Source organism: Xiphophorus couchianus, chromosome 9 (genome assembly GCF_001444195.1).
Source record: "Xiphophorus couchianus chromosome 9, X_couchianus-1.0, whole genome shotgun sequence".
NCBI lineage: Eukaryota > Metazoa > Chordata > Actinopteri > Cyprinodontiformes > Poeciliidae > Xiphophorus > Xiphophorus couchianus.
In genome coordinates this window covers 9,918,834-10,063,012 of record NC_040236.1, presented here as the reverse complement: position 1 = coordinate 10,063,012, position 144,179 = coordinate 9,918,834, and the positions used below count along the sequence as shown (strand labels likewise).

At 37.6% G+C, this 144,179-nt stretch overlaps 5 protein-coding genes across 13 annotated transcripts; 4 read left to right on the top strand and 1 right to left on the bottom strand.

Annotated features, from left to right (window-relative positions):
- Positions 1–45,419: 45,419 nt before the first annotated feature.
- Positions 45,420–47,660, bottom strand: fam43a (family with sequence similarity 43 member A). The gene is made up of 2 exons (XM_028028524.1): positions 47,551–47,660; positions 45,420–47,434 (listed from the first exon to the last, which is right to left on the bottom strand). Coding segments are annotated over exons 1-2 (1,062 nt in total). The 5' UTR covers positions 47,552–47,660; the 3' UTR covers positions 45,420–46,373.
- A 1,624-nt stretch (positions 47,661–49,284) lies between these two features.
- Positions 49,285–54,894, top strand: lsg1 (large 60S subunit nuclear export GTPase 1). Its single transcript, XM_028028784.1, has 14 exons — positions 49,285–49,527; positions 49,696–49,822; positions 49,993–50,113; positions 50,194–50,280; positions 50,453–50,539; positions 51,386–51,446; positions 51,716–51,892; positions 52,010–52,354; positions 52,471–52,572; positions 52,653–52,796; positions 52,874–52,997; positions 53,090–53,169; positions 53,931–54,104; positions 54,201–54,894. Exons 1-14 carry the CDS (start codon positions 49,429–49,431, stop codon positions 54,420–54,422), a joined length of 1,950 nt encoding a protein of 649 aa, XP_027884585.1. The 5' UTR covers positions 49,285–49,428; the 3' UTR covers positions 54,423–54,894.
- Positions 54,895–55,166: 272 nt separating this feature from the next.
- tmem44 (transmembrane protein 44) lies at positions 55,167–64,076 on the top strand. The gene is made up of 10 exons (XM_028027055.1): positions 55,167–55,482; positions 55,563–55,689; positions 55,770–55,860; positions 56,091–56,272; positions 56,757–56,843; positions 56,924–57,094; positions 57,226–57,378; positions 57,763–57,852; positions 57,993–58,136; positions 63,473–64,076. The coding sequence occupies exons 1-10, from the start codon at positions 55,298–55,300 to the stop codon at positions 63,656–63,658; spliced, it is 1,416 nt and encodes a 471-aa protein (XP_027882856.1). The 5' UTR covers positions 55,167–55,297; the 3' UTR covers positions 63,659–64,076.
- Positions 64,077–66,702: 2,626 nt separating this feature from the next.
- On the top strand, positions 66,703–102,220 carry atp13a3 (ATPase 13A3). Of its 2 annotated transcripts, XM_028027359.1 has the most exons (34): positions 66,703–66,943; positions 78,782–78,862; positions 81,600–81,686; positions 82,239–82,412; positions 83,526–83,762; positions 85,170–85,240; positions 85,447–85,530; positions 86,202–86,271; positions 86,737–86,871; positions 87,533–87,605; positions 87,887–88,018; positions 88,086–88,265; positions 88,655–88,812; positions 89,442–89,630; positions 89,730–89,791; positions 90,018–90,168; positions 91,041–91,160; positions 91,328–91,345; positions 91,616–91,769; positions 92,003–92,123; positions 92,274–92,398; positions 92,554–92,714; positions 93,039–93,167; positions 93,286–93,365; positions 93,512–93,554; positions 93,644–93,753; positions 94,614–94,710; positions 94,803–94,875; positions 94,963–95,140; positions 95,241–95,419; positions 95,505–95,593; positions 95,899–95,979; positions 96,733–96,825; positions 98,163–102,220. In XM_028027359.1, the coding sequence occupies exons 3-34, from the start codon at positions 81,636–81,638 to the stop codon at positions 98,355–98,357; spliced, it is 3,813 nt and encodes a 1,270-aa protein (XP_027883160.1). In that variant the 5' UTR covers positions 66,703–66,943; positions 78,782–78,862; positions 81,600–81,635; the 3' UTR covers positions 98,358–102,220. The 2 variants fall into 2 exon arrangements, with proteins under 2 accessions (XP_027883160.1, XP_027883161.1); XM_028027360.1 differs by lacking the exon at positions 96,733–96,825.
- A 2,279-nt stretch (positions 102,221–104,499) lies between these two features.
- opa1 (OPA1 mitochondrial dynamin like GTPase) lies at positions 104,500–136,350 on the top strand. Of its 8 annotated transcripts, none has more exons than XM_028027932.1 (31): positions 104,500–104,703; positions 106,293–106,617; positions 106,772–106,868; positions 106,994–107,101; positions 107,989–108,039; positions 109,120–109,202; positions 111,188–111,331; positions 113,725–113,778; positions 113,853–113,957; positions 114,115–114,201; positions 114,506–114,619; positions 114,700–114,780; positions 114,877–114,951; positions 115,045–115,116; positions 115,515–115,614; positions 115,787–115,917; positions 116,520–116,592; positions 116,684–116,756; positions 116,841–116,956; positions 117,759–117,823; positions 118,004–118,080; positions 120,201–120,366; positions 120,942–121,094; positions 121,326–121,434; positions 122,693–122,772; positions 122,925–123,065; positions 123,151–123,267; positions 123,362–123,455; positions 123,872–123,982; positions 134,741–134,801; positions 134,884–136,350. In XM_028027932.1, exons 1-31 carry the CDS (start codon positions 104,675–104,677, stop codon positions 134,894–134,896), a joined length of 3,105 nt encoding a protein of 1,034 aa, XP_027883733.1. In that variant the 5' UTR covers positions 104,500–104,674; the 3' UTR covers positions 134,897–136,350. The 8 variants fall into 8 exon arrangements, with proteins under 8 accessions (XP_027883733.1, XP_027883732.1, XP_027883734.1 ...); XM_028027931.1 differs by having other exon boundaries at positions 111,185–111,331; XM_028027933.1 differs by having other exon boundaries at positions 111,185–111,331; positions 134,741–134,814.
- Positions 136,351–144,179: the final 7,829 nt, after the last annotated feature.

Sequence of the window (144,179 nt, the reverse complement as noted above, 5' to 3'; positions counted from 1 at the left end):
CTTCCCGTCTTTTCATCATGTTGGATTTGCTCAACTCTCTATTCCCTGCAAATAACATTCTTTACTCTGAGTTCTGTGTTGCACCAAAGCAAGTAAAGCATTATGGAGGTCCTCCATATAGCATATGCAAAAATTAATTAATTGACCTATTTGTTGAACTTGACTTTCACTGCATTCTAACTGTTTTATGCATCGCTGAACAAATTTATGCATAATTCCATCACTCTTTATGTGTAAGCTCTGTTCACTCAAAAAGCCTGTTCAAAAAAGACTTTCTGTGCACAGGACTGATTCTCAGGAATGTTTGCCCATGGTGTTAGTTACATCATAATACAAGGAACCCATTGAGAGGGATTTAACACTCTGTCGGTCCATCGCTTATCCTGAGGAATATACACCAATAGGTACTTAAATCAATCAACACAACATCTGCCATCTAATCTGTAAAGCCCCTCAGCTCTGAGGAAAGCCTACATTAACACACTTTTGACAGAGTGCTGATGCACATATGTTTATACATATATACACATGTTAAAGCTTGCACAGGGGTTGCTTTTATCGGCACTTAACTAATTCAATTACTGAAAGCTGTTGGTCAAACTTTAAGTCAGAATATGAGACAAAAGGATGTCCTCATTGGGCAGAAGGATTAAGAAAATCCAAATGAAACAACATATTTCTCCTGCATTGTATCAGGAAATGAGTGGGTTCTCTGTGCCTAGTGAAAGAAATATCTTACATTGAAACCTAAACAATTTACCAACATTCATCCATGACAGTTTTCAAACAAATCTCTTTAAAAACTTAGCTGCATCTCAGAAAATTCATGATTCTCCAACAGAATTTGCATCAATTAAGCATTACATTATGACGACCAAAAGGTGATGTGAATAAAGCTTGATTACTGTCTTTATTATGTGTATGGCCATTCCTGGAAGAGAAACATAAGGAAGCAAATGCTCAAAGAAGATGTGAAGCAAGAAAAAAACTAAGCATTTAATTTACTATGACTCATATTGGCAAAAAGGTTAATAAATGTCAGAATAAACAGTACATTACAAATGCTTTCTATTATTTCATTTCTTTGATGCCATTCTACATATTTCTTAATCTGAATGTAGAAATTAATCAGACTATAATCAACTTTTTTTTTTTTTTGCAGTTATTCAGAACGACATTTGTTGTGAATTGCCACTATGTGCATACGTTGAATTTAATCCCCCCCCCCCCCCCCCCCCCCCCAAGTTTTCATAATGGTATGGTTAATCAGTGTGAAACCATATCAGTCAAAAATTCAAAGGCACTTTAACAATAAGCTGATTTATTGGTATCTGACCTTGCAGATTTTATTCATCAAGCATTATGAACTGCTTTCCTTGCCCTGAATAGAAAATCTTTATATATAAAGGTCACCTTTTGATTTTCATGCTTAAGTGTTTCTATAACTTCTAGGAATAGCCAAACATTTTTTCATTCTGTAGAAGTTACGGATCTTCCAAGAACCACTAGCCTGCTGAAACCACTCAGGTAGAACAAGGTTATTTTCTGAAAACAAAATCGACCTGAAACTTATGTAAGAGAAAGTAGTCGGTACTTGTGTTTTTATTTAGCCCTCATCCTCATGATCTCTTTCAGGATGTTGCTCTGAGTCATTGCAACCCTAAAAGTAATCTGAGCAGATGAGGGCAATATGCTAACACTGATCATTTTATCCATAACAGACATGCTAAATCTGCAGAAACTTTAAATATAGGAAGCAAAAATTCTTACCTGAAAAAAACCCTGGAGGACAAATGCATATGAGTGACCAGGGGGCTTCTGTGTATATTATGCATGTGGGCCAGAAATATGTCTGAGGAGTTATGTGCCAGATTTAGCAGATTCCTGCTATTGTCTGTGTCTATAGGGAGACTAAAAGTGATTGAGTGAGGTTCGTTAGAATGCCGGCCCTCTGTGACGCTCCAGCAGAGTCCTTTGTAAGTCTGACTGGAGCTGTAGGAGGAAGTGGGTTTCGTCTCTATTGTTCAGACATTGGGGAAGGGGCGGTGGGTTACCACTGCTCAGTAATTCATTGGACCCGGCATAATTTAGTAAGATTTCTATGGGGACCTGATTAACACAGGGCAGCTACCATTTCTAATTATTGTCTCAGCAGCCTATTGTTAGCAATCTAATGAGTCTGAATGAACACAGGACTAAATTAAACAGCTCTCACAGTAATAAACAGAGGGGAAATAAAGTTTAGACTAAAATAAACAGTTGGCAGGGAAGGGTAACCTCCAGCTAGGCGTGATGAATCTGCTCCATTCAGTGGTGATGGTGCTTAGCCTAACCGTTTGTTTAAAGGAGAATAAAAGCAGCACTGGAAAGGGTTGAGGTCAGGATTTTTCCAGAAGGTTAATGTTGCTTTATCCACATTAACCCCAGTTTTAATGTGTGTTTTAGGGAGAATTCAACAATATTAAAGTTTCTACCATCTAGCAGTTGATTGAATATGAACTTGAAGGATTTGGAGGTAGTTTTCCATGTTTAATATTCCATCTAGTATTTTTTATTTTTTTTGGTAATGCATTGGTACAAAACAGACCATCAGCATGTTGCTGCCACCATCATGCTGGTCAGCTGGTTCCCAGTACTTTTAGGTCTGAAGTCTTCAAATGTGATAAGTCATCAATGTGCCCTTATATGTTAATCTTCATCTTGTCCGACCGTGACATTTTTCTCCAAAGGTCGTTTGGTTTGTTGATGCTGCAGATTTTAGCTGAATTAAAAGGTTTGTGTTTTGAAGCAAACCTAACACAAGCATCCACAGTCAGGTGGTTCGGTTCAACATGCCATCTCCGTTGTTTTGTAATCTTATTTAAAGTTTAGAGAACCTTGAGATTAATACCCGCTGTGAGATCGTCTGCACAGGCAACTGTAGGGTTCACCAGGATTAAAATAATTTACTGTTATTTACACTGAAACACTTGAACAAAAAAACATCTCCAGGAGACCTGGGTTGAAAAGGCTTTTTGATTGTTGAGAATTGTAATATACGTATATGCAGTTAAAGTTTCTCACTGTCTTATATTAAGTTAATTAAATCTGACTTCTTTTTGCTAAACCATAATAAAAACAGAGAAGACATGGGATTTCTTTTTAAAACCTTTATTTGAATAAAAAGGTTAACAAGCATTTCTTCACTAGTAGGTAAAACTGCCTTTAAAACTGTATGACTTGGGTCAAATGGATCTTCTTCCAAAACATTCCCACAATATTTAGCAGGAATTTAGCATAATCTTTTGGGGGGTTTTTTTATTTATTGCATTAGATCAGTTTAAAATGATATTAGAAGCCTTGTCAAAAAATCTCTGCACAGTCTAAAACAGACACAATAGATACTTCAATGATGAATGAAATTGAATTCACAAATAATACTATACAAAAATTGATTAAGAAATGTTATCCTGTCTGTTATAGTACTTTAAGAAAATTATGCAAACTAGGATATTTATACCTCATCTCTCCACAAGTTAGTAATTAGGGCCTTTTCTGTTTTAAACTCACAAGTATCTGTTGTTAACCTACATAAATCATAATTGAAACACACTTTTAGGTGAATGGGGTTAAAAAAAGTTCAATGATTCAAAGGACTTCAGAATCAGTTGAGATTTTTATCCCAGCTGGTGTTGCTGGATGTGCAGCTGAATGAAGCAACAATAAAAATATGTCAGAAGCGCCTCTGATGCAGCCATCAGAACATTTATTGTGTTTTCTGGTGTTTATTTTCTCCAACAACGCAAACAGTTTTCTAACAGTAGCAAATGTAACTACAGTGCAGTGTAAGTCTGCTGTGGATACATGGTTCACATCTAAAGAAAGTTCTGGAAAGTCGGACAGTGTGAAATTTTGAGTGAGTATGCCATGTTGTCATTGATGTTGACTGCAGTGGGGCCCAGGTGACGTCACATTTTTTGTTCGGGAAGCCTTTATCAGTGAGGTCAGACCAGAACATCATGTGTGCTGTTATCTGTTGCAGCTGACGCTTTTCACACACACTCGCTTGAGAAAGAAAACAAGCACACACAGGTCACATTTGAAAAGTTCAGACACTTTTACCTGATTTAGGATCCCATATGCAAGCGGTCTGGATCTCAATCTGTGGAAATCTAATCTGTGTTGTTCAGATTTTACAGGTTGATACAAGTTACATAATTTATCTCACTTTAATGCTCTTATTTACTCTTTTAATACATTTTTTAAGGTTTGGATATCTCTGAACACTTAGTTGAACAAAATATAGATCCAGATATTGTTGAAAAGGATTTGTTGTTAAGAATATGGTTTGAGTTGTGCGCTCATCTTGAAATAAATCTACACTGTGAAGCAACCTTTAAGTGCAGTGATTTGGAAATATTTTCAAAAAATACATCGAATACACTCTGATACTTTAACCTGTCAAAGTGAAACTTGACAATTGATAAGCAGCTTAATATTCTCTATAAAACCTCTGAAGTCTTTACAGAACGGCTTTACTAATACAGATAACAAAAAACACAGAGGTGGTTTATGTTTACTAATTAGATGAAAAAGACAATCTGTTACACTGGATTTTTCTAAGTCAGTTAGAGAAAAGCAGGCTGCAAAGAACATGTTACAGTTTTCTGATTTGTGTTTGTTACACATTTTTAAATCCATGCATAATTTTCCTTCCAATTCGTAACTTCACAAGATGTACAAAAAAAAGTTCAAGGGATATAAATTATTTTCAAAGGCTTTATTAAAGTCTCTCAGCTCTGATCAGTCCTAAAATGGGAAAGTAATTTGTTCCATAAACTTTAAGCAGCCACTGCAAAGCTTCAAAACGAGAAAAAAGAAAAAGCAGAGGTAAGAAAACTAAGCTCTGGAGTTTTGAAGTTTTCATAAATTTGTCACCTTCCTGTCTAAACTTCTAGAAGAAGAGACCTTCTCTCTAGGCACTCTCTATTTTACTGAGCTTCTCATCCTCACAGAGTTTATCTGCACCTCACAGCAAAGGACATAGGATCCGATTGGAGGCTCTGGCCTGAACCTGAACTACTAGTGTGTGAAATAATTAGTTCTTAGTGTGATCCACCAGGGTTCTCCTTGCCCCAGCCAACCAATCCTCTGTATCACAGTTCCTCAAGCAGTCCACTCAACTTTTTTCCAGCTTAATGAGTCTCATCTTTTTGATGGTTGGTCTGGCACACACAGATATAACATCTTATGGTAAAAATGTAAATATATAGATATTTTTAACATTTTAACATTTAACATCAGATCAAAGAACTCAATGTCTCAGTGTAATTCTTAGCAGAACCATTACCATCTGCACAGAACAAGTTACAAAAGTTTGGAGACTTACTTATCTTTCTATCCTGTAGGAGAGAAAACTGGTTGCATTTATAAATGTCACTTCAGAGCACTGCAAGGCCAGTCTTAGCTTAAAACAAACAAAAAACCTGATTGATTTTGCTGGAAATAATCATGGATTACATTTATGTTATTGTATATAATTAAATGTGGTTTTACATTTTTTAATCTAAATTTGATAAGTATGATATACATTTGTATATAGCCCCTTTTTCAATAGATGCCCATATTTCTATGCAAATTAACCTAAGATTTTGGGTATGACCTTTGACTGCAACACAGAAATGTTTTTTGATCTAGCTGTCATAGTTCTGGTTGTGTGTTTAGTGTTATTGTTCTGCTGTAAGGTGAACATCCACATCCATTTTAATTCTTCTGCATCTTCTAAGTGCCTCTCCGTCAAGACTTTCCTTTTATTAGTTCCTCCATTTCCCCATTGATTCAGATGTTGGGAATAAGACATGCTTCCAGGATCACATTTAACGCTGCTCATAATGTCTTCAGGATGTTGTGAATTGATAACTTAATTGTTGGCCATGTTTCACTAGAGTCCCTTCTTTCACATGATACCGTTGTCTTCAGGATGGCTATGAACTTCAAGCAGGACTTTTCATATGTTTAATTTTCATCATTCAATTTTCTCCACTAAATAGTTTTCCTCTAAATATTAATGCTCTACTTTGTCACTCAAACCCTCCAGAAATTAATTTAAGTTTGTGATTTTGATCCAAAAAATGTAGAAAGGTTAAAGGAGTATGAATACTTTTAGAAAGAACTGTAGCATAACAATTCATGTATTTAGTGTTTCTGTCAGATCCCTGGTGATGCTTACAGAGCAAAGCAGACGCTACCAGGGTTTCTGCCTGTGTAATCTGCTTGCAGAGTTTTGTCTTCATTAACTCCTGAAATGTCAGGTCCTGCCACGTGAAAATACCATCAGTGACACAAAGTGCGGGCACTCGCTGCAACGTGCAGCTGCTGAGAGTCTGCTAATACCGCTTCCTGCTGCTGTGGATCATCGTGTTATCACATAATGTTCAGGCGTAAAGATTTGATCCTCTGGGTGGGACACTTTATTAGAGAAATGGACTGAGATGAAGTGTTAATATCTCTAAGAGACATCACAACCCATGACAAAAAACCTGAGATGCATCAATTGCATGCGACTAGTTTGGGTCTCCTGATTATAGCCAACCTCTCCATGGTTACGGAGAAGAGCTAACGAATTGTTGATGTTCAAAATGAACTGTTCACTATTTTCTGATTGCTTCTAAATTTTACTCTCTACAACAAAACATGTTCTCTGTGAGTATGAACTACATGTCCTTTCGTGCCCTTAGATCTTAGTCAGAATCTGTCAAATCAAAACACTGAAAAGATGAATGAAAAGTAAAAAACAAACAACATGTTTCCAGCTTATTTGTAAAGATTGTCTTTTTAATTATTTTATGTGCAAGGTGACCTCGTCCGCCCATGCCATCTTGCAGCAGCTGATCACTGTCTTTCCTATTCAGATCTCAGTGTTCGGTCAACCTGAGCCTTTGCAAACAGGATTTTGACCCAAAGTTAACGTTGTTTTCCCAAACACATTTCTCCCTTTGAGATTTAATTTAGAACAAGGCTGATGGCGTCTTGTGCTGGTGCTATTAAACCAAACTGATGTCTTTTCAACTAAATGCAATCTCTGCACTGACCAGTGAAAGGCTAAATTTATTCACTTTTTAAATTCTTATCATAATGCACTTTATTTATAGAGACATTCCTGACCCCTCAGCGACAGTGTTAAAATACAATTTAACATATTAATAATGATGATGATAATTTAAAACAAGAAATTTAACAATTATACTTTAATTATTTACCAGAACTACAACTTTTCAAAGAGTGTGTGTAAATATCTGGTCTCAAATGTATATGTTATTGAGTGAGAGCAACCAAGGTAATCAATCCACCCATGAAACACAACTTCGCTTCCTCCTCCAGATAAGTGTTTTATTTGATAAGTGTTTTATCCTGCTGCTCTCTGCTTTTCATGCTCTGTTGATTCCTGCAGACCCCACACCACCACAGCAACTCACTTGTGCTTTGAGGTCAGAGACCCTCTCTTTGCTCCCTAACATATAAAAAATATGTTGAGAAGGTAGAAATGGTCTCATGATGAGCAGCATTAGGAGACAGTTTAAAAACCCAGCCTTGAGAGTCAATTCAATTTCATCCACTTCATGTGGATAAATTCTTCATTATAATAAAGTTTATTCATTCATCCAAAGCATGTGATTCTACCCACATGCTAAAAAGGATTAAAGTCTTTTGGGGTGGGGGAATCAGAATGGTGAAGTTTTATTTGCTACAGCAAAAAACTAAAATTCGTACAGAAATTTTTTTCATTCGATTATTTGCTTCAGTTTTGTTTGAAGATCCAGCATATTTTAATGTGACTCTCTTATTTTAATAAAAGGAGAAGTTAGGAGGAATGAACTTCATTTTTACAGCCTGTAGGCTCGAACTGAGGCTGAACTCCTGTGTTATTCTCATCCTCTGAATAGGAGAGAAATGTGGGTCACAGAAGGCAGAGAGCAAGGGAACAGTTGTGAATGAATGGGATGTGTTGCTCCATGAATACCTATGTTAAAATCCAGTATTAAAAAAAACATTACAAACAAAAATTAGGAAAATAAATAATTTTTCTTTAATAATGATTTTTTTTCTGACATTTCAGGTCAGCTGTGTCATGCAGTATAATTATTTTGGCCAGTATCCCTACAACCTAACCACATTTAGCAGATGGCGTACCAGCATTCATCCATCATGACTACAGTTTACCCACAAGAACATGCAACATGTTGCATGAACCACCCACCAGCAACAACATAAATCAGCATTTCCAATTTATTGTTTTTTTTCCAATACTTTATCTTAATAAGACTTAATTATAAAAGCTTACAGATTTTTTCAAGATGCTGCAGTTAGGTAGCGTTTTGCACTCTTAAGTTATTATTTTCATCACATTTCAAGGAAGCTTAAACTTTTCCTTAAAACCTTTGCATTTAATACTGCCTGAAGGAGCCTTGAGCGACCAACATGTCTGACACTGTGGCATAATCATTTTGATTTCCAGCCAAGCCAGGCTCTCACAGACTTTTTTGTCAAAATCTTTAGAGGTATGAGTACTGTAACTTTGAAATGCAACATGTTGCTGCATATGCACCACTGCTATGGAATTTATGCAAGTTCTACTAAGATACTTTGCAGCCACAACCCAGAATCAACATTACTGTTATGTTTTTACTTATATGTAATTTTAAGTTCACCAGCAGAGGATAATGTAAACGCAGCAGGAGTTATTCTAGAGGGATCATCATGACTTATTTTATTGTCATTACACTTAGACTGTGTAGGGAACCAGATTTTTCCAACATCTTACTCTGTAAGGCAAGTAGCAGATTATTATTGTTGTTATTATTATTATTATTATTATTACTTTTTATTGTTGTTGCAGTTATTATTTGGGGAATATGGTATGTACTTTACTCTTGAGTCTGTTTTGTCTGTTTAGTGTGTGTGCTTTATTAACTTTATTTATTCATTGATTTATTTATTTGCTTGTTCCTTCCACTGAATTATTCTTTTTTTTTTTTACATGTTCATTTTCCTTGCCTAAAATTTTAAAAAAGTTGTTGAGGGTGGGAAAAGGTGTAGTTTAAGCGTGTACTCTGCTGCTATGTTTGCATATGTAAGCGACCACTATTGTTATCGATTTCTAAAAGCGACATTTTTATTGTTGTTTTGAAACACAGAAGGGTTTCCTAAGTGTCTGGTCTTGGAAAAGCTCTGTAACATGGGATTTCTGTGGATTGGGCTTTTTGTTCCATGCAGACAAAATTAGATCAGATTGGTGTTTAGTGACCTTGGAGGAAGGAAGAACACATCAGATGCTCTTTTATGTTATTTGCCAAAGTAGTGTCTGTTAGGACCCATATTTGTATGAGTGTTTTGATTATGTAATAATTCAATCAATGGCTAATAAATATGTTTAGTCATTAAAGTTACATATAACTATGAGTAGGTCTGCACAATATTTCATCTCAATAATGTCCAAGGAATGACAGATTTTAGGTTATATCAGTAGAAGATTGAACTTTAAGTGGATGAACAATTTTTAACTCCTGATATAGTTGCTGGTCACAGCAACTGGACTTTAAAACTGGTAAATTAGTAAATTTTTAATCTAAAAACATATATGGTTCTTGTTTTATACACACATATTACATTATAGTAAAACCCATCCAGTTTTAAATGAGATTTTGTAATCCAGGTCGCTTTATCAAAGCAAAGTTGCTTGCCTGTTTTCAGTTCTTGATGATTCTTTTGGTGCTTGTGTGCCATAAATTTAATAACATTTAACCTCAGATGCGCTGTTTATCCCCTCAGCACTCACACTGAGCCCAAACCAATGTTAGTAAATGATCGGTACTGCTAAAGTGGGTCAGCCTGATATTAGCTGAGCAGACGTAGTGACTGACCCAAGAGTGACCGATTTGGTGACGCCTGTCTGGTTTCTCTCAGGTTGGAGATCTGTGTCCATGTTGAAGATGAAGTCAAACCTTGTTACGTTGGGTATAGAAATAAAATCTACTTTAATAATTTTAGACTGATTAATACTGGTTTTTGGCTTAAATCTACTGTGGTTAACATAAAAAGTGAAAATAATCACTGGTTTCGTTTTTCAATCTGAATCTCATAAAATAAAAAATCCTGTTAAATGTTTGATTTTTGCCCCCCTCTAAATGTATCCTCAAAATGAAACATTGGTGTGTAAAAAGTTGTGTTTTGTCAGACTTTATTTCTATCAATAAATGTTTAAAGAGCTTGCATGATTAGATTTTCTGACAAGGACGGAAAACAAAAGCACAAGTCGTTCTCCATGTGCGGATATTCAGCTTTGTTCAGCTGACCCCCTCTGCAGATGTTTCCTCTCTCTGTTGTTGTTGTTCTCCCTCAGCACTCGGGGTTCCCCTCACTGCAGCCTCTGGCCAAGCTACCATCTTTTTAAGGGAACACAGGTGGTTATGACAAATCATATAAATATATAGTTGTTCCCTAAAGCCTTATTAGATAATCTGCTTCTGCAGGACAGGAAGTTACAACCTCCACACTACTCAGTTTTTCATAAACTCTATTAGGAACTTTTCCTGCTCCATAGTCCAGGAAGTTGCACTTTGGAAAGAGAATGTTTGCAGGTTTTGGCATGAGCAGCTTTGAGTAGTATAAGTTTCAATGTAGATACATAAAGTATTTTACTAAATTAAACCAATGAATTAAGATTAAGCTTAAAAACAATTTGACAATGTCCTCTATTATCATTTACACAAAAAGGCTTACCACAATATTTTGCATATATTTTCCAGCACGCTGTCATTGCCAAATTTAAGGACTGAAGTGAAGAAGCAGTCAATATTCAAGAAGAGAAGTTTCTAATAACTCCATTTATTAAAGACAAAAATCTAATCGAACTAACTCGGCTTTATGTGAAAATATAATTACCTCTTAAACTTATTAGCTGTTTGTGCTGCCCTTGGTGACAATAAATGTGGTTAAGTGTCTGTGGTAACTAGTAGTGAGGTTTTTTTTGTTGTTGTTTTTTTTTTACCTCGCCTTTAAGGAAATTTGGTATGGAAGCCCATTTCATTTGGTCCACACTTCATTGCAAAGTTATTTTAAATTAATTCAGTTCCAGTTACATTTAGTTCAGTTTATTTATATAACGCCAATTCACAACATATGCCATCTGAAGACAAAACAAGTCATTTAAATTCAGTCATGCATTTATTCCAATTGATCTTGGTTATCAAGCAGTACATTAAGTTTAGTTCATTAATCAAATTAGCCACATTGAGAGTTTGAGCACATCGGTCAGATTTCAGTCAGGATTTTGACAAGGACACTGCAGGATTTTGTTTTTGGGAGTTTATTTAACCTTCCACAGGTGGACAGGCTAGTGTACATCAGGTCTTTGTCCTGGTGCCTTAATAACATTGTACATTTTCAAATTCAGTACCAGATAACATTTGAAGTTAAAGTTTTAATACCTGATTGTGATCCTCTGTTCTTTACTTCATCTTCCATCTAAAATGATTAATCCCCAGGAATAATTTTTCAATGTGAGAACCTGGGTGCACATGTCCTGCTCTGTCTACAAATGTGAGTGTTTTTCATGTTTTATATTTCAGTAAAGAGGACATGTTGCCCTTTTCCTCCCTCACCTTTATCAAATTTACCAAGTCACATGGATGGAGCATGCAGAGGGAGCGTGGTCATAAGGCAAACTAGGCTACAGCAACACCCAGAGTCAGTTTTTATTCTAAGAATCCACATCTGCCTCTGTGGAGGTAAATATAAACCTTCTTTAAGTATTTATAGAAACCATGAAGGATTTTCTTCTGCATCAGTCGGGATGCGTCAGGACCAAGTGCTTCTAAAGATAGGCTTCACCAGCTGTGTGTAACAAGGTGGCCTGATTTTCTCCCACATTAGAAACGGGGACACTCTGGTGAGGCCCCAAATGTGTGCCTTATACAAGAGCGTGTTGTTTGTTATTTAAAATAATTGATCATGTTCAATTTATTGCAAAACGTGGAAGAAAAAGCAGAATTATCTCTTGAATTAATTCAGACTGATGACATCTTTGTCATTGCTTATTATTTATTCCATATCTAACAAAAAAACAATAATTACTATATCAGATGGGCATACATAAAAAGATAAAATTATTGTAAATAAAACGGACAATAAATATGGACTATTACTTTTAGATATTTTGAGGCAGCATGTTTTTATGCATTCTCTTCCCACCACAGATATCAGTAACTTTCAATTAAATGTCTGCTTTTTCCCGCTCAGTTTAACATTCTTGTGATTAGTATTTACTCATGTTCCTGCATTGCCCCATGTTTGTATGGTTCAATTATTTTGCCCATGTTTCTTTGAGTTACTTTGGGATTTTCCTTCCTGTTATTTCTATTCTCAATAATCTGCTGCTCAGTAGAGCAGCAGCAGATTTTGTTAATTAGACTCACCTGTTCTGCCTGCCAGTTATCACTTTTCCCTGCATCCATAGATGTGTCTAAATAAATTAGAATATCACTAAGAGTTAATTTATTTACCCGGTCCGTGATACAAAATTACCAGCTTCCCACAGTGACATAATCACATGCATATTGTGCTGGTTAAAATCATAATACAGTTGAAACCAGAAGTTTACATTCATTGAATTAAAAGACATGCAGCTTTTTTCTTGCTGTCTGAAGTTAAACCAGCTCAATATTCACTTGTTTTAGATCAGGTAGAATTACCAAAATTATCTAAATTTGTTCTATGGCACTATAATGAGAGAGAGAATACATCAAAGATATATTTAGTAATCAATTATGTACAAAAAAGAATAAAGTTGAATGCAGCTGGATCAAAGCTCAGGTGATGATCTGAGATGCTGTGGTGAAAGTGAGCAGTGAGGTAAACCTTCTTCAGATTGATGTCAGAAACTGGTAGATGGCTGCAAGAAGCATCTCGCTGAAGTTATTTTACCCAGAAGTGGTAAGACTAGCAACTACTACCTTTTTCATTTGCTAGAAAATGCATTTTATTTTATATCATATGTTTCATGAATAACAGAAGTGTAATTTTTATTTCTTGTACTCTTTCTTTACTGTGTTTTATGTTTGGTTTCCATGCGTTGGACATGTACATTTGTGGGAATGAATTTGTATATCAGTTGCACACTTATGACGTCTCCGAGGTTCTGTGGAAGTACAGATTATGTAACTGTGGTATTTAGCAGAACATGGCCTCAGGTCTCTTTGGTAAACCTACAGCGCAGACCCACTGAGACCAACCAGCTCAGTGTGCGACTCTTTGTGTTCTCTCAGTGGACGGCTGTGACAGTTGGCATTAGACAGAGTCATGCTCATGCGGCTGGACTTCCTCTGTCCTGAATATAACCTGCAACTGGCAGAGAGGGGGAAGCAGCTGTAAGTTTTTAGAGATGAATTATTATCACAGGAACTGCTGTTAGAAGTATCCCACTGCTACAACGTGTGCAAAGGTTACCCAATAAATGATTCTTATTATATAATAATATTGTATCCTTCTGTAAGGATGTTCAGCCGTCATTTTCTTTTCTTACCTTTGCCCAGACAACAGATGTCAGCAAGTTTGAAGCAGCTGGTTACATGCTTATTTTAATGTAAAATGGAGAGTAATTATTCAAAACGGATGAAGTGAATGGAAGAATAACCCCTGAATAGTTGCCTCTGGAGATTCAAGAAAATCTCACAAGTGCATGAAAAAAATCAATGCTACTCCAAGGGAATAACCTTGTAGCATAACGTAAAGCTCGGAAAAGTCAATTTTACTTAATACTGGCCCTTCAATTTTAAACAATTTATTCCTGAAAGATTTTTTTTTACAATTATGTAGCTGTGATATCATGGTTATCAGCAGCTGATAACATTAAATTTTAGGGTCTATTCTCTACATGTCCCACTAATAACTGAGTTAAGCCAACAATCTAGTCCACAGCAGCTCTCATAGTTATTCATGTTTCCATTTAGGAAAATTAATTTGCAGTATACTGTGATTCATCACTTTAACTAATCTACCTGAAGATAAAAGCTAGTATTTAAAAATATTCTCTGCAAAATTGCACCTTTGTGACAGAAACTGAAGAAAAGGGATAAAAAAACAATTAACTTTTGAACAAATAGTGATGTTTTTATTTATTTATTTATTTATTGCTAAATATACAACCTCAAGATTTGCATTTTCTCTTCCAGAAATCATACTTACTGGACACCAATTCTCTCTGAGGCCTGTCAGGATATTACAGAGAGTCTTGGTTATTTCTATTCTCAGTGTGTTTCCATGGTTTTTCTTTGGCTCTGGCAGGATGCAGATGTGTGTTTGGAGGTCAACTCAGACCAGTGAAGTGGCCACATTTATCACAAAAGGACACAAAGACAGCAGGGAGGACTGGAATATAGCTTAGGTGTCAGCAGGAGTTAAAATATCAGATGCTGAGCTCATTTCATGTGGCCCTTATGCCATTATGAATGCCATTAAACGGTCAATAATTTGGGTTATTAAGCCTATTTTAAATAGGGTTACTTTTCAATGCATTATATGAACAAAAAAGAATAAAAGGACACATTTTGAGTCCTTTTAAAAATCATAAAAGTCTTTTTAAAAATCATATTTTTACCATGTTATTCATTCAGTTATAAATGTCACAGTTCTAAAATAAATATTTAGCCAGCCACCTAAATATTTAAGTAAATTCACTTGCTGATAAGAGGAAGAGGAATACCAAAATAAAAGCTGGAATCTAGGTTAACAAGACCTATAATCTAGGTTAACAAGACCCAGCAAGAAATAAAGTGATTCAGTCTCTCCAGCTGGAGTTCATCATTGAACTCCAGCTGGAGAAACTGAATCACTTTATTTCTTGCTCATTTTACCTCTTTATCAGCGATTATTTTTCTCTCGACATGTCCGACCTTTCAGCTTAAAACATAGGATGGCTTGATTTAATAGCAATACAGACACTGACCTACTAATAGATCAACAGAATCAGCATTGAAGTGATTTAATTTTATTTTTGGTAATCCACTTCTGCTATTGGGAAGTGAATTTGCATATTCACCAGCATCCTTGCATATTCCAGTTTGAATAATATGGTGATAATATCATTTTGAAAAATCAACTCCCATTTTTCCTTGTATGACAAACTAAATAACTCAAAGTATTTCTGCTAAGTTAGCTTTTGACTGTGTAACTTTAAAAATATCAACCTTTAGATGACTGTCCTGAAGGTTGAAATATCTAACTTGCCTCCTCTAAGTGTTCTCCAACTGCAGAATCCCAGAAAACGTTGGAGGCTTTAAAAATAATCCCTGCAGGAAACTTAAAGAGATCCCCCAATCAGCATGAAGATGGAGTCAAACCTCTTACTCAGTGAGTTTAGGGAAACCAGTTAGCCGAACTTGCTTGTTTTAGAAAGTAGACTTGTGCATATGAAGATTAAGCAAATTATTGTTACTCAAACCACAGACCCTCCTACTGTGAAGAAATAAGAGGAACATCCACCCCACTGGGCTTTTAATCATTTAGGTTCTCATAGCTGCTTTACTGCAGCCTGAGTATTACTGAAGTGGCTGTGTGTATCAGGAAGTTATGAGAATTACTTATAAATATCTTACTTGCTTTTATTCAGCAGAGCCATTTTGGGTTTGCAATGCATCATCTTTTGTATATGTTGCTCCTAGATGGATTAGCTGTGTCTTTTTTGAAGTTCTGCATTCAGAGTCTCCCAGCAGAACAGAACTATCCAAATAATTGTGTTTAGCTGGGAAAAAATAAACATGTAAGAGAAATTCTTCTTTAAAAATGTGAATACTCCTTCCTTTCTTCTTATATCTCGACCTGCTGAGGGGTGAGGGTGGTTGATTTCAGTAGATTGCATCAGACCGAGACAGAGTGAGTGGGTGTAGAGTTGTGTGTGCAGCATCCTATAAGGAACACAGGTAAATCCCCAGTGGGGATTTTAGGTCCAGTGGAGAAGCTACAGTTTGATTACTATGGAAGAGTCTGCTGAACTGTAAAACTAACTTTAGAAACATATATTTTCTCAACCTCTCGCAAAAAAAATCCTTGACCTTTTTCACATTTTGTCCTTACATTCTTTATAATTAAAAATATGAAAAGTATGGCTTTCAGTTGCATTTCGCTCTCTTATACTCCTAAATGATCTATTTATTAAAATTCAGTGCAACCAGCTGTAATGCAGCCTTTTTGAAAGAATGACAAATAGAAAGCTATTGTTGAAAGAGAGATAAGAAGTCCCTTTTCCATTACATTTTTGAGAGCTACAATGTAATGGTTAAGATCAAAGAATAATCGTGTTTGATTATTCAAAGTCAAGAGCTGGTATCGATTAAGAATCTGTAACAATAAAGGTAAACTATTCAGTATGTGAAAAGCAGATGGAGATATACCCATTAAGACTGGCAGCTCTTCTCACATCAAAAGTTTGCTCAATAAATAAGTGAGCCAAACAAGCTGAGCAAAAATGCATTGCACAGGTTTTAGATCTTTTTAAATCACCGATTAGTCCAGAATTTATGCTAACAAGACATTCATGCATGGGTCTATTTTTACTGAATGAATATTCAGTACAATGGTACGAATGTGTTATAGTAGTTTTCTGTAGTTTGAACAAAAATAAAACATCTAGCCCTTTCTTTCCTGCTTTCTTATTACCTACCATCCTCACACTTCCAGCCACAGCTTTGTATTTTTGATGAGATTTGAGCATCTGTTTTATACTCGAATTTATTTCTGCCGGAGGAATTTTCAGCCGTGCAAAGCTGGTCTCATCATACATACATATGCGTTATCATCATAAATGGTGAACTTCCCTATAGTTTTTACAACTGCAAAAATAATCTAAAATGCATGATGGCAGCCATAGAAACAAAAAAGATACTCTTATGAATGGTGTGTGAAGAAGTTAAATCTTTGAATCAGCCTAAATATTTTCCACTTGATGTTGAATTAACTTTTATTTATGCAAAAGGCATTGCACATAAATGTATTTGATTTTAAAAGTTGAGTCTCATCTTCAGGTTTTTTTAAACAAATGTTCAATATGAACTCTCAAAATGACTGTTATGGTGGCCTTCCTCTATGACTGACCTTGCTATTTTGAGGTTTGGGTGTGATTTCTAGAAAACAAGATGTATTATTTAATCTCAAATCAAATACTAACTTCGAACCAGACAGTGATGGCAGCAGCTGAAAATGAAGTTGAGAAAATATTTCCTACGAGTTTTTTTTTTCTTCAATTAATCATTTGCACAAAATAATAAAAATAAAATAAAATACTTGGACTGCGACCCTCATCTCTCTGTCTCTGTTTGTTTTCTTGATTAAAGCTGGATAAGATGTGGAGATTTCAGACTGCAAAACAGAGTGTTCCTGTCCACATCCTTCTTGGTAGCCAATCCAAATTGTCTTTGTTTTTCTCTTCAGTGAGTCTGGCTTTGCAACTTGCTCAGACTCTAGCTCTAACTTCCTCTTTTGTCTGCACGGCCATAAAATTCTTTGCAATTTTTGTCTGGCATGATGTTCCCACACATCCATGCTGACAGCTGCAAACATGAAGCAAAAACACTGAACAAAAGTTTACAGAAGCTGAGTGAAAACATGGGTCACTTCCTGTTTGTGTCTTAGCTGTCCAGTTGCCGCTCTGGTATTGTCCACTGATCATGAAGAAACAGGAAACGGATGCAGCCTTCAGGACTTTTTTTTTTTTTTTTGAATTGTGACTATTGGGGTGATCACAGTCTGCAGGTAAGAAGGTGAGAGGAGAAACTATCTATAAGAAAACCTTAGAAGTGGCTTTGTAAACCTTTCCAGACTTCAGGGCATTTGTTGCTCTTTAGGCTCCTCTATTTTGTAAGATGTTCTAATTCAGTAAAATCTTCATTGTGTAGGTTTAGTTTAATAGTATCTGTGTGAGACTACTGTCACTGAACCGAATCTATAAAAATTTTCTTCATTACCTAACAAAGTCCAGGTGGGTTTGCAAAATGTTTTCTCTCGTTGAATGACATCTTTGTTTCAAAACAGCTATTTCTATTAATGCAGATTATCTTCAGTTCAATTCAATATCCAGTGATTGAAATAGTATTTAACCGAACCCTGTTTCTTTTATCAAAACATCTTGAAAATAATCATTTTTCTTTTGTTCATGTTCAAGACAAGATTATTGTTTTTATGCTTTACCATGAAGTGGTCCAGCAGTTCTTCCTTCTCGGCTTCTTATCTGTCTCTGATACAACAAACATCTCTGTCAGCCAGTGCAGTGAGCGCAAGGTAAACATAAACAATTTGATTCTACCGATTTGAGCATTATTTCTATCTTTTGTAATTAATTTCTTGATAGTTTAAAAATCTTTCATAGAAGCCTTTTCCTAAATAGTGAGAATTTTTTTTTTTGCAACATTAAAAAAATAAATCTCTCTCTATTGTTTCATTTTTACCTAGAATGTAGCAAAAGTTAATAATTTGAACACTTGGAGCTATTTACACTTCTATTTAAAAAAATTACATTCTTTACACCTACACTCATCTTTAAATGTTTAGATAAAATAATGCCTAAAAATGTATTATGCAGTTTAATGAAGGAGTACACTATTACAAATGTCTGACAGAATTACTTTGTGATGACAAACCCTTATTAAGACAGAATATAATTTAAAATAAATGAAGATATTTAAAGATAGGTATGCAAAATATACCTATCTTCAAAAATCAACATATGTACTGAGACATCAGAGGAAATGCAGGCCTTAACATAAATGGAGTTGCCTATTATTATTATGAATCAGCTCTATGATTATTGCTTGTAAAGTAAATGAGCTGGAAGCAGGAGGAAATTCACCAGTAAAGATGTTGAAACATCCCACTGGGTCACGCAGGGGTTACTGTAGTGTTAAAAAAAGATCACTCCAGTCACTGCCCGGCAAAGATTACACATCACTTTCAGCAGAAAATTGGCGACTCTGACAGAAAGCAAGGTGGAATCTGAGAAAAATAATCCTTATATTCAAGGCAAAAAGTGGATTCAGAGCTGTCCAAAATATATGAGCTGATTGTTGTAAAGTTATTTTCTGGAGTTTTAGTCTCTTTCACTGTGAGAAACGAAAGCTAAGAAAGCGTTGCCTGTCACTGTGCGTTCGCCAGTAGGTGTTACTGCTCAGCAGACTTGCAGCAGCCTGTGAGTCAGCTGGCGCCGAATCAAGGCGGTAACAGTGATTACAGAAGTTTTCTTATAGTCAGCAGATTGTGCAAGCAGCCAGGGGCAGTTAAACACTAAAAACTCTCACACAGGTTGATGAGGGTCTCTGCAGAGAAATATGTTCATCTGGATACAGTTGAATACAGTTGAAGGAAAAACCACAGTTTTTTGGAGTTATTCTCCAGAAGTAGCAAAAAACCTAAGAAGGGTCAGGTGTAAGGTTTGTGTTTCTTTGACATTTGAATCTTTTCCAAAATGATTCTATTTTCTTTTTTCTTTCAGGAGGAATAGTGCCTATAAACAATATTTGTCCCCTTGGATGTTTTACCATTTAATTGCTTTTACAAATCAATCATGATCAACAATTTGCTTTTATGACTAAAGCAAAATTACAAAAAACCTTTAATGTCACAAAACGTAATTTACAAAATGTGATGAAATTCAAGGGTGTGAATACTTCTTTGAGCACTATGATCTACTACACACTGTAACTAAACTGCAGCTGGTTTAAAGAAAATGAGGAAAATGTTTCTTTTTGTTTTGTCTTTTTATCGGTTTTCCCACGTTGAATCACCCTCCTTCCCAGAAATAGCTGCAAAAACAAAAAAAAAACAACTTGAGCGAGAACTGGACAATAGAGCAATGTAAGAAGGAAGCCCGAAGTGGAAGTTTGGTTTTAGAGCTGCTCAACTCCAAAATCAAATCAAGTACAGGTCAGATGAGTCTCTTGCAATCACCTTTTCTCCACTTCCCATTTGTCCCTTCAGTATATCCTGTGCAGTATGTTACTCTCCATTTTGACAGAATGAGATCTTGAACCTTATTATGTATCTCTGTAAATGATATAAATGATAACAACTGTTGTCTGTGAGTAAAAGATTTTTAGACTGAAAATGCAATTAATAAACTAATCCGTCTCTTTACTTAATCTGTCAATGACATTCAATTACAAACATAAATAAATTCAGAAGGTATTTTTAAAGCAAGTCTGATCTATACATTTAAGGGTTTTACACGCCCAATCAATTCATCTGGGACTTTTTATTGATCAGCTGGTCTCTATTTATAGAACATTTTTCATACAGTGAAGACAGCACAAAGTGAGCTGAAACAGGAAACCAAAAGATCGGTGACATATAAAAGAAACAATGAGATAAACAAGGACAAAAAATTCAAAAATGTACAGAAACAAGTAGCTAAAATTCACTTAGCTACTCATTATAATAATGATTAATTAATTTTACAATAATAATGATAAATACAGTGAAGAGACACAAAAGATAGGCAAAGATTTTATAATCCTATTAAAATAATTTATTATTTATTGTTAAAGTATTTAGAAAGTGTGACGGTCAAACAATAATAAATTCATTTATGGCAGAAATCGTTGATTCTGGTCCTGGAGGGCTGCTGCCCTGTCATTGTTTTTTTAGATGTGTCCCTCCTACAACCCTGATTCTATCAACTGAATAACCCTCTCAACCTGGCTGCAAGTTCTTGCAGGAACTTTGTTAATAAACCATTCAATAAACTTGGATGTGTTCAAGCAGGAAAGAATCTATGTCATGCAAAATACCAATCATTGAGGACTGGGATTTCCCATCTCTGATTTATGGGATATACAAAAAATAATAATAGTATGAAGTTGTTACAGATATTGATAATAATAATTAACATACCACAGCAATTGCATCATTTTTATCATACGTAAGCAATAGATTCTTAAAGCCATGAGCAATGTTCCTAAGAAGTAGAAGGGAGGTAATGCTGACTTTTTACCAAGATTCTCCAAGGATCTCTCACCACCACCTGCTCTGCTGCTCACTGACACTGATAAACATCTACTATGTTAGTTTGTTAAAATGCCTGCAGCAGAGTGGAAATAATCAGTTGCTCACAGGATGCAGTCAATTTTCCAAATAGAAAACATGAGAAAACTGTAAAACAGATCAACTTTTTCTAAATATTTCTTCATTGGATTAAGATTTATAGCATGAGAAGTCAGGCCTCTTGTGCTTATCCTTGACTCTTGGTCTTCTTCTTAACCCGAGCTGCTGCTAAGAATCCTATATTTAGACTATGCAAGCTTTACCTAGGAGACACACTCAGAACTGTGACACACACACACATGCACACCCCCATTTCCTTGGATTAATAGGATCTTCTTGTGAAATGGTCGGTTACCAAAAGCAAAACCACAAAGAGCAGAAATGGAAAAATATTTAGATGTCACAGACAGGATGTAGTATCCTGTATAAAGATGATGACAGAACCTAGTTCTTCAAAGTAAGTATGGGTTTTTATTTTTAAACACAAATTACTCAGGAAGACACCTGCTGAAGCAAACTATTTGAAACTGGAAAACTGAGGCAGTTCCACAACACTTGGGGAGGTTTGAGGCCATTTTATCATTTTATCATTTTATCAAAATATCATATTTATTATTTAAATATTATATTTTATTGATATTTTATCATTTTATTTTATATTTTATTTTCATTTTATCAGTATTTTATTTTCAAACATTTTTCATTGGGGCGGGGGGTTATTTATTCAACATTAAACAAAATATTTTTCTGAAAATATTTTCATTTAATTATATTATTTACATTTAAAAACTGACTACTTTTAAAAAATATTTGATTGGATTTTTTTATTATTATTTATAAAAGATGAGCAGAAATAAGTAATGACCAGATAGATTTTACAACAATAAAATCACTTTGAAATGTTCAGTTTTGGTTTTGAGGGCTCTTTTAATAAGACTGTGAAATTATATTTAATTCATTTTGGAGTTGTTTAGTCAGCAGTATAAGTTGTACTTGAATTTTTGAATAAAAGCGTCTCACCTGTCTATCCAAATGCAATGTGCCGTGCAGCATTTTAGACTGGATTAAATGCTACATGAATGTGCATTGAACTTTTTATTATTTACTGAAATGTAAGAGGTCCATGATTTTTGAGGGTGCATAGAAAACTGGTTTAAACTTTTTTAAAAATCTATACAGAGTTCAATAACTTCATAACACTGCATAAAAGGATTTATATTTGACTGTCAGAATGATTCGACTTACTTTGAAAGTTAATACTATTGTGTATTGTTGTATAACTAAATATTAAAAGAAGGAAATGAATGTAATTTTACAATCAGTTTAGGTGCAAGGGGTTAACAATATTTCCTCAACATTAAAACTGCAGTTCAACAAAAAAAAAAGCTCTGAATCAGCTAAACTGCAAAAGACATCACCTTGCAAAAACATCCTGCAACATGAATGGACCTTTGTGTAAAATTTGATCAAAAAGAGCAATTCATTACTGTCTCCTTTCAAACAAGTTTCTGGAGTTCACCACCAGGTTGTTGACTTCAACTTTAAACACCAGCGGGGTCTTTTCCGGAGTCAGTAAGGACATGAGTCAAAAGCTGTGGCAGAATAAGAGTTAGAATCTACTGCGCTCTCTCTTCTGCCTCCCTGGGCTGCAGCCCCACGCTGCGCAGGCGGGAGGCTGGAAATAGCCCAGACACAGGCCAAGTTGGTGCTCAGCGCCTGTGCGGCCATCTCCTGCAAGACTTCCTCAGCTGTGCTGCTAATCAGCAGAGACAAAGGAGGATGCAGAAGCCAGACACAGATCAAGCTCCGCAGGGCGGGGCAGGCGACGGCGTGTGTGGGGGGTGTCTGCGTGTGTGTGCAAGTATGTAGCGTTAGTTATCTCCATGTCTCTGCTTGTTTTCTCCATGTTTGTACTCATGAAAACCAGAAAAGGGAGTGGCGCTGTTCAGCTTTCATCTTGTCATTCTCAAGACGCCTTAATAAACACATGGAAAATAATTCACTCTGACTAACCTGCATAACTATTCATTTTCTCTTCATATTGTCACAAAATTATCTATTCCATTTTACTCTAGAACACACCTTCAGTCATATCGTCAGAGTAAAAGTGATCCACACATGCAGCTACACCTACAGTTTTGCTGAAAAGTTATTGGCTCCAAGCCCATTTTTCTACAAATTGTGTCACCAGCAGGTCCTGAAAGAGTGTTGATAAGATGTATGAAGCTTCCAGCTGGGATTAATGCACCAAATTTGCTTTGATGTTGATGTGCATACAGATTACTGCCGTTTATGGCAGTAAATAAAGGTATCTAAAATGTGGGACACTGCGTAGGACACAGGAATGTGTAGATACTGTACAGAAAAATTCTCCATTTGTGCAGGGCAACACAGGAGTGATGGTACTATGGTTAAAACCAGCACAAGAAACAACTAAAAAGTAAATTTCTCCTGCCTACCTTAATCAAACAAAGTTAAACAATGTGTGAACTTGGGAAAGCTCTTTTTTTGTGACTTCCCCTCATTTCTAGTGGTATCTAGGTTACTAGTTCAAATAGAAAGATGGTTCTCAGTTATAAGTTTACCTGCTGAGACCAGAAACATCTGGTGAGTCCGTCCTGCTGGGTCAGATGCAGGTCACAAGGCTTTTTCTTTCCATTCCCCCAAAGGTCATTACGCCTTCCTCGAAACAGACAAAACCTACCAGCATGAGCCAGCATTTTGTGTTGTGTTTGCACATAAACAGGTAGCTTTGCAAAAATCACAAAATTGCTTTTTTTGTTACATGCCACTTGTCCCATAACACATGCCTTAGATCTTACCAACTTTCTGAAGTTGGTCTGGCCTGTAAAACCTGGGAAGTTCTACAGAAATAAAGAACTGGACAAAAAAAGGGAGATATGCTCTCTGAGCATTCTTGTTATGTGAGCACAATTTTTTAATTTGTTTCAAACTGGTTTTGTTCAGAGGTCTGAGGAGAGGAACAGTGGCGAAACTCTACAAACATTTAAATGTTAGAGAATTCAGCCATGCTTTGTAAGGTGATTTTTAGTATAATTAGTGAAATCTGGAAAACCAGAAAAACTGGTCCTTAATGGTGTTGAATTGATGATGCCAGAATTTGAATAGCAATATTTGAACAAGAAGGTGTGAAAAGATGTCTTGAGATCATTGGCATACTATATTCTTATATTCTCTGTTTAGCTTATTTGTCAATTTATTTGTGCAACAAATATGTAGCCATATCTAATTTTCCCCACGAAATGCAGGGAAATAAAACGCGACTTACAAGTTAAGTGAACCTTTAACTTGTAAAAGGTTCACTTAACCGGCATGCTAGATGTGATTTTTGATTGGCTCATAACTTCTTTTTGAAATTTCCTGACATAGATTGCTTATGGACAACTTGTCTGACAGCTGTCTGCTGCTGAGGCTCAGTCAGAGTTTCACTGGGCTGTCACACCGAATGTGGAAATGAAATATTAGCTGCTCATAAAAACCAAGCTACAGCATGAAAACTTAACACTTAAGTCACTGACAGTTTCCTGTTGCGAAATATAAATCAGGTGTTATGTTTTACAGTGTTAAATGTTACATTTATTTAATAATTATTTGAGACAGTAACAAAAACCTTCCGAGAAAACTGTTTACTGGGAATATTTTTTGCATTTCTGAGTATTTACATGTAAATATTTTGTCATCTATTAACAGTTTGTATACACTCTGCACTCCTTGTTTATCGGAATATATGATGCCTGCGTTTCTGTTTTCTTGTTTTTCATCTTCAATACCTGGTAATAAGGTTCTGTTTGTAGCTGTGTTGTTTTTGTCTAGGTAACGATATGTGTTTGGGTCTTTTATCATCTTTTGTTTTCCATTTTTCTTCTGAACTCGAAAGGAGATGTTCAAGCTCAGCTTAAAGCCTCGCAGGCATGAATGACACTTTCACACAGCTGTGAATGATCTGCTGGGAACAGCTGAGGTTGTGTGTGTTCACTCTACTTGTTTTTAAAGCATCTGTTCAGTTTGAATTTAGTAAAACATAATATCTATTTGTTTGTATTCATATATTTTGATTTCAATATTCAAGTATTAAATGGATTATCTGGGTTACTTTCTTTTGTTTGTTCGCTCTTTCTTTTTTACTTCATTTCCTTCAGGTTTTTATGGGGAAACTGCAAGATATTTAGACCTGAATAACACTTATTTTACTGATTTTGTCATAAGAAAAGTGTTTCCAGATGCCATTTTCTTTCCTCACAGTAGCCATAAAAGACATAAATATGACTTTCTTTCCCAGATATTTCATGTGAATAACATAAACCAAATTAGTCAGACCCGGGCCATACTGTATGTGTTCCTAAATCTGATTGATTCATCACACAGTTTTAGCCCAAGTGTTAACACTTGAATCTCATGGCAATCATATTAAAATCATAAAATGGTTAGTTTTAGGAAGTGTTGTAAAATATATTTGATTGAATCGTTATGCGTTTTTCCATTACATCCACTGTATTCTTGATCTTTGTATTTTTTTATGTTTTTCCTCAGTTGCCCGATCTCTAAAATAGTTCTTTTTATCTGTGTATGTTGTCTTATATTTTTAACCTCTATACAGCACATGGTACACTTGTATGAAAATAGATTTATTGATCGATGCTGCGTCTCCTTGTTCATTTGAAAAGGCGGCAGAGTTTGAAAAACAACTAGAACGAGGACAAAGACTGAGCAATGTGGACACAAACCCATTAACACTTGAACACAGATGCTAAAAGACGCGCGCTTTCGCTCACAAGGACAGGAAGGGTGATGAATAAAGAGGCGTCGTGGCGGATGGCAGTGGGGCCACAGCAGACTGCTGCACGGAGATGTTTCCCTTTATTTGGTGACCTGTGTTCTTCAAACTGTGGCGTGATGACTGACCTTCCACTAAATATAGAGAGAGGACATTTTTCTTTCTTCTGTTTTCAAAACTCGTCTGGAAAAGGGCAAGAAGGAAACACTGACCCTCTGCCTAATTTCCTGAGCTACTGCTGTAAAGTCAACATTCTTCATAAAACAGAACCATGTGGCACAACATACAGATTTCCCTGTAAGAACAACGGAACTTGGTGCTAATTATGAAAACAATAAAATATCCAAAGACAGCAAGAACATGCACGCCAATGTTTCAAGAAATGGATAAATGTGAAGCATGTTGTTCACGTTTGCTAGCAGAGCAGAACCAGAAAAAGGAAGAACCAACATGAATGACTAACTTGAGTGTTACGACTCTGAACTGCTCTATTGTTAAGGGTGAAGTCCTCCGTTTGAACATCTTGCAGACAGAAATAGCGAACAGGACACCGTAAACAGGAAACAGGACAGAAGTTTTCAGTATGTGTTTCAAGTGAATCTGTTTGTGTGTTACTTCAGCTTCCTGCCATCTTTCATTCACCTCTCCTCTCACATTACTGTTTTCACTTTTTTTAAACAGCATTTTCTAACCTTCATGTAGCTGTGATGCAGTCAAAGGAAGTCAGGATATCTCTTATTTACCACGGCGAAACGTTGTTTGCCTGCAGACGGACATTTTCTGTTTCTGCTTTGTTGACAGAGGACATTTTTAATATAATCTAACAAAGATGGCCTGCCATAATACAACAAGCAGCCTGCAATTCATAATTTGAATTTCAAAACAAAAAATAAAAAAAATAAAACTCTGAAGTAAAAACTGATCTGAAAAAGGAAACAAGACCTGAAAAACCATTGCATTACATTCCAATTTAAATAAATTTAATAAAATAAAAACAGATGAGAAAAAATGCAATTGAAAAAAACAAATAACAGTATAAAAATGGAGCTGAAGCGGAGCTAAAACCAAAAGCAATGTTGAGCAAAGAGACACATTTCAAAACCTTTTGCAAAATACGCTTTAGATTGGCAAGTCAAAACTAAAACGTTTTGGAAGGTGTGCCCCCATTTTGTGTACTGTAAAATCAACAGAGCATTTTGGTAGAAGCAGCCGTCATGCCTGGAGATGAGGTAAAATTTCTAGTTTTTGGCCTTAAGCTGAGGTGTACCTGTACTGTAGACGTTTTGGAGCAGCCTAGATAAAGTCGAGATTTAAGTCAGATTGAAAAAACACACCACTGTGTTTGAATAAAACAATTTAACAAAGAAGTTGGGGCCAAAAATCCTCCAAAGTGATGCCAAAGACTCATAATCAGTTACTGATTGATGTTAATTGTTGCCGCCAAAGGGAGGCACAGCCAGTTAATAGTCTTTAGAAAATGTTAAACTTTCAACATTTTGATTTGAAAGCCTCTTTTTGTATTTATTTATATAATCTTTAAGGTCTCAAACATTTAAGTGCGTCTAAAAAAATTAAATAATAAAAATAAAGCACAAAGTACCCAGTCAGACTCCGGGAAGATGATTAACGTGTATCTCAGAACATTACAAGTAATATTGTAGGAAATATTTGCCCAAATGCTGAAAAGTTAATCATCTTGGAGAACAACTGGGAGGGAAGTGCAAAGGAGCTCTTTAAACTTTTTATCTCTGTTTTTTTGGACTACCATTTAGTTCACAGTGTTATTTATCAGAGTGCAGCGGTGGAATAAACACCTCTGTGATTAAGCATCTGAGAAGCAAACAAATAAACCAATAAATGATGAAATGCATCCTGCAAAGCTTAAAGTAATCCAGGTTATGTGCAGGGACTGCGCTGCTCGATGCCGCTGTCCCAGGTTTGATTCCTAGGCCTGGGTCATTCACTGCATATCTTTCCCTTCTCTCTCTGCCCTTCTTCCTCTACAGATAATAATTACTAAGGACACTAATGTCCCACCAGCTGCCAGTACAGTGTAATATGATGTCAAATTTACATGCGACAGAGGAGCAAAAACTGTAAAAATCTTCAAGGGACCAAATACTTTTTCCCAACCCACTATTTATGTTTTACTTTTCATTCATTGCTCTTTTTTTCACCCCCTAAAATGATCTCATTTGGTTTTAAATGTGCTGTCAAAGCCTGCATTACATCACTTTGGATAAGCTCATCTCAGCAATTCAATTTATGTACACACAAAATTACACAAACGACACACTCTGCTGAGGGCAAATCATCTCTTTATCATCTAAGTCTTCATACCCTATTGAACTTATTAAGGGAGTGATGCATAACAGCACACTGGTGACAGCAGCTAAAGTATTAATTTAAAGGGTGGGACTTCCTCATGAGCTGAGACTCCTGTCTTCTGGTTATTGTTGTCATTTGCACTTTGAATTTGCTTCTGCATGTTCAATGGAAAAAAGGTTTCTGATCTACTTTCACCCTGTTTGTAATCTTGTTCATCTGTGACTACCTTTTATTTTTTTTATAAAAAGGAAGAAGGAAGCAGGGGAGGAAAGTGGGTGGTTTGCTAAATGTGCTAAACCATGAATAAAACGTAAAAGGCCTCATCAAAGCCTAACTGGGACTTGCCCCGACAATCGGTGAACAAATGTGTCAAGCTACTTCTTCAGATTTATGTAAAAAAAAAAATTACAGTTATTTCCTGGCTCTAAATTTTAGCCTGCATAAGATATTTGCACCAAATAAAATGTAATGCCTGATACTGTTCGATATGCCCTTTTTAATTGAAGTGTCATGCATATTTTGTAGAGATCTTGTTGTTTCAGGCTTTGTGAAAGTGGACCAATATCTGACCAGTGTTGATTTAATAGCTGCTATTGCATTTTGCCAGAAACAACTACTTGATTTTTTGAGATGGCTAATTGCTTCTAGTTGAAGTCTCTCTGAGGTAAAAGAAGATATCATTGCTACTCACACTTTACAAGCAGTAGGTGGTTCCATCGGTCTTTACCAAAGCATCAGACCAGTAATGGGGCAGGAGATGTTTACAACCCCAGTCCAAATAGAAAATCAATTGTTCATGTGCAAAGATGCCGCCGAGCTGACTGGGATGCATATGTGCTGTTTTTCTTCGTATAAAATAAACAACTGCATGAAAGTAGAACATTGGGCTTTATCTTTTAAATCCTGTCTGGGCTTTTTAGTTGCAAATGTGTCAGTATTTCTTTCTGTTATGTGATTGTGTGTCATGTTTTTATGTAGTGTTTGTTTTTTTTGTCTTTTTGGTGAAAAATCCTGGGTAAGAATGCAGGTGTACAAATAAGCTCGCTTTGCTTTGCTACATATTTCTGTTTTTACTGAGTTCTTGACTCTCTCATGACATCGTCTCTTTTACATCAACCATTGCACTTCCATCATGGCTATTTATACAAATTATACCATTATGCAAGTGGTAGGACGGCCACTAGTTACTTTTTCTGCTGAGCCACGTACAACAGTGAGTGATACTCCTAAGAGGTTAATTATCAGAGCACCAGTGGCCTAAATTTAAAAGTTCAAAGTTCAAATTGGACCACTAACCCTATTGTCAAAACTGCTGTATCAGCTAAACTTCAGCTGCTGATTTTTTTAAGTCTTACAACTTTAAAACATTCACTTATGTAACCACATTCTGCTGATTTTGGACAAATGCTGATATTAAAAACAGGTAGATTGTTGGTTCTCAATCAACATCTGTTTTTTAGATTTTTTTATAAAATGAAAATATAAATATTTGGGTTATGCAAGATATCCCAGTTCCGTTACTAAATTATTGAAAAACATTTTAATGAATGTCCTACAGAGTCAATATTGTTTCTTCAATTTTACATTGCACAGTTTAACATCCCCTGAAATTATTAAGAAAATAAAGCCAGAACCAATTAGTTTTAAATCTACGTTCTGAACCACTTCCAGTTCTTGCATTTAGTAGAGTCACCAGTTCAGGAGAAATTCCTTCTCCACTCTATAAGCTCTTCTTTTTCTGGTCTGATCCTATTTTCCCTTTTTTTCTCCTCTCTTCTTTTCAAGTTATAGAGGAATGTAAAAGTCCTCTGAAAAGCTACAGGCAGCTTTGCATTCCAGCCTGTATGTCTGTGTCAACAGGTTAGACAGGCTGGTGGAGGCTCGTGACTTCTCCAGTGACAGATGGGAACTGGACCCAGAGCAATGACCCTTTGTCTCCACAACCTCTAAACCTCTGGTCAGCTCAGTCCAACACTATGAGAAACGCTTGCAAAGAAAAATGTATTTCATTTTTCAGTCTTGGCTTGAAAGAAAACTTGTAATAGAAATAGTTTTGAGTACTGACTTGATTCTGATAGAGAAATCTATGGAGAAAGTTAAAGATTGGGGTGATGCTAAGAAAACCTTCCAACTTCAAAGATTTGTGTTTGTCACCAAAGATAAATAATCAGGTTTGATTGCACAAGACAATAAAGAGTAAATGCTATTTTTCCTTGGTGATTTATGTGGTATTTTAAAACTTGTTTTATTGTCTTTTGAGAGATGTTTTTCTCATTTCCTTTCAGACACAAACTCTCTGGTTGATGGTAATTATTATTATTATTATTATTATTATTATTATTATTATTATTATATAATTATTAATCAACCTGGGATGTGAATGATTGAAGATTTTATATTTTTGACAGAAGACGCTGCTCTTGAGGTGTCCTGTTTTGATGACGGTGTCAGCTTGCCGGGTTGGCTGGCAACATCGGAGTAGAGAAGTACTGGAGAACCCTCCATCACTCTTAAACTGCTTATGAGGGAGTATTTTGGTTATTCGGTAGAAAACTACAGACAGTATGAGCAATCTGTATGAATGTTTTCATTGGCGTCATGAAAAATCCCGAATGCAAGCCCACGGATATAGTTACAATAACTTCTAAAGCAATATCAGGCTAACAGCTGATATTTTTCTGGTTATTTTAACATTTATTGTTTTTCGTAAAATAGACAAATCAGACTAAAAAAAATGTTGAGGGAGTTTTAAAAAGGTCTGGTGGTATGTAGAATGACATTGAATCAGCAGTTAAGATGCATGTGTTTTCCCCTGACATTACATCTCCCACTGTTAACCAGCTTGCTTTTTCACATTTACTACATTTCAAAGCACCTTAGACTTTTTAAAGACTCTGAAACCCACTAAATTTAAAGCTCAAAAATATATAAAATATAATGTATTTATTGTGCTTGACAATAAAGTAGACCACGACTTCCTGTTTAATTTTGATGCCAGCTGTGCAAGACATTCACAAAATGTGGGAATCTGAAGAGCAGTTATGAACAAAAGAAAACAAACAGGAGTTGTTTTGACCTGTACATTAATCAAGCTGAGATTAAGTTCTTTTAATCTATTGAAGGGTGTGTGTTTCTTCAAAACACATTTCAAACATGTTCAAGCGCATGAGGCAACTTGAGTATGTCGACACATTCTGCAAATCCAGTCAACAAGAGCTGAACTCTCGATTAAGCAGGAGAGAAGTAGTTCAGTGATTTCCAGATTCACTCTGAAACAAGATTGCACAGACTGACACACAGAGCAACAGTCTCCTTCAATAACAGGAATCCTGATTGGGAGCATTCCTCTCACCCAGTGTTAGCACCATTTGCTTATTAGAGCAAACAATGGTTTCTGTCAATTTCATTTTCGTAAGCTGAATGATTATAGAGCTTATCCTCTGCATCCAGTCCAACATGTTGCTTTCCCACATCCAGCAGGCAGGAGTGATGCATGAGACTTTATCAAAGGAGCTGCCTGATTCTTTTAAACTCTGCTGCAGATGCTTTATGGACTTTTAACACAAGCTGTTTACTGCTGCAGTGACAAATGAATTAATGTAATGCAAACACAGAGGAGTTTGCATGTTATTTTTCAAAGGCAGAGACAATGTGAAAAAAATCTCCCTGCTTAACCGTAAGCACCACTGGTGCTTCTGTTTACACGACGAACCACCCTTGCCGGTTTTGTTGCTGCATTACAGCTGATGAGCCTCAGTTCAGACCTGCTCTGATTACTCGCTGCACCAGAAAATCTTCCCTGCTGTGTCATTTTTACGTGATTGCTGACACTTTTTTTATGAACTCAGTAACTCTAGCTAAAACAAAAACAATGCACATGGTGCCTAAAATAAGGGTTGAACAAGTCAATATTTTTTCACTTTAATTATTTCAAATGGAGTCACTGATATGAGATTCACAACAGATGCAGCATCCCAACAAATCTACACATACAAAAATTTAAATAAAAGCAAATTAGTGTGTGAAGAGGAAAATAAAAATTGAAATGTGGAAGTGAAATTTAGAAAGTGTTCCTGCTACTGCATTCAAATAAATATATTGTTTAATATTATCTGATAGCCCATAAAAAAGTTTCTCATTACCAAAGCATGTTATTGAGTGGACCTTCATAAAAAGCTCCCGCTGTTGCAAAACTTTGTTATGGCAATGGTGGTAGCTGCAATGTTCAGGTAAGTGCCACTGGAGTCATAATAATCCGGAACTGAAGAGAATATAATTTCACTGTAAACCAGCTGCAGACAGGTGCTCCTCTCAAGAGTTTTGGTGGAGAATTTAAAAAAATAATCAAAAGTTATTTTTCCCAGAGCCAAGAAGCTTCAGCAAGACCTTGAAAGTCAGATAAAGTTTCTGCCATGAAGATACTGGGCAATACATTCAACCACAATGGCCTTGTTCTCAACAAGATTTTGTTGAAACTATTTGAAATCGATCCCAGGAATGTAATATACACCAATATCACAACATAGCCAAAAACATAACCCTAAAAGTACGTTTTTGTCTTGCTCCCAAAGATTCTTAAAAAAAAACAACTTAAACTTAAGTCTGAAAAATAAATCATTAAATTGGAACAAAAGTATCTTTCTTAACATTTGAGTCAAGACTGGTGCAGCATCGCTGAAATACTGTTGTTTTCTTTTCTTTTCTTTCCTTTTCTTTTGAGGGTAAAAGGTATTCTGCAGCTGCAACTACATTGTGTTAGCTTGTTTTTGTCTTTGTTTGTGTTCAGAAGTCTTTTCCTATGTGAGACGGGGACTCTGCGAGGTTGTTTGTGTGTTGTCTGATATTGTGTGTCTGTGTTCGTGTGTTTCCAGGAGGAGGAAAGAGGGGACAGTTTGCAGCAGGAGTGCCATCGAATGAAATGAAGGAAACGGGAAGGAAATGACAAATGTTTGCTCCATGAGACTGCAAACTGCCGTTCTCTCTTCACCGTCCTGTGTGGAAACTTCAGCTCACAAATACATACTTCCACACTCTGTTGTTGTCAACGTAGAAAAAATCAACACAGTCTGAGGCATTGATTGAATGATATTAAGATTTTGATGTTAGGAAAAAAGACAGTAGAGATATGCAGAGATAAAGTGGAACTGAAAGACAGACTGACATAAAAGAGAGACTGAGGAACACATCAGCAGATAAAAACGGAAGAAAGATGATACAGAAAATGCTAAATGTGGTTTGTTTTTTGTCACCAATAGTATGTTACATTACAAGTCTTGAGTATAGTTTGTCTTTCATTCAGCAATCATTTAGTTGGCCTCAACACCACATAAACACCCATCAAAGCTGCTTTCACGTTTTGTTCTTGAAGACATATCTCAACACAACTGGTTTGGTGAAACAATCATTTAGCAAACATTTAGCAGCCTAAACAACTTCTCCTCAAACCTCAGAGCAAGACAGTGTAGGAAGCGAGTTATTCGACTCTGATAACCCAGAGATCAGCAAAAACATACTGACAGCAAAAAACACTGCAGCTCTGGATCAGATACAGCCTTGGCATATTTGCTATTCTTTGCCTTAATGAGCCAGTAACACCCGATCAGCTGCGCTGGCGATTTAAATCACAGAAAGGCCGGCCTGATTCAATAGGACTTCTCTTTGACAAAGCATGATTCATCCAAAAAAACGCAGCCGAAAACAAGAAAGGAATTTCAAGGGAAGGTGAAAGGTCACTGAAAGAATGTCATCAGTACTGTTGTTATTGCAAACCCTTACATGGATGTGCATAACTTTGTGTGTGTGTGTGAGCATGCAATCACTTAACAATGTTGTTATGATTGATTATCTCACTCCTCAGACAGAGCTTTCCTCATTCCTGCAAAAAGGAAGATAAACAGATGATCCCTCTGTTTGATTCAGATGTAATGCTTCTCATGTGCCACCACATTCAGGTAATGTTTTTGTTTTGGGTATGTCAAAAACAAGTTGCACATTTCCTGCAACAACCACAGTATGATTTGCAACAGAATATTGGCTTCAAATTAAACTTATTATTGGCAAACTTAAACACTCAAGGCTTTTTTTATTATTATTTGACATCAAAGAAGAGTTACTTTCATGCACAGGTTTGTAATTGGATTAATTACTTAACTTTGACTGGACCACCTTAACACATGAATATGCTTTAATCTAAGCCATTCGATAGGTTAAAGGTTTTTTCACTGTTTTTATGAACTGCATTTGATCCACTGGAGTACAAAACTTTCAATATTTAGATTAGTTGAACCTGAACTGGTTGATCTTCTACACTGAGCAGAGATCCTTGATTCACAGCTTGAGATTTACAAAGACTTTATCCTGTTATTGAAAACACAAAAAGATCATTTTAAATGTTTTTTTACAGCATGGAAACCACAATGCATATGCATTAAGCCTGGCCTGTATTAGTCTACACTGATTCTGTAAGGTTGTTTTTAAACCTTACAGTAAAGGTGGGTACAGTCCAGTACTTTACCCAGTACAGTACTGTACCCAGTGCAGTACTGGACTGTACTGGGTTTATAGTCCAGAAAACCCAGTACAATTGAGGAGCCAGTTTGTCTTGGGCTGCTACATTCTTCTGGTCTGAGTTTACTTTCACAATACCAGCAGTGGTAACAAACTTTCATCTGACCACATTTCTTTACTCGCATTTAATTCACACTTCCTCCACATATGATCATGAGTCATTTCCCCTGGCAGCCTTACTTCATGTGTGTTTGCTTTGGTTGTGCTTATCCATGATGCATTGTGTTGTAGTCCACCTCCTGCATTAGAATCTGTGTAAGAGGACCAAGTCCTACATTTTAGGCAAACCAGATTTTGCTTATTTCAACCAAACAGACCAGATTTTCCCAGCAAATGAAGCAGAGAGTGAGTCAACAGCGCTAAATCAAAGTGTAATCTTTGACTTTATTTGTAAAAACAAAAGTGGAGGCATAGCAGAAGCTTTGGTATCATTCATCTAAGTATCATTCATCTAAGAATCACAATTGTCTCCACACATAATTTTGTATATAGACCAAAAATCTTAGTTTGGTCTTGTCTGACCAAAGAAAATTAATTTATTTGGTGCCCTATTTGGCACCAAAAAGTAGTTGAATATTTTTATGTGCTTAATGAACATACAGATGTAGCTTTTCCCAATTCCAAAATTACCTGAATAATAACAATAAAGTATATTTATTTTCTTGTTTTTTGTGTGTGTTTGTTTGTTTTTCCATTAAAAACATTGTTCACCAAAAATGCCTTTTGGTGAATCATAAACACTTTGCAACACATTAGATTTTACATAATTTAAGTTTAAAGATTAGATCAAGTGGAATGAAAACTGAAGACATTTTTTTTTCATTTGTAAGATGTACATTAAGTAAATTAGAGACAATCCAATGCATTGGCATAGCATTTCTCATTGGTAAATCCTGTATCATACATCCAACTGGTTTATATGACTAATAGAAACTTTGCACCCTCAGTTAATAAATAAGCAAAGTCCCCCTGTATCATTAAAACTTGCTGCTCTAAGCATATGATGTAAGGTAGTTCTTTGCAGAAAAAAAGTCCTGGTAAATAGGAAGTGAGCAGATTTTATGCTCCTACAATCTGCAGCATGGAACAAAATTAATCTCTTTGTAGATGGAAAAACAAATTGAAAAAATAAAAACCCTGTAGGAAAGACAAATATCTCTGAGAATGTATGGAAACTGCTGCGTAAATCAGCTCCGATAAACCCTGTGTTCAGCACCATTAAACACCCATTAAATCATGCACTGCCACTTTAAGGCTTACCTCCAGGTAAGGTAGCAGATAATGTGAGGATAGTAGCCAAGAACAATGTGTACTTGGTTAACTGTGTGTGCCTTGAGGCATGATGATGTGTTAACTCCATGGAGGTAACGTAGCATGTGGGGTTGGGCGGTCACGGTGAGATTACAGTCTGGATGTGGAAGTCCAGCAAGGTTGCTCTGTTGTCTGCTGCGGCTCATGGTCTGTGTCTTAAGAGGCTTTAACAGGCTTGGAAGGGATGAGCTGCCATCTGGCTAAATCCCGAACAGCCAGTCACATATGGTTGGTGGAAATATGTTGACATCGCTTATGCGGTGTGATGCCTCCTGAAGCTCTTTCATCTGGTGTGTATAAGAAGATGACTTCTCTTTTTTATAGTATCTATACCTGTCAAAAACCTGTACCCAATCTGCCACTCATTCAATGAGTCAATCATCCGTTTTCCTTTTTTACCCTCAAAGAGGATCATAGTGTTTCACCTGATTTGGGCTTAAAATCAACACTGCATGTAGGCATCCTAAACTTTGTTCCTTATATCTGCAGCAAAGTTTCACACTGGTTTTATTTTCATTATTTCAACAAAGCAACAGAACAGAAATGTCTCTACAGTTTTGCAGGGAGATGGATGGTTTAAACTGACATCCAGCAAACAATGCTAAAGGCTGAAGATGCTGGAAACATGGAGAATGAACCAGAGAGAAGCAGCAGCCATTGCCTGACAAGAACATGACTGAATGACAGAGCAATCTCTTTTAAGGAGGTTAGTTCACTTTTTTGACATCACAGGAAGAAGCTTTGGGAACTCTTAGGATTTTTAAAACCCACCATATTTGTGAGTATTCTAAGTTTTTACACAAATAAAAGTGTAAAAATTGTTGCCAAAGATTCTAATTTGGAGGCAGAAACCAGGAACTGAGCTTGAACAGGGAAAGTGGTTTCCTGACAGGAAGACAACAAAGGACTAAACACAAGAACTTCTAGAAATGTTGGTAGAGACAAGAAGTGCCTCTGATTATCAATCAATCCAAACCACAGGGATCTCAAACTCCAGTCCTCAAGGGCCAGTGTCCTGCAGTTTTTAGATGTGCCACAGGTACAAACGTTGGAATGAAATGGTTTAATTACCTCCTTCTTGTGTAGATAAGTTCTCCAGTGCCTTGCCAATGACCTAATTATTCTATTCAGGTGTGGTGCAGCAGAGGCACACAAAGTTGCAGGACACCGGCCCTTTGAGGACTGGAGTTTGACACCCCTGATCTAAACAATCTGTCATCTGCCTCAGGGAACTGCTCCTCTTTAAGCTCCTCCTCCTGATGAACCTTAACAACTCCAGCTGCATTTGCTTGTCACACCCTGTAATGAGAAGAAGAGACACACAAATACCAATCTGCACACAACCCTTTGGACATAACAACCATATTGCCTTGTATAAAATCTATTGCTCGTCTCAGCATGATGCTGCTCTGCTTCAGAATACATTTAGTGTTTTCAGAGTAACATGCAGTGTTAGCTTTCTGATAAGCACAGTAGTTTTCATTTATACTGAAAAGCAAAATTTTGATTTTACTTTCCCAGATTACATTTTACTGTCTTCCTTTGCTGGGTCAACGACGTGCCCAATTTGGTTAACTGCAACCAGGATTTGTTACATCTAATAGTACATTGACAGCCATGTGTTGGTAGGTTTGCAGTTGTTATCATATTCTTTCCATTTTCAGATGATGGATTTAAGATATGATAGGTTAAAATATGTCTTGTACACATTTCCGTTTGTCTGGCCTGCCTGTGTTCATCACTATTTATTTCAACCAGTTTAAGGACAATGCTAGCAAATTACATGAATTCATCATGAAATTCCTTTTTATATCCAACATTAAACCTATATAGATTAAGCAAAATATGCTCAGATGTCAATTGATGATTTTGTGAGTTAAATGTGGTGAAGATCCACCAAACGGTCTTGCTCAGGTCTCTGCAAATGTTAGCTGGATCCCGGTGACATACAGACATGCACAGAATTGATCAATACATAAAGGCTGGGCTGTAACATTTTTTTTCCTGTTACGGGTCACAAATCCAATGGAAAATTCAAGCTGGATTTGCCTAATCAATGACTACTAGCTCCCTAAATCTGCCTTGCAAAATATGTCAAGCTGTAGAAAACCAAAGGGGATGCATGAACTAATGGTTTTTCAATGTAATCTCATAGAGTGGCCTTTTGGTTTGATAATAAAATGTTGGATACTGAGATAACAAGCCATTTTCAACTAGGATATTTTTACAGCAGTCTAAATGAAAACATCCAACATGCCTGGAAAGCGAGATGAGGTCTTCATCTGTCAAAAATAGAAAATTTGCACATGTGCCCTTATTTTTTCACATTAGTGAAAGTCTGAAAAAGTTCAGCCTCTCTTCAATTAAAGGCCTTTGCAAGCTGACTTCAGGCCTCTGCTTAGACTGTCAGGATAGGGGCTCACGTTATGATTTTCTCTCGCTCTTCTGTTATTATTCTGTTTCCTCTGTGTGAACGGAAAGACCAAAAATAACCCTGCTGAAATCTATGGCTCTCCAGGGGCAAAGCTTTTGTGTCAGAGCAAGTAAAAAAACAAGAGCAGAGCCAGCTGAATGGGACAGTACGAGAGCTACAGTTTCAAGGCCTCATGCGGCTTGGTCCATGGATACAGACACGGCTCATTACATGGTCAGGCTGTGTGGAGGCCCACTGAGAAGTGTCATATGAGACAATGAGCAGTATTTTACAGATGAAACTGGGAGCTGCAGTCTGGCCTGAAGTTTAATGACGGATTCACAGATGAAATGGTTCTGCAAGGAGTGTGTGGGATGTGAGGATGGAGAGATTAACTGGAAAATTAATGGATGCGCTATAACATTTTTGCAGCTTTGCCATCTAATAGTTCATGTTAAAAGAATGACTGAAATGCATTCATATGAGATAAGGAGGTCAACTTATGATCTGGCTTAATAATGAATCCAGTTACCAGTGTAGGATTTATTATCATTTATTAGGAGCAGTATGTTTTAGGAAAAATACCTGTAAATAAACCCTCACTTTTTTATGCATAAAACAAATGCACATTTCAAAGCCTATTGCTGTGACCGCAGAGCAAATCAGCAGTGTTGAAGTTGGTTGATTTTTGTGAATTAATAGTTTTTATTTTGTAGCAAGTGCCTTGTGTGTTTTATGGTAATGTTTTCAACATTTTATTACCTATTTGCACACAGGCATCTGCTGACACAGTCGATAAGATATAATTATGCTGTTTTCCACAAGGAGGAAAGCATTCTTACATGTCCAGATTAGCACCTGTTCAAACCATTAAGGTGTTGCTGGTGGAGTTATCTTAAATAAAAGTTCTGTTGACTCCCATGTGTTATTCCTACATTTTAATACTAGGATGTCATGATCAATCAACCAAAAATCAGAATAGGGCAATTTTCCCCTGATTGGCTTGGATGTCATCAGGTTGCATTCTGCACAATCAGATTACTAAATGCATCAAAACAAAGAACTTCCGTAACTTTCAGTTTGTAAAGAAATTGATCAACATGTACTTTAATTCAGTTTTAACAACAAATAAATGTTTGAAAGAATTAGTTTGATGCATAGATGAAAATACTTGGATACTGGTACATAGATTATGAAATAATCTTTGATAGATTACAAAATAATCTATCAAAGAAGCTGAAGCATATTTTTTCTCTGCTATGAGTTCCAAGAAAAAGAAAACGATATCAGGTAATTTGAAATTAGCATGTTGGACCAAGGTGAAAACAGATAATCAGTGTCAGCCTGAAAAGACCTGATTGGGTCTGACAGTCCTCACAATTTTAATTTTAGCTTACCCTGTGACACTTATTACTGTTTCATAACCAGGCGTTAAAAATTCTCTCCTTTTTGCTTCAAATTCACACCTGTCTCTCTAAACCATGAGGCTATTTTTTGTTGTTCAATACTTTCTTTAGTTATGGAGTAAGTCATAAAGCAAACAGATCTCACATATAATTGAACTTAAATGCACTCTGCTTCCATTCATCTAACTTATTCTGATTGTAGTGCTGATCAGTTAAATCTTAGAAAATATGACAGATTGTGACCTCTGATTAACCCATGTTAACTCCAAGAAACCTCCTGCTGGAATATTTTACTTTTTGTAGTCACATAAAATCACATCTTTTACTGCGAACTATTAGTAGACAATAAAATATTACATTAACTTGATTTTGTTTGAAGCCGATTAAGAAACGTTTCCCTGATGAGTACGAACACTGACGCACACTTGTTATAAGACGTCCTGTTTTAGATGGCTCCCTGTCATACTAAAAAGAAATTCCAACACTTGAAACAGTAAGTACGTACATATTCTTTATCATAGCGCTGATGTTTTTTGAGGTTTTTGGGGGGGGTTTTTTTGCATTAATCTGGACAATTGCTTAGGTTTCATGAACCATCATATTTACACATGCCCAATATACTGAGGACAGCTGTCACATTCAACCTTACTCAGAATTTCTCTTCCTGTTTGTCCTTTTTACTTCCTCGGCTGTCATTCTGGTACTGTCACGAATTGACTAACACGCCCACACTGTGACATGTTTTTCTCATGTCACAGTGTGGGACATGAGAAAAAAAAGAGGTGAAGCACATCTTCTACCCGAAGTTCATTCCCACATAGGCTACAGTGTGCTCCACTTAATGGTATGGTTACACTAAAAATCACCTTGAGCAGCGGTTTCCATCATGGAGGATTATGATGATTACAAACTTTTGAACCACAAATTGCAGAGTTGTGCATCCAAATCCTCTTCATATGCATTTATTTCTGAAGTAAATTCTATATACAGTATCTAATTATGAATCTACAAACCAAGGGCATGCTGGGACATGTTGCTCTGTGCTAGGCTTACATGAGATGCATCTATCTCTTTCCATCACCAAGGAAAGGTCACCACACCTCCATGCTGTGACTCAACCCCTCTGACGTCTCTCGCGCTTCGGGTGAAATCGGAGCTGGGAACACTCGCGGACAGCCCTTGTGCCTTCCCAGGTCCTCTCATGTATTATGGACAACAAGATTTAATGGTTTAAAATTAAACTGTGTGGCTGCCTGGCAGTAGTTCTGATCTAGAACAGTGATCGCCTGTGGCTTTGTTCAGTGAGCGGTTAATTAGAAAGCTCAACTCTTATGCCTCTGTCAGGTCAGAGTCTGACTGTCAGGCCTATTTACCGTTTGTCTGTGGGAAAACTGAGTGTACTTACACTGTATTCAGAGCCACTTCCTCTGAAAATCATAGTGTTGTTACCTTTGATAAATGGTTTCCATGTGTTGACACAGCAGCTAGCAGGAACACAGTTATAACCGTATATATGACCTCTAGAATATGAACATTTATCTTTATGCACATGCCCTTTCTTTTGTCTTTTTTATGAGCATGGTAGTGTGATTTAATGTTGATTTCTATGAGATAGCTATAACACACAGCAGGTCTACTTTTTAAAGAATATTTCCACATTCAAGATTCAACATGCCCACATGTGTTTAAAACTGAATTAATGGGTTATTAACAGACTTGTGGGTTCTGTCAATAAAATGAGATTTTGCTGCTCATCAATCATTGTTTCCTCTTTCTCCAAACTTGTGAACTTGTAATATTAGTTCCTCTGTGCCCTGAAAACCATGTTTTATATTCAGCTGTAAAGCACACATATACCAAAACACATGTGTACTACTGTGACAGGAGTTGCCTCAGTGGATCATGTAGACGGTGAGAGTCTGACTTTGGTCTGACCATGCTGGGCTTTTAACAACCTTCTATCCTTCCCCACACTCCTCCTTCAGTATATCATCATAACAATGCTTCTCCATGAATAAGAAACAAGAGTCGGATTTTCTTTTTCCAGATTAGATGCTGTAGACCTTTAAGAAATTATTTCACTTAGGATTCTGCCCTGAATGTACATGCAGTAGTGTACATTGCATGTGGTTTGAATCAATCTTGTTGTTGGTAACAGGAGCCCCTTTTATTTGTTTCTGCTTTCCATAAAATAAATCAACTAAATCCATCCTCATTTTGAGGACTAGCTGTAATAAGAGTTCAATATGTTAGCTCATCCTTCATTGGTAAAATTGTTTCATTTGTTTTTATTCTTTCCAGAACATACAAACCAAAATCATTTAAAATAATTGACTCATTTCTTATTTTCTGAATGATAGATGGCAAACTATTAAATTAAAATGAGAAGTTCACCCCAGAGCATTATAAAGATTAAATATCCTAGTTTTACAATTGTGTTGTTTGAAAACAAACTATAAACATATACTCAAAAATAATTTAAAAAAATAATGAGAACTAGAGCATAACAGAAGAAAACATATATTTGATCCTTCTTGTTGCTTTAGTCTGCATTAATATAGAGTTTTTAAAATATTGATACCCCTAATTATTACCAACATTACTTTTATACATTTTTAAATGTACAATCACAAATTTCATTGAGATTTTATATGGAAGACACAAAGTAGTGCATATTTGTGAGGTTGGGGAAAATTATACATACTGTTCAAATTTATATGCAAAACATAACAGACCTGACGGAGGCACCATCAGGCTGTGGTGAAGTTTTTCTTCAGCAGACAAAGTAAAATATGTCCGAGTTGACATAAAGATGGATGGTCAGGACTGGACTGGGTGAACCTGGGAGAAAAACTGTTAGGGTTTACAAACCACTTGAGGATGCTACAGAGGTTCACCTTCCATCAGTGCAACAACCTTAAACATACAGCCAGAGTTGGAATGGTGTAGATCATAGCATATTCATGTTTTACAATGGCCCAGCCAAAGTCTCGGCCTAAATCCAGTTCAGAGTCTGTGGTAAAAGTTGGAAATGTCTGAATGGATTGTTATTTATTTTAAAAATTCAAACATAATAATCTATCCACTGAGTTGTGTTGGTCTATCATATAAAATCCCAAGAAAATTCATTGTTATAACACTACAAAATGTGACAAAGTTCAAAGCATGGCATTATTTTTGCAGGACACTGTAGTTTAACTTTTGAACAAACTATTTCCTTGAGTCGTACCTAAGGCTCACCCATTCAGTAGGCTGAGTACATACCTGAGTGTTTGTTTTGTCTCAAACGGGATGTGAAAAGTTAAAGTCAAAAGCTCTATTTAGCAAATCCCCTCTTATCAGCAGGGAAACTGCTTCACCTTGACAGCCTGAAACGTGTTGTGCAAACGGTTTGAGAAATTTTGTTGTGCGAATGGGCTGGCTGCACGAGTGGCTGATAACCAGTTAACCCCTGACGCTGCAAAGACGGGACCCAACAAATCCTTTGTAAGAATGTAGGTCAGGAAAAAGACGGACCTATAAAAGCAGCGAGCGGCTGTAAGAGGCATGAACAGCACATAAGAGGCCAGTGGCTCTGGCTTTCTTTTCTCTCTCTGCTAATCACATTAAAATGGGCTTGTGCTGATGATGTCATACAGTTACAGTGGTTTGAGGTTTTGGGAACTTCAAGAAGCTGCAGCTGGTGTAGACAAGAAAATGCACCGCAGGAGGAAGAGAAATAATTGTGGGTTTCTGTGTTCAACATGCTGAAACAAACCCACTCTTGTTTCAGAGTGATGGTGATTTCAATGGCATCCGGTGGAACCATTTTAGAGAATCAATGCACATGATCATAGCTGTCTACCTTAACTAACAGACCATGAAGGGAATTTGTCAGAAAAGCAACCAAGAGGGCCGTGGTAACTCTGGAGGAACTGCAGAGGCCCACAGTTTGAGTTAGCTATTACTCACACAATACACAAGTTATGACTTTATGGAGACTGACAAGAAGAAACATGATGGTAGCAATATCATTAGTGGGAACAGCTTTCTTTCCACAAGAACAGGGAAGTGGTTCAGAGTTTTTGGGAAGAGGGATGGAGCTAAATATGGGGCATTAGCAAAAGAACACATTAGTAGAAGAACACACAGCAAAAGGCTTGAGACTTGGATGGAGGTTCACCCTCCAGTAGGTCAACGACCCTAAACCGAAAACCAGGGCTACAATGGAATGGTTTCAATCGTCTCTGGCATCATGCTAGTGTGTGTTTTGAGGCAGTAGCATGAGAAGTAAAGGGGGTGGCTCCCAGTTCCAATAGCGGTCCTTTTCAGGGATGATCAGGCAGGTACATATGAATGCCTACATTTAATTATGAATCTGTGGTAAGATTTGAAAAGTGTTGCCAGTTTGCATATGCCAGAAGGAATGAAGAAGAAATAAAAAGAAATATTCCACAAAAGATTTTAGGCGGTATTTTCAGTCAAAGGAGGTTCCACGAAGTATTGACTCAGGGAGTCTGAATACAAATGAAACAGACGTGTCACAATTGTATTTGTCACAATTCTGTGAATCATTTTTTCCCCTTTCACTTAGTTATGAAATAGTTTGTGTTGATCTATCTCATAAAACCCATGATAAAATGAATGGAAGTGGCTGATTCTACTGTGACAAATAATGAAAAGGTACAAGGGGTGTGAATACAGAAATGTTGCCACTTAATTTGGTAATAAGAGCTGTCATGTCATTCACAGAGTTGCAACACTAATGTGAACAGAGCATCAGCAGAAAAAGATTAGGTCTGAAGAACTACGGATCGCCTGTTTCCACACTGTTCTCTTAGAAACAGCCCATTAACTTGGGTCTTTAAAGATATAATTCACAGGAAGTGACGGCTCGTCCACATTTAGAGCTGCAGCAGAAGTCGCAGCGTCACGCCCTCCTCTGACCAAAGGTCTCATGAGGTGGCGTGAGATGCAACTCTGTGGTTATATCACACATCAACGCAATGTTGTGATATCCCATAAAGGGAACTGAGCTCATATTTTATGGTCGGCATTTTCATTTTCAGTGGGGATTTTTTTTGTGTAGTCATAGCAACAGACGACACATCAACAACCACAGACTTACGAATGAAAGGTGAATTATTCAATCCAATCCGCCTTGCAGGACGTGGGTTTAAACTGCTAAAGACAACCTGGGATGTCACACCTGGTTTGATATTAGCAGATCCTTGTGATGCTCTAGCAATCTGAGCTTGTACTGACGTCCTTGTGTGTGGCCTGATTGCTCTGAGGCTGGTTGAATGACCTGATGGTCATTAAGCCAGAAGCTTAGCTAAATGTTATCCATCCTCCTCCCTGGGTGGCAATTGCCTAGAAATGATAAAGATTTATTGAAGCCTTTTAACTGAACTGCACATTTGCAATCCTGACAAATACCAGGGAGAAATGGCCTTTTGCTCTTTACATAATTATTCCTCAGAGGAAACCTGATCTCAAAGCCCTTGCAGGTCCTCGCTCATATTTATACAAATATGACAAAAGGAACGGATGCAGCAGGTTTAGGTTTTCTTTTTTATTGAGAATTCCATGAGGTTCACATATCAAACCACATTTCATATATTTTTTTTAAAAATACAATTTTTTTAATAGCTAAAACATAATTTACAACTTGGTACATAAATGTTTCTTTCCTCTTTTGCACAGCAAAGATATGACATTTATGTCAGAGACAACATACCGGCACACATTATGTACATGTACAACAGTGCAAAAATAAAGCAGGATGTCACAGAAGCGCCCTGACAAGAAAACGAGGGGGGACTTATTCAGACCCACAGTAGCACTGAAAATGGAAAAAAATGGAATGCAGAATTTTTGGATCACAATGTTTCAAGTGAGAAATAAACCTTAAGTGAACAAAAGCCCGCTGCAACAAGAAATCCTCTAAAACAAAAGAGGATGATTTAGTGCAGATGTCCTCAGACACACTAGGGGTCAAATCTCGGGTGTGCATGCATTTTTCCACTGTTTCTGTGTTTATAACATCTTAAAGTGTCACTCAGTAGCTTGATTTGGAGTTTGTGTGTGGCAGTAGTTCCAAAACCTACAGTGAGCTTCTGTCCTTTGGTTGTAGAGGCACATATCAGACAAAAGCTCCCCAACAAAGAGCACAAATGATTAGAGATGCACCAATCCATCCTTTGATTGGAATCATAAATTATATGCAGGCAAACAACAACTTAAAACCATAAACTCCCACTCCCTATGAAGGCATCAAGCAACATCATACTTTAATGAACATGAGTGAGAGAGTAACACAATAATGCAAATAATTCTTTAATTTCCATTATTATCTGTTTGAACCTGCAGCACCTTTTTTCCTCAGAAAAATCTGAACTGGTCAAAATTGGAATCTGGTAGAGGCCTGATTGGTGCATCTCTACAAATGTTGCTCAAGGAGAAAATGTGGCTCAGAAAAACAAAGCCACAGGGAGGCACAGACAATAGTCATTCAGGCTACTTCCAGCACCTTGACCTCCCCCAGCCCGTTGCTGAGCCCGGTGAGCTCCTGGTTGCTTTCTATAGAGGACTCACTCCCTGTGCTCTCCCCAGAGAGAAGTCTGGTGACCCTGAGGTCAGCCTTTAGACTCTGCACGTCGTTCCCTATGCTCATTTCCCCCAAGTCATTAATGATCTGAGTTAACTCGTGTTTTTCGTTGACACAATCCGAGTCTAAAATGTCTTCACACTCGAAGTGCATCGCTTTCTCCTCCTCTTCCTCTCCCACCAGATCCTCGGTAATGGAGCCCAGCTTGGGCGCACTCCGGCTGCGCTCCACCGGGGGCTTGTAGTAACACTGTCCGTTGAGCAGCTTCCTGAGCGGGACCAGCGGGATGGTCTGGTCCCCGATGAGCTGCTGCTGCTGGTGCCGGGCGTCATCCCTTCGCTTCAGTCTCTTGAACTCCGCCAGAGCCGTGGCGGAGGTCTGGTACAGCAGCAGTGCCATGGCCTTCGCTTTCTCCGGCTTGGACACCAGCACGGCGTGGCAGCGCAGCATCACCGCTTTATGCTTCATCTCGTGCCTGTAAATCCACGCGAAGATCTTGGGGAGCCGCGGGTCCGCCACGCAGTAGGTGATGCGGTGCAGCAGGTACAGGTGTCCCGGCCTCTTGGCTTTATCGTCCACATGCACCATCCGGATTCCCTGCGAGCTGACGGTCAGCCGCATCTTGGTGCCGTTCTTGCCCATCTCGCTCTTGCCCCAGATCTTGCTCACCGCCATGTCCGTGCAGCCGTCCCCCTTCGACTGGATGGTGGTGGCGTTGCCCAGATACAGCACCGTGTACGTGGGGTCCTCGCTGGTGATCTTCACCTTTTTCCGCTTGGACTTGAACATGCTGCCCACCCGGTTGAGAGCGCTCTCGGGGCAGGACTTAGCGAAGGAGGTGAGCGCGGAGTAGTTGAGGCTCACCGCATAGCCCTTCTGCTTGGACTGCTTGTCTTCCTCGATCAGATCGAACTTGTTCTTCTTCCACGGCAGCATTTTACCGCTGTTCCCGTTCAACAGCAACACTGAGGGAGAAAGAAAAAAAAACTTGAAGTTACTACTAAAATGCTAGAAGCGTTTGGGGAGCCTCTCAGGGCATGTATGAGCAACTTTGGGAGTGCTGAGCGCAAAGACAACGTACTTTATCTGACCATCACCCGAAGAGCCCCTGTCCATTATCTGCGCAGCGCTGCAAATGCTCACTGCAGAGGATATATGCTGTGCAGAGAGCAGATTCCGCTGTTATATACAGGGACAGACCATTACAGCATGAGGGTAGGGGGGGACTGGACCATTTAAATGATGTTCATTCCCTGTATAATTTGTATAAAAACTGAGAATTTAAAAATTCTTGACAACAATATGCAGGCCATAGTTCAACAAATCTTTATATTGCGGTAGAAAGAAAACCAGATTTCGCCCTTTTGCATTTTGCTTAAATCACTTAGGATTCATTTAGTTTTGAGAATTGTGAAAACAGAAAATAAAGTTTCTATAAAAACAATTAACATTACATCAAATGATTTTAAGTAGTTTTACTTCAATTTTGTTGAAATGAAAGCAAAAATGTAATTTATTAAAACATCATTCAAAGATGACTCCAGAGTCAAAAAGTGTATGACAAAAAGGTTAGTACTGAGGAACTTCTTCATAACATCTGATTTTTTTTTTTTTGAAAGTATATCAGACACAAAAAGGTGACTGTGTAAATTCTACTATTTTATAGAATAAAATACAAAATCTGTAAAAAATAAGTAACTTTTTTTCCAAAATAACCAATTCAGACACAAGAAAAACACATAAAATCTTTGAAAATGTAAATTTTACCTGGAATGTTGTACAATTAAATTTTTCTCAAACTGAATGAAGTTCTCAATAACTTTAAGTCATGATTTTAAAAATGGCAAACATAGATGTGTCAAATGTATTATTGTGCGTATAATGAACTTGTATATTGCTTCACTTGTTGAAACTTATGCTGGAAATAAATTATGTTTTTGATGATCTTCTCATTTACTGTATTCAGAAAGCTGAAACGTCACAACCAATGACAAAACCTGGTTCGGTAATACATTAATAATTCTATTTTCATACTGATTGTGCAGTATTCAGAGATTTAATATAAAAACATAATGATAAAACTTAATGTAGTTTTATGAAGAAAATGTTTACGTTTGAGGTTGAAGATAAGCATTGACTTCCCTCATTCTATGCTACAAAGTAAATGTTCTGTCAATACGTAAAATACAGCACATCTGCAGAACCAGACCCTTGTTCTCCTATATGAAAATATACTTTTAAGACTTAAAGGTATATTTTTACGGGACGTGCCTGAAGGACTAAATAGGAAAAAAAATATGAACAATAAATTAAAGAAAACCAATTACCCTTTTTAAGTACCAGCTAATCAAGTACATTTTGAAAACAATTCTCGACAAAAAAAAAAAAGTGCTGGTTTATGCTTCCATCTAGTGGTTCTACCTTGAACAGTGTTTGCTGATCTTGTGTATGAGTGCTTTTAGGGAAAATAATTTACGACACTTTTTAAGATAAATTAATCCAAATCTTCTTCAAAGGTTCATATGCCAAAAATTATTTTATATCTATATGATCAACATTGGATCTTTTTTATATTGCTTCTTTTTTTCAGTTGGAACTACAATCATTTTAGTTTCCGTTTCTTCAGAGCACATTTAAGAGCTGGACACCTCATCGGAAAGAACCACTTTATTGAGTATTCCAACGACAAAATAATTTATTAAATCATATTAAAATCTTTTAAGATGTGTAGAATTTCTAATAAAATTATTTGTTAAAACAAAGTTTACTGGAAATATTTTCCGTTGTTTGAAAGTAAATACCGGAAGTGTAACTCAGTTGGTTGGTTCCACTTCCACAGCTCAGGGCAAGACAGTCCACATGTGTCACAGCTATTAGTGACGGAGACAACTTATTTACCCCCTACTTAGGTTTTGTATTTCTACGGTATTTTGCGGTGTGAACGTTTCCAGGCATTGTTATGGGGAAGAAGAAAGCGGGAGGAGGAGCTGGACTCGGCAGAGCCCTGATGAAGGAGAGACTGCAAGCGAGCAGGGGAAACAAGAGGGGCGACTCATGGGTAAGACATGAGCGCAGTTAGCAGCAGATACTGGTGGAAATAGATGTCAGGCAGTTTACCATGGCTTAAAGAAAAAGTATAGGACAGCAAATTAGTGAGATCAACTGGGGTTGAGCAGTATGTAAGCTGTGTCAGGTTTGGAATTAAAGTTTTGTCCCACATTTCCAGCTACACACCAGTGAGCTGAATGATGGCTACGACTGGGGTCGTTTGAACCTGCAGTCAGTGACAGAGCAGAGCTCTATGGATGACTTCCTCGCCACAGCTGAACTGGCAGGAACAGAGTTTGTTGCAGGTATAACACAACTCAGGTCACACATACTGTTCTTGTCAGAGAACTGTATGTGTGACCCTTAATGATACCATTGCAACGAATAACATTCTATTGAGAAACAAGAATTTGCTGCAGGCAAGATAAAAGATATAAGCTTCTCTGTTTTCATTTCTTTGTTTCTGTTTTCTCAGAGAAACTCAACATTAAGTTTGTTCCAGCTGAAGCCAGAGCAGGCCTGCTTACAGCTGAGGAGAAAAGCAGGTTAAAGAAGCTGCAAGAAGAAAACAAACATTTCCTCCGAATTCCTCGACGGTAAGCTGAACATACCTGGTCCAATGTGAATATTTGACCACATTTTGCTTTCAACAGTGTTTTGCTCTGTGTATCTCCAGCCCTCACTGGGATGAAAGCACCACCCCAGATTTACTCCAGCAGGCAGAGAAAGACAGCTTCTTGCAGTGGAGACGAGAACTTGCTCAGTATGCAGTAATTTGTTTCTAAGGGAATTGTCTTGACACTAGACTTTAACAGTAAAGCAATATGTTAAACAACCGAATATTACAGAACTCAAAGGTTTTGTGGACAGTGGACCTTGTTATGTTTGTGTCAGACATCCCTGGTTGTAATCTAATCTTGTGATATTTTCCAAAGACTGGAGGAGGAACAGAAGTTAATTCTTACCCCGTTTGAGAGGAACCTTGAGTTCTGGCGACAGCTGTGGAGAGTCATTGAGAGAAGGTAAAATTAAGTTCAAATATGTGTTCAATGAAGCATACAGTGCTCTGAAAAACTATTCATACTCCTTAAACTTTTTCTAATGTGTTCCACAAACTTCAGTGTATTTTATTGGGATTATATGTGAAACAGAAAGTAGACAGAATACATTGGGGCTCGGTTCCACAAAGTATTGGGGAACAGAGCCCCACTACATTTACATCTATTGAGATATGCCTCTACCAGCTTTGCCTGAGACTGATATTTATACTTATTCTACTGAAAACTACTTTTCAGGCTATGTAAGGCAACAAACAGAAGAAATTATTCTTACCACGCTGCAATGTATGGTGCGAGCCGCCATATGCGCCTGATTTTGCTCCTTCTCTTGACTCTTTTCATTTTGATGCCATACTTTATGGATTTTTGCTGGCCCGGGACACAAAAGGTTTTCAATGCACTTCAATGCAACTTCCATTCTCGGCCAAAAGCAAATAAAAATGCTCCCAGGAAAACAAAAAGCACCTAATTACATATCGGATTCCTCCCCTTTCTGTCCAAATCACAGAGATGTCTATCTGTCTTATCTTGGTCTTATCTGACCTGCCACATGTTGACCCCATTTGATTCACTGGATTCTAGTTAGAGATATCAGATTTATGCCACACTTTTTAGATTTTTATGTAATGTCACAGTTTCTTTTTAACTTTTCTATCAAGCAGTAATTTGTGGCGATCCGGTCGCACAAAAATCCCCAAAAAATACATTGTAGTTTGTGGTTGTAGCTGATTCATATAAAGAGGTATGGATACTTTTGAAAAGCATTTTTGCCCTTTATGAAGTCACGTTCATGGTTATGTTTTCCTTCAGCGACATCGTCGTTCAGATTGTTGATGCCAGGAATCCTCTGCTGTTCAGATGTCCTGACCTGGTGAGGCCCCACTTAATCCCAAGAGATTCAGTTAGAAAGGAAGCTAAACAGCTTGTCACCTGTTTGTCAAAATATATTAACAAGATTTTTTTTCTTACAATAAGTGAAGTAACACAATGTCAAATCTGACCCAAAAATGAATTTGTTGAGTATAAAAATTGAGTTTACACTCAATTTTTATACTCAACAAATTCATTATTCAGTTGAACTCTGACATCAAGGTTACATTATGATGTTTGGGATTAAATACTAATCTTCTTCCCCAACAGGAGCTATATGTGAAAGAAGTGTCGCAAAATAAGGTGAACATGCTTCTGGTGAACAAGGCAGACCTTTTAACCCGGGAGCAGAGGAAAGTCTGGGCCAAGTATTTTGAGAAGGAAGGTGTTAGGGCTGTTTTTTGGTCTGCTCTGGCTGAGAGTAACAGGCTGGATGCAGAAGAAAAGGTGAGGAACTATAATTGAATACATTTAGTATGCTGCAACATAAATGTATCAGATAAACTGGTGGATTCGTATTCCTGCTTCCTGTAAACTCTGCAGCCTGGTGTGTCTTTCTCTCAGGGGATGGAAGTTGACGATCCAGAAAGTGTAGAAAGTGATCCAGAAGCAGATGGATCGCCAAACAGTTTGGACTTAAGCAAAAGAGCGTCGAAGGGAGAAGAAAAAGCGCAGGAAGGAGACAAGAGTGGTATAGAAGAAGAGCAGCAAGACAATGTAAACGTCGATGAAGAGGACTGGCAAACCTGCTCGGAGGAAGAGGACGAAGCTGAAGGAGAGACTGCTGGTTCTTCGGGTGAATCCTTCCATAACTCCAGCCGACTGCTGCACAAAGATGAGCTGTTAGAGATGTTTAAAGCATCACATAATGGACCCAGGTTTAATGAAGATCAACTGACAATAGGACTGGTTAGTAAAACGCTGAATTTCTATTTAGACATAGTCTTCATTTTATCTCATTTAGGAACTCTACAGCTTGTACTATAATGAGTCTGTGAAATAGATTAATATTTTTGATTCAACAGGTCGGGTATCCAAATGTGGGAAAGAGCTCCACCATCAACACTATTTTACGAAACAAGAAGGTGTCTGTTTCAGCAACACCAGGACACACTAAGCACTTTCAGGTATAAATCCAATCATGGCATTACATTTAGTTCATATGTTGTAAAAAGCTTAAAGTGGGTCTACTTGTAACTCCTCTCAGACTCTGTATGTGGAGCCAGGTCTGTGTCTCTGTGACTGCCCCGGTCTGGTGATGCCCTCATTTGTTTCTACCAAAGCGGAGATGATCTGCTCTGGGATTTTACCCATCGACCAGATGAGGGATCATGTACCTGCAGTCTCTCTCATATCCTTTCCAGAACATTATAAAAAATGTTATAAAGCATTACCATCTATGTCTTTCGTCCTTAATGGATTTGCCACATATGTCAGACAATCCCTCGACATGTTTTAGAAGGAACGTATGGCATCAACGTCATCAGACCGCGGGAAGATGAAGACCCCGACAGACCCCCCACTTCTGAGGAGCTGCTGACGGCGTATGGATGTGAGACCAGAACACATTCTTTCTTTCCTTTTCCCTGTTCTAACCTTTTTTTAAAGGAATTTTACAAAGTTGTATCTTTCTGGTTGCTACAGATATGAGAGGCTTTATGACGTCGCACGGCCAACCTGATCAGCCCAGATCAGCTCGGTACATCCTCAAGGATTATGTCAATGTAAGTTTTACTAATTGGTCAATTTTAGGGACTTTTATTAAAGGCAGTAAAAGTAAACGAATACATTCTGTAACACATTTACCCATACAATTTGCAATATTGTGAAGTTTCTCTGCTACTTGTGAAATTAAAGAAGTATGGTTTATCTTTCTTCAAAATCTTATTTTTACATTAAGCCTCCTATTTACTCTGACAGCCCTAAATTAAATACTGTGCAACCAAGTGCTTTTAGAAGTCACCAAAGTACTAAATAGAACTCACTTTGTTTAATCATAGTATAAATCCAGCTATTCTGTAACACGTTTGTTTGATAACATTAGAGAATAAACAGTATCATGAAGACTGAGAAGCACAGCAGGCAGCTCAACAGTCAGGCTACAAGTCAATATCCAAAGTTTTGAACATCCCACAGATCACTGTTCAGTCCGTCATCTCAAAATAAAAAAGCATAGCTCCACTGAAACTTACCAAGTCATGGCTGGTCACAAACATTGACAGGAAGGGCAAGGAAAGAGTTTATTTGTGATTCAGCCAAGAGTCCATGGTAACCCGGGATGAGCTGCGTAGCTCAGGTTGGAAAGTTGAGTATTCACACATTTCACTAATTTGTCCTTCATGAAAAAGTGGAAACATCTCATTTATTTTTTTAAGTTCCACTTTTTAACCAACAGGCAGCAATTCTGTGAATAAAAGTAATTTTTTTCTTTTAGTCTCTAAAGTTGATCAAACCTCCCCTTACTGACTTTGTTTACTCCTCACAGGGTAAGCTCCTGTTCTGCCATCCTCCTCCGCACATTAATCCTGAAGACTTTCAGTCTCAGCACAGCAAATTCCAGAAGAGGGCGTTGGACAGCTTGGACGTCTCTGCCGTAACAAACAGACCACAGAAAATCAAAAGGATTGAAAATGTTGTTGACAAAAACTTCTTCCATCAGGTAAAATAAGTGCAACAACTATTTGTGCTCGTCACTGGTTCTCTGAAAAACAACATGAGATAAAGCTCTTTGCCTTTGGTGAACTTTTCCTTTTAGGATAATGTCCGAGCACTCACCAAAGGAGTTAAGTCCATCATGGGCTACAAACCAGGCAGCGGACCAGTCGGCCCAGGCAGCGGACCAGTCGGCCCAGGCAGCGGACCAGTCGGCCCAGGCAGCTCAGAGTCGGAGGCAATGGAGGGCAAGCCCTGGAAAAAACACGGAAACAGAAACAAGAAGGAGAAACTGCGACGGGTCACAAAGCATCTGGATGGTTGATGATGATTGTCTAAACTCTTTTAAACCTACATGATTTCAGATTAAATGAAATGTCTTGAAGAGCAGCTTGTATGTCATCCTAAAGGACCCTGATGTAGATGGATGCATGCATCTGTGGCTGTGGAGAGGGTTTTGATCTAAGCGGTTAAGTGCTCTGAACTGAAGATTGTAAAAGCTGAATTCATAATCTGAATAATCATGACTATAGGAGCTGAAGCACCAATTATTCAGAAAAAAATTACTTACGAACGATATAAGTCTTTATGAAGCAGTTTAATTGCTCTGGATAGGGGACTTTTTTTTTTACCTAGAGTGGTAGTTGTCCCCAAGTTGAGCCCCATAAATTGGTATTCAATATCTTAATGTTTTTCTATGAAGAGAAGCTCTCATTAAAATGTGAAAAGATGTTTGTCCTTGCTGAAAGACTTTCATCTAAACATTGATTTGAAATAAATAAGTTGCATCAACCTTGGCCAGAAACTCTTCATTTGATTTCTTTCTTCTATTTTAATGTATATTGCTTGTTGAATTAGATAACTAAACACATTTAGAAGACTTTAATTTAGCTGGGTATGTGAAATAACATACAAATGTATTTGTAAAACAAACTTAATTTACAACTTTCTTTGCAAAACCAAGCAGTAAAGTGTCCAAAATGCTGATAAAGTGCAATATCGTTTGCATACGTCAATATAAGTCGTGATAAATTCATCTACCGTCACTGCTTTACGGTAATTGGCTGAAAACCTTAACGTGCAGCTGCGTCCCAGGTAACCAAGCCCCTCAGAATAGTCCTGATCCTTCCTGTTTGCTGTTGAGCGTCTCAGCTGCATGGATTAGTTAGTACGCGGAATGAGCAGAAGTTTGCAGGTAAAATGGATGGAGGTGTCTCGACCGCTGAGGATGAGCTCAGAGGAAGCTCTGATCATTTCCTCACCAGCCTCGGTGCCTTTTGGCTTCACTCGGTCGCCAGCTGCGGGTCTCCAGACGCGGCCCATCTGTGCGTCCCCGCTGGTCTTACATTGCTTTCTGCTGTCCTATTGCTCCTTTCCTCCCTCTTGTAAGTACAGCGGGATCCCCTATTCCATCCGGAGATTTAAAGAAGCAGAAATGGCAATAAAGCCAATGTTACCATTTCAGGATCGTGTGTCGGAAGTGTAAATTAAGAGGAGAATATTCGAAAGAAACCACGATAGTCTTCTACAGTTTTCTGGGTAACCTGTGCAGCACTGTGGGAGCAGTTCTGGCTAGGCAGTTTCACCTACAGGTAACATAGTTTCATTTTAAAATACATTTTAAAATATATAGTTTTAAGATATACCTGATGTAAATTATATCTGTCTGTAGATTTCTATGGCAGCTTTTGCTGCTTTAATGGATGGTGTGCACTGTATCTTGTGCTGCCTTCCGGTGTTCCTGTGTTGGAACTCCAAAACTCGTAAGTTAAAATAAAGCTCCATCTTTAACAAACAATATGACCTGTTCACAGTATGCAAAAAACAAAGTGCAGCATAGTAGCTCAGGTGTGTAAAGTGTTGGCCTCACACAGGGCAAACCTAAAAGGAAACTTATCAGTAAACCTCCTGATAAACACACAAATGAGTAAATGGAGAATTTGTTTCCAGTCTCACTTTACTTAAAGAACAATTCTCTGGTGTTCTCCTGCAGAGCGGAGGCTGAGGGTGGTAAAAAGGCGCAGGAGGCAGCTTTTTCTGGCTGTGGGTGTGTTGATGGTGGTTGCAGGAGGTTTCCTGAAGTCCAGAGTTGATGAACCTATAACGATTAGATCCATCAGCGGAAGGAAGCTGCTGCACAGCTCCATTCAAATCTCCAGCTGGAGCCTGATGATGGTGATGTTGGTGTACATGTTGAATACAAAGCACAACTAATTCTTCATCATTTTATTTCTTGAACATGTTGGAAAACCACTCATTGCTTTTCTTCAATTTTGGGCTTTAATTTATGTTGGTCTGCTCCATAAAATTCTAACTAAACACATAAAAGTTTGTGGTTGTTTAAGAAATGCCATTGAAAAACTCCAGTAAAGAACTGACAGATTTGGAGAGAAGTGCCATCCTTGGTTTATGTTTTCCAAGAAAACATCTTGGGGAAACACATTCTTGATGCACAAGTGCTGTTTTTGTTGTGTTATGTTTGGTATTTTTAATAGACCTAAGTAAAGCAATGGACAACAAATTATGTATTTGTTATTTTCTGCTAGTCAAAAACTAAATTAATAATGTAACTTAAATTCAAAACACTGTTTCATCCTTGAAGTTGAGGAGCCTTGTATGTGAAGCTCAAATGCTAATAATTCTTCTCATAATTCCAAAGGACAGTAAAGAAATCCTTGGTTACATCCTGGGCCTGCTGGCCTCTGTCATTGCCTGGACCTCCAGGTTCCCTGCACTCTGCAGAGCAGTAAGAGACAGCACCAGAACGTCACAGAACCATGTTCCTAAAGCTCAACTGCTTCTATAAACTGTTTTTGTTTCTGTCAGAGGAGAGGACAGAACCTGACCCAGACGTTTATTGTCTCTGGAGGTTTGTGCACCGTATCTGGTGCCCTCTACACTGCAGCCATCCTCTTACATGACGTCCGGTTCAGATTTCTTATCAGAGTTATGCCTTGGCTGCTGTCATCAATTGGCTGTGTCATCCTGGACCTGCTTGTATCCTTTTGCACAAGCACCTGGATACCGTTTGTGATTTGTACATTTACAGAAATTACAATTATAATTGCTCCTTGTTGCATGATTTGCATGTTTGCTTTAAATGTTGACTTTTAACTCAGATATGACAGATTTTAGTGATCCACTGGTGCAAGATAGGAGCCAGGCAGAAGACAATGAAACTATCACCAGATATGGAGGGACTTTTAGGCATGAACACTGAACATACTGCTGTCATGAAGCAGCAGACAAAACAGCAAAAACCTCCATCAGCACAAACAAAAGTAAGTTTGTTTAATTATTTTTACATTAATTGGGCTTTTTTCTTGCGGTCAGAGTTTCTAATTGATTTTGGCGTAAGGGTTATTTAGGTGAGAATAAATAAACCCCATGTTAAATGCAGTTTTAAAGAGTTATGATATTTAACTGAAAAATATACATATTTTGTCTATAAACTAGGTTGACTTTAAACAATTTAGATCTTTGTAATGACTCTCATGAGATTAAGGACTAAACGCTCATCTTCTCTATTTTGTTGTCACTCATTTACTAATTTCCTGACCAACATGGCAGTGCATTTTCTTTCATATGTTTTGCTGTTAGAATAATTAATGTTTTGTCATGTGTCATTAATTTGTTTTTTACTCATATTGTGTTAAATATTAAAGTTTTCAGTCGTTTCCTCAAAGACAAAGAATGTACAGAAGATGACTGAGATGGGCCAATATATGGACGTCAGTGGTCAACAGACGTCTAAAGTATGTAAATAATGTATTGATCCAGACTCAAAACCATAGCAACACAGATTTAGCTAATCTAATTTAGTGTTGATTTAGCTAAAAACTAAATCAACACTACTTCTTTGCTGTGTGATTTTTATTTTATTTTATTTTCTCAGCTACTGTCCCTTAAAGAAGTGACGCTGTCTAAAGATGGATTAGACGTCAGACCTCCTCACAGGATGGTGCGAGTAGTGAGAGTTGATGGTCTTTGTTCCTCTGATACATCCTATAGCTCTTCATCAGACAGCACTGATCTGGAGGTGGGTGGAAATTTGGATCAAAAATAACTTATATGAACTAACCAATCAAAGCAGACAATTCAGACATGGTTCAGGTCAGATATTTTCCCCTTTTTTACCCTCATTGTGCATTGTTGACTCAGTAATGTGCCCTGCCAAAATTAAACATGCACCTCAAACCTTTCTTTATTTCATGTTGCAACCACAAACTGTATTTTGTCTGAGTTTCCCCCAAACTAGATGAATGACCCTGTATTTAACTTCAACCATCCTCACCCACAAACGTCTGACTAAACCCACAGTGATGTTCAGCTTTAGTCTATTACCAAACATGATATAATCTTTTGCATGGACTGTAGGCCAAAAGCTTCAGTTTTGGTCTGATCTGGCCAGAGCACCTTCTCCCAGGTGTTCCCTGCTTGCCTTGTAGCAAACAGGACTTCTACTACAATGACTTTCTTCTAGACACTGTTCCTCGACTATTTTTCAATTTGATATAAAAAAATATTTACAGATTTTGAAAGCTGCAGACCTCTTTTCTGTCTGCTTTGCAGTTTAACACTACCTTATGTTTGTCTGTCACATTAAATAAAAAAAATATTGAACTTTGCTGTTATGTAGCAAATGTGAAATGTTTAAGGGACATAAATATTTGCAAGTCATCATATTAAAAAAACACCACAACCATGTGAACATTAGGCAATATAATGCACTTTTTACAATTTACCACTAGGTGGTGACAGCTTGTGGATATTGGAACTATGAAGTCTGCTGAATATGGATGAAAAGTATAGTTGTCAGAGTGCTCATGATTCTGTCACCTCAATTAAACTTTAGTGTTGACTCAATTCTGAGTAAAACTTTAAAGTGAGTAAAAGTTCAAACTTTGATTCTTTTTTTTTTTTTTGGACTAATTTATACTTCCAGATGTTACCTTCAGTGCTGCTAGATTTCTTCTGCGTCATCTTTACAGTGTTTTTGGCCACTTGTTTTATTAGAAAGAGATTAGTTTAAGGGGCTCATGAAACTAAGAGATGGTGAGTATCACTCATGCTTTGTTTCTTTGACATGTGACTTTAGGGGAAGTAAGTCAGATGGTGATTAAAGTTTCTTGTAAGCAGACATTGGTCAGCATGTTTAAACTTGGAACTCCATGGATGTGGTGAAAAGAGCAGTGCAGGGTTTGGATTTTACTGTGCTCTGCAGAGTACCATTATGCCAAAGGGTCAGTTATTGGCAACACTGCAGAAACCAGTCCTGTGTCAGATGGCTGACTTTTATGTCATTTACCATGTCTCTCTTTAAATTGCATAGAGTCTGCAAAGGAAGTGAAATTTCAAGATTTTCATATCAGCTAGATTCCCACAAACAGTGACTCCTGCTGCAGGAATATGTAGGAGGCAGTTTATCCAGAAACAAAGGCAAACTGGGCAAGCACAAACAATTGAGGGTTGATGCTTTTTGCCAAACAGGAAAAACACAAATAACTTGAATGTTTTTAAGCTTATGTCTTACTTTCAAAAATGGAGGGAGGTTTAACAGTGTCCATAATATATTTTTAAGTGTGCTTAATGCATTCATGCACACACATAGATTCATTTTCCAGTGAAGAATGCTAGTGGCCTGCTGCTGTAGATTCCAAGTAAACCTACTTGTTTTTAGGACAAGACATTTGGAAGAAAATATAAAATTGTGTCTTGAAAAGAATCTTGACTGATCAGTGTTTAAAATGTGTGTGTGTAAATGTGTGTATATACTGTATATATACTGTATATATACAGTACAGACCAAAAGTTTGGACACACTTTCTCATTGAATTCAATGAGAAAGTGTGTCCAAACCTTTGGTCTGTACTGTGCATATATATATATATATATATATAGACCTCCCATGTATGTATGTGTATATATATATATATATATATATATATATATATATATATAGACCTCCCATGTATGTATGTGTATATATATATATATATATATATATATATATACAGTATATCCCGTAGCTCTCTGAATAAAAAGTACTGGAAGTGCATTCAGAGAGTACAATCTTGTTCTTTAAAACTTCCAGCTCCTGGTTAAACTTAACAGAGGCGGTTTACTTGGTGACATAATGTAGAAAAGGTTTCCATTCAGTTTGACTTTGTGTCTAATGTTTAATCCTTATGCAAATAAAGTGGAGAGGGAGATTGTTTAATTTCATTACAGTGCTTTAACATTAAGTCCTATTCAAAATGTTGGCGACAACATTGTTTTATCGCTTTATAAACTGGTCTGTCGCTGCTGCCAGCAGCTTGGTATTTCTTTTGTCTTGAATGTTTCGTACACATTTCTGCTGAGTGCTGCGTCTTGGCGGGAGTGAAGCTGGGGGCTTCAATGATGGGTGGAATTGTTTGAGATCTACCATGTGGTCCAATTGTTCTGCTGTAATGCATCTTTGATTAAAGACCACCACTGGGCTGGGTCTGTCTGCTTAGGAAGTGGTGCAGAATGGTTGGCTTGTCTATAGGGGGCCAGAGCTACCCCCTGCTATTTTGGGAGATGTTTATGGTCTCTTTTCTGATGCCTGCTGGCTGGGAATTTAGCGGTGTGGGAACAATGCTTGACCTCCCATGTTATAGGTGTTCACCTAATACTTTTTTTTAAATGAAATATGATAAAGGCCCTATTTAAAGTTTGAGAGAAGCAGCTGAGGTTTCAAATCATTTTCAGAGATTAACTGAAATATATTTAACCTAGAATTATGTGACCACTTTCACACAATGAGATTACATGTTATTTCCCAAATCTTTAAAAATAAAAGGAGCAGGAGATTGTAAAAATAGTCATCCAACAAGAGTTCTAATTAAACCAGCCAGCTTAGTTGAATACAAGTCTTTAACTGCTTCTTTTTTATAGGGTTTTTTTGTAGATAATCATATTATCTGGTTCAACAATTGGAGACAAGTTGAAAAAGGGGAAATTGGATTTTAATTGTCCCACTGACATGGAATTCATTCCAGATGTTCACAGCAGCCCAAGTAATTCAATTAAATAAATGGAAGTAAACAGATTTGTTTTAAACTATGCTTGATAAAGTGAAATGCACACAGAGTAAGTAATGAAAACATAACCACAAAAAGAGAATGAGGTTTTAAGTGGAAAGCAAAGAAAGTGGCTGATATTTGTTAGAGCTTAGAAAACAACCACGCTCTGTTGGATTTCTACCAGCTGGTTAATCCTAAATTATAGTCTATGAATAAGTTTCTGCCAGTGTATTGCACAAAAAACGTATCCCGTTGGGTAAGTGCAAAGTGCTTTCTCAAGACCTTTGGAACCTTATTTCTGCAAAACATACTGACATAGATGTACTTCTGTATTCTAATGTTTTAGTGAGCTCGCTCTGAGCCATCGAGGGTTATTGTGTTCTTTCCACCCGAACCCTCGTTCAAGAAACCTGGATCAAACAATGGCTCATTAGCAGGCCTCTGCAGAACATAGACATGCTGTGGAAGTAGTAACTGTCCTTGAAAACTGACAAATGACTAGGGTCATTTGCACTAATTTTGAAAAATACGGAGTTAATTCATTTTTTTCCCCATGAAACAATAAGTGATGTACTTAACCAGTAATTGCAAAGCCTACTTTGCAAACTTACTGCACAAGATTCCACTATGGGGGGGAGCATGTTGAAGCTTATTGAAAATATGCAGCCATACACAGTATTTATTGATGGTGTCCTGTAAGCCATAAACAATAAGCCACCTGAAATATCTTGCCTTTCCCCGTGTAATATGAGACCCTTGCGAGAATAAAATACTTGTAACATGGATCAACAGCTATTATGGAGGTTCAGTTTTTGGTTTGAGTTTTGAAGGAAATTATTAGTTAACAATTGTTGATTGTCTTTGCATCGCTAACCTTTTATCAAAAAAATCACAAATTTTGTGACTATATTAATGTAAATACAGAAATTTTTCTTAAATAAAACATTAAATTATTTCATGATACTAAAACTTGTGGTTTTGTAACTGAGAGCTTCATGACGAGTTGACATGGCTGAGCAGCTTTGTTCCAGTCTTACCTCAACGATTACATTGTAAAGCATTGGATTCCAAGAGTAATGAATCATGCCTTATTCTTTGGCAACTAAATGAATAAGTCTGGCTTTGACTGTTCTCAGGAGACCATCACTTGCTGGAGTGCATTGTGTTGAGTGCAAATTTTGGTGAATAGGGGATTATGGTGGTCTGTTTTTCAGAAGGTATGCTCAGCCGGAGTTCAGCTGAAAGAAACTTTTAATGCTTCAACATCCTAAAACATGTCTCTTCCTCCCTGCTTTGTGGGAAAAGTTTTGGCTTGGTCGTTTCAGTTCTAGAATGACTGCATGCTGTGTACAAAGAAATGTCCGCTTTGACTTGAATGAGCAAGTGTTCCCTGACTTCAACCTCATTAACATCTTTAGGATGAATTAGAGCAGAGACTGCATTCTAAGCCTCCTCGTCCCATGGCGGTGCCTGACCCCATAAGCGCAATTCTGAAAATAAGGGTTAAAAATTCTCATAAACACTTTCCTAAACCTTTTAGAAAGCCTATTCAGAAAAAGTTTGGCCCTGTTCATATTAAACTATGTATGAAAAATGGGATGTTCCTTAATTTCATATTCATATTCATATGAAGACAAACCAGTGAATACTTTTGGCAATGTAGGGTGATGACTTTATGTATTTTTATTTTCCTTAATATACACACTAATTTTTGTCTCTTAGTGACAACCATTATGACCAACAAGATGGATATGTGATGTCTTTTTGAGAATTTAAAAAAAAAATGTATATATTTCTGATATGGCTAAAGAAAACTTCTACTAAAATACTAAAAAAATCAGGCTATGGTTTTTATAAGGTTATAATTCATTTTCAAAAAGGGAAAGATTGAAATAAAAATGGGTTATCTTAAAAGCTCTGCATGTATTTCACAGCTTTGGGTTGCCTATTTGGGTTGAGTCTTATTATTCCTGAATGAATTTCAAACATATTCCTCTGAAAATGGCAGAAATTAGACTGGAAAAAGCAGGGAAAAAATGCACAGAGATCTTCAGTGAGCCTGAATAAGTATTTAACTAGACCAGTATAAAAGATTACAATAATGCCTGTCTTACTGGGAGCAAAGTCTGAAAAACCCCCGGCACAGGGAAACGACTTGGTGCAAAATTATTCTGTTATTTGTAAGAAGATATTCTATACTCGGTATTGGCGTGTCATGATTGCCTAAAGGTTCAACCAAAGAACTGCAGTTATTTATTACACTGCATTTTAACTTGGAGGAACATTACATAACACAACCCTTCTCCTGTAATTCTCTGTTTTCCAGTGGGACTTTGAAGCTGCAATTGCACAGTGGAGTAAACCAGCAGCAGAACCACAGGACGGGGACAAGTTCCTGCTCCAAGACTGGCCAACAAACCCCAAACCCTTCAGAGTCTGCTTTTGCTCGATGGCTGGACTCCCGCAGAAGAGTCAGTGTTCTGCAAATGAGAGCAGCTCTGCTGTGAGCTGAACTTCAGTGCAAGCACATCTGATATAACTGGTTTGGAATTACTAAAAACAAAAGCAACCATTGACTGTTTTATGATTCAGTACGAATTGGAAAGCAACTTCACATGACCTGTTTTGAGTTGCGATACAAACAAGTTCTGTCACTTCATAAACTTTACTGTGTTTGTTCTTGGGCCCATTCATAAACACACAGGTTCATCCTGGAAAGGTGAACTTCAGTAATTTAATCCAAGTATCCAAATTAGAAGTATTACAAACGGAGGGATGTATTTCAACGGTCTATTTCCCTTATTTTTAGTTGTGGTTTAGCGACACATTTGTAGTGGTAAATACAGTCACCCTTGAGCTCCTGAGAACTTTAATCTTCTTTGAAGGATTACAGAGAACACCACCCCAATAAACAATATCTCTCCCCCCTACCACAGTGTAAGGTTATTGGGTCACATCCTGTATTTTGCTACTCATCTGGGTTATCAGGGCTGGACTGGAGAAAAGAGCAGATAAGGACAGGACTGGAAGGCCAGAGCTTGTTCGTCCTCTCCATTATTCATCAGCCCTTTCTGTCTGTCTGTGGGCTCAGGGGCTTTCTAAAAGACGAGAGAACAACACACTTAGTCATTTATAACTGGGGGGACTTTATTAAGAGCTGATAACTACACAATACAGAGAGCAGAGGAAAGGTAGGAACCACACAGAACCCCTCCCTGTTACATTTCCGACAATAACTTATCTGTATTAGGAAAAAATAACTAATGAGACGTAACAAAGTAATTGCTGATATCAGCAGTAGATACTATTGTAACCTAACACCTCGTTCTTCTCAAAAACATGACCCAGAAGGTGAACTGGGTGAAAAATCTATATTGAGGATTCTTGGATGTCCATAAATAATTGAAACACTGCTTTAAAATCTACTTAGGAGTTTAATCGTTTTTTTTTTCTGGGTGATTTTAACTAGATCAAAACATAGATTGGACCTCAAAGGAGTGCGATCCCACATCAAAATCAGTAGACATTGCTCAATCCCCGGGCCTCATCTCAGAGATGGGGCTAAAGCAAAACAAAATGTGCGTCACACGCAAAAAAAGGTGGAATTCTATTTGAAAAAAAATGGAGAAGATTCTGGATTAACACATTCAAAGGAGCAGCGGGGAGCAGGCCTCTCTGTTTTTCTTGGCCCGTGCGTCACTGTTCATCCAACTGAGGAGGACGTGGAAGATGCAGAGCTCATTTGAGCCTGCCGGACATTTTGTTCACCTTGCATGTTGGCTGGGAGAAGAGGAGGGCGTTGGAAAGATGTTCATAACTCACACCATTCCTGGAAAAAAGTTCACCCGGAGCAAATCAGAAACGAAGCACTCATGAATCAATACTTAGCTGTTGCTGAATAACTCAGAATGTAGAGTTATATAATGGTGAGTTGCTGTAAGACTTTGGTCAAAAACACTGAAGATGAAAATGTGACTCTGGAAGATTTTAATTTAAAATGTCTCTGGCCTTGATCTCTTGTGTAAAAGTTTATGCTATTTTATGTTCAGCAATCACAAAAAACATGTACAAGTAAAAATCTGAAAATATGGGTGCATTTGTATTTAGCTCCATTTAGTCTCATATGTGTAGAAAGAATTCAGTGCATCCAATTCGCTACAGAAATCACCTTCTAATTAAAGAATGCCCACTTGTGGGTATTTTAGTCTAAAAAGTCATGTGAAGGGCTTAGAGGTTTGCCAGAGAATGATGGACATTTTCTGACAAATTGCATCAAACTGAGGAATGGCCAAGAGGACGATATTAACTCTGGAGGAGCTGCAGATCTGCGCCTGAGGTCTAAGAATCTGTTGACAGGGCAACTAGTTGTGAGCTACGAATTTGACCTTTATGAAATAGTGGCAATCCTTTGTTGAAAGAAAGCATGTGAAGTTGTGTTTAAAGTTTCTCACAAGCAATGTAGGAAACGTACATGTGGAAGTGAATGCCTTGGACAGATTAGACCAAAATTGAACATTTTTCCTCCTTGCAAAATGGTATGTAGTGTGGTGGAGAACTAGCAGTGTACTCTGAACACGTGACCACCATGAAACATGATGGTAGCATCATGAATGTTCTGCAAAATAGTCATTTAGAGGGACTGAATAAAGAGCAGCACCGCTTTTTATGTATAAAAAATCTTTAAAATCCTTTTAGATGATACCAAGATCATGTAAGTAGGTAAAAAAAAATTAAGAGAGTCGAAACACAGTTTTTCTGTAATATTTGTTTGTGTTAAACATGTTGATGTTTAACATAAACATCCCCATCATGCTTTAGGGTTGGTTTTCTTTAGCACATCCAGAAAAGTGAGTTAGAGTTGGTGAGAAGCTGGATGGAGCACAATTCACACCAATTCAAGAAAGAAAATCTACTGAAAGACTAGGTTGAGGAATACTTTCCAGCAAGACCACACCATGTATTGCTGCTAGATGTGCAACATTTAGATCAAAGCATAATCCATGTGTTAGAATGGCCCAGTCAAAGTTTCTTCAGAAATACTTACTTGAAATTTAATAATTACAGAACTATTTTATCAAGAAGAATGAGGAAAGAGTTCAGTCTCTAGATGTGCACAGCTAGTAGACTTAGCCCAAGGGTGGTTCTAGAAAAAAAAAACCAAATACACGCCACACTTTTCAGATCTTTATTTGTAAAACGTTTGAAAACCACAAATCCTTCATACACTTTACATTTCTTCATTTTCATGCATTGATTCGAGCTGATCCACACATAAAACGAGAAGCGTTACAAAATAAAAATAAAATAATCTAAATTTTATTGTTATTTTTAGCTCATACTTTATTTGCATTAGATTCGCAAATAAAGCTTCGTTAGTTTATGTCAACAACAATGTTGAAATGTCACGCATAATTTCCGACACTCCTTTTTATCCAGTATTGTAACGCATGTTGCAGTGAGTGAATGATGCCCCTGTTTCGACTGTACTAATATTTACTTTCTGCCGCTGATTGCGTGATTATGCGTGATGTCAGGATATGTCACTTCCTGCAGTCAGTCAGGCAGCCAGTTCAGTCCAGTTCGCAGCTTCTGTAGTAAAGAGCTTGGTTCTGTCTGAGAGCTGTCAACACACGGCGCGCTATCCTCCTCCACTCCGGCTGGCTCTCCGCTGCTGTGGAAACATTCTTCTATTAAACTCGGACCGCTTCACGTTTCAGCAACGGTTCCCTCCAGATAACAGAGACTCTCCTCTCACTATGACACGAAGGTGATCTTCAGAGTTTCCAGGTGGCTCTGGGTGAGTGTGTTGATCTGAAATATGTTGGCGGGTCGCCTTCTGCATTACCACCATGTGTTATTTTCTCCGAAGCGCAGCTAAGGCTAAAGCGGCAATGTTAGCTCAGCGATGAGTGTTCAGGTGTCTGTCTCTTCCCCTGGGTTTGGCTGATGAACAGCATGTGTTACTGAAACGGTGATTCGTTTATGAGAGAATGAGACTGAGAAGTAAGAGAAGCATGGACGACACATGGACCGAGTGGAAGGCTAACGTCTTAGCTTGGCTAGCATTAGCCAGCTAGCACGGTGTCTTCCAGTTCAGTGAGTCTCAAAGTTGATACCAGGACCCCAATGTTGGCCCTAAAACGCCAAGTTTTGGTCTTGAAATCTCCACAAATTTTAATTTGACTGATAAAACGCTAACATGCGAGCTTATTTTTTTTTGTTGTAAATGTAATTAGGTGTTTTAGTAAACAACTTAAAGGAACTTTAAATCTTCTGAATGTTAATAACAGCATGTAAATTGGTTAAAATGGATACAATTGCAGCCGTCCTGAAACTAGGGAATTTCCGATGATTTCAGTTTTCTTTTTAAAATTGTTCTACAAATTTGTGACCCAGATTGGAATATGAGGCTAGCTTACTGCTGCTTTTCTTTTAGAGGTTTAATGCTGTGGATAAATACTCAGCAGCTTTCTTTTACTAGTTTTTGATATTAAAACGTTTTTTGAAGGTTGCAAAATATCAGTGACTAGGATCAATATTAATCAGTTCAATTTTAATACTTTACTTGAAAAGGAAATATATAACATTAGTACCGGTAATAGGTTGCTTTTGACATGGACACCAGCTTTTTCTGGTGTCAGAAATATATTTGCTGACACATTTGATATATATATTTTTTTGCTGAATTTAATTTTGACCGCATTAGGAAAGTGATAGTTGGGTTGTTTTAAGAAGTTCTTCTCATGTCAGCCCTCTATCAGCAGTTAGACTTTTTTCCCTTCATTGTTTTTTTTTTTCATTGAAGGAATGTTATGGGGTTCAAAAATAACTAATCCAGTGATTAAAAGGTGGATGGCAGCTTTAATTGAATTTGTGAATGTAACATATCTGTTGTAAGACATTGAAGGGTTGCAGAGCTTTAGAATTAGAATTAGAATTTGAATTCAACTTTATTGTCACAAGTACAAGCAACGAGATGTAGTTTGCATCTATCCAGAAGTGCTCTACAAGATATAAATATTTATTTACAGATGTACAAGACTATGTACTGTATGTATGGACTATAAGGGGTTATAGCAAAGAGATATAGATATTGTGTATATCTCCTTTGGTCCTTTGCATTTTTAGATTTGTTAGAAATATTAGCAAACATTTTTAGGCCCGAGCAGCAAAGAGCTGTGAAGGCCTATTGTATCTGTACTGTTTATTATTACGATTCTGCCCCCCAAAGAGGCGCCTTTTTGGGGGCTTTATCATATTCAAAAACTCACCAAACTTGGTGGTCACGACTAGAAAATTGTCCTGACAAGATACACATGTGTATCTTGTCAGGATGTACAAAAAAGTCTCGTAGAGCCATGGTCGAAACCCAACAGGAAGTCGGCCATTTTAGATTGAAGTTCAGATTTTGACCGCGATTTTGACGTTTACAGCCTTCGTATTTGATCGAACTCCTCCTAGGGGTTTCGATTGATCGGCTTCAAACTCGGTCAGTCTGATCATAAGGCATGTTTGATTTAAAGTTATCAAAACGGTGACTGTATGAGCTTGCTGAAGGGGTGTTACCAGGGGTCAAAGTTCACCTACTCGCCATGAAACACGAAACTCTTATATATCCTGCACAGAAACTCACAGAGACACCAAACTTTCAGTTATTGATCATCATTAGGTGTCCTAAAAGACCCTGTGGGGAAATTATGACATCGCTTAGGCCACGCCCCCTGAGAACAGGAAGTGTCATGTTTTACTGTGAACGGTCGCTATCTTAGCCCTTTGACCTAATCAACATGAAACTGTGTCCAGAGACAGAAGACATGTTGGTGTGTTGTGGATTCAAGCCCTGACCGGCTGCGATGAAGCAGCTGGGTGTGGCGGTGTGACGAAGTGACCTGTAACGCCGATGCCATACGTTTGCTTCTAGATTCCACATGTTTCGACCGAGCTGCACCAAACTTGGCCTGAGTGATCCTGGTGTGATGCCTGAAAATTCTATGTCATCATATTATGACGTGATCTAAGCCCCGCCCCCTCAGAACGAATGAGAGAGATCTTCTGTGTTAAACAGAATAAGCAGTCCATGTTCGTCATTTGTAGGGCAATGCTGCCCTCTGGTGTCGAATTACTGAAATAATGAAACGTTTTCAGTAATTCGACACCAGAGGGCAGCATTGCCCTGCAAATGAAATACTTCGATTTTGTAATACACAGGAAAAAATGAAAAATTTGTATTTCTAACACAAAACCTCACAGAGACACCAAACTTTCAGTTATTGATCATCATCGGGTGTCCAATAATATCCAATGGTCAAATGATGACATCACTTAGGCCACGCCCCCTGACAACAGGAAGTCTCATATTTTACTGTGAACGGTCGATAGCTTCTGCACCAAACTTGGCATGAGTGATCCTGGTGGGATGCCTGAAAATTCTATGTCATCATATTATGACGTCATCTAAGCCCCGCCCCCTCAGAACAGGAAGTGCTATTTTTTTAACTTGTAAAGTTCCATCTATGGCTCTCTTGACCTAATCAAAGTGATTCTGTGTTGGATGACAGACAGGAAGTTGGTCTCACTTGCTTTAAAGTGCCAAGAGTATTCAATGGTGGCAACGCCGTTGGTATACGTTTGCCTCTGGATTCCACATTTTTTGACCGAGCTGCACCAAAATTGGCCTGAGTGTTCCTGGTGGGATGCCGAACGATCCTACATCATCATATTATGACGTCATCTAAGCCCCGCCCCCTCACAACAGGAAGTGCCGTTTTTTTCCTTGGAAAGCTCCGTTTATGGCTCTCTTGACCTAATGCAGATGATTCGGATGATGAGCTCTGTCAATGCTCGCTGCTGGCTGAACCGTGTGGGCGTGGCCAAATGGCGAATATCAGTCCCTCGCCATATTCATACGTTTGGCTCTAATTCACACATGGATCATCCCATTGGCGCCAAACTGGATATGTATGACCTTTGTTCACCTCTAAAGAGCCCAACGGGTTTGAGATGTAATTTGACTCCACTGCGCCCCCTAAGTTGATACATCGGCTATATCTCCTCTATGCATCGACCGATCTGCACCAGATTTTTTGACAGTCGTCGGGGAGCGCTGCCGAACGCATTCACGCGTGTCGCCCGGTGGACGGGCGGGGAAAATGCGCGACAACTTCTGCGGTGGCTGGCGGGCGGCGGTGCTGGAAACTGCGGCAGAGCTTCTGCGGTGGCGAGCGGGCTGCGGCTCTGGAAACCGTGCGAGAGCTTCTGCGGTGGCTGGAACCCCCGCGGTGGCCAATAGGCCGGAGCGGCGCTTGCTGCGAGGGCCGCTCGAGGCTGCTTGCAGCTTTAATTTTTTTTTATTGTCAAAAGAAAAGGGCTTTTAAATGACATCAGTATCATGTATGAATGTTGTGTTTTAAACTCAGATTTTTGGATTCCTCAATGATGTTTTTTATATTAAAACATATTGCATATTGAGTTTTTATTTTCAGTGAAATGTTCAGCAGATATTGCATAATGCTTAAGTGGTTAAGATAAATGTTAATCTGTTAATTTTTTTAACGGTTTATGTTAAAAGTGTGCCCTTGGAAAGTCCGAAACTTGCATAGGAATCCCTCTGAAAGGCGCTAAATGAAGATGTCAGTTTTTATTTTGAGCTACAAAGCCTGCGTGATTAGAGGATCTTGCTCTACAGGAATTTAAGATAAAGGATTTTGAATGGGGAAAAATAATCTAGCTGACATCAACATACCATAGTGGGGATGGAGCTGCCAGGTTGTGAAATCACAGTCCAGCGATTGAAGCAAAGATACCAGAGACTTATCATATCTGTTGTTATGGCAGAATAAAACTGTGTCCATAAATGAATAAAACCAGTATTGCAGTCCAATTGGATCTCTGTATTGTCCTTGTTCACTTGGCTTATTAACAGTCCTTGTTTAGCTGAAGTTTCAGTCGTTGAGTCCTGAGTCTCTGCCGTTCTTACTTTGTGGGTCAGATGTTGGAACCACTGTTCAAATTTATGCTGAGACATTTTTCTACCTCATAGTGGTCTGTGGTAATGATTCACAGTCAACATGCACCCGCCTGGTGTCATGCTACATATTTTTAAAAAGAGTAAATGGAGAATAAACCTTGATAAATTTGTTTCTTAAAACCATTTAGCACTTTGATTCAGATTTAACAGGTGTCATTCATCTGTTTGGGTTTGTTATTGAACTGATGACTTGTTTCCAGGCTTGTAATTTCACACTACTTGTTCTGCTATAGAGATCACCATTTGTTTAACCTTCCCATTGCTGTGACACCGATTCCGTCTCTACATTTGCTCTTAATACATCAACCAAATCTCCCATCAAAGAAATATAATTATCTCACAAATCAAAAGCAGCTGCAAGAATATTTATGTAATAAAATATGCAAGAAAGAATATTTTATTACATAAAACAACTTGATTAGGATTACAGGCAGTTGAACAAAACTGTAAACTCTGAAAAGAAGTAGATTAATTGTCAGTTTTAAAGGATCACCATAACTTAACCTACATTGATGACGCCTTAAATACAGAGAAATATTCCAGAATATTTGTTTCAACTATTAATAGTTTCAGGGTAGAAAAGGATTTTTTAAAATGCAATTAAACAATTAAAAAGAAGCACAATATGGACATGTTGCTTCAGGCATATGTTTTCCTGATATGCCTGTTTAAAATAAATCAACAGAAAGGTGTCAGTCCAAGTCATATTTGTATACTTGCCAAGTTATGCTGCTGTGTTAATTATTGATTTGAGGCTGTTTATTTTAGTTCCTTGTTCATGTAACCAGGTTATTATTTTGACATTGTAGATGTGGTTGAAGTCCACTTAGTGTGCTCGATTATGAAAAACATTGTAAACACCATTATTTTGGTTAGTAATCACAATTATTTGAGATGCTTAATAATCGATGAAGTGATTATTGAAAATACGAAACATCTAAACTTCTAATAAAAAAGACCAAGTTATTCTGACAGATATCCTCTCATTTTAGTGCAGCTACTGAAATATTCTGTGCATTGACCGATCCTCAACCTGCTACAAATATCTTAAAAATTCTTGCAAACATTCATTCTCACAATTCTTGCTGTTGCTTCTGTAGAGGTGCTATAGACTCTTGACTTATGTAGTCTGATAAAAGTCTGGTTTAATATTTATGCTTAAATATTGAGAGTGTCACAATATATTGAATCAGAAATGGAACTGCACTTAATCCTGTTGCAACAAGGTGTTTTTTTTTCATTTCTATTTTATTGTTTTTGTTTGTTGTCAAAACGTCTTCCAGTTCCAGAGTTAAGGGATCTTTATAAAATGAAAGCTTATTGGTCTTTGAAAGGGAAATGTGCATTATTATGCCATTATCAATATATTACTTGAAAATGGTCTCAAAATGACAGTACCACCCTGTATTGCAATAAAAAAAAAATTTAATGGGACAATTGTGAAAAGGATTCTTTCACTGCCAGTCTATGTACCATCACAGTTACAAGGGACTGCTTGGATGTAATATCAAAAATATTACAAATTTATTGTTACTGCAACATCACTGTAGAAATATGCATATTTCAGGGTACTGCCTGAACTGAAATGAGCGTTAATTGATTGTTTGCTGCTACGATGCACTCAGCCTCTATATTTGTAATAAATTTGTTTTCTTTATTGCAGCATAAACATAATTAGAAGATTAACTGGTAGTAAGATAATTTTAGTAATTAAAAAAACTTGATCTAAGTTGTTTCAGTTCCAAAACAGGTGTGGGCCATAAACAGCTTGAAATTCAAATAATAGTGTTTTTTTTCTCAGTAACTGGAGTCTTGTGTTTGCAATGAACCCATAACGGATTTGAATTTGCTTGTTTATCGCAAATCAGTGTTATTGCAACATTTATCAACATTATTGCCTGTTTTCTAATATCCTAAAGCTCAACTGTAATATATTTGGCTACTTATTTGATTATTTGACATGTCACAAAAGGCAAGCAACACCAAAAAATAACTATGCATTTTTAATTAACTGTTTATTGAAGATTGCTACAAACATGCTTATTTATAAACAAGTACAATAAATAAAACAAATGTCTGACAAAATCCTGTTTAAAAATTTGTATTTCCCCTCATTTTTACTTTGTACCTCTTTATAGATCCAGTTTGTAGGTTTGTTGTTTCCTCGTCCTGATTGTTCTTATTTTCAGAGATACATTGTTGTTTTACCTCTGATAGGAAATGACTCTTATCTACATGCATTAATTTTTTTTTTAGCAATACCTTTCATGTCTCTGAAGCCTTTTAACAATTTAGAAACCAGATATTACACCCTTGCTGCCTCTAATTACATAAATATAACTTATCTCAAGTTGTGCCTGCACAGCAGTAGGTTAGATGTCTTCCTAAAGATATTTAAACCTCTCATATTTCACATAATGTTATCCTGTGGTCTTTCTGAACACTTTCTGCTACAATATAGTTTTAATTAGCTTATTTGAAATAGAGACAGATTCAGATTAAAAGGCTGAAATTGCCTTTTTTTTTTTTACACTTGATCTAGTTTCTTGTGAGAGCTGTCATCTTTTCACAAGAGGCATTTGGAAACAGTTTTTTTTCAGTTTAACAAATGTGGCATCGATATGCCTCTGGCCTTTTGGCCAACGCTTTAAGACTTTTCTCAGTTGAGCTCAAACACATCAGCCTGTGATTTAAGATCTGCCAGGTGGATTCAGAGTAGAGATGAGAAATATCCTGACATGACAGAAGCCCTCTTGACAACCCAGCGTTTTTTGATGTGGGAGCCCCAGAGCAGGGTGATAGAACAACACATCTTTCTGGAGCTGGTATCACAGTTTGCCTCCACAGGATAACCCAGAGGGCCTCATCAGTGAAAGTGAAAACACATTCAATAAAAACTCAAACAACTGCAAAAAGTAACAGCTCTGTATAAAGTAGAGATAACTCCAGGGTTGTAAAAGAGTTTTATGGCTCTGTGTATCCTGACGTTTGAAAGTTGCAGACTTTTTACTCAGAAAGTTTGCTGGCAGACTGAGATTCAAACTCGATACCATCCTCACTCGCGAATTGTTTTTACAAAGCTCAATTTTTCTTGTTGGTGGTAATTGTCCCTTTTGTATTTTTTTGGTATGTGCCACATCTTTTGGAACCTTCTGCTTCTTACTGGTTTCTGCGCTAAAGGAGCGATATGTACATCGCTGTAGGGATGGGCCAGCTGCTGGTATCAAGTAATACGGAGCAATTTAAAAGCTGATCTCCCTAAAAAGTAAAAAAAAATTCCTTATACTGTTCCATAGGGTTTAAAATATATTAAATGGGTAGTGCAGTGTTGCCCAATCCTGCATACTGCCTGTCAGCGGTCTGAAAGAAGACAAATTTGACTGTATAAACTACATCAGCAACTGCAACCTGTGGTTCCAGAGCAGCAAGGGGTTCTTTAGACCTTCCATAATGGCTCTTCAGAACTTTGACTAATAAATGCTACTACACATATGTTTAATAGTGTTTTTAAATATAAATGTGAAAATAAATGCATGCTGTCAGAGGTTTTCTGTTTTTGTTTTCACTTAATACTTGCATTAAATTTTCATCTTAACCCTATGACACTAAAATTACCAGTAATATTTTTTAGATTTATTTTTCTTGTCGTTAGGTTGAAAACTATGCACTTTATTTTTAGATAATTTTCCACAAATGCCTAAATGAAAGAAAATGTTGGTAGTTTGTTTTCTTTATTTTAAGCCCTAAAAGTAGCAAAAATGACTTTTCTTTACAAATGACAAGAAAATTCCACTAGAAGATGTTAATAAAAAATTACAAGTCGTGTAACATTTGGGGCTTTATATGAGTCCTGAGACTTTATTGCATATTTTTGAAGTTGAGGTAACCTTTTTATTTCTTAAAGCAGTTAACAGATTTTACCAGCTAGTAATCATTCTTTACAGTACGTATTTGTTTTTAGATTTTTGCTTTACTGATATTTCCCGTTGCAGCACATGCATTATCTTACTGAGGGGAAAAAGCCTACTCTTTGTCTGCACCCACCCAGCAGTTGTAGAGGAAAAAGATAGGATAGTAGTCAGGTTCTTAGCAGTCAAGTTACAACTTTGGTAGGATAAGGTAAAAAATTTATATAATTATTCAAACAAATTTGCCATCCTGCATAACATCCCTTTAACATCACATTACAAATCTGTTTGCACCTCATAGATCTCTGCATTCAGTAACTGTTCTCTGGCAGAAGAACAAGGCCAGATATCTGACAAACTTTATTTTCAGACCTTTCAAACAGTGTCTTATTTATAATAATGATTATTTTCTGGTTGTTGAATGCTAAAAGCTCCAAACATTTTAGTAAGCTTTGGTTATAGACTTGGCATCTCTCACTCAAGATCAGCTTTCATTGGGGAAACCCTTTTTTTTTAAAATCAAAACATATTTAATCTCTCTTACAGTGGGAAAAGCAGGTTTTTATAGATCGTCCAGCAGTTTCTCTGTTAATCCAAAAGCATGTGGTCAGACTTAAAGATTTTGATCAATGGGATTAACATTTTTTCCCAATTTGTTCCCTTCAGCTTTTTTCTCAAGGTGTCAAATTGTGAGACGTTAACATTCTCCCTTTTTCAAGTATCGATACACTTTGAGATGCAAACCCTGTAATGTTTGAAAACCATTAATTAAAATCCATATTTAATAAAAAAAAATGTGTGCTGTTTCATTAAGGGACATGTGGGGTATTTTTTTTTTCAGCTTCTTACTGCATGAGCTTCAAAGTAGAGTCTTTCTTATGTGTTTGCAAAAGTAGGTGTTGCATTTCATAAACAAATTCACTGTTTTAGTATTAACTCTATGGGATATTATAATTTTTTTTTTACTTTTGAAAAGTAATTTTTTTTTTGTTAATTGGAGAAAAATCCCATCAGTCTATTGTTTCTGTTTAAGCCGTCAGTTTCTCAGTAGCCAATGGTGAAAAGGCAAATGAGAAACTTTTAAGGAAGTCCAGAGGCAACAGAGATGAAAATCACAACCTCACTGGTTCATGGAGGTAAACAAAGCTTGGCTGTAATAGTCTATGAGCGAGACGGGAAGTGATAAAGAAAGCACATTGAGTCCAGAGTATGATAGCAACAAAACGCTTTCCTCCAAATGCTTCCATGAATTATAGACCTCTGTCATTAGGCCATGACTCATTGTTTACTTTTCCTTTTTTGTCTTTGAGTTAAAGAGGAAAGGAGAATATATCTGGTCTTTAATGAACATATTGCTGACAATATGGTGGTGTGCATTTGTTGATTTAAAGATCAGTGTGATGACATTGCAGTCGTTGCTAATTAATTATTTTTATTGATTTAATGTCATCTTTTGTAAAGGTTTAGAAAAACTACAAACTCAAAGTTTTATATTCAGCAGATAGTTTCACTGTTTGCATTTAGTGGGTGTTTTTCCCCTTTTCAGGAAAAGTGATAAGAATCTTGTTTGACAAATTATAAACAGCTGTCTATTTCTAAATTTCCATCAGGCCAGCATTGCTTATTAATACAGTAGTAGACTAATCAAACAAGAGACAACAATGTAGCCTTAGGCTGGCCTGCAGGACTCTATAAATAACAGAAAGGTCTTACTGACTCCTATGGACCTCAAACAGGCGCCTCCAGTTCCAGTAAAAGCCGTGATTTTTTTTTTCTGCTGGCCTTGGCTGTAGAACATAAAACTTATTTAATGATGACTTTCTTTGCAGGACAATAAAATTGCAGTAATATGTCAGTGGCGTTGTGGTGAGACAGCGACTGTAAGGCTTATTTGGATTAAATCACCTGACAGTTTCCTTTGTCACGTTATTATTGCCCCATGATTAAGGTCTTAGGGCAGCGTTCATCATCTTGGCAACTACATTGCAGATAATTTCATTTTACCCTTTAGGGAAACTGGAAATATGACCTCTGTTTAATATTAAGCAATGATTGGACGAAAACAAATAAAAGTTACCAAGTCTAAGTGTAAGAGGATTTTAAAGAGGATTTCAGTGCACTTCAGTCATCTTCTTTTGGGAAGAAAAAAACAATAGCTATAAAATTTTTTCCCATATTTCTTTAATGCCATTGTAAAACTAGCGCTGATCGCCTAATGTTATAGTTCTTCCTACATTCACAACACAAGCTGTTAACAATTTCTTTCGCTAATTTCATGCATTCCAAGTGTTTGGAATGCAGCTACTCTGCTGCTTACAGGCTTGTTCTTGGTGTATTTCCAACAGGGAAGCCAAATAACCCAGTACAAAGAAAATGAACCATTATACGTAATGCTGTATTTGTGTTATTGCTGTGTTTTAAATCACATTTTGTCACAATCAATGGGTTCTCCTCATTGGTGAGTACTGGGTTCAGAATGTGAAGCTAAACTTCTACCTTAGTTTATTTAATTCATCAATATGTTGGGATTTATTCGGCTGTGGAACAAAATAATTTGTGCAGTGTCATCATTGGGATTATTCTAAATTATCAAGCACCAAATTAAAAATATAACTTATCATCCAGGTGTGCTTTGAACAAGTTTTCTATTGCTTTATAGCATGGGTTTTCTGTGACTGTTGCAGCATATAATGGTGCACAGCAGCTGCTCCTCAACTTGTTGCTGCCAGCTGATTTTGCTCCACTTTCCTTCCAGTTACATTGAAGAAAATTAAAAGAAAAATACAGTCATTGTCTGAAAACTACACTCTCCACTCTCATTAAAGCAACACTGTTTCATGCTACATTTGACAACCTGCTAACCAGCTGTCTGCTAAGCAGATGACTACAGACAGCAGGTAGCCTTACAGATTATCTGCTTGTGACAGCTGTTTGTTCTCCTAGAGTTATTCTAAAAGAATACATTTCCCAAGACATAACATTATGCACCATATAAAATTAAAAATAAGTTTTTTGTAAGTTATTAATTTTTATTTAGCCACATGTTACGATATTTATAAATGGTTGTCGCTTATTTATTTCTGTATAAATAGAAAAGTTATGTTATACAATTTTATTTGTTTTTGCATTAATCCCATTAGATTTTCATGCACTAGAAATCCTGCAATAGGACCTGAAATAAATGTGTTTTGCCTCTAATGTAAAAAGTGTGTGGATATGAACATTTTTACTTTAGATCAGAGTCAGACTTGGTGTCGATTCTGACACCTCGAATACGGTAAAGTTTGATAAAAACTAACTTTTGATAGAGAGTTGTTCAAACTGTCACCCATTCCTGTTAATGGTTTATAAATGTTCAATAGATTAAACCAATTTGACATGCAGGACATCCTCTGGGTTTTCAAAACCTGTTCATTTTAACCAGTCAAGATAAAAATTAAGTTAACTGAACTCTAGTTGAATTTCAGATCATACAAAACACTTGCTCAGATGTATTCATGACACAGTGGTATCTGCTTTGACATTGCCTTGTTGGTTCAAAAAAGGTTTTGTGACTGCTCAATAAATCACTGATTGGTCTGTTACTGTTTAAGGAAAATCTCACGTCAAACTCAAGCTTATGGAAAATGTAATTCTATTACTGAAATGTTAAGAAACCTTAATAAAATCATTTTCTTCTCTTGTGTTGCTCCCCTCTCAGGGTTCCAGGTTGGTGTTGTGAGAGAGCAAGCTACCTGTGGGGAGGTGGACTGCCTGGGGCATCGTGTCCCTTGTTCTCAAGGTAGGAGCGAGTCTTAGACTGAGTATCGAGTTGGTCTAATGATCAGGCCAGTTATTTATCATTTTAAGATACGTAGCCTTTAATTGTTTGCTTCGTAAAACTTTTAGTTTATAAGTCTAGAATAACTGAATTGAAAAAAATGTGCAATGTGGTCAAAACAGAATGTGTGTAGTATAAATACATCTTCTCTGTGGTGCCAACATTTGGGCATTTATTTAGTTTATAGAAGCAAAATAGGAACTTCAGCGAAAGAAATATTGCAATACTGATATAGCAAAGGGCTGTCCGACACTGAGCTTAATCAGCATCAGTCACGGAAAAAAACATGCTGGTCAATCTTTGACAAATGCTAACAATCCAATGAGAAACTTTAACCTATTATGAAATAATTTGATCCTCTTGGTTTTGTGCTGTAAAAATGGAGCTCCTGGATTGGCAAACGCCGTCCAATAGCATGTACTCAAATCAATCAATGAAGTTTATTTGTACAGCATATTTCAGCAGCAAGGCAGTTCAAGGTGCTTTACATGATAAAAACTCAAAAGTAGCTGAACTACTTCAGCTATCCTAAATGCACTTTTTAAAATTTTATATTTTACACATGCTTTATAAAAACTCTACGAAAAGGCAGATTTTGGCAAATAATTTGTAGCTGCATTCTACAGAACAATCTGTGAATAGGTGAGACAGATATTTGAAATCACAGATCTGTTTTAGCGTTTGCAGTAATCTTTATTTACTAAAGTAACATAAAAAGTGAAGATGAGCAGTGATGAGTTAACTGGTCATATAATACATTACTCCCTAATAAACTTTGAACTTGTAAAGTAATTTTTGTGCACTGACTCTATTCAAAATTCGTCTTTATTGGAGTAAAACACAATTGTGTGAAAGACCAGAGTGATTGTTATGGACGTCAGTGTGTCTGAAAAGGGCTTTAATGTCAAACATGCTTTTTGTTTACACTCTGCACTTGCCATGTTTTTTACTGTTTGCTTTATTAGAGCAAATTAACAAATATGACTAATTCTTTCTAGTTTCATGCTATATCTATATCTGTGCTCAGGGTTCCTAAGAACTGTTCCGCTAATAATGTGAAGAAACCTGTGAACTTTAGCTTGAGTTAATATGTAACTTACTGTTAATGAAGGTATATCCAGGGGCGGTCTGACCCAGAAGTGAACCATCAGGCATGCAGCTAAAATCCCTCTGTGATCCAAGCCGCCTCAGTTTATAGACAGCTAGGATGGGATGATGCTAGGGAATCAAAACAGATGAGATATTTACAGATTAATACTTTCTATAATTACTACCTGTATCTGAGACTACAGTAACAGTAGTGAGATATATTTCTCTATTTTCTCTTGCTTGTTTGTGCTTCCAACTGAAACTTTTAGTAGTTTTTCCTGTCAACTTTGTCAAGTGTGAGGATTTGCTTCAGTTAGACTCCATTTAACAATCTGAATATTATATAGCATGTAAAGTGTGAGTTCATGACCTTCATTTCCATTTATACCACCAACCAGCCCATGATTCCTTGATACTTTGAAATTCAGTTTTGAATTCGGTTTTTTCTGAGTCACTATTCCTGAATAGAAACTTTGCAAATGACTTAATCAGTGATGCACTATTGTTGGTATTTCCACTCATTGCAGTAGTTTAGGAAGGAATGTTGAGCTTGTGTTGCACCCACCGTGGCCAGGGGGAGGGCTGCCATTGGAAAATACAAGGAAGGGCTTGGTCCTAAGTAAAATATCCCAGAGCATGCCACTGAAAAGGTTCTCCTGGGTGTAGCTGCCTGATAAGATCTGAGTTTTAGTGCAATCACGGGATTTTTGGGTGTTTTAAAGGGGGAGTGGAGGACAGCGAGTGGTCACCCTGTAGCAAACATGTCCAGATATGATATGGAAAGCCTTTGCTGCCTTAAAATGGGTGATGATGCCAGGACTTTCTGTGTTTTCCTTTCATTACATTTAACTTTTATTATCTTGTAGCTTCACTCTTATTTGTTATCAGCTTATTTTTTTTATTTCATTTTGCATTGACGTACTATAAATTACATCAATGTTTTTTATTATTTCAATCTTGAGCCACTGAAAAGTTTGTGTGTGAACAAAGTAGCAAGAAGCTGATTTGAATCTTATTTGTTATTTCCTGCTTTTCTGCTGTGGCATGCTTGGACGTTATGGATAAACTTCCTCCAGTGTTGGTTGCTGGGAGTTAAACTGTTTAATTGTAGGTTTCATATAACACAGTGCAGCTTTTGAACAACACAGAGATACAGGAAGCATCACCGTATTATTTATTATCTTACTAGTATTTTCAAGACTCAGTGTTTTTTCAATTGTCGATATTTAATTAGTTTTTTTAAATAGCTGATACCAATGTTTGTATATAATCCTTTGAATCATTTCAAAGGATTATGAAAACAAGCAAATGAAAGTGAAATTAAATTTTTGTATATCATAATTTGTAATTCATTGTCCACTGTTTGGTTCTCTGTTTCCTCCAATGGTTTAGTGGTATTTATTACTTATAATCTGGCTGATTAATGTTTAAGGTTTTAATGACTAAATTTTGATGAACATCCATAATATGTGTTTTTATTTAAATCAGAAAATCAGTGAAGGAATTTCTAAAGAGCCATCTGTCCATCCTCTTTTCAGTCATCATTAGTTCTACAGTAACAAACAAGTGGAGCTATACTGATATCTCTGATCTTTCTGGCTGCTTCTAGTGACTAAGGAAGAGGCTCGACAAACTGTTCTGCAAAATGGAGAAGGGTGAGATGAAGATCCTCAACAAGGGGGAAGAGGAGGAGATGGTACGCCCATCTGATTTAACATCACTAGCTGTATTTCCATCCAATTGTCATGCAAATTTTCAGTGAACTTTTAAAATGTTGCCAACAAAGAAAATGTGAATTAGGTGTGTTTCGATCTTCTTGTTGGGAGCAAATCAACCAGGCTATGCGGAGTGTAATTTTGTCAGATGTTGGTGCAACTGAGAAACACATGGCTGTAATAAACAGGAAGTAAAGGTTTCAAAGTAGATGAACCGCTCATCTGAGAAACAAGGACAGTCCTAACTGCCATGGTACACGTCTACCAGTGGATGGTAAAGTTTTTACAGAACTTATTTGGCAAATGTATTTCCATCTTCCCTTTAGCACATTAATTCTTTTTCAAAAAAGCCAAAAATCACCTCAAGCAAGCATGAAACCTTTTTTTATCATTTCAAATTTTACTGTTCCCATTAAGCATTTCTAATGTGATATTTCAAAATGCACATAAACAAATCTTGATGGAAACATGGTTACTGTCTATACCAGAATTTTCTCTCTCCACATTACAAACTTTCCCCTGTCTTTACGTAGGAGCTGCAAGGCTACCGTCTCTGCCGTTGGCGACTGGCCCTTGTAGGCTTTGGTGTACTTTGTACCGGAGGCTTCCTTCTCCTGCTGCTCTACTGGATGCCAGAATGGTGCGTCAAGTCCACCTGCACCCGTACCACAGTCCGTGATGCCGAAGTGGTGTTGCTGCGCTCCACGGTAGGAAGCGAGTTCGTGCTGATTAATCTGCCCGTTTGTATATTTCATCTTTCATCTATCTATCCAGTGACTGTGATACTGTTTGCCACCTCCTCATACGTGCTTTCTGGCATGTGCTGAGAGATCCAGGAATCCTGAATCAAATCAGTTTTATTCAGTTTATTTATAAAGTGCCAGTTCACCACAATGTAATTTCAGATTAATCCAATTCATTGCAATGCAATGTATCCAGTCTATTTCAGTGCTAACTTATAATACAGTACAGTCATATTCAGTTAATGATCTAATGGATCATCAGATGATCTTACTGGGGTGATTTTTTTATTTTTTATTTATTTTTTTAGTAAAATGTCACCTCTTCAATGAAGGCCAGCCTAATGCATCTAGTTGATGCTCCTCCTACTGAGCAAGCATGTGGTGACAGTGGAACAGAACAGCTGGTGTTTAACAGGAAGAAACCTGAAGCAGTACCAGTTTCAGGATGAAGGCTTTTCTTCTGCAACCAGCTGGGGATTAAGAAGACAGGAAGGGTTTACTGGAAAAATTAAAAACACAAACGCACTGAGCCAGGAGTATGTTTTAAAAAAAGCAATCTTTTATTAAAACTAAAGTAGTAATAATAACTCTAATATAATTTGACTGAACTGAAGATAAAATTGGAGATAATCACTAAGTCATGTACGATAAAGCCTGTTACCTCATATGTGTGGGTTGCCTTTTGATTGTATTGCCACACCCACTGCTCAAAGGCTGCAACCTAAAACATCACAGCAGAATAATGATAAAATTGCTACTATTTGATTCTTGTATTATTTTGGAAAATCGGGTATTTAAATTGTTAATTTTTCCTCCAGCTACTTAAGTTGCACCTGATTCTTAAAGCTCATAGGCTTAAAGCCTATGAGCTTTAAGGACGGCTGAAATCAAGTTTCAGATGAGTGGATTCATTGAGACCAACTGATTATTACACAATCACAGAAGCATGAATGCAAAGGAAATTCTGTGTATTCAGTCCTATTTCTGTTAAATCAGTTTTATTTTCCGGTGTGTGTGTGTGAGATGTTGTGTTGGTGTATTTACTGACTGCTGGTTCTCCTTGCTGCTGTTGACCAGGATGAGTTCCGGCGCTGGTTCCTGGCCAGGGTACGAGTGATGCTTGCTCCGGGGAGCAACCCCTTCCACAGCCTGGAGACCCAGACCACCTCCCCTCTCTCCTCCCCCTCCTCCCCTTCCTCCCTCTTCTCTAGCCCCTCCCCTTCACCTCTGGCCAACGGACACACACCTCACCCCTCCGATGGCAGCCCTGCTCAGGAGCTCATTAGAAGATTTTCTTACTACCAGCCCACACAGGTAACTAAATCTCTCATCACAACAGCATAACAAGACCTACTGAACATGAAGCTGATGTTGAACATAGAGCAAAGGAGCCCCTCACTGCTCCCACAGTTTTTTTACCCTGAGGGTTTGCTGTGGTATCTGGCACCAAGACGTTAGCAGCAGACCCAATAGGCGAGGAGCGGCCGACCATGCGTGGAATTTGGAGGCCTAGTCAATAGCTCAAACTTGTTGCTGTAATCATTCCTGAACCATTCCTGCTTTGTGACAGGGTGCATAATCCTGTTGAAAAAGGCCACAGCCATGAAAAGATGTGTGTGGTCTGCAATAATGCTTAGAGGGGTTCTATATGACGGTGAGAAGATTCTACGTTTGCAATATGCATATTGTACAGGAATTTACAATAAATGTCAACTTATTATTTAGGCGCCATTGATATCCAGTCGTTCTTTATAATGTGGTGCAATATAATATATTTCACCTGTTATTTAAAGGGTTGCTACTATGTATCTTCTAGGCACACAATGTACCATTTTATAGCACAGTCAAGTAACTTTTACCCTCAGTTGTTATAAAATTTTGTATATAGCAAACATAGCTTAAAAGAAATGTAATTTTCCAATTGAATGCCTTGAAATTCTCTCTAAGAAGGTCCTACTCTTTCTGACACTCCACCTTCAAGATGTCTCCACAACAACATTCCTCCATTATGCCGTTTACAACCAAATCTGAACTGAGAAGTAGTTATTTAAGCTGATCAGATGCGCAGTTCCACCAGGTGTTTAATTGTTGCTGCCGCTTGTCTAGTGGAGCTGAGTGGGGAAGGTATGGGGCAGGAGCTCGACTGGAGACTGCAGCTCCCAGGAAGAGCTCTGTGGAAATAGGCGGGTGATCAGGCACTGAACTTTTGGCATTAAAAGCCACTATTGCATCCAGAAATATTAGGTTAGATTAGGTTGGCGGTGCAAGATACAAGATCCTGGATGCAAGCGCATTAATGCTACACAAACAATAGCAATATTCCAATCAGATAACTTTTGATGAACTTTTTTAATGGGTGGAGTGATTCTCTCCTGTTCGACTTTACTCCTCCGCTCTAAACCACAATCAGGCTCTAGTGATGTTGACTGCACATTTGTGTTTGGCTTCCAGTGTCTATCAGGGATGTTTTATATTTTAATCATGTGGATATTTGTTTTATGATACAGATTTCATATCACAACTGTTAAACATTAACTTGAAGTTCATATTTAACCCTAAATTATCCATCATCCACTCAGTTGTTTTTCTGTTCACTACATGACACATTATGATGAGCTCATAAGGAAGTAATTAATTTGCAAGTTTTTCCCCACTTTAGATTGTGTGGCTACTAGTAACTCATCTTTATTTTTTTTCCCTTTGTTCCCTTTTCTCTCTTAGATTCGCTATTTCACCTTCCATAGCACAAAGTATTACTGGAATGATGAGATGCAGAACTTTAAAGTTTTAAAGTAAGACATTTTTTTACAATCTACCCCGATCGTATTAAATAAGCTGGAGTCCAATTTGTGATAATCATAACTGAAAATTGATCAAATGCTTTGCTTGCAGCCATTTGAAACATTAAACCTCTATCATCTGTTTCCCTATGTGTAATGTGTCAACTTTGTCTTTGTTTTTTTTTTGTTTGTTTTATTTTGGGGCACACATTATTTAGCGGCCTGGAGGATCTTGAAGTCAGTTGCTCTACCGTCCACTCAGAGCACAGTGCAGGCCTGACCAGGAACCAGCAGGAGTACAGGTACAACAGATCAAATAATAGGAGGATTCCTTACCTTCTTTTTTCCTCCTTTCCTTCTTTATGTCTTTCCTTTATTCTGTGCCCTTCTATCTTTGCATCTTTCATTTCTTCCTTGTGTTTGTGTCTTTTTTTACCTTCTTTCTCTTGTGTTTTTTTTCATTCCATTCTTCCTGTCTCCCTCTCTGCTTCCTCCCTTTCTTGTCATTCTTTCCTTCTTGAAATCATTCACTTTATTCTTCCTCGTGTCCTACCTCCATTCCTTCATTCCTTCCAGCTTCAGTTTTATTCTTATGCTATTTTAACCCATTTTCACCCAGGAAACGTCTCCCATAGGTCCATAATGCACTTTATTTTTTGTATATTTTGAAATAAAATTGAAGGACTTGAACTTCAATTCAAGTATTTAGCCTGGAGAAGTATTTTGTTCAAATGGAGACAGAATATTTTTGGAGAATTAGTTAATTTGAGGGTTTTGAGCTCACAAAAGTAGTTGCTTATATTCATAGATTCCCAAACTAGTGAAAATATTGTGATATATTTTACATTCTGTAGCAAACCCCAATAAAAACTGCTCTTTGGTATATTGTTTGCATCACTCTGCTGTGTTTTGTGTATGTTGCTTTAAACTCGTAGGTGTGCCTGAACTCATTGTTTCTCTCTCCTTTTGTTAGGAGACTGTTCTTCGGAGTGAATGAAATCGCAGTGAAAGTGCCTTCTGTTTTCAAGCTGCTTATCAAAGAGGTAAAAACCAGTTTCAGTCAACATAACCTGCGTGTTTTTTAAATTGGTCTGAATTCCCATTTATTCTCGCTGTGTGTAAAACTTGACTGGCAGAGTCAACACAGTGGTAAACTGGTACTAAATGAGTTTAGTACATTTGGACTTTAAATCCTGAATATGTGATCCTCTTCAGAGTCTGGACCTTTTCTCTTTGTTCTCCCTCTTTATTACTTTAAGACCACCTCATGAAACAAGTTATATCTACTTTATCTCTATATCTTCTATCCTTCTCAGTTTATTTTAATAAACATGTAATCAATTGATTAAATAAGGATCAAATGGTGGATTACTCTTGAGTAACTTGCATGTTAGGAGACTGCAGAAACCCCAGTTATTTTCTTGCTCCTTGAAACATACGTTTTCTGTCTTTTTCATGCAGAATGTCTTTGTTGACATGCAACTCTTCTTCTCTATGTCCTCCTGCAGGTCCTCAACCCTTTTTACATCTTCCAGCTCTTCAGCGTAATCCTGTGGAGTACCGATGAGTATTACTACTATGCTGTGGCCATTGTTTTCATGTCGGTTATATCCATAGCTACCTCTCTGTACACCATCAAAAAGGTAAGACTTACTAATTAACTTGTCTAAATACAGTTTAGACGTGTTCTACAAGTTGGTGTGTAAATATGCAACTATGAAATCACAGACCAGATACTAATGCTTAAAGTTTAAAACATCTAATAACTTATTGATGTATGATTGAAAGTAATCTTGAATTTTGCCCTGTTTATTTTCATATTCTGTAGCATTGATTATTACTGTACTAAAGTTTTTTTCAGGTTTTCTTCTTTGAATCTACATAACATTAACGCATAATGACAGTTTTAGAGGATTTATTAGTTTTGTATCCACCTATATTTCTTGTATCTTTGCCAAAGTCAGAATTATTTAGTTTATCTTTCTACATTAGACTACTAGTTTCTGTAAAATTAGTCAGAAATGTTTGATTTTTCTTCTTTTGGTGTTAATCTATTAAGTTTCCACTTGAACTGATTTAAATGTTCAATTTTTTTATTTTCTTTAGACATTTTAAAATCCCCAATTAGACATTTATAGCATGCCTTTAATAAATCAAAGACCCATTAAGTTAATAAGTTTCATATGGGTACAAGAAACAACTCCAACATGACATAAATTAACAATATTAAGTCCTTTTACTCATTATTTAAAAACAAAGAAGCAGCAAATTGTTTTCATTACTGTTAATCTCTCCTTTCTCCAGCAATACATCATGCTTCATGATATGGTGGCAGCTCACAGTATTGTCCGTGTATCTGTTTGCCGAGCCAATAATGGTATGTCAATAAATTATATTGTCTTTTTATGGGTTTTGTACACTTTTATCTATTTATTGCCCTCTTAAATAGATTTATTCAAACCAGAATAACCCCATATGTTGGAAATTAAAATGCCTTTATTTAATTTAATTTTAGTTTTAATGTAAATAAAATATTTCTATGGATAATCAGCAAATTTGCAGATCAACCACCTCTGTGCTCACTTTTTGTTCATGTTTCAAACTTTATTTGCATTGCAGTTAAATGTGTTTTTTTCTAACTCCTGCTTCTCCTGGCAGAGGTTGAAGAGACATTGTCTACTGATCTGGTACCTGGTGATGTGGTGGTCATTCCAAGCAACGGGACCATCATGCCATGTGACGCAGTGCTGATCAGCGGCACCTGCATCGTCAATGAAAGCATGCTCACAGGTAAACTCTTGTCTAACAGCAAGGTTCATTGTTCCGTACAGCACAATAACAGGATTCCCTTCATCAGGTGAGAGTGTTCCTGTGACAAAAACCAACCTCCCCAACCCACTACCAGGAGAGCGGGAGGGGGCAGACAGTGCCTACAACGCCGAGGAGCATAAGAGACACACACTGTTCTGCGGCACCAACGTCATCCAAACCCGCTTCTACACAGGAGAACTGGTCAAAGCCGTGGTGGTCCGCACAGGTCAGCAGGGGGGCCTGGATGCAGGAACTTGATTGTTTTCTGGATGTTTTTGCTGTTACTCTGTAGTACAGAGTAAATAATATAAATTATTTTAAAAAATAACTTAATGATATTCTATTCCTTCAGATGTAACTCTACTGACTTATTTTTATTCCTAAAACAATTTAAATGTTAGCTTGCAGCACAAGTGGTACACAATACTGCTCAACATTAAAGAAACCTTTTTAATTCTGGTTTCCAAAATATTATCCGATTCTTCTAAATCTATGAGTCACAATAGACTTTTTAAATTATAGTGTCATCAGTTCATTTTCTCTTAAGCAAATGTAGACTCAATCTGATAAAAAAAAATATTTAGAATAATAACAAATATATTGTTTTTCTTGCAGGTTTCAGCACAGCCAAAGGCCAACTGGTGCGCTCCATCCTTTATCCCAAACCCACCGACTTCAAGCTGTATCGTGACGCCTACCTCTTTCTGCTGTGTCTGGTGGCTGTGGCTGGAATCGGCTTCATTTACTCAATCGTCCTCAGTATCATGAATGGGGTAATGCACAGGGAAACCAGCAGAGCAAGCTGTTTTCTTGTTTCTCAAACAATTCCTTATGAGAAGTTTTTTTACTAGCAAGGCTGCTAATGAGAGCATTTCAGTCTAGTAGTTGACCAGTTCTGTGTCTAAGCTTTAAAATGAACTAAATAGCAAAACCAATGTAACAAATCGATAAATTTTCATTCTTTTTTTGCTAATTATAAAACATTTTGCTTGTTGCTAAAACATGAAATTTAAATTCAATTGGCGTGATCGTCAGTATCTGCTTCTTTCTTCCTAATTTTTAGGATGCTTCGTTTGTTGTTTTGTTACATTTTTCTTCAGCTTACTGTTTTACTCTTGAAAAGTGCAGTTGATCAAAGACTGTTTGCTTAATTTAAGGATTTTAGGTTTATTCCCAGCTTCACAGAACTTTTTCTGTAGCTCTTGGTGAACAAAATATACAGAGTCTTAAATTGTAAAAGATTAACAGTAGACATGGTGAAGAATTCACTGCTTTTGTAGCTCATTTTGGGAAATAACTTTACTAGTATAAAAGATCCTTGAAACACTACTAAGGATTTGAGCACATAAGAAATTATTCCAATGGGAAAAACTTAAATCTTTTGCATTTTCTTCTATTCCAGGAGAAAGTGAAAACCATCATCATCGAGTCTCTGGACATCATAACCATCACTGTGCCACCAGCGCTGCCAGCAGCCATGACAGCTGGGATTGTGTACGCCCAGCGGCGTCTTAAAAAGATTGGCATTTTCTGTATCAGCCCACAGAGGATCAACATCTGTGGACAGATTAATCTGGTCTGCTTTGATAAAGTAAGTCTTCTTAGACAATACTGAAAAAAAAAAATACAACAGCATGAACGGTTGCTAGACTGGAAAATATATATTTGTTTTACATTTTTCTTCTTTAAGACGGGAACTTTAACAGAAGATGGATTGGACATGTGGGGAGTTCAGAGAGTTGAAGGAGGCCGGTATGTGGATTTGATTTATGAAATATGGAAACATCAGAGACCTGAGTCCAAATTGCATTTGCTCTGGGATTAGTTTGAAAACAGTTGTAAAAGTCCAGGCACATTCTGATATTTGCTCAGGACAGAGTATTTCTGGGCCATAAATCAGAAGTGAAAGTCACAATCAAGGTTAATAGGAGTGTTGTTGCCTTTCCTCTCCCATAACCACGTTTTCTTCCTTGATCAGTTTTCACCTATCAGAGGAAAGTGCCCACAAGGAGAATCTTGTCAAGTCCCAGTTTGTGGCCTGCATGGCCACTTGCCACTCGCTAACCAAAATAGAAGGCCAGCTGTCTGGAGATCCACTGGACCTCAAAATGTTTGAGGCTACAGGCTGGGTGAGTTGCTCTGAGTATATCCAGTAACACCGTGTTGATCCAGAATCCTCCTCCGTTTGAACGCTTGCAGTGTGAGATTCAGTAAGAACTACAACTTCAATTTCACTTGATTAGATGAGGTTATGTTTATGTGTAAATTAAAACGTAAAACAAACCTCTTTGAATGCTGAATGGCCAGATTTGCTCTGAGATGCCTCCGTATGGTGGACAACAATCCTTCTATGGGGGCTTTTACATCAGGAAAAAAATCACTTCCGAACAAAATGGTTACATTTTTAATATTTCATTTTACCTCATTAAGTTTGATTGTAGATCAAATTTTCTCAATAAGCTGCTACAGTGTCACGATTTTCTTCCAATGTTGCATTCACTTTTCGCCAAAATCTTGTACTGATGATGGGAGCATGTTTACATGTTTTATCTGCCTGATTCATGGCAATTATGTGACCCTTCCTAAACAGGTTCACATCTTTTCCTCAACTAAGAGATGTGTCTTTTGAAATTCTTATTTAAGAAATGAAAAGCTACTTATTGCAAAAGTTGGTTGAACAACTTTTTGTCGTCTGGAAGATAATCATCGATGCAGTAATTATCCAATAATAGGCTTATATCTGTTTGCCTAGTTAAATCCAGGTGCCATCAGTTTTTTTATTATTATTTTTATTATTTTTTGGCACCATGTGACCATAATGTTTAATGTTGATGCTTTGTTTGGCACAACCCAGGTCTGATGACTATTGGAACCTTAATGCTCAGGTCCATATGAAAACAACTTTATTGTTAAAAATTAACTAGTCTTATGTTTGGAATGTAAAAATTAACGCTAAATTAATGTACAAATATTTATTTTTCTTTAACTTCATCTTCTCCAGATCCTGGAGGAAGCCACTGAGGAGGAAACTGCTCTCCATAACCGCATCATGCCCACCGTCGTCCGACCACCAAAGCAGCTGCTGCCCTCCCAGCCCGATGAATCGGCCGAGCAGGACATGGTAGTTACAGAAACTTAACACTTCAACAGCTGAGCCAAGTCAGTTATGTATCAATAACTTACTGAATAGAGAATATCTCAGAAAATGTGTCCAAATTTGTAAAGTTATCCATAACTTTACAAATTTGACTTTGAAATTTATTTTCTCTTGTTTTTTTGTTTTTATAGGAACTCGCTGAGCTTTCAGTAAGTAGTGTCTACATATTTTTGAAATGTTTGATCACTATATATAATAATTTTCCTCTGGATTAAAGTGATGCTTCAGGGTTATTTAAATAATTGAAATTTGAGGCTTTTCTCTTGTTCAGGTTTTGTAGTTTTTTTTAAACACCCGGCCTAAAAACAATAACTGACCATTAATATCTTAAAACATACATAAAACTGTGTAAATGTCCTCTACTCATAATTACTAAATAAATCAGATACTCTTCTGTATGTGTATGTAATTGTCTGCAGTCATTATACGAGATCGGTATCGTGCGGCAGTTTCCTTTTTCCTCGGCTCTTCAGAGGATGAGCGTTGTGTCTCGTACTCTGGGGGAGAAGTGTATGGATGCCTTCATGAAGGGAGCACCAGAGGTGGTGGCCAGTCTCTGCAAGAGAGAGACGGGTGAGGTGACCAACATGAGTTTCTGCTTAGGAGTCGAATTAAATCATGAAGCTGTAAAAATAACTCAGTTCCCACAAAAAGACACACTTGAAATGATTTTGACAACTCTTTGTATATTTGTTTTTATACAACTTCTGTAAATTTTATAATGTTCGCAGCGTTGCAATAAAATATTGCTGTAGAATGAGATGCTTTTCCTTTGAATTCACTGTCTAACCAAACATTTTTCCCAGTTCCGGAAAACTTTGCAGAGGTTTTGGAGGATTACACTAAGCAGGGATTCAGAGTGATCGCTCTGGCTCATCGGCGACTCGGATCAAAACTCAACTGGCACAAAGTCCAAAACGTCAACAGGTAGTTAAAAACATTATGCAACTTGTGAAGGATTTAAGATAAGACGCTCTATAAATGCATCAAAAAGTTTAAGTGTTTGACGCAACAAAGTTTATTATGTATTTATTTAGATATTTTGTTGTATAATTTTTGTTGTTGTTTTGCTACCAGGGATTACATAGAGGCAAACATGGAGTTTCTGGGACTCATCATCATGCAGAACAAACTGAAGGCTGAAACTCCAGGAGTGCTGCAAGACCTCTATCGAGCAAACATTCGAACCGTCATGGTTACTGGTGAGAGCAGAAAAAAAATCTTCAAATATTACAAAAAACACATGATCAATATAAAACTAGCTCAAGTCTTTGGTTTTGCCTAAATATCTGCTTGATAATATGAAGAACACATCTCGAGTTTTGTGAATTTTTTTTCTTTTTCTTCCACTTTCCAGGTGACAACATGTTGACGGCAGTCTCTGTGGCCCGTGACTGTGGAATGATCCCTGCTGGGGACACGGTCATCATTGCTGATGCCCTTCCTCCTCATGATGGACACGCTGCCAAAATCACATGGAGATACGCTGACAGGCCCAGCAGAACCACACGACTCCAAGTAAAGAAAATAAAGACTCTCCACTGAGCTCAAGTCTACAGCTCCATCTTCTCAAATTAAAACTCTGTAAAAATGGCTTTTTAGTTGTGTGCAGTAGTTATTGAAATGAAAATAATTGAGGGGAAATTAATTACCATCTTGGATTTTTAATTAGAGCTACTTTTATTGCATGTGGTGACATTATGCCTCTTATTTCCCAAAACTTTGTCATTAGCAGAAAATTTTAGTCAGGGTTTATGTAAGTGGAGGGTTACATGTAGCTTTTTTCCAGTATCTCTAAAATGTATCTGTTGTAACTAAGCCACACTTGGTGACTTTCAACAGGAAATTAACATCAGCCTGGAGGATGAAGGTCATGCTGGGGAGCCCAAAACACAACCACTCTACCACTTTGCAATGAATGGAAAATCATTCGCTATAATCGCCGAGCATTTCCCAGACATGCTTCAGAAGGTACGACAAATCTTCTACTAAACTGGAAATCCTGTGTGTATTTATTGAAACAGACGCAGGAATGTTGAAACCGATCCCAACGTTTCATGAACGTTGAGCCTTGTGTTATTGTTTGCAGCTTGTGCTGCACGGGACAGTGTTTGCCAGAATGGCGCCGGACCAGAAAACCCAGCTTGTCGAGACACTACAGGGAGTAGAGTGAGTCTTAAAGTTTTACACTGAATTATGACAACACAGGCGCAAGAATCTGGATTAAATGAGCAAATTTCTTTAGATAAAATCATGGTGTTAGATCTTTTACATCAACTTTTTGATACTAACCAGTGACTATCATTTGCTGCCAGCTACTTTGTGGGAATGTGTGGAGATGGTGCAAATGACTGTGGGGTATGTAATACTGTCTATTTATAACAGCAACTTGGTGCAGCCCTACCTGTAATTCAACACGTTTAAGCAGTTTTTCTCTTCAACAAAAGGCGCTGAAGAGGGCACATAGTGGGATCTCTCTGTCAGAGCTGGAGGCCTCAGTGGCTTCCCCCTTCACCTCCAGGACCCCCAACATCTCCTGCGTCCCGAGCCTGATCAGGTTTCTGTTTGTTCCCTTTTACAGTGCCTCGTGGCTCGTCATTTCTCAGCATGCACATTCTAACTACAACCTCTAATATATTTTATTGCAAAAGTTTCCTAGTACTGTGTAACTGAAAGAAGAGGATGAATGATTTTGCTGATTAAAAGAAAAAGTAGGGCATACTTTTTACTGTGATACCTCTGGATGAAGCCCATTGGAACCAGCTGCATTCAGAAGGCATATAAATATTAAATGGAGCCCACTTATGTTGCTGCAGAGATCTACTGCTAAACATTAAGTCCTGCGTACACCACTAGTGTAGTTTTCATGAGATGTTGGAAAGAGGAAAATCATTGTGCAAAGCAGAGGGCTGCAACCCGAAGCTCCAGATTCACAGGTGTCTCTTAGGAGCTTCCACAATGACTTTTCATATCTTTATCTAATTTTTTTTTTAAACAACTAATGTTTTTTAAGAATAGATATAATAACATGCAGGTTTAGCATTTTCTAAATGAGAGCAAAGCTTGTAAAATTAAATATTACAAGAAAATATTGCAAAAAAAAAACTTCATTTCATCCTGAACCCACTATCTAAACTGTGAAACATAGTGATGGTAGCATCATGCTTTGAGCTGCTTTTGTTCACCACTCCAAAACTGAACAAACCCAAAAATACTTCTTTGCAGTATTTTAGCAACATGTATTTAGTAATTACATGAAAGCCCACAATACAATCTTCTGATGTTTCTTTATTCCTCTATTGAAGAATTTTCTCTTAATTCAGTGATATCATTAAATACTGCTCTGTGGGAAGTGAAGCATTTTTTTCTTTCTCATTATGTATTTTATAGATGGAAATTGTTTGTTTGTCTTAACAGGGAGGGACGCGCTGCTCTGATCACCTCCTTCTGTGTGTTCAAGTTTATGGCTCTCTACAGCATCATCCAGTACATAAGCGTCACTCTCCTCTACTCAGTAAGTAGTGTGGCTGCCTCACTTATAAAACAACGGTGAAAACCAGGAGAAATTTAAAATATTTACCAATCCATGTTCGTTCTGTGTCTTAGGTATCAAGTAACCTTGGAGATTTCCAGTTCCTCTTTATTGACATTGCTATCATCCTCCTAATTGTTTTCACCAGTAAGTTTTGGAAAATTATTGCAGAAAAAGCTCGACTTTTCCTTAAAAACATAAACTTTGTAATTAATATTTCTCCTGTCTCTTCAGTGAGTTTGAACCCAGCTTGGAAAGAACTGGTGTCACGTCGTCCCCCATCAGGACTAATCTCAGGGCCTCTGCTGTTCTCTGTGCTGACCCAAATCCTCATCTGCTTGGGGTTCCAGATCATTACGTTTCTTTGGGTCCAAAAGCAGCCATGGTTCGAGCGTTGGACTCCTGCTACAAAGTAAGTGTCCAGCATAGAGCGGCTCATCAGGGATAATGCTACATTGCTCCTGTCAGCAGTTTCTAATGACACTGTTTGATATATTTCTGTCCACTCCCAGCGTCTGCAATCACTCGAATCACCTGAACGTGTCCGGAGTCAACACAACAGAAGTGGATGATCACAACATCCAAAACTTTGAGAACACCAGTCTCTTCTACGTCTCCTCCTTCCAGTATCTCATTGTCGCCATCGTTTTCTCCAAAGGCAAACCCTTCAGGCAGCCGAGCTACAAGAACTGTGAGGCCCGGTCTTCTCAGTGCTGCCTTGCTGTAATATTTAGCATTTAGATATTCTAATGGATGACTGACTGTCTTTTCAACAGGGCCTTTTGTTCTATCTGCTGTGAGTTTGTATTTCTTTCTGCTGTTCATCATGTTTCATCCTGTTGAAGGCATTGATGAGTTTCTAGAGGTAAGTGAAGATAAATATCAGATACTCAGTTCTGGTACAGACTGCTTTAGCAAGCCAACTTTTATTTTCTCTTCATACTTTATACACACTGCATTTATTCCCATATTAATTAAATGTAATCAAATTAAAGATGCTTTTTTCAGTGTGAGAATTTTCTACTTCAATAAAATATTTATTTTAAAGTCTTTTTAAAACTCTCTTTAAGGGGTCCAGTCATATTTGTGTGTAGTCGCATGCGTAGTTTGAACTGTTAACTTTTCTGCACATAAATATTTTCATCAGTTTATTATTTTTGTTCCATACAGATTGTTTGTGTCCCTTTTGAATGGAGGCTAAAGGTTTTCCTGATAATCGTAGTCAATGCTGCTGTGTCTGTTTTGGTGGAGGTAAGGTACACACACACGCCCACACACACACCCACATGGTAACAGTTGCAGTTGTAGATGTTTTTGCCATGTTCAGTTTTCATTTTTTCATGCAATGTGCTCATCTTTGTCTTATGCAACTTTACAGCTGGATCAATCTTTTGTTGTGATGAGAAAATGTTTTTATAAATGGAAAATTGTCCCTTTGACTGTTTTTGATAAATGTGGTTATTTTTAGACCATACATTTTTTTTCCTCAGGATTTTACATATGTTTAGAGTAAAGTTTCAATCATTGGCAGAGGCTTTTTAGAAATAGAATAAAGTTTAGTCAGTGATCAGTAGTTTATGCTAACCTGCCTTGAGCAGAATCAGCTTCTCTCCTTCCATTTAGATGGCTGCCCTCAAAACACGCACTGCTTAGCAAGCATCTCAGATTTCCCCGCCTCTGAGCTACCAGTGCAAATTCTACTGATCTTTGAAGCGAATTAACTAATAAAGCTTAATTGATTTTGCATAATCAGATGTTTTCAGTTTCTCTAACACTGAAGAATCGCTATATATATACTTCCTTCTCACATAATTTTTTTTATTCCAAACTTAATTACTGTCTCGCAGCCTTTGGAGAATTCATCTTCGCAAATACATGATTTCTTAAAGCTCTGTTGCCAGATCAGCTTGAAGACCTTTGTGCCAAAATAAAAGCAGGAGCAGTGGGGAGTCAAATTTGCCTCTCTTTAATTCTTACCCTGCCCAATGCGCTGTTATTCCTTAGACCTTCATCCTTGACATCATCTTATGGAAGCTTGTGCTCAGCAGAGACAAACAGGCCAACTATGGCGTCACCCCTGCCGCCCCGACACCACAGGTTGGGAAAATCTGACACCTTCTTCTCTAGCCCTTTCTTGTTGCTCATGTGTGGTGTTTCCCCTTTCTGTCCTATCTCCTTCTTTGTCACAAAGCGCATCTTTCTGATGTAACTGCTACCTGAGACATGTATGAGAGCAACCCCGATGTTATTACCTCCTTGTGGACGGTCTGTCTAGGAAATATTACACAAGTTCAGTCAAAAAGTGCAAATATTGCACTATTTTTCCTAGCTTCTATACAAACTGAGAGGATGCAGGAGTTTGAACTCCTAGCATTGTATGCAGATGTACACATTGCAGAGAAAACTTATTGGATGCAGACTTGTTTATTTTTATTACAGCCTTGTTTTCTCAAATAAATAGTAACAGTCCTATGTAGAATAAAACAATAGGTTTGCGATGATTTGCAATAGACAACAGTTTTATTGACAAAATGTTGACAGAATAACAAACTTTTTAAATTGTCTTCCAAAAATTGAAAGATTTGGGGAATGTTTGAAGGGCTTTACCCAGAGGCCAATAAGGATACGATTGGTCAGACGTGATTTGACATCTTATAGTATCTGTGGTTGCAGAGGAAACTTTGTACTGCATTAAAATTCATGTTCAATGTCAACATTTTAAAAGTTTTTAGCCAAACATGGATTTAAATTCTGTTCATATAGTTGCATTCTTTTTTTATTATTTAACTTCCAAACTTTTTGTGAGAAAGGCTGTTTTATATTTAAATAATCTTAATTTGTTGCCAGACTTGAGTATTTTTCCATGCTTGCTACTGTCCTTCCCTTTTGCTGTGCTGCCAGCTTCTTGTTTGAAGATCTAAAGCTTGTTTGCTGCACCTATCCTAGTTTTTCTTAGATTCCAACCAAGCATGTCAGTCACCACTATCAGTGTATGACCTCAGAAATGTCATGATTTAAAAACAAACAAGAAACCCTGACCCTTTATTTGTCATTATAGAGCTAGCAAAAATACTCTTTGTTTGTATCTTTAAAGTGTGTCTTTGTGGCCATCTTTAAAGATCTTTGTTCAGTCTCCATGAGCTTGTTTTAAGGAGTTCGCTCAGCCTTTTCAACTGTTGACAACCAGTTCCTTAAAGTTAACTTCATGCTAAATTTTGGTTTGAAAAACATGCATGTATGGATTTTATCTGTTTATCACAGAACTGGATCCCTGAGTTTGATGTTTGGCATGCAATAAATGTAGCAAGCTACAAACACGTGATCCACATATTTTTAGATCAAGTCAACATGCATTAATGCCCTTTTCTTTTTCTTCTTTTTTTCCTTTTAATGCATCTATTTTATTTTTTTTTTTACAACCTGGGGATTTTTAGGGGGTGATTGACATGCAGGCATACAAGTGTCTGTTCAGGTTGTGTCCACGCAAGACGACGCCCAAAGCTCGATACAGGCATCTTGCCCAGGAACTGACTTTGGACCCAGACTGGCCCCCAAAGCCGACCACCACCACAGAGGCCAAGCCCCGCCCTGAAAACGGCTCTGTCTATGATATCATAACCCACTCCTAGCATCGCCACGCTCCCAAACACTATGGGGTCCCCAGCTCTCTAACAGGAAACTTGCATATGAGGAGTACTAAGGGAAGTGCCCATTCTCATTCTCTCCATCGCCTTCACTCTTCATGCAAAAACTCCGAAATTCCTCACAAATACCAAAACAAGTACCTTCATAACTTTCAAACTACTCCTGCTTTCTCCATCACACTCCATATTGATGCTCTCGGGTCTTATTATTATTTGACATTTCTGTAAAAACATTATTGCTCTTTTACTCATACGCCATTCCTTATGTCTGTTTATAAAAGCAGAGTAGCATTCAACAATGACTTGCACTCAAAGTGAAAGTTGTTCAGTGACACCTTGTGGTGCAGGTTAAACATCCTGTCAGTTTGAGGAAAACCATGTGAAAGGTCACTTCAGAAATGTGTATTCACTCGCAAATATAAAACATGTTTCATAAGATTGTTATAAACGTCGGGTTCTATTTTACACCTTAATAACCAATGCGTGATTGACAGAAGCTGTGAAAATCTTTAAAAGTACAAATAAACTCTGAGTGAAGCTGGGCAGCGTAGGATTGACGACATTTTGCTTTAGGAGCGAGGCTTTCAGATTTACCCTTTTCTGAATAAAAATATTGATTTTATAAAAAGGTTGTAGTTGAAATGTTTGGAGGATAGAAGAAAAGAAATGCACTTTAAAAAAGATTAAGTTAATGGATGAAAATATTGATTGACTTGATATAAAATGGTTCATCTCTTTTTAGAAGATGTACTAAAGTAATTTGATTATTATGGGCTCTGATTACTGCTGTGTAACAGTCATCAACAACTACTATATTAAAAATTAGGAATTATTTTATTTGGCTGAATATTTCCTTTTGTGCAAGTGTGCATCTTGGCAGTATGTCTTATACGGTCTGAATGCCCGTTTATTTCTCATTACGTATTGACACATTTAAATATATTAGTCATTTGTAGGGAGCACAGCAGAATTATGCCCACAAAGAACGTGTGAAATGGAAATGGGGATTGTGGCTTTATTTGGTTCTTATAGGGCCCTCAGTGGTGAGGGAATGCATTGTTAAATTGGAAATAAATTATTCAAATATGTCACCATTCATGGGCAAATAAACACTTTCTAACAGTAGAGGATTAATTGTTCAGAAATGGTATTACCACAAAGAAATAATCAACCAAATGCAAATTTCCTTAATTTTTCTCTTGTTCTTTTCACTATTAGAACTTCCATTCTGAAGCTCCACTTGTTGGCTCTTAAGTATAGTGTGTACACCAATTGAAAAAAGCTCCAATTTGAGTTTCAGACTAGACATAGAGAGCCCATTTAGCCTAAAATTGGCTGACTATGATCACCTGCTAACTCAATGCAGCCCTAAAATACATGTCTATTCAAAAATACATACTAACTAATTTATGCATTAGCTTAGGGACATGAAAAAGAAAAAGTACTATTACATTATAGCAAGTGATTTGTTTGTGCAGAATGATCTCCTTCTAGATCAGCATAAAGCCTGTACTCTTTAGCTATTTACAAGAATAGATTTTTTTTCTGTCTTTAAAAGGCACAGTGCATAGATTTGGAAAGGTTTTAAAATGGCATGACTTGTTTGAGGAAAGAAAATAGTTTGAACTGACGAAGCTGATTTATGAACTGAATACTTGTTCTCAAATGCCTACTAATTTTGTGTGAGCACAAAGTTAATTTAAATCCCTTGAAGAATGAAAAAATGCTTTTTGTTTTAAGAAAATTACCTACTCTCTAAACTGAACAACGTTAGCTTTAACAATTGCAGATAAATAACAGGATTGACTTTGTGTGACTTTTTCCTTAGATTTCTCTAAAAACAGTTTCAAACTGTTTGAGTGTTTCGGCTCATTCTTGTGGCACTGTAATTGTTAATGTTTATTTGTAGGAGTTTAATTCTGAGCAATGAAAACATGGGAGTAAAAGAGTTTTTATTTATTCTATGTCCATATCGGCCACCTTCTGTCCATAATATTGAATAATTGATCAAGAAATGTCAAATTTAACACAAACTGTTATAGTTTTGGGATTTTGGAAGCATCTTTAAACCAACAGCCGAATCCTTGTCAACTCTGACAGCGATAACATTAATCTTTGTCATTTCTTACACTTTTAATGCTAAAATGTTGACTTTGTGTGCTTCTGACAGAATAACAGTTTACCCTTTAACTAAACCTTTATGAAAAGCATGGCTGGTTCAACATTTCCTCCATCAGTTTAGTATGCAGTGATCTCTTTGCAGACTGAACTGGTGCCTGCTTGGTGGTGAAAACGCTCTTCAGCATTCAGAGACCTGCATGAAGCCAGCTGCCTGTGGGTCACCTGACGGTTCTGATGCTACGCATTTGACTTCAAGCATGTGGCATAACTATAGGAATTAAGAAACATTTAACATCTTACATTGTATATTAGAGGCGTAAATAATAATGCAAAAGTCCCAGAAACAGCATGCATCTGGTTGGTTATTGTAAACTGTTAACCAAAAGCATGAGACTAGATGACGTAAAGCTTCCTGCATCTTTGGATACGTTCCTGAAATCAGAAGTACGGATTTTTTTAAGCAACATTTCTTCCTGTGGAAGATTGATTACAGTTGAAATTAGTGAATAGGGTAAAGAATTGTGCATCTTTTCTGTGTGCTGCCCCTGTTTTTTTCTTCTCTCCTAAAAAATTATTTATGAATGATGAAGCCTGATTAAATGGCTCCCTCCATGTCCATCACATATCCTCCATGCATAGAGTTAAGGGCTATATGTTGGGTTCAGTGCTCTTTATTCAACATGTAAAATAAAAAAACAGCAGTAAGAGCTTAAATGTGAGCATTTTTGTGATTAGAATGCATATTTATATTTGATTTTGAAATAGTTTAAAATAAAAATGGATTTGCTGCCACAATGACATGTTCAAATAAGCAGATTACTCATGCCCAATACTTTTGTTTAATCTATATAGAGTATTTATTGTGACCAGATATTGGCCACTAACATTTCTAAGAGTGCTCCATGATTTAGAAAATTCATTATTTTTCTAAGACTGAATGTAGTTGAGAACAAAATGTAATGCAATGCAAAACCACAATTACTGAATTTTATTTCCAAAGATATTTCTTCATATGTTTACTGGTTGCTTAAATTTAAAAAAGAGTGAATGAGAGAGAAGAAAAGTTAGATTTTTAACCAGTGGTCAGGTGTGTCAAATGAGATTTGAAGGAGCACATCAAGTAGACATTTAGTGGTTAAAATAATACAAGGTTTTGTTTGTGTATATATGGGTGTACATTTCTCTTGTCTGTGGAAGAGTTTAAAGATTTAATTATAAAGATATATGGATTTTGAATTATAAAAGGGCTGGTGTGTTTTATTTTTTGCTTTATTTTCTACTTTTTGGTACTGTCACAATCAGTTGTCAGTCTTTGATTTTTTTTCTGGACTGTTTTGTGTTTTAACTCGTGTAACGTAACCATACTGTCTGTGTTCTCTAATTGGGTATCTTGGGCATTTACTTCAGTCTGGTGACAACACTTGGATAAACAAATTACAGCCAATGTCTGTTTTCGAGGTCTAGATTAAATAAATCAAACCTGAATAATTCGATCCTGCAGGTTCCAAAAGTCTGGACAGATTTTTGTCTAGTTTCCCCTTTTCTTTATCTTGAAGTTTTCTAACTATTAAAAAGGAAAAAGCTAACCGGAAGGGATTTCAACCCGCTTCATATTTTTAGTTTAATCATCCAAGGTGTGTCTTAACATTTTCTCTGAGCTATTAAAAAAAAACGCATTATTTTGCTTCCATGTGAAATGTAGCTGGCAAATAAAATGTCCATTGCTGTTTATCATCTTGTTGCATCACACTGCTGCTAGGAGCAAAATGATTCACTCATCTGTATCATATCTGCACCATTTATTTAGAAAAGAGATAAATTTGTAAATGCTACTTTCGCATTTTTCTACTGTGTAGTTTTTCTTTTTAATTCAACGAACCTTCCAACAGAGACTTCTGAGCACCTTCACCATAGAGTTCATATTAAAATAATGTTAAAACATGTTTTCTCCTGGCATTCGCATAGGGTCTAGGTGTGGATGACACCTAGAATTTAGTGCATTAGTGTTATTTAGTCCATTTAGTGTTAGAAATAAATAAATTGGACTTAATGCTTCACCCAGAAAAATGCTGTTAATTGTATCTTTTTAACCAGTCTACCTGCAACTTAGTTCATAGTTTTTTTTCTGTGCTCATTATTTTCAGCTCCCTCACCTCCTCACCTGGGATATATGTATTTTTTTTATTGTCAGTGATGTATAATATTTTGACAATTTTCTATTTTATAATTTATTTGTATTTATTTTGATTTTTTTTTTCCTCCGAAGATTGTGTTATAGATTAATGTTGATTTGTTTTTCTTTACAATAAATGTTCCATAAGCAACTTCTTTTGGTCTAAGTTTTTCCATCAACTTTTAATGTAGTGTATTTATGAGATAGTTGTGCAGAAATATATATTTTTTGTATATGGCAATGTATATATACTGCTCAAAAAAATAAAGGGAACACTTTAAGTGTTAAACACCTGTTTAAGTGTTCCCTTTATTTTTTTGAGCAGTGTATAAATTTCTAGCTCACAAGTGTCAGCTTGACCAGTTTTAAATACAATTAGCCTCAAGAAACTGACAGTTGGGAGAAAAGAAAAAAAAACCTACCCCACAACTGGTCCTGTACTGTTTTATATCAGGGAGGGGGGAAAAGATTATTCAACGTTATTGGCAGATAAAGTGTTGTTGATGACAAGTTGCAACGAGCCAGTAGTACTTCATTGGAAAAAAATAAATAAATGAAGGAAAGCATCAATAGCTGCGTCGGTGGAATTATCCTTTTGTTGGGGGAATATGCCGATGTTTTCATTATCTGTAAGCAGAAATCACAACAGAAATAAAAGCATGAAATAGTAGTCTGTTTAATAATCTAAAGTGTTTCCCTCAGTGAGTTGAGTTACTGAAATGAACTTTTCAATAATTCTAATTTGAGACACATCTGTACATCCTCCAGAAACTGAACTCCACAGCAGCATAACTGGTTCAGGATCCTTCACCAATCTTTCTGTATCCTAATCAAAATAGAAAGGTTTAGGCTTATTCTTGAAAATAGACTCAGAAAAACCACAGATTTATTGAATGAGTATAAAGGAAATGTCAGCCATATAATTTATGAAACTTAGGCCAGCGGCAGCCAAGAGTCAGATCAATCACACCTATCTTGGTCTTAACATTAAAAGAGCCCCACATTTTTTTCACCAATTAATATTTTTTTCAGATACAAGTTTGCTATTGATAAGCAAGACTTTCATCACCAAATATACTGTTGGATAAGTTGGTTTCTGTAACAGAGGTCTTACTTTATGCAATAAGTGTCAACTTCTTCCTATAACTTGCATCACCATTGCAAGTTAATGGTGATGGAATTAACTTGCAACCACCAACACATTTTCATGACAGATTTGTGCTTCTGTTAGTTCTTAGCCTTCCCTGCAATGTAGATTGTCCTTAACAATCTGAAGTGCACCTGTTTATTCAAATTACCACCAACAGTTGTGTTATCAGTTTTCACATTTAAATGTCCAGTTTCAGAAAAGTGTTTAGCCCTTGCAAGTTTAACCAGTGCTTTGGTTTGCACAGAAGTTATCCTTGCATCAGAAGTTTTGACATTAAAACCCATATAGTTTTAACAAACTTTAAATAACCAATTAACTTCATAGTTAATTACCTGGAAGCTTCATAGAGGCTTCCAGGTAATATCACTAAAAGTAATTTTATTCCAGTAATTTAATTCAAAAAGTGAAACCTGTATAAAATCATTACATACTACGATGTAGGTATTTTAAGCATTTCAGAATTTTTACTTCAATGACAAAGATGAGAGTTGTGTATGAGGAGAACTCTTTGGAGATGTATATTGAATTCAAGTGATTTTTTTCCCTCGACAGGTCGGAATGAAAGTCAGAGTTCTTTTTTTCAGAGGCCCTTATGTTCTTCAATTTGTTACAGCTTTTCTCAGATAAACACCTTCATACACCGGAACTATAGGACTATGGTGTCTGTCAGTGCACATTTGGAGGTAGTACCACTCACCGGAAGTGGAACTGTCACACTGCTTGTGTCCTTGTTAGCTAACGGGCTTGTGAGTTGCCATTAGAGGCAGGCAAATGTGTCCTGATTGGAAAGATGTATTGAGCTGTGACGGGAGATAAAATCTGACAGAGAGCTACGTTCACCTGTTTGTTAGCAGCACCATGTTGCGTGTCGGGAGCTCAGCTGCCTGGTGAGTCCAGTTTTACTGAAAGTAACGGTAGCACAAGCTAGCTTGGGTGAAATGAAGCGGAGGGGGTCCTGTGACAGCTGATGACATTATAGTTAGCTCTGTTTTGAGACTGGTAACTAATGTCCTGGTTTAAATAGATGTAAGCCTGAAATCCCACGGATTTTCCGGCTGTGTATTATGCTAAATGTGCTTTAAACCGAATTTCCACCTGGTTCTGTTGGTGCTGAGTTTATTTAACTGCTAGCCGACTGTAAGCAGCTAACCCGAGTGGTTGGTGAGTGTATTTCTGTTTAATCTGACTTTAATAACCTACTGTTACTTCATACTAAACTGACCTGTTCATGGACCTATTCAGTATACGCTAGTATACTGAATTCTGTATACTAGAACAGAATTGTAAGAATTTGAGATGTGCTGTACGAATACAGTATCAACAAATCAACTATGAAGCTACCTATAACTACACTTTAACTATAATAATGTAATGTAGAAAACCTCTTACTGGGAGAATATGCAAAATTTAACTAAAAATAAGAACCAACTATTAATGTCTAAATGATTTTATGCAATGCACAGAAATAAGTACTGCGACATTCTGTTAGGACACCCAGGCACCAGACACGTTTGTTTTTAACAAAAAGCAAAACCAACAGCATTATTGGGGTTGAATATGGCAGCCGGTAAGGAATAAATCAGCCAACACCAAACTCCTCTGACAGTAAAACAATGTAGCAGCATTAATGAACACATAATAATAATCAGTAACAGTTTTTCACTTTTTCTTTACTAAGAAATATTTGTGATAATTTGGGAATCGATGTGCCTAATGGATATACAGTAGAATTTTAAGATAACAAATTAATATTGTAAATAACAAAAAAATAAATTAGTTGGACAATAATAATACCACAACAAAGCTTTAAAAGTGGTGTGATATTCCAAAATTTTGTTTGTTTGCCTTACTCTTGGTCATAGCTATGTGAAGCACAAATGTGGTGCAATTTTTATAAACAAAAAAAGGTTCGAATCTACATGGAACCTCTGATCCAAAACACTGTCATCTACAGTTTATAATTACAAGTGACCCAAATTTATTACTTCCAACATGTCTCATATCTTGAACATTATTGTGCTTTGCTGCCTGCAAATGACCACCCCTTAGCTATGAGTCAGTGGATTCCAGTGCTAGAAGAGAGAGCTTTGACTGTGCAAGATCCTGTTCTCATTTACACTTCATCATCTTCCTCACTCCAGTTTCAGAATATGATGACAAGGATTGACTTGGCAATCATGGGCCTATATGTTGCTGCATCTTGCATTATTTTTACTGTTGTAACAATTGTCAACTTAGTTGTTAGATTTTTTTGCACTGCAGACTTATACACAAAGTGTACAACTTGTAAATAGTAAATGTGGTTGTGAGTATAAGTCCTCTTCTGTTGTTTATTAAGGAGATAAATCAGAAGTTGTCTTTACAGTTCTTGCAGGTGGTCATAATAAAAGTTCCAAAATTATAGAATCATAAAATGGAAACAAACACCGCTTGTTTCTTTTTTAGTTTTTATTGCCATATTCCTCTGTTATTTCAGCGTGGCTTGTAGGAGCCTCATCTCAAACAATATGGGGGTGAAATTCCGGATCCCACTGCAGAAGCTTCATCCTCTGTCTCGTGCCATTCACCATCGTTACTCTGGAAACAATAACCCTCACCGGACTCCTCATCGCACAGCAGCGCGATATTTTACCTCCATGTCCCGGTTGCCCATGCGACCTTTGAAGCCCCCTCCGGGGTCTGGTGGTCACAGGCACCAACAGCAGCGCAACTTCTGGGTGGCCCGCCTGGCAGCCCGGCTGCTGAGGCTCCGATACATCCTGCTGGGAACAGCAGTTGGAGGAGGTTACACAGCTAAGAAGGTCAGTGCTAATTATTATCACTATGTTGTGTCAAAGTTCATTCTGTGGACAATGAAGCAAAAATCCTTCATTATTGGTTTTAATTTGGTGAACTGATGCATATTTGTAAACACACAACAGGTCATTTAAATAAAAAGTCTCTTTTAATTCTTAGACCTATGAAGAGTGGAAAGACATGCTGCCTGATTTCAGTGAGTACAACTGGGTCATCCCTGACTTTGTGTGGGAACTGAGTGAACATATTGATCTTGGTAAGTTTCATTTTTTTATCAGTAATCTTTGTTATTAAAATTGTAAATGGATCAATTTATTTTACGTTGTTATCCTTTAATCACATGTCAGATTTTCATACCTCACCAACATTTTTGCATTTAAGATAAACTGGCAAAAGCGTTACCAGAGATGGAAGAAGTCGCTAAACTTCTGCCTGACTTTGAGAAGATTGGAGAGAACTTCACTTTCCTTAAAGGCCTTCTTTCCTCTGGTGAGTAAACTGAACATTAGCTGGATGCTCTAAAATAAGAAAATAAATGCCACATATGGGATGAATTTGAATTTCCAGAGGAAGGTTGCTGTCTATATTTTGGTTGATATTTTAATTTAATGTTTGATTTATCACCTAGCTTTGGGTGCCTTCAAAGGAATATCTTGATCTACATTCAGTATTACAAACATGTTATTCGGCCTGCTTCCTGAATAACTTTCTCTCTGCTGTTTTTCTTACTAGAGTCCGTGTTTATGTACTGCTGCTTTGTTTGACAGACTGACATGAAATCAAATAGTTCACTATTCATTCTCTCCCTATGTTGAATTTTCTTTTGCGTCACTGCATGTTTGTAGTGTTGCAAAGTTTTCTTTGTCATTAAACTCCAGACTTCTTGTTTCAAATGCTTTTGCTCGAATTTACTGAGTCACTGAAAAACATAAGGGAGTAGTTTTGATGTTTTTGCGAAGACTTTAATTTTGATGCATTTTTCAGAATGGGGAAATAAAAATATATTCTTGACCAACTAATTACTGATCTGAGCCATTTAAGAAGAATATTATGTAATTGATTGGTGCTTCTTTAATATCCACTGATCAATCTTTCCACAGACTTTTGTGAGTTCACAAATACTTTGAATAACATACTTTTTTGTAGTAAACAAAAAAAAAGGTCAGTCAGAGATCAGGTCCAGTTCAGGATTTAACTCTTTTATCGGTTTCTTAAGTGACTTTTTCAACTAAAGCTTCTGCTCAGCCACAGCTTTTCATTATTCATCATTATTGTGCTGAATTCCTGGTTTGACAGGAATTCTGCGTGTCTGCTTCATGATTTACATCTCGTGTTCTTCGTTTCTCCTCTTCTCCTGTCCTCCAAATTCTTCACAGGTGTGAGTTTGGGTAGTGAAGTCAAAGGAGCCTCTGGCCTGCATCTGTTAGGTGTGTAAATCCCGTATGCTAGTAGAACTGTCCGTACCCCTTTTTCTTTCTGTCACTCTTCAATGACATCACACAGGACTGTAATTATCTTAATGTTTAGATTTAGCAGTGAGCAAAGTAGGCAACCATATTCCATATGTGCAGAAGGAATTTCTCACAAAAGGTCTTTAAAAGACTCTTGTTTGTCTGTTTTTCTCTTCCTTTCTTACTCTATCTTTTACTTGCCTCTCTGGCTGAATATTGTCCAACCTTTTTTAGGTGTTTGCCTCCTTTGACTTCAAGCCCTCCTCTCACCTGGCCTATGTGGGTTTCTTTTAACCACATGCTCATTACTAACCTTTTCAGCAGTCTTCCTCTGTCTCTGCTTTCTGACACTCAAATCTTTGAAAAATTTAGTTTTTATTTTGAATTTTATATGGCTCATTTATGAAGCCAGGGCACATCAGACCACACCTTAGCTATGAGTCATAGAAAAGCACAGCAGCGTCCCTTGCAATTATTATGATCTCTTCATTGCTCTTATGGCTGTCAATGGTTTCATAAACATATCTTATGTAATTTGCACTAATTTTACATTCTGTTTGTTAAACACATTTCTTATGTTGATAAGCAAAGTGGTAATGTTTAAGATTTAAAAATGATTTAGTCATTCAACCAAAAAAATGTCAGTGTCGGTAATTGTTTTTATTTTTGACATCTTAAGCAAGTGTGATTTGAACAATATTGCACCACAAAACTAATATTAATCTAAAGTCAAATAATATTAATCTAAATATGAACCCAAAATATAATTTTCTTTCAGAGGAAACTTATTTAGATTTAAACTAAACTATTTAATCAGCAATAAACATATCAGTGTTGTCATTAGGATATCTCGACTAACTAATGCATATTTTACCTTAGAAAATTTGTTTTACTTACCTACAAACTCAAGGATTTCAGCAAAATGTTTCAAACATTTAAACTTAATCACAAATTTGTGGGCTTTTTAAATCAAGCACCCCTTGAAGCCTTTTAGCATTATCGTTTTTTTTTTTTTGTCACTACCTTTTTATGTCCTGTTTTTGTTTCCTCTGTTAGAAAATTCCGGCGATCCTGCTCTAAAAGCTACAGATTCTTCAACTGGAGCTGCACATGATGCCAGTGACAAGCAGTACAAAAAGGCAAGTGTTTAAAATCTGTTTTACACTTCACAGCTTTTATGCTCTCTCAATGTCAGCACCACTCTCTATCATTTAAAGGGCCTATATCATAATTTTTATATATATTTTTTTATCATTATTTGTCTTCAAGCTTATATCTCTTAATCAATTTATTCATTTTTATGACTGAAGTCAAATCCAAGTTGAGTCAAGCGTGGATTTTTAAGGAGACTTAACTGGTGTGGAATCTGAGAGCGGTGGGTTTGAGACCTAACACACAAACACCCTAAGGAGAGATTTAAAAGCTCTTGGTGTTGAGCCCTGTCTGCCTGCAGTTCACCACAGAGATGAATGATGACTTGTTTAAAACTTGGTTGTTCAGCATATGGTGATTTTTATTTTTTATTCTTTTGAAATTTGTGGCCTTCGTGGCTCTGAAATATGATGATATAGTCCTTTAATTTCTGTTTGCAGTCTGTCACCATTTCAACCATAGTTAGTTCAATCAAATGGCCATCAATGATACATGAATATACATTTTTTAAAAGTTACTTTATAATAATACTTTCAGACATTGTGCTTAGAATATTGCACATTAAATTCAAAATGGGCCTCAAATAGTAACATTTCTTCTTTCGGTTTATCCAGTTGATTTGATGTGATGTCCTTTTTTATTTAGCACTTTCTAAAATCTGACATTATTTTCAAATTTTCCAGAAATTATACAACATACCGCTTAGATTTGGTATCAGTCTTACTGAGAGCTGGAAAACACTCAGGTTTCTTTACCATTGCCTATTCATACCTATTTAGCTCTGATTGTGAATAATAATAATAAAAAAACATCTAACTGTAACAAGTAACTTATACATGATAGTTGACTTTGGTTACTCTTTTGAATTTTAATCCTTTATTGTCTCTGCAAAAAAATATATATTTTGGTATGTATTCATTCCTCCTGTCTTCCTTCATACTTTCTCATGTTTTGTTTTAGTGTCACCATTTTCTATCTTTTTGTGTTTTTTCATAACCATGCAAAGTTAAAACGAATAAAAAACAACCTGAAAATCTATGAATTAGGAAAAGGTGCATTTTAACCCTCCCGCGGTCTTAGTGTGACGCTCAGGCGGAGCGCTGCAGATGAAGATCGAACAGCAGGAAAGCGGAGTGGGAGGGAGATTTTGCGTCAGACTATCTCGTCTCATAAAAGCTCACGCAGAGTTGCCGCGGCCACATACAGAGTAAAAAACTGTTGAGGTTCAAATGACCCCATCTCTTAAGACCACGGGAGGTTTAATAAACTTTTTTGCCGTTTTCCCTCTTTCTACCTACAATCAGAGTCTCCAACATGAACACAACTTTTATATTATATGCCTTAATCCAAATGCAAAAGCTAGAGCTCTAAAATGAGACAAACTCTGTGTTTCATGATGGGGATCTTTGAAACTAGACAGATTCCACCTGCTTTTTGCTTCGTCTCAATAGATTTTAATGCTTGCTTTGTTGATTTAGTTTTCATTTTGAGCATTCACAGATCAGGTGAGTTAAAACCACTTTAATGTTTTGTTTTAATACATAAACGCCTAAAGAGAATAGTTACAGTTATGATGCTGTCCTTAATCTGCTATGGTGCATCAGGAGCACTAGTCACTGTTGCTGCCGCTTGCTGGAAGGCACTGATTGTGGTATTAGTTGCCTTTTCTGCCCTCAGTCTGGCAAAGTTTGTTTTGAACAGAGACAGACTTTGTTTTATTCACTGATGATGGTGGCAAGATTCTGAAAGTGAAAGATTCTTCTTGATTCTTTCAAACAAATCCTGACTGAATTTTGATTCTTCCACCTGAACAACACCAGTGCCAGCTGCCCCGGCTGGGTTTCCTACAGTGGGATGCAATCCTTGGTCCACATGGCATGGATCAACCCGGTGGCCGGTTGTTGTTCTTGGGTTTTTATTATTATTTTCCTCCTCCTTCCTCTCTCTCACGTCTCTCTGACGCACCCAGCAGGGTCTGCTCGGAGAGCTGATTTTTATTCAGCAGCAGATCCAGCGGCACGAGGAGGAGGTCCAGCGGGCCGCTGCAGCCAATAGTGCACGTACGTCACCCCAAGAGCGTGCTGCGAACCACAACCCCTCGACACAGACACGCAAGGTGAAGGTCCTCCCTCACTTTGATCCCAATCCCACCAAAAACGTCCAGCTAAAGGACAGAGGAGGGACAATTTGGTTCAAGTGAAGTGATATTAATTTGAGCTGGAGTCAAGTTTTACATAGATTGGTTGCTTAAATGTAGAAAGTTTCAACAGTGTTTATTTAAAAAAAAAAAAGAATTTCCATTGCTTTTGTCATGCAAAACAAACGTTGTAACTGGAAGGTTTTAACCCTGGCAGATTAGGTATTTATTTCATATCTCATGAAAAAAAAGATACTTTATCCTTTTTTGTTATATTTGTAGAAGTGATGCCACAAACCTGGAGTGCCTTGCAAACATATTCATATCTTTAAACATCTTCACATTACAACCATAATTTTCAAGTGTATTTTATTGGGGTTATTTAAAAATGTGGCATTTATATGGTTTTAGTCTCTTTTAACTAAAAGACTAAAACCATGTAACTAATCTAGTAGTTGATTTTTGAACCCAAGAAATCAATTATTATCATCCTAACTTCATCTCAGTATAAACTCAGTGGTTCATTAAAGGCTGAATAAGTTTATCAGAGACCACAGAAAACAGCAGACAGGTCAGGGATGAAGGTGTGGAGTTTTTAAAGCCGTATCGAAATACTAAGAACACATTACAGAGCTCTGGAGCTGCTTTAGAGACCAAGGTTCAGGTGGAAGAATCTGTCAACATGACGATTTGTTGTACGCTCCACAAATCTGACCTCTTTGGAAGAAAGTTGTTACCAATATGTTGCAGCATTCTTTGTTTGGCAGAAAACTAGAACTGCAAGCAAGCAAGGATTGAGCAAAATAGAGGACCATAATGGTGAAAAGCAAAAACTGGTAACAGTAAAGATAAGGCCAGAGCTACAATAGAATGTGTTCCCAGTTAAAGTTCAGAACTAAATCAATAACCTGCTACAAATTTCTATTTTATATTTTCAGTCTGACTCAGCTTGAGTTGTTTTGCAAAGATGAATTAATAGAAAGGTACCTGCAGCAGTGATTGCAAAGTGAAGCTGGCACTCGACTCAAGCTGACTCAATACAAATGCATGCCACACCTTTCAGACTTTTAATTGTGAAGAAATTTGAAATGTGTGCTTCATTTTCCTTTCATTTTCAGTTTTTGCAATCCTTTCTATTACATAAGATCTGAGTAAATATGTTGAAGTTCATTGCTGTAATGCAGGGGCGTCAAACTCCAGTCCTCAAGGGCCGCTGTCCTGCAGTTTTTAGATGTGCCACAGGTACAAAACACTGGAATGAAACGGCTTAATTACTTCCTCCTTGCGTAGATCAGTTCTCCAGAGCCTTGCCAATGACCTAATTATTCTATTCAGGTGTGGTGCAGCAGAGGCACATCTAAAAGTTGCAGGACTGCGGCCCTCAAGGACTGGAGTTTGAGACCAATGCTGTAATGTGACAAATTTGAACAGTAAAATGAGTATGAATAGTTGTGCAAGGTGCTGTATCTCGACATATTAGCCTTCTCTGAAAAACTTGACAACAGTCTCCACGTCTGACTAAATGCGTATCACTGGGCCTAGATTTTCCAGTAATTCTTGCGTGACATGCATGAATCTTTTACAGCCTAGTTCTAGAACAATTACAACGGATTTAGTTTCTCATGACCATAGATGTAGCTGGATGATCATAAACTGTCTCATTTAATATTTGGGAGCACAGCATGAACCTGTGTGGCAACCAGCTGCATGGTGTGAGCTGACCTCTTTGAAAATCTCCGGGATGAACTGAAGTTTAAGTCAAGATTGAAGTCGTTAGTTCAAGAGGAACTGGTTTGTTGCTTTGAACTTTTCTGCATATTGCTGGAAAATATCCCAAAACAGTTTTTTAGTGAAGAAATAGTTCTGCTCATGTAGTTTGCTGTGTCTGTGTCTTTTAAGTTAATTTTACCTTCTCCCAGTTCCATTTCTTCTTGTTTCCTGTCTTCTGTTTCTCTCCTGCCTCTCATGCAGAGATAACACTCAGTCATACAATTACTATAACCTAATGGGGTTTAACAAAATTAAGTCTTTTGTATCAAAATGATTTTGTAAATAAAACTGGCTTGATTTTTACAGGATTCACTCTTTAATTTCTGCCTGTTTGTGGATCCCTGAAATTAAAGCTGGGTTATACTAGTCATATGTGAACTGTCTGCCTGAAATGTTTAGATCTTTATGCAATAACATGACTTTCCTTTTTGATTCTTTATGTAATACAGTTTGCATGTATTGAAACTTTGCGGTGATGGTGGGAGTTTTCTCTTCTGAAAGAGTACTCTGAGCATAATGGAAAGCTACAAGCCAAAGACTGAAAGGAAGTGCGAATTTTACCCATTTCTCTTGTTTGTCTTTGTTTGTGCTGTGACTTTCAGTCATCAGACAAAGAAAAGATTGACCAGCTCCAAGAGGAGCTTCTTCGAACTCAGGTAGTGCATCTCCAAAATAATAATAATAATAAGACCTTGTGATATGCCTGCTAATATGATTATTTATTTCTTAGTTAAAGTATCAGCGAATGCTGGAAAGACTGGAAAAGGAAAATAAAGAGTTAAGGAAAGTGGTGCTGCAAAAAGATGATAAGGGGATTCATCAAAGGAAGGTGAAGGTGAGGTGAACCTTAAATACTTCAGTACTGACAATATTTTAAGATCTCCATCTCTGCCTGTGGCGTGGCTGTTGTTAAGGTTGTTTAGTTGTGAACCCATTAAATTTGTCACTATTAATGCCATTTAATGGATTTTTTAAATAAATTTGTTTTGCAGAAATCCCTTATTGACCTTTATTCTGAAGTCCTCGACATCTTGTCTGATTATGATTCCAACTACAACACCCAGGACCACTTACCCAGGGTGAGGTGCACAATTTATAATCCTCAGACAGATTTCAGATTATTTCTTTAGCAACATTTTGGTCCTTTTTTGTTAAATTTCCTTATTAGTTGAATAATGTTAGCATTTTATACTCCTGAAAGTTATGAACTAGCTCTTTGTTTGTAATTTATATCACTAAAACACTAAATATTAGTTCCCCATGTTTCTCTATTCATTCTTATTGTATTTAGCTGATGCCATTTGTATCATGTAATTCCTCATGGTGTAACTAATGACCTAATTTGTAGTTTATCCAACGTCTCTCCTGCTCTCTGTCCTTCAGGTGGTTGTGGTTGGCGATCAGAGTGCTGGGAAGACCAGCGTGCTTGAGATGATTGCCCAGGCCAGGATCTTCCCCAGGGGATCAGGAGAGATGATGACACGCTCTCCTGTGAAGGTGGGTGAAGGACGGAGTGGTTTTATGTCTGGATTCGATTCCTTCTTTTCTTTAGAATAACCTCTATATTGTCCTTATAGGTAACATTAAGCGAAGGTCCCCATCATGTGGCCATGTTCAAAGACAGTGGCAGAGAGTTCGACCTCTGTAAGGAGGAAGATGTAGGTCACACATGCATCTGATTTATTTAAGGATTAACTGTAATCTAGTTGCTTTTTCACACAACATGTATGTTTCTCTTCTTGGTTTGTGTGCAGCTGGCTGCTCTGAGGCATGAGATTGAGCTGAGGATGAGGAAGAGTGTGAAGGAGGGACAGACAGTCAGCTCTGAGGTTGGACAAAGTTACATCTGGATTGTTAACAAAAACATTCTCTTATTTATATTTAGAACATTTGATAAAATACTTTTATTTGTTCCACAACAGACAATCTCTTTGAGTGTTAAAGGACCGGGTATTCAGAGGATGGTTCTTGTTGACTTACCTGGTGTCATCAGTGTGAGTAATAAAACTTTCTCAGACTGACACAGATGTATTATTTAATTTTAATGAACTTGAACTTTTATGAACTGTGCTTTAAAGCATTTTACTAATCAGTTGATTTTTAAAGCAAAACTGGTTTCATTTGCCCCCCAAAAATTAAAATAACCAATTTTCTTTTGTCCCAGTGCTGAATTGAAAGCCAATTTCATTATCATGTTTCATGACTTATTGAACCAACAAACAAAAGATCCCAACTTTTACATATAAACATATTTGTGTGCGTATATATAGGTTTCAAGGTGCAAGATGAAATTTTTCCAAGAAAATGTGGAGGGACCCTAGTGCTATAGATACATGTTTTTTTTAATAAAACAAAGATTTTATGTAATTAATGTAATTAAGCTACTTTCTAGACGGTGACGACGGGCATGGCATCAGACACTAAGGAGACCATCTTCAGCATGAGCAAGGCCTACATGCAAAACCCTAATGCTATCATTCTTTGTATTCAAGGTGAGACATGAGCTGGGTAATTTGCTTTTCCATTGCCTGATGTAGAGGGAACATAATATAATAACTAGGAACAGTATTTGTGGAAGGATCTTGAGTTTTGCACAAGCAACAAAAAGCTGGACTCCAGGTTTGTTAGATTCATTTTTGATTTATTTGTTCTTCCTCGACCCAGACGGCAGTGTGGATGCAGAGCGCAGCATCGTAACAGACCTGGTCAGCCAGATGGACCCTCATGGCAGAAGGACCATCTTTGTTCTAACTAAAGTGGACTTGGCTGAAAAGAATCTGGCCAGTCCAAGCAGAGTAAGAGATCTGAGCCGTTCGTACACAAGTGGTGCTTTATATTTATAATTATGCAATATTTGTCATTTTGGTCTAATTTCTTGGTGGAGGCACCATCCAACCCTGCAGTCACTCTCTTATTGATCTGGTTCAATTGCTGAATTAAAGATAGTGATGCTGATGCTGCATTTTAGGCCAGTAAAATGTTAGTCATCAATATTGTTCTATATCCAGGTGATCCACTAGAGGGAGCTCAATCTCTTTTAATGGCCCATACACCAATCAGGCATAACTCTATGACCACCTTTCTCATAGTGTATTGGTTTACTTTTTGACCCAGGTGTCCAACCATCAAAATTTAGTCGTTGCAGATTTGCTAAAATCTCCACACTTGCCCATTTTTCCTTCTTCTAACTCACCAGGTTTGGGTATAAAAGGTTCACTTTTTGCCTCATATATACCACCCACAAAAGTATGCAATGATGAGATAATCAGTGGTATTCACTAGACATGATTTTATACACTGTTTATGTATAGTGAACTTTGTAATCTAAGTTGGAGTTCTTGCAGTTTGATCTGTGCCTTTTAAAATACTTTTTGAAAAAATATTTTTTCTCTTTTAGATTCAGCAAATTGTTGAAGGAAAGCTGTTTCCCATGAAAGCTCTTGGTTATTTTGCTGTGGTAACAGGAAAAGGTAATAATTCATCCAGAGTTTTGCGGCTTGCTGTGTTTATTTTCTTATTTTTTCACAGATTTTTACTGACTGTATATGTCCTCATTCAAAGGGGGCACCGGGGAGAGCATAGATGCAATTAAAGATTATGAAGAGGACTTTTTCCAGAACTCCAGATTGCTGAGGCAAGTTAAACTACAACAAACAAACTTTCATGTCCCTTAAAGTGAATAATTGTGAAATTGAAAGTAATGTTTTTGTGCCAAAAGGGACGGTATGCTGAAGGCTCATCAGGTCACCACAAAAAACTTGAGTCTGGCTGTCTCTGATTGCTTCTGGAAGATGGTCAGGGAGTCTGTGGAGCAGCAAGCTGATGTTTTTAAAGGTATGCTCGCCTGACATTTACTAAATGTTTATCTCGACCAAAGGTTCTGAGGCAGTAATTGTAAATGAACCAGACAATACTTCCTCTTCACCCTAAGAGTCTTCTGTCTCCAGGTCTTTCTCAGCCCACCCTGCCACACTTCCCTGGTCCCTCCCTTCTGCCTGCTTCAATTAGTCTAGACAATCACAAGCCATTGCTAACAGCAGAGGAGATTTATAGCTGTGAGACTAAAGTTCCCATAGACCCATTGTGTTTCATATCGATCTATATCCTATCAAATCACATACAGCCGGCTTTCATCCTCCATTCTTGGCGCCACAAAGCTGCAATTAGACTAATCTGCAGTGTGGATAGGGAGCTGAGGGAAAAGGCACCAGGCTTGCTTCACCTGTGTGTGTGTGTGTGTCTTTGTGCATACGTTAGAGCTAAAACTCTGACTTTTGATGAAGCGTAGGCTACTGGCCCCATTGCTTCACCTCCTAAGGGACCAGTTAGGAGAGAGTGTGCAAAGTGTCCTCAGCCTCTCTTATTAAAGGATGGCCACCATTAGCAACCAGAAAGTGTCTTTTACATCACACTATGTGGAAATTAAATGAGCTGTGTGTGCCGATGGTTATTGCTTGTTGATTGTGGAAATCTACTGTTGGATACATCGGAGCAGCTAAAATTAGAACGCCGTTAAATGGCTGTCAATCTCTTTATGAGGAAGTTCTTTATTAGGGTGTATATGTCAACCCATCTTGAAATCATCATTTAGTGATAAATATCAGATAATCTTTATAACAGTCCCATCTTTCCACAGCATCACGATTCAACCTGGAGACTGAATGGAAGAACAACTATCCTCGTCTGAGAGAACTTGACAGGGTAGGGAGAGTCATGTTTCTCTATGCTTCTTTCATACAAAAGATTCTTAGTAAACTTATCTTAAAGCTCATTTGATTGGTTATTTGCCCTGTTAATATTCTTGGAAAAGCGATCTCAGATTTCTTTCTGAAATGTGTTCCACTCTGCTGTGATTCCTCATGGTGTTTTATCTTTTTGCAGAATGAACTCTTTGAAAAAGCAAAAAATGAAATTTTGGATGAAGTCATTAGTTTGAGTCAAGTGACTCCCCAACTCTGGTAAGTCATTGATAAAGTTAGATTGTCATTCATTTATAGTGAAATGTCAATGGATATATTCCTCAAAAAAAAAGATCTCAGAAATGTAATCAGAAATGTGAAACATTACATAAAATGACTCACAACTAATGAAACACCAGGATACAATTTCCAAGAAAATTCATATAATTTTTTAATAATATTAGACCAACAAATATTTTTAATACATAACTTTTATATCATGGCCACACAATGCTGACTTGCAGTTATCTAGCAGACAGTCCCAGACACCGTCTACAAGGAGAATCAGCCACAAAAGCTGGTTAATTAAGGTGTGAAAAGGTGTGGCACTTAATTAAGCTGGTTGCTCAGCTACATCCTGGCATGTTATAGAATGTTGAGTGGAAGGAAAAAGTGAGTTTGAAAAAATGTGCACCGGTAACAGGGATAACTGCAGTCTTCAGAGGATGGTGAAACAAATCCCATTTTAGAGTTTGGACACGGAGTGGACAACAGCTGGAGTCACTGCTTCAAGAGCCACACAGACATAGCAGGTGCATGGGTTAAAACAGCCATCCCTTGTTAAACCACTCATGAACCGTATACAAGGTCAGAACCATCTGACCTGGTCTATAAAGACTGGGCTCTTGCTTAGTGGTCCAGAGTTCTCTTTTCAGTCTAAAGTACATTTTCTGGGGAAATCAAGGTCTCAGAGTCTGGACAAACGGGGAAGAGGCACAGAATTCAAGCTCCTTAAGTTTCTTAAGATTTCCACATTCAGAGATGATTTTGCCTCTATGTTATCTGCTGGTGTTGGTCCACTATGTTTTATCAAGTCCAATGTCAGTGCAGCCATCTACCAGGAAATCTTTATGCTTCTGGTGACAAACGTTTTAGAGGTGCTGATTTCATTTTCTAGTAGTTCTTGGCACGCTCCCTCACTGCTGAAGGTTCTAATAGCTGGTTCAGTTTGTATCAGTCTGCCTAATTGGCCAGAAAACTCCGCTCACCCTAATCCCACAGAGAATCAATGGATTACTGTCGAGACAAATATGACAGACACCAGAGCCAGCAGTGTATTGTAGAGACTGGGCCAGAGCCTATTCCATACAGCACCTGATGACACTTTTCAGTCGGTTGACTCTATTAAATTTTCTGTATTTCTACATTAAAATTGTTTCTTCTACTCTCATATAACTTCTTGTTATTGGGAAGACTTGTACTTTGAGAATTTCACTTTGTTAGCTGAATGATTAAACTGTCTTTACTTTTTAAACATATTTTAGATTTATCTATATTCTCGTTATCATCTCTTGCGTTGCTCCTAGCATTTATTGCTCCCTTCATAGACTCTCATTTATTTAAAATTTTTCCTAATAGCAAAGTTGAAAGTTATTTATCCCACATAAGGAGATCTCATGTTTTTTAAAATTTCATTTCATGTTCATTTATCTTTGTTTATACATTTTGTATGACTATACAGCTTATCTCATCTAGTATGAGGAAAAAGCTTGCTTTAATGAGATGTATGCATTGTGCTATGGCCATCCCCTGTGTGCGTGCCTCCAGTTTACTTTTATCAATAATCTGATGAATGGCCCGTGGACAGGAGCAGGGGTGGCCCTGTTAGCCGGCCAGCACAATTGAAGATAGCATTTATTGACAGAGAGCAGAGCCAGCTGGAACAAAGGGGACACGGCATGAAATATGAGGAAATGTTTATGATTAATGAGAAAAGGAGCAAAACTGCTGTGGTTACAGGGAGACTCAGTTTTGTTCCTGAGTCGCCATGCCATAAAGGAAAGTTGCGATACTTTATGCTGCTAACAGAGTCATCGTAGTTCTGGCTACAAAAATAAAAGCATCCCAGCTGTGGGTTATCTCTCTATTGTTGTTGTCTTTCTGTCCCAGTGGGTTACTTTACTGAGCTGTACAGGAAACATAGAGGTTTTTGATTGGCACATTTATGTTGGATCAATGCTACTAAATGCAACTAAAAAGGACAGTTCAGATCTTGAAAATGTTAACATGGTTTAAGCAGAAAACTGAGACTGAAACAGCCATAAGAACTGTGTTACAAATCAACAAACAGCTGTTATTTAGCTCAGTAATAATGCCTTCCATGTTTTTGCTCCACACAGGGAGTCTATTCTGCAGAAAAAACTTTGGGAACGTGTTTCCACTCATGTCATCGAGAACATCTATCTGCCTGCTGCCCAAACAATGGACTCTGGGACCTTTAACACAACTGTAGACATCAAGCTGAAGCAGTGGACTGACAAGCAGCTTCCACATAAGGCACTGGAGGTAAAATATTAAAATAAAACCTACATAAATGCAAAAAGTCTTTGATTCTTGATAGCTGTTCATCTGATGTTTGTAATTAGGGTTCTGAGTCTGATTTAATACTTAAGTTTGGAAAAAATTTTGTTTTTTTTGGTAATGCTGTTGTCCGATTTTCTTTGTGGTTTGACTGGGAAAATCTGATTTGAACCTTTTTTCTAGTTTTTAAGACACAGATGAGAAGCAGAGAAATAAAGAAAATGAGTATATATTACAAATCAAATAATCATCACAATATTTACCAATATTATCCCATCATAAGATGTTCTAATATGACACTGCTGTTGGTTGATGCATTTACTTTTGATTTTGATCAGTCAATTGCTGATCCAAGAAAAAATGTACTATCTTCAATTGGTAGCCGGTTGATCGGTTCATTTCCTTTGTCTTAATTCCAAATCTTCCCTCTTGTTTCTTTAATTACTACTGCTTAGTTAATGCTGATCACTTTTGGCACTTTGTAGGAAGCATTAAATGCATTGGTTGCAGACAGACCCAGCCTTTTCTTCCATCTGTTTTGCCAAATCTCCCCCCTTCAGGTTGCCTGGGAGACTTTGCAGGAGGAGTTTGCTCGCTTTATGGCTGAATACAAAGGCAAAGACCAGGACGACATCTTTGACAAGCTGAAGGAGGCAGTGAAGGACGAGAGCATCAAGAGGCACAAGTGGAATGAGAGAGCCATGGACAGTCTGGTAAACACAGAACGTCAACTCATTTAGGGTGCAATGCAGAAACTCCCACGCTTCTCGATTTAACTTCTCAAATAAAAATTTTTTCTGATAATCAGCATCTGCTAAAGAAAGATGGTCTTTATAGCTTTGATGTATTCTGACTAAGGCCACATATAGCACTAAATGTATATTTCAGCTGTAATACTTTTCGTCCCATTTTGTAATGTATTTATATTTCTTGCTGCTTGTCAGAGGGTGATCCAGCACAACGCCTTAGAAGACCGATCCATCACCGACAAACCTCAGTGGGATGCTGCCATCCAGTTTATGGAGGAAACGCTGGAGTCACGCCTCAAAGACAGTATGTTAGCCGCAACGTCCTTCTGTCAGAACCACTGTTTTAGGGATCTGTATAGATTGTGGAAGGTTAAACAGAATTCAGTTTAGAACCGTCAGTGCCTCCTGAACCTCATACTGCAAGAAACTGAAACTACAGAACAAATTATAATCTCCACATACTTTAAAGTCAGAAAACTGTTCTAAGTCGGTATAATTTATTGATGTTTTAAATGTGATTATTTTTCCCCCACTGATTATTGCTGTTACATAGGATTAGTTTACTTTCTGTATTGCATCAGAATATGTATGTTTCCTTCTGCATCACTGGAAATCTATAAATAGAGTTCACTCCTCCAGATTATTGAACAGCAGTATCTATGCTGCAGCGCATTTCCTTCATAAATCTGATTAACTTTCTATGCACACATCGAAACATACAAATTCATTAATATTTTGAGACGTTTAATATTTTTCAACAATGTCCAATTAAAATAATGGCTTTTTTCTAACTTTAGTATAAGAAAAAACTATTGGATTCACTGATGGTCAATAATAAACTGCTATTCCATTTATTTATTGTAGCAGCATTTTTATAGATGATCAGCTATTTATATTAGGTGATGAAGCAACAAAAGGTGTGTGTGAGAAGATAAACTGTTTTTTTAATCAACCTAATTTTTAAAAACCTCACCGATGGAAAAATGGATAACTGGGTCTTGTTCCCTTAGTAACAACTTTAACACTGAAGAGTGTTGTTACAAGTACAAACCAGTGTGTTTGCTGACTGGGAAGAAGAGAGAATTTTGAAAATTTAAATAGATTTTATATCTGAAAATCAATTTTCAGATTGACTTTTATCAAAATGAAAATCAGCGCATTCTGGCATTCAGCACAAAAACTCTTTAGGACTTTAGTCCTAAAAAAAAAGGATTAAAGTCCTTTTTTAGACCTTGCCTTTGACCTAGTCAAAAACAAGGTCAAAGACTATTTAGTCAAAGGCAGGTACATTCTGACCTGCCTTTGACTAAATAGTCTTTATGACTCAATTTGTTTTCCATGTATCTTTATATTTTTGAATCTTTCCAAGGACTGCTCTAAGTTGCTTTTTATATTGACAGCATGTTATATTTTATTTTTATTTTGTCTACAATTGCTACTCAGTGGTGGTTGTTGTGTGTCTTGTCTCTATGCTGCTGTAACTGCGAAATAATTTCCCTGCTGGGATGAATAAAGTAATTCTATTCTATTCTATTCTATTTTATTTGCTATTCCTCTTTAAGATGAATCTGTGATCAAAGACATGGTGGGCCCTGACTGGACAGAGAGGTGGCTAAAGTGGGTGAACCGGACACCAGAACAGGTAAGAACCATGGGTTGTTATAAACAGGTGTGATGCTGGAAAGATGAAAAGTTAAATTTGCCCTATGATGTCCAGATCCAGAGTTTCACAATTACTTTGCCTATTTCTAAACGAGTTTCAGCATCATGATGAAATGATCTCTGGTCTTGCAGCACATTCGTAATGAAACAAAAAATGAGCTGGATCGCTTGCTGAAGCTGCATGATGACCACACTGCTTACCTGGCCAGTGATGAGGTCACCACAGTGAGGAAGAACCTGGAGGGACGGGGCGTAGAAGTGGACCCAGTGCTGGTAAGATCAAAGACAAATGATCTAACCAAGTTTAGGTTTAAATAGCACATTTCTATAACGACTGGAATACTTCCTACCTGTTCAGATCAAAGACACGTGGCATCAGCTTTATCGCAGACACTTCTTACAGAAAGCACTGACTCACTGCAGCCTCTGCAAGAGAGGTTTCTACTACTACCAGAGACACTTTGTTGACTCTGAGGTCAGTAGGGACAGTGAATGATAAAGTACCTGCCTTTGTTTTTCATGCTAACACCTTTAATACATCCATGTGTTTTTATATGTTTTCATCTTAGCTGGAGTGCAATGATGTGGTGTTGTTTTGGAGGATCCAAAGGATGTTGGTCATCACCGCTAACACACTCCGGCAGCAGCTTACCAATACTGAGGGTGAGGATGATTTATAACCGAGAGTGGCTCTAAAATATCACTCATCAGAAAAGGTTTAAAGTGAAAAAAACCTGGTTGACAGCAATTTATCTATTTGTGTTGGATATTTTCTAGAAACATGTTTTTTTTGTTGTTTTTTACTATTTGGAAGTTGTAGTTTATTTCTATTGAAGTGCTTTATATTTATCGGAACAAATTTACATTGTACATACATTACATAAAGGAAAAGTATGCAGCCAGTTCAGACCTGCAGCTTGAAACTCTTTCCTTTAGTAATGATATTGATTTTGGAATCAATATGTTCAAAACACCTTCTGTCTCCTTTTTTTTAATTAATAAAATGTCTTTAAAAAGGAACACCCCTAAAAAGTCTAAATTAGCATTGGTTTTATGTGAGGTGTGTTGGTTGTTTGCAGTGCGGCGGTTGGAGAAAAATGTCAAAGAGGTCTTGGATGACTTTGGAGAAGACTTGGAGAAAAAGACTCAACTCATCACTGGCCGCAGAGTCCAGCTGGCTGAGGATCTCAGTAAGATAAAAACCACACAGTAAACACTTCAGTTAAAATGGAATATTCCTGCTTTCCTTTTTATAATTTTGTTTGCTTTTTTACATTTAAGTTGACTGCTTCTGTAGCATTTAAAGCACGGATACATTTTTTTTTAGCTGCTTCCTTGTCCCAACACACCTAAATCAAATAAAAGACTGAGTATCAAACCTCTGCAGATCTTTAACATGCTGAGGATGTAAAAGTAGCAAGATTGACTCTTGAGGACCGGTTTTTGAGACCCCTATAAAAAAATGAAGTTCTTTCAGTGGTCAGAAGGGGGCAGTAGTGTTTCAGATAACTACTCCAGACTTAACGTAGTTACAGCTGACAGTGCAGTCAGGTTCAAATAGACAGTTGCTTTTTAAAGAGGGTTTGCTTCAATGTCCTTTCAGGTTCTTGGCTGATCTCTGATATGCCACAATCACCTCAAATTAGGCACATTTTTAAAATATCAAACTAGTGGGTAGAATTAAAACTAAAAATACCTTCCCACGTCTCTGATGAACATGCTTATTACATGTGAAGGTGAGTTTCTGTTTTATAGTTGGAGGCTTTAATTGCTGCATATTATATAGGGTAGTTACTCGTATCTTAACAGTATCACTGATGGTACTTACTGCTTTATATGTGGTTAACTGTTTTCAGAAAACTTGGTTTAAATGTTGACATTTTAATAATTGTGTGTTGAATGAAATTCTCATTGTGTTTCAACTCAAAGTAAATATTAATTGTTTCATTTTGGTTACATCAAAATGGTTACATAAAAATGTATGTCATTATTGAAATGAATATTTTAAATATTAATTGTTTCATTTTGGTTACATCAAAATGGTTACATAAAAATGTATGTTATTATTGAAATGAATATTTTAAAGCCTAATTAAAAATAGAAATTTTAAAATTATTACTTCTTATACAAGAGAAATTAGGAGTGTAGGAGCAGATTATGCCTTTCTGTATTCTAAATGGTTTGGATCACATGATCTGTCAGCTGTCTATTTAGGTAGCATGCGGTGTTGATGAAGACAGGTGTGTTCCACCCGAAAGGGGGAAACAATTTTTGACCGCAACACAACGCAACGCAATATTAACGTGACGCAATGCTATTGAATGAATGCCGTGTGGATCGCTGGAACTATGTTAGAGGTGTTATTGACAACATGTTAGAGGAATGACTTGTTGTACAAAGGAAATAAGATGATGATTGCCGAGTAATGGAAATAAATGGATTAACTGGACTAACATCAAGGACGGCTCTCATTTCAATCAGCGGATAAGTGATCGGCGTGTCAACTTTACCCCGGTGTACCACCTCAGGGGCTTAAAGCTTTGGCTTAGCCTCTACAAGGAGTAATGGGTTAAGAAAGCTATTATGTTTTGACAATGTAACTCCTAAAACAGTCGTGGCTTTATTCATTTAGTTTTAAAGATCTATCAAATGACACAAATGCTGTATTTACTCACATTTCATGTCTTTCTCTGGCTGCCATGTTTTCATGTGGAACAGTTGTAGTTCCACAGTAACATGTTTAGCCTTTTTATAACTCAACTCATATGTTTATAAATCAGCTCATAACATATTTCAGAAAATATGGCACAACCAAAATAACACAAGTTGTTCTCCAGCTTCATAAAGTTGTGTGTAAATAATATAGACAGACTCTAGTATTTATATTGTCATTGTTCCTTTGGAGGGAGTTGAGTAGAAAGAGAGAACTAGCACACACAGTCCTGTGTCCGTACCACACTGCGTGTAAAACCCCCTAAACCTGCCTGGCCTTGTAAACCCTAAAAGACAAGCCGATCCCAAACTTTTCCAAACAGGCGTGGCTTTCCCACTTCCCTCGACCAAAGCCTCCCGTGTCTGATAGATGTGGGAATTTGGTTTGATTCTGTCACGGAACCTTATTAGATGGAAACACACCTTAGCACAAACTCTGTACTTGCTTACAGTCCCTCACAACAGCTCTGACACGTAACAACCAAAATTAAGGATTTGAACATCTTTAACTAATTAAGAGCTACCAATTCCTTTTACAAGTGGCCTAATTACTAAAGGAGTCATTTATTCTCGATGTAAATCCAGCTTTTGGCCTCAGGTTTAATTTGAGAACAAGATTTGAGAGAAAATTTAAGCAGTAAGACAACTGAAACCTACCAAGTCATGGCCATCCACCTAAAGCATCAGCAGAGCCGGAAGAGTCCATTGGCAAGACGGCCATTAGCTCTGCACTCCACAAATCTGTTGAATATTAGATTGTGTTTTAAGAAATGCAGTGGCATATTTTTCTTCTGATGGAACAGGGAAACATGTCAGAATTGATAGATGAAGCTATCTACAGGTCTGTCCTGATATAAACCTGTTTGGTACTTCGAAAGACTTCAGACTGGGTTTACCTTCCAGCAGGAAGATCTGAAACATTCATCAGATCTACAACAGAATCATTAAGAGACTCTCCATCTGATCTGACTGACCTTTAGCTGTTTTGGGAAGAACCATTGTAGATATTAAAGCTGGTAGAGGTTAACCCCAAAAGACATGACCACACAAAGGCACTCCATGACAAAATGTGGTATAAACACTTTATGGCCAGTATATAAATTTTATTTTTGGCAACTGCTTTTTTTAATTATTATTTAAAATGAAAAGGAAGATAAAATATGAGGTCTTAATTTTACCAAAATACATCTGGTTTAAATTTGCATCACATGGCTTGTCTACTCTCTAATGTCAGTGTTTTATTGTCAGCTGTTAGCAGACATTGGATCTGCTACCAGATTAACCACAGCAGTGGTTTTTTGGTGTTTATTCAGATCTGGGGTTAAGAGCCCTTGACGGGACTTACAACCACACCTTCTGAGATGAGCTCAGCTCTACGGGAAAGGAGACTTTCCCTGTCTGGGAAGCAACTGTTTTCCCGACATTATGAAATCATCTCTCCTCAAAAATGTTGCTTATCTCTCTGTTTAAAGACAGCAGGTCACTTCGCCTAGAGCTCAAACTATGGCTTCACCCCCACAGGTCAGCAGGTTAAGACAAAGGGTTACTTAATCCAGGTGTCCTTTTTTCTTTTTCTTTTTTTTAAACTCACGCTATCTCCCCACATTCTCCTTCATTATTTCAGCAACTCTTAGATTCTGTTTTGTCTCTTGACAGAAAGAATAGGATATCAGAGAGGATACCTTCACCTGACTTCTCTTTCTGTTATAAAGAAGGAGGGAGCAAAGAAGGAGAAAGACGGAGAGATATGAGACAGAGGGGAAAGGATAAACACACTTAACAAAGGCAGAAATATTCTCCCGGGGGCAGGCTCCTGTTAAGCTCTGTTTGCCTGCTCACAGACAGCCTCAACACCGCTCAGGTTACAAATAGAGGTCAGGTGCGTGCGTCACTGAGGGAGTGTGAAGGAGCCTTTTAATGAATGAAGAACAGTGTACGCTGCAGAGAGGTGTGTGTGTGACGGTCAGCGTGTGCCAGATGGACTGCATGGCACAGCGCTGCCTCTGGAGCAAAGCCCAAGTGTGATGTACAAACCCAGAGCAGAAATCACTACTGCCTCTTCCTTAGCCCAAATTTGGAAACTGTCCTTTGTGTGTTTGTGTGGTTTCAGTTACTTTTACTGTGCCTGATGTGACAGAGCGCAAAGTATTACTGATAGAAAACATGAGCTGTAGATATTATCATTTCAACTATTTTATGTGTTCATTTTGACCTTTTGCCTCCATTCACTTTGCTTATGAACTTCCTAATATGTTACTTACCAATCACCTAAATTTGACTGTGTGTGAGCAGGAACACCCCATTTTCTTCTCAATTTCTTTATTTTTATTGTTTTCTCTGCTTTATCTTAAATATTGAGCTTGTGATCCTTTCACAGACACAATCACTAGAATAAATAGAGCAGATAAATTAAGACAAAACAACAGGATTTAATAGTATTAACAGAAAAATCTGAAGAAATATACTACATAACTTGGTGGAATAGCTTTCAATAATATATCTAACAGCTATCTGTGACATTTATTACTGGATGAAAGCTGATCAACCAGATATGTTTTCATCTTCTTGCAATCCTTTAAGTTCAGGGTTTCTATGCAGACTGGAAAATCTTGTTTTTAATTTTTCCGGCTCTGGAAATGTACCAAAGAAGAACATGGGAAAGCATTTGTATTTTCAGATGAAATACAAATGCGCTCGTCGTAAATTTTTCGGGCATATGAACAACATTCTCTTAATGCTGCTGTACCTCCTCAGATATTTAGAAGCTGGGTATAAATATCTCAATTAATTAAAAAAAATTTGATTAGTCATTCTGTCTTACTTGAATCAGCCTTATTGTTAACAGTATTTTCACATTTTAATATATTTGCATATGAATCATTATAAAGTACAATCACTTTAGCAGTTTAAATTAAGGATTTTATGCTTCTTGCATTTTCACATCTCAAAAATTAGTATCACAGTTGAGTTTCTGGCACAACTCACAAGAGTTGATTCAGAAGAACACCTGGCCACTGCACAACCTCTCACCATAATCCCTACAATCTTCACTGGAGGCTTGTTGGAACTGATGAATGCAACAATTTGTGGAGAATCATGGATTTGAGCTTACGTGAAGCGGGGTTATCTGAGGGTTAGGGAACAAGAGGTGTCAACAGAGGTTCCTTTAAAAAGAAAATGGAAATAATGTGTGAAGTGCTTGGCTTGTCTGTGCGTGCAGTAACCTTCTCCGTTTGCTGGTGTGGAAGCAGGACACAATAAAGCTGTGGTTGTTTGGGCTTGCTCAGCGGAATGCCCTCTCAGCCTCACGCTCACTTTGTCTCCTTTCATCTCCTCCCCCTGCGCCGCCTCCTTTGAGCAGCTTCCTTCACGGTGATTAGTGAGGGCTCAAGGAGAAGTGCTCCTCTGTTCTGCCCCAGCTTTAGGGGTGACGTACGATCTTAACGTATGATGTGGTTAACATCTTCCTGAGAGCAGGATAGATGGAAGCAGAGAGTGTTAACATTTACTCTGACCTTTTGCCACATGGACCAAAACCGCCAAATTGAAACTCTGTGGGTGCCACCAAAGTGTTTACAGCTAAAAATTGCAAAAATGTTGTTTGCGATTTTTGCAGGTGAGCACTCCAGGCTCATTTATTGAGCCATTTTTTAGTTTCTGCTCTTAAACTGTTGCTTTTCCACATTGCCATGTTCTACTCAACCTGGATCAGTCTGAGGTATATCTGAACTAATACACAGTTTTGTCTTTTTCTAACAGAGGAAGAAAATTGTAAAAATTTACCACATTTATATTGTCTTCCACTTTTTAACATGCTTCTATGGTAAATATACTGAATTTACAGAGCACTTTTCCAGTCATACTGACCACTCAAAGCACTTTACACCCATCCACACTCACTACTGCGCACACATTTGTACACAGATACACAGATCAAGAGGCAACTTGGGATTAAGTGTCTTGCCCAGGGGCACTTCAACATGTGTCAATGGAAAGCTGGAATCGAACCCACAACCTTCCAATTGCAAGGTGACTACCTACTGGGTAGAGTAGTTCTCAACTAAAAGCATGGAAGAGCTTTTAGTTATATTTGCGTTTGTTAACCACATTCTCCTCATGTTACTTTTGTGATAGACAAAAAAAGTTCTTGAACTTCTTTACCAAATTAAAATTTTCTTCTACTTATGACTCTCTGCCCTCCATCATCAGAGTGCTGACTGGCCAGCTGCTGGAATTTACCAAAGCTGCTTCTCTCTCCATCATTTCTATCATCTGTCTCTTCTCCTTTATTCCCCAGACCCTTGTTTCTTTTTTCTCTCTCCTCACTTCGGCCCCTCCATCCTGACTCTGGTGTCATGATCTAGGAACATCTTTCTCTTGCAGCAATACAGTGTATTATAATAACACATGCACATTAATAGTTAATTATTTCAGAAAAAAGAGACTTGGGTGGACTTGGGGTAGCTTGTATTTTGTATGACAAACCATTAAAAGGTGACAACTAAGGTGGTGAAATTGGAATAAAACCATCTAAGAAATATTGAAGCCTTCACGTTCCTGTAGAGGGAAACAGGAAGGTCAAGTGTGGGAAAGACAAACGATGAGGAGCAATCAGAAGGGAAACTCATCCAGGTTTCTGTTCACACATTCCCAGCACATGTTCCTTGTTGCATGTCGATGTTTTGCAAAAGTGTGTTTTTTTCACACTCTTGTACAAAGAGGAAAGAGGAGTTCCTCTGAGTAATAAAAGTGGATTATTACCAGGATCATCTGGGACTCAAGAGGGACAACTTCAGAGCCCAGACCTTCTGTAGCGTCGACTTTGAGTCACAGGCTGACCTCTGCACCTTCAATCACTTTCCAAAAACAGAAAACCAGTCTGTCTGGGTGTCGCCTACACGTTTGATTTAAGATAATTCCTTAAAACTGGACAGAGTTCAGCTACATCCAAATGACCCTCCGACCATCACCATCTGCAACCCAAACTAAAGTTTTGCCATCTAACACTTTGGAGCTATAAACAATGTTTGTCAATACAACCAGTTAAATCACTTGGTTCTTCTCAAAAAAAAAAAAATTTCACCATAAATGTTGGTGTTTTCCTTTGGTCCGACCTTTGGCTGACCCCAGGCGCTGACCCATTCAGACTTATGCGTCCCTCTCCCTGGGTCGGACCCGTCACTCCCAGGCATCTGTTTTCTAGATAAGACCCCTGAGTGCTGGGGCTGATTCATTGCTCTGCCACTGACATGGCATTCTGGCTGCTGACAGACTCACTTTCCCTTCATCCACCTCTCTTGTGGCTTAGATTTTATGGCACGATGATTCAGATTTAGTAAAGAATTAAGCAGCATGCTGGGGGAAAAGCTTTTCTGTTTGTTACATTAAAAGATCCGGTTTCAGTGGCGGTTTAGTTTGACCTTGGCAGTGATGGGATATAAAATGTTTCTTCGTGAATCATGACGGGTTTGGACAAGAAATTTCTCCTTGTCCTGCGAACTGCTGCTTTCTTCTCAACAACTTCTTTGTCTTTAATTCTTCGCACATCCTGTGAGGAAGCTTGTCCATCTTCAGTCAAAAAGGATTAGTTTGCAGACCTCCCTCTCTTTTTTTTTTTCTCGCATCTTTTTCTTTATTCTGTGTTGGTCATTTGTCCAGCAGGACTGCTTCGTCTAATTACTGTTCAATTAAATGCTCTTTGGCTCAGCGCTCCTTCTGCCAGCGCTCCGGCCGCTGCAGACTAATGGGGCAGTGAATGAGATATCATTTCATGTGGAGATCAGCAGAGGAAAGGCCTTAAAAGAAAGGATTTGGGGAAAGGCTTCTCACTTTTTTTTTCTCCACCCTTTGCAACTCTCTCACACACATACACACAACCATCTGAAAGAAAGGGCCTCTGGGATTGAGGGTTGAGGATTATGGGAATATTCATGACCAGATAAAGGGGTGAGCGGCTGAATGACTGTTTTGGGGCTCATCTCTTAAGTAAACAGGAGCCTAAATGGAGACTTAAACCGCTACTCCCTTTTTGCACAGTGAGAAACGGACAGCGGTGACTCTGACCACTGATTTTTTATTTTCTGTTTGTTTTGTTTTTTTCTTTTTGTTTCATTTCCACATGATGGTGAAAAGAAAGGCCTGTTATGGCCTCTTCTTTATCATGCTTCAGTCTTTTGGTTGCAAACAGATGCTGTTAGGGGGAAGAAATATCAGTCTTTCACAGTTTTTAGTCTTCAGAAAGCACTTCATACTCTGCCGCAACCTCCAGGCTCCTGAGAGCTGCTGGGGGCATCAACCTGTAAGAAACTAACGGTATTTTTATTTAATTAATAAATGCATTCATGCATAAACAATAAATATAACAGAAGAAGGGAATGACGATTCATAAACAAGATATACAGTATATATCATATTGTGATTACAGTCTAGACTACATGTAGTCTAAGACAAATTGAGATATTTTTCGTAACAAGAATTGTTCTGCAAGATGTTGTGACACAAAGGTAAAATCTGTATACCACGACTCATCATGGTGGTCAGTTGGACTCCAAAAGTGGATCCCCACCTAGACTGAAACAAGTCCTGATGGATTTATCCTTCAGTTAGGGTTGAAATAGGCAAAAGTGATACTTTGTTCTGTTTCTACCTTTCTCAGTTATAGCGCACAAAACAACAAACAGAAGTCTGAATTTTGTGGCCGTTTTCCTTGAGCTCCCGCCCAGCCACTCATTTTTCAAAGCCAAGCAAGCTAACAATTGGCTGATTGTGATGACCTCTCTGCACATTTTAAGATGAATCAATAGAAAACACTTTTTCAGTCTTTCTGAAACTTTAGGGGCAAAACTAATGTAGTATGAAGTTATGTGATAGGACGTTGAGGAAGTCCTTGTGTATGACAGGATTGGATTGGTGATGCACCTCGAGTTTCCTGAAAGATCCTCTTTACAGCCTGTCCAAGCTGTGTTTTTCTCTCTTTTTAACTCGACCTCTAAGCTCACTCTGTGCCCTCCATTGGAAGGATCATTAATGGCCGACCAGTTTTGAGCGCTCTATATTTGAAATCCAAGTCGAGCCATTTTATCAACATCCACATCTAAAGCCAATAACAAACTTTGAAGCATGAACCAGGGGATTTCCCATGTTTTCACGATTTGACAGTCGGTACCCTCCTCCCCTCACACCATCCGCCTCCACCCCCCCAATGCCTCGCAGCTCTTCTCCCCAGGTCAGGCAGATGTCTGTAATCCTGTTCTTATTGGTCCTGGATTGAGTCATGTTGCCCTGTGGTCGGGGCTCGTCGCCTAATCTGTTTGCTGCGTTGAGCCAGGCCCTGCGGTGGGCTGCCTGTCGCAGTGCCGTACCACAGGTTTAAGTTTCATTCAGCTGCACACCTGCTGGTGTGACTTGTCGGCGTTCCCCCTCCACAGGCCCCTTTAATGCCTCCATAAGGTGTAGTAATCCCCTTGTTACACCCTGCCATTTTGTCTGAGTGTATTATAAGAGTATCAAAGGCTGGGAATTTTTTTTCCTGCCACCTGCCAGTCGGGAACATGTTGGAGGGTGAACGGAGGTGGAAGTGGCATGACTGTACAGCTCTCCCAGGTTTGTAGGACAGCAGTTCACAGCCAACGTTTCTGACTCGGTTTGGACCGGTTCTTGTGTTCTCTCCACCATGTCTCTTGTTCTTACGCCAGTTTTGTAGGAGGCAGGTGGCGGGGTGGCTTTCTCTCTCCAAACATCCATCCATCAAGAAAAAGATACCTTAGTGCGCCTATCAAAGGAGGGCTTCTCAGAAGTCCCCCGAGTATGGTATTCAGTTTCCCTCTAAGGAACATCGGGTTATCACCTCTACACTGACATTATAGATGCTTTGGGCGGTGCTGCTCTCAGTCCAAACATTTTTGATTTATGTTCCTGAAAGTAACTCTTAGTTGTGTATCTTTCAGAACCGACAATAGTTCTCCTGTGAATCTCTTGCTGCTGATTGATCAGGATGGAGCGGTGCTGGTTTGTTCTTCAAAGCCAGTGTTTGAGTTTGTGCTTGGAGGAGATACAGACAGATTAGCGAGGGTGACGGGGAAGCTGGAGAGTCAGCCAGGCCCTTGAGGTGCAGCTGGCATTGCGAGCTACGGTTTAGTTTTTTTTTCCTCCTTCCATCGTTGGCCCACAGACTTCCTTCAGCCACTGTTTAGTCAGTGATTAAGACTGCTTTAGACATCTCGCTCATCTCGCGTGACGCTACATGTTTGGTGAAAGGATTGATCGTATTATGCTCTATGGACAATAGTAGTTATATTAAAAAAGTGAGGTTTTTTTCTCCCCGGTTTCGCCCCCTCCATTCCCCTCTGAGATGATGTTAAGGTGTCGCCTTCCGTCCATTAGCAATGTGCCCAGGAGGTACTTGCCATAAAAAGGAGAGTGTGAGAGCTTTGATGTGGGTTCATAAGTCTTCATCATCAAATGTGTAAAGTAGGTCTGCCTTGAGGTTTGGCTGTCACTGTCAAAGAGAGCTGTTTGGTTTTTTATGTGAAAATATGGGGGATTTTTTTACTTCTTATCTGGAAATAAACGTCAAAGTAAAAAATTCTGGATATAGATATTATATATTAGAAATTACTACACATCCTGGAGTGTTTAATTACTTTTGTGTTTCTTTCATCACCCAAGACTTAACACCCAGAAATAAATATTCCCAATCATCCTGGAAAAGAGGATAAGTTGATATGCATCAAGTCTAATCTTAGTGTTACTAAAAAGAAAATATTTCAGTATTAGAGATCAATATCAGTATCAAAATATATCAGTATCAATATTGGTATATTTCAACGAAATATATCGCTATCAATATCAGTATCAAAGATTGTAAGTCAAATAATTATTAAATATAATATTCTGCACAATTTAATGTTATAACTTATTTTTTTAAAATTTATTGATTAATAAAGAAAAAGTAAAATATGCACATATAGGTAAAATGTATTTATTTGTATATAAATCCATAATATTCATATTAATGACATTTCTGAATTAATTTTTGATTATGGCAAAAATTTATTCTTAACTCGACTATAAATTAAAAACTCAGGCAATACATTAAAAACTTTTCAAATCTTTTCTTATGTCTTATTTGTTCAGCAATAATAATAATTTAACAAAATGTTCTTTCTTTATTTTCACGCTGAACTATTTTAGATTTGATTTTGAAATTGAAGTCATTTATTTTCTTCCCTTTGCAGAGAAAGTCCGTGAGATTCAGGAGAAACTTGAAGCTTTCATAGAAGCTCTTCATAAGGAAAAGTAACGAATCCAGGTATTTCTCTCTAGGATGACATTTTCATCCTAACAAGTCAGTTTACTATTTTTTCTTCTATTCCTACAGATTATTGCACTGAACAAAGACAACACATCTGTAAATTTCCGCCATCGCCCCTTTCTGGCACTATCTCCACAGCTCCCTGGTTTCACTATCGGTGACTCTTAGACAGTGATGGAGCGATGGATATGAACACAAATGAAGAACAGTTCCTTTTCTTTTTCCTTTATTTCTAATTCCTCTGGCTGTTTCGACACCAGAGGAGCACAACAACCCAACCATACTGAGATTGAAGGGGAAATGCAAAGCTAAGCAGCACCTGTGCCCCATAGTTGAGAACTGTTGACATGTCCTCTTGCTCTTTTTGATATTTTGGATTTTCTGTCTCATCCAAAAATTATAGCCAGTTATCTTCTAAAATATTGAATAGTTGCATTTAGGATTAACAGCACTTGATTCCACTTTTAAGCTCATCTGAGTGTCCAGCTCTCCATTCACCAACACTCTCCACCATCCTTACTCGTGAGCGTCCGCATCTCATAAAGCTGGATCTATTTTTATTCAGTTTATTCCCTCATTAAGACATCTGTTTCATCCATCCAAGTGCACAACAAACTTCTCAAGCAATTTTATTTTAATTTCATGTCCCAAATGTAGATCTTGCTCTGTTACTGAAACGCTAAATAGAGGAAACGAATTATAAAATGTTTTTTAAAAAATTAAATAGTTGTCATTGAGGTTTTAAAAAGGCCCATTCAACACCTGTGCAGTTAAATTTGATTAGATTTTTAGAGTCTGTCCCACTATAGTTAGTTTTCTGCCTCTGGAGCCAGTTAGAAAAGCTGATCTAATTCTCAGTACTGTTTGATTCAGTGGGCTTATTTACAAATGGACTGGGTTTTCTTCCAGATGTTTTTTGAATTTGCACCAGGTTTCTCATCTTTTGTCAGCCATTTGCAGTGGGTCGAGATGTATGCAATACAGAAGCTGTTGTACTTAAAATTACCTTTGTGTCTGAATGGTTTCTAAGATGGCAAAATGATAGAAAATCTTCCTTACTACAATTTCTTTCGTTCCAGTCACTGTTCAGGACTCACTGTTCCACTCGCTCCCCAGATTCTCATCCTTTTGCACCTTCTTCATTTGAACCTTTAAGAATCTTCGCGTCACCGACATCTTGCTCTCTTCTTTCTGTATTTGCCTGAATGGAGGCGTGAGAATACGTTACCCATATTCCTTCACTCCTTCATTCACTCAGATGTGTATATGGGTATGTGTACATAAATATCCAGACCGTGCTTCCTGCACAGACAAAGTGAGTGGGCAGTCGGGGAGCCGCTATCATGTACAGCACCAGGATCCAGAGTGAGACACCTGCGCAACAGAGAGCTAAGAAGCTGGTCCTAAGACATGTTTTATGTTGTAGAAAGTAATGTGTGCATGGTGTACCCCCTTACAGATGTGCTTTATTTATTTAATTTGTGTTTAAATGAAAATAAAATTGACGTCAATAAATAAATTTCATTTTTTTTATGTTGTCAGTTTGTTCTTTTATTGTTTCTTTAGTAAAGGCTGATTTGTCTCTGCAGTTTGCAAATGTTTGCTGATATTCCAATATCTGCTGGTTAAAACTTGGCAAGAATTTTATTTTTGACATGGCTATAAAACAAATTCCTTAAATTAAAAATAGGTACCTAAAGCAATTAGGTACCTATTTTTGTACCTAATTGCTTTTGCCATAAGCACTGCTGCTCCTTGGTGCCTCATCTGTCAATATTTTCACAAGATCTGAGCAAACAGAAGGATCTTTAACGAGTCATTTCTGTAGAAACTCTAGATAATAATGCGTTGTTTCTGATGCTCTCCTCAGTTTAGCCGACAGGTTTTATGTTAGATTTAGATCAAAGACCTGAAATGAAACACTGCTGATTTGATAACCATGTTTCGAATCAATATGATGGTCCATTTTCAGTGATGTGACAGATGCCATCAGACTTTATTTTGAAATGTACTGATATTTCTAATAGTTAATCACTGTTCTTTAGACTTAATAGTGGCAATGAAGTGGTTTTGCTCAAATTCATACTTTTTTTCTTTTACATATCAGACCAGTGTTTATCCTGATTTGACAATTAAACATAAAGAGTAGCAAAGGGCTCACATTTATATCTGTGATGGTAGGAAAAAGGCTGTTTACACAGTATGCCTCCGATGCAGCTGGATGTCTTGTAGATAATATCTAATGATTGTTTAGAAGATTTGTTGGCTGAAGCCACCGCTTACTGTAGCTTATGCCAGATATTTTTTATGTCCGCTGTCATCCCTTTCACTGACTGGTGGAGAGATGAACTTTGGTCCCAGTTCAGGTTGTTTAAAACTTGTAATTCTTGTTAATTGTAGATATGCTCAATTTTAGGTGAAGAGCCGTGGTGTGTTTTTGTTTTCCCCGTTTTGAAGAGTCTGTGGGAGAAATGGACCTTTGTGTCTTATTCACAACCCCAAGGTAAAAGTGGAGAATTCTGAATATAAAATGAATGCTCTACAAAACATCTCTTATTCTATTTTTTTGTTTGTTTCTTACTTTCTTGTCAGGTCTAAGCTGCAATAAAACTGCATACACTGATTGACTTTGTGAAGTATCTGTATTTAATATAGGAAGCAATCTCACAGATGACAGAGCTTTTGTTGCATCTTAATTTACCATTTTTAAATCTCTTTTTTTTTTAAATACATTGAGCCCAGTATGAGATGTTGACTGAACTCATTTTATTAACTTTTTCCACTTTAAAAAAAAATTACATCACTTGTATGTTTTGTGTATTTCTATGACTTGCGTTTGTCTTTTAAATTTTTCTTGTGCAACAACTGTTTAAAATGTTTTATACAAAAATAATTTAACTTCTTCCTTGTTTATTTATTTATTTTTGTAGGGGAATGTGTATTCATCATTTATGTAAGTAATCTGCTCATACACATACTGATCCAGCTGACTGAGGAACTTTTTTGGTGATGTAATAAATTGTTGATGCAGTAGTAATGAAGTACTTGTTAGTAGAGCTTGTTATGCCTGTTTCTGACCACCGGAGGACAGCAAAATCCATTACAATCCTTGGTATGTGTTAAATATGCATCAACAGGCATATAGGCAAACCAGTTTGCATTGATTTTTATGACAGTAGCCTAAAAGTGCTTTATCTCGTGCTGCACCATGCAGATGTTCTGTCTGAACTGATACAGGTTTACTCCATTTATGGAACCGGCGACTTCCTGACTAATACAGCTAAGCTTTATTTAGCCACCTAGCTAAATAGATCACAGACATCCCTAGTTGATTAGGTTTTTGGATATACATGATACAAAACAGGTACAGATTACAAGAGACAAACTTTTGAGACGTGATTCATTTTGTCACATTTCGAATGTCCCAAGAGATGGCAAGTTGTGGGATAGAGGTTGACAGCACATTTACTTTTCTAACATATTAAATCTTGATTTCACAGAAAGGAATTACTGATTAGACAACGAGTAAAATAAATTAAAAAAAATAGACAGAGAATTATCTTTGATGTGTTTGCTCTCAGCCCTGCAGTAGAGGATGCTGCAATCCTCCCGCTGCTGCTGCAGGACTTGGTGAACTGTGTGCTGATTAGCTGAGGCCTCTGCTCCAGGTCTGGGTAAAACCCTCCCAGTATGTAAGTCTTCAAGGTGTTATCTGGTCCCAGAGCAGGCTGAAGGCACGCTGCAGCCTGAGGCACGCAGCTGAGGGTCTGGCTGATTAATAAGTCGGGAGTCCAGAGGTCCGATACTCCCGGGCATCATCTCTGCTTTCACAAGAGCCTGGCTGTTACCACAGCTCCACATTACTCAGAGGGGCTTCACTAGCCTCCTCTTCATCACCTGGGGCCTTAACCATAAATATAGCTGCTTCTTATGAAATTGTTTCATTGTGCGCTTCTATTATATCCCCCGGATTCTCAGAAATGACTTTTTTTAGCCTAATGACTTTTGTAGCAATGATGAAAAGAGCGGGGGGAGAAGTCAACCTCGAGCAAAGGGTCTTTGTGCCATCAGATAGCCGCGCTCTGTGTGGAGGGGGCTGGACCTGGATGCACCATAAGCCATTAGCATCTGCAAAGGCCATCACGTTGACTAATAGCCAGCTCACAACAGCACAGTGGCTCAGTTTGTGTTTTCTGTCAATCGCCTTTATTCTGGCTGCACAAAAGCAGCCGAGCTAGACCTGTCAAATGTGCCACAACAGCGGACGCACACAAAGCACCATTTCTAGTCTTTTGGAAGGAAAAGAAAGGCCTTATTTTGTTGTTTCATTTTATTTTATCCCCTCCACCTAATCATACGGACCGAGAATCTTTTGGCATGGGGGAGTGGCGGGTCGGTAGAAGACAAAAACTTTGAATAAGTCTTGAAAAGAGGCAATAAGTTGCAGGAACGGGCGTTTTCTGGCAAAAGAGGCGGTGTTAGCATTTGTTTGCCTCCTTGTCCGTGTCACCAGATTTGCTGTTCTCCTCTGTTAACATCCTGATGTTTGACATCACAGCAGAGGCAGGAACTGAGGCGGCCAGATAAATGAATGTGGTGGTCATCATCAGATCAGATCTTGTCAAGCACCAAAAACATCCTTTAGTGTCCACCAATAAGTGGTCAAAGATTGGTCAGGACATTTACATTATTTGTCATTAATAACAGAAGGCAGGGATTTTCCCAATAAATGTAAGATGTCAAGCAAATACGGAAAGGAGAGATGAGCTTGTTTTGATACATGTTGAAAACATTACTCACATCATTTCAGTAGACATCATTGAAAATAGAATTTTGATGCTTGGTTTTAGGTCAAAAAAGCTAACTTATATTGTTTGATGGACTTTGGATTTCTCATTTAATTGCTCTGATATATATCAATCAATCAATATATACAGTTCTGGAAAAAATTAAGAGACCACTGCACTTAATCCCATTGAAAATCTATTGGTTATTTAACCAAACATTGATTTCTGAACTCTTCCTGAGTTAAAACATTAGTATTATTGTTCTAATTTAATATTAATTTGTTTTCTTTGCTTTATTTGACGTCTGAAAGCACACTCTATCTTTTTAGTTATTTTGACCATTTCTCATTTTCTGCAAGTAAATAAAAAAAAATTTGCTTGGAATTTCAAAGACATGTTCTCAGTAGTTCATAGAATAAAGTAACAATGTTCATTTTATTCAAACATATACATATAAAAAAGTAAAATTGGAGAAACTGATCATTTTAAGTTACCTCTTAATTTTCTTCCCAAATACTTGCAAATGTAACTAAGCATAAGTATAAAGGTCTATGTTACTTGTGTGATTTGGGATGGCTTTTTTTTAAAACAATGAATATTTTCTAAAATTTTGATGTGTGTGCATAAGTTATATAATTCCATTTCTGATTTCTACCAAAGACAAAATAAAAATCCGGTAGAATGTAATTTGCATGCACTTTACAGATAGTAACTGAAGCTGGTGCAAAATAAACTGTAAAAGACTAATTTGGCCCTTCAGAGTCACTTATCAGCACTTTTGTCTCCAAGTGCAGATAAATACAGTGGATGTAAATCTAACACTTTGTGTCCCAGGAGACAAAGTGCTCCTGTTGAATCACTTCTGCTGAATGTTATCAGAGACGTGTTAAGGCAACAGGCTTCCTTCTCCGTTTCAGCCGACAAAACGTTGTACTGTCCCCGGGGCCCGCTGCTTTCTGCCCCGCAGAGAATAGCTTCACAATTGGCCTTTGTGCTCATTATGTTGGAGCCATCTTCCCATTGCGCTGTGGGGTCCATTCCAATGCTGAACTGGGCCCGTGGGGATTTTAGCCGAGTCACTGAGGTCAGTGACCTTCCCTGTCCCGCACACACATTCATGCGGAGCCCTGCTCTTACTCCGTGAGAGCTATAAATTATCGCAGCAGCTAAAGTTTAGGATCTGAAGGAGGGTAAAGCGTGTGAATCCTGCGGTGGTCCTGTATCTCCATGAGTGTGTTGTGTGTGGCTCGTTCTCACCATTCACGGCTGACATCCATCCATAAAGTGACCTCATCGTCCCGCATCGCTGTATCTCAGGACGTCGTCTGTGAATCAGGCCATTGTGGAGCCAAACAGACTGCCGAGGGTAAATCCCTGAAGGATGAGCTGTGTTTTTCTACCTCGCTCCTACTCCGCATCGCATCTGGACTAGCAACAGGAGAGGAAAAACTATATATTAAAACTATATATTAAAACAGTGGTTAAAATATGTTTTAACCACTGTTAAATTATCATCTATTTGATTCTATTTTTTTCAGGAACTTTTTTTTTTAAAGAAAATTCAGCAGTAGCCTATGTCGTAAAGTTTTGATTTAGTGAATACTGCATCGACTCCTCTAATAAAAACCCTAAGGAATGTTGGAGTGCAGGTTTTAGGGTGCAAAATTGAGAGAGATATTTTTTGGGGGGAGGGTCACAAAGCTACAGAAGGTTTATGATTCATATCATACAAAGCATTCCTGTTACATAAAGTTTGGCACCACTGCAAACCTACTCAGACATGGACTGAATGGTTGGGCAAGAGAACCATCAATCAGAAAAGTTGGCAATAAGTGCATGGCTACTTTGGGGGAGCTGCAGAAATCTGTAGCTCATGTGTTTGAACCTGGCGCAATTTATAAATCTGGCCTTTATGTTGGAGTCGAAAGAAAGCTATGATATACTTTATAAGCTGAGCTACTCTGACTGAATAGCAATAATTTAATTAATAATGTGACGTGATTCATCTTCAAACTATTGATAACTTTTAAAGTAATAAAAACACACAAAAAATTTAAATTGAGTTTAGATAATCATAAATCTCTTTGATTTGTTAATATATTAACAAATCATTAACAAATATTTGAAAAACAACTGTAGTGTGTTTACTGGTGTGATCTGACATCTATAAGTTAAAATTGTTGCCTAAACAGGCAAGAAGTCTGAAATTGGGGAGTTACAGACATTAAATAAAATCTCTGTGTGTTTTTCTGAACAAACATTTTCTAAATATATGCAAAGCTAGCATGAAAAAAAAAAAAACGCAGTCGTCTCACAAACTGTGAATCAAGGTGGAGGGAGAGATGTGGAGCTTTTTGCACCAGAAGCGGCTCTGATCCTGCGTGGACTCAGAGAGATTATGTGGTCTCTCATGGCAACCAGTGAGGCCAGCAGGTGAGGTCTGGGCTCAGCTGACTTCAGCCTTTAGGTAAACAGAGAGGAGGGTTGCCAGATCCTGGCTGTGTTGCCGGGCTGAAATTGTATCCGTCCACGCCACTCACGTCAGTCAAGCTGAGCTGCCTCCTCTCATGGCGAAGGGTGGAGAGGGGGCTGCACTTGTTGCCGGATTGGTGGGACTCTGAGGACCCAGCTTTCATCGCCTAAGTGCCACACTGAGGCCAGACGAAAAACAGTCGGGCGACATTACTTGACTGGCCATCAATAGTATCTTAGCAGGCACTAAACCTAAAGTAAACACGCAGCAAGGCTGAGTGTGATTGTTCCAGGCGAGGCTCTGTTATCGGTGAAAAGAAGAGCAGAAATGACAACACATTTGGGAAAGTGATAAAGCTTTTGTCTCTTTTCAGGAAGTCCTGATCTTATTTTCTCTCAGCTTATGTTTTTAATTAGATCTGCATATGCAAGCATGCCTGTTTTACATGTGTTGCAGAGTAAAACAGGCTTATGCTACATGAATGGCTCGGTGTGTTTTCCCAGAGCATTTGGACTTCAACCTGCCTGGCGTCAAACCAGATTAAGACAAGAGAATTGCCATGTTACATGGTCACTGCTTTCAGGAATTCTCACACTTCTGTTTGACACACACAAAATGCTCTTAAGGCTGTTTTTTCACATGACCTTTGAAAGAATGAGCTGGAAATCAGATTCGAGAAGAGTTAAGAAGATGTTGAACTCAATGTTTGACAGCACAGAGAGAGAGACATTTCATCAAGCATCTAGTCCTGATTTTCATGAAACACTTTTTATTCCTTCTTTTGGATTTCAGTGCGTTCAGTGTCCTGCAAAAGTACTCCACACTTCATCTCACTGCAACCACAAACTTCTTTTTTTTTCATCCAAATTGCCACAAAGGAAATGTTTTCCGAATTTTCCATTTTTTTTCTGAAAACCCAAACCATGTTGTGTTTGATTCAAACAAAATTAAGGCTGGCTAAAAAAAATAAGACGCCCTTTGTCAAATGAACATTTGAACATGACATCCAACTTTTTGCACATCAGCAGTTTTTGTGCAGACAAATTTGCAGATAATTTCCAGTTATAGAAATCATTGACTGGGGTGGCTAAATAAATAAGTAGATCACACTTGTCAATTTTTATTTGAAAACAAGGAACGTGTTTTTTCCTTCCACTTAAAATATGCTGCGGTTTGTAGCTGTAAAGCGACAAAATGTGATAAAATGAAAGGGGTATGAATACTTTTGTAAAGTACTGTATATTCCTAATGTGACACAGTGAGTCTAAAATGAAATTTCCTGATGAGCTCCCCCTTAAGGTCAAGTCTCAGTGTTTGCTCACCTGCTGGTCAGTCGCGTCTGAGCCGAAAGGCCACAGTTTCTACCCACCGACCTTCTGACCTCCTGCAGCCTCCACACGCCTACTCTCTGGACCGACAAATATTGAACCAGTCAGTCAAGTCTTCTTTGCTGTTTGGCTGTTGCCAGAGAGCAGCTCTAACGCCACTGTGCTTCAGCGGGCTGGGGCAGGTCCCTGATGATGTTCATGTCAGGGAGTTAAAGCTCGCACTGCATCCATTTGAATAGAAATTCATTTTAAAGCTTGCGGTTAGTGTTTTGTTGCAGCTATCTCAAGTATCCATTCAGTTATTGTATTTAATGTTTTGTAAAACACAAATCCTGTAAAAAGCACATATATCTTTAGCTTTAACTTATTCATGTGTGGGAGGAGTTTGTGGAAGACGCAGTGGCGCATAAAGCAGGTATGCACTGTACGCAACACATAGGGGCGCTGCACTAGAGGGGGCGCAAAGGCGATGTGAGGAATTTTGTTTTCTAGTCAGCATTTTATGTACTTAACAGCTGTTTGTGTATGAAATGATCAATAACAGGAACAGCACTGATTAGACGCCCCTCCCCTCCCATACAGGTAGCTTGGGAATGCGTCCTTGAGGCGCGTTGATTTTTTTTTCTTTTAAATTTGAATTGTAGTAGTGCACTCGACAACAAGGAGCTAAAGATGGGGCTGCAGAAAAAAACTCCGGGGCACAAATCAGAAAACGGAAAAGCGGGAGGGATGAAGATGTTGGAGAGACGAAGAAAAGCTTTTCAAAGTGGTTGA

Bases quoted from the DNA above. Each gene is read 5' to 3' on its own strand.
- tmem44 (XM_028027055.1), top strand. From the start codon at position 55,298: ATGGATGGAGGTGTCTCGACCGCTGAGGATGAGCTCAGAGGAAGCTCT. The intron at 55,483-55,562 runs GTAAGTACAGCG...TTACCATTTCAG, and splicing joins TTGCTCCTTTCCTCCCTCTT to GATCGTGTGTCGGAAGTGTA. The intron at 58,137-63,472 runs GTGGGTGGAAAT...TCTGTTTTCCAG, and splicing joins CAGACAGCACTGATCTGGAG to TGGGACTTTGAAGCTGCAAT.
- opa1 (XM_028027931.1), top strand. From the start codon at position 104,675: ATGTTGCGTGTCGGGAGCTCAGCTGCCTG. The intron at 104,704-106,292 runs GTGAGTCCAGTT...CTGTTATTTCAG, and splicing joins GTCGGGAGCTCAGCTGCCTG to CGTGGCTTGTAGGAGCCTCA. The intron at 120,367-120,941 runs GTAAAATATTAA...TCCCCCCTTCAG, and splicing joins TTCCACATAAGGCACTGGAG to GTTGCCTGGGAGACTTTGCA.
- lsg1 (XM_028028784.1), top strand. From the start codon at position 49,429: ATGGGGAAGAAGAAAGCGGGAGGAGGAGCTGGACTCGGCAGAGCCCTG. The intron at 49,823-49,992 runs GTATAACACAAC...CTGTTTTCTCAG, and splicing joins AGGAACAGAGTTTGTTGCAG to AGAAACTCAACATTAAGTTT. The intron at 50,281-50,452 runs GTATGCAGTAAT...TATTTTCCAAAG, and splicing joins TGGAGACGAGAACTTGCTCA to ACTGGAGGAGGAACAGAAGT.
- atp13a3 (XM_028027359.1), top strand. From the start codon at position 81,636: ATGGAGAAGGGTGAGATGAAGATCCTCAACAAGGGGGAAGAGGAGGAG. The intron at 81,687-82,238 runs GTACGCCCATCT...GTCTTTACGTAG, and splicing joins AGGGGGAAGAGGAGGAGATG to GAGCTGCAAGGCTACCGTCT. The intron at 95,980-96,732 runs GTAAGGTACACA...GTTATTCCTTAG, and splicing joins CTGTGTCTGTTTTGGTGGAG to ACCTTCATCCTTGACATCAT.